Source organism: Pipistrellus hanaki, assembly GCF_964339955.1.
Source record: "Pipistrellus hanaki genome assembly, chromosome: 11".
NCBI lineage: Eukaryota > Metazoa > Chordata > Mammalia > Chiroptera > Vespertilionidae > Pipistrellus > Pipistrellus hanaki.
This window is the reverse complement of record NC_140513.1, coordinates 15231446-15352583: the sequence shown is the minus strand read 5'-3', so window position 1 is coordinate 15352583 and position 121138 is coordinate 15231446. Positions and strand designations below refer to the sequence as shown.

General features: G+C 38.8%; 2 protein-coding genes across 4 annotated transcripts; both read left to right on the top strand.

Moving 5' to 3' along the window:
• The first annotated feature begins 554 nt into the window (after positions 1-554).
• Positions 555-30979, top strand: HSDL2 (hydroxysteroid dehydrogenase like 2). Its single transcript, XM_084899238.1, has 11 exons — positions 555-693; positions 6592-6755; positions 8780-8878; positions 9755-9869; positions 12678-12781; positions 13828-13926; positions 18617-18811; positions 21228-21299; positions 23002-23148; positions 25374-25502; positions 30348-30979. The coding sequence occupies exons 1-11, from the start codon at positions 677-679 to the stop codon at positions 30458-30460; spliced, it is 1254 nt and encodes a 417-aa protein (XP_084755364.1). The 5' UTR covers positions 555-676; the 3' UTR covers positions 30461-30979.
• Positions 30980-37137: 6158 nt separating this feature from the next.
• Positions 37138-120088, top strand: KIAA1958. Of its 3 annotated transcripts, XM_084899215.1 has the most exons (5): positions 37138-37380; positions 62777-63971; positions 90838-90921; positions 108141-108313; positions 117777-120088. In XM_084899215.1, exons 2-5 carry the CDS (start codon positions 62801-62803, stop codon positions 118581-118583), a joined length of 2235 nt encoding a protein of 744 aa, XP_084755341.1. In that variant the 5' UTR covers positions 37138-37380; positions 62777-62800; the 3' UTR covers positions 118584-120088. The 3 variants fall into 3 exon arrangements, with proteins under 3 accessions (XP_084755341.1, XP_084755340.1, XP_084755339.1); XM_084899214.1 differs by lacking the exon at positions 90838-90921; XM_084899213.1 differs by lacking the exons at positions 37138-37380; positions 108141-108313; positions 117777-120088 and adding an exon at positions 43376-43589 and having other exon boundaries at positions 90838-100069.
• Positions 120089-121138: the final 1050 nt, after the last annotated feature.

The window sequence follows — 121138 nt, the reverse complement described above, 5'->3', positions numbered from 1 at the left end:
TGATCCAGAAGCTGCCCCTCACCAGTGCCATCCACAGCCCCGCGAGGTCAGACAGGCTTTAGTCCAGATTCCGTGGGAATCAAAATGCGACCCTGGGCTTCGGAACTAAAGTACATATCTGCGAGGAAAATCGCTCCTGAGGGCAGCCTCCGAGGGAGGGCGTGCAGCGGGACAGATGCCCAGGTTTGCGCGTGGCTGGAGATTAGTCAAAGCCTTCCCAGGGCAGAGTCAAGGTCCTTAAACACCACTCAAACGGAGACCCCGCTGACAAAGGAACGCAGCCTATGCCCTGGAATCCTCAATGGGCCGTGAAAAGGCGCACGCAGCTGGTGACGCGCCCAGTGATCTACACGCGGGCTGGAGACCGATTGTCACTGTAGATTCCCGCGAGGGGGCGGGGCAGAGCTGTCTCTCCTACAGCGCCTGCGCAGAGAGCCGGTTTCCACCGCCCGGTAAGGGGAAGTAGGAACTAGCGCCGAGCGCCGGGGGCGGGCCCACTGCGTGCGCAAGCGCACTCGGCAACGTCCGGCTTCCGGCCCCCTGTCCTCGCAGACCTCGGGGCGGGGCCTCGGACGGGGCCTGGGGCGGGACTAAGTGCGGAGGAAAGGACAGCTTGTCACTGTACACTCGCTGTCGCTGCCGTAGCTGTCGCCCCCGATTCCGAACTGCGAAAGTCATGTTACCCAATACCGGGTAAGGGGATCGGGGAGCCGCGGGGAAAGGCCGGGCCGCGCGGAGTGAGCCCGAGTGGATGGCCCGCGGGGGCCGGCGGCGGCGGCGGCGGTGGGAGGGTGTGTGAAGCTGCCCGTCGCGCTCCGGAATGCTGGATCGGAATGCTGGATCGCGCTGGACTCAGTGCTCCTAGAATTGTGATAACTCATGAAAAGTAACCCAAAGTTGTAATCTCAGGGTGGCAGCCATGTATAAACTTCTTCCACAGGGAAAGGGTCCTGAGGGGGTTACCCCGCCGCCCGTAGGGCCGGCCCCGGCTTGGCGTGAGCCCATAGCTGAAGGCACGAAAGTTCTAGGTGAAAGGTCACTGAACACTTGTGCACCCAGTGCCTTGTTCTCTGGGGCAGAATGCTCGATTCTGGAAAAATAAAATAATGGAATATTTAAAAAGTGACTTTCAAGTTAGTAACTAATAAAACTAACCTTATAGATATTTTTGACGGGATTGTTTTCGCTTTGAAATATTTTTAATTGTGGTAAAATACACAATTTGCCATCTTAACCATTTTTAAGTGTATAGTTCAGTAGTAAGTATATTCAGCCCTAGCCGGTTTGGCTCAGTGGATTGATCGTCCCACCGTGGACTCAAGTATCCCATTTTCTATTTCAGTTAAGGGCTTGTAGTTGGGTTGCAAGTTGGAACCCCTGGCCTTGTAGGGACTCCTAGAAGAGGCAATTCCATCTGCTGCTTTCTCTCTGTCTCTACTCCCTTCCACTCTCTAAAATTCAATGGAAAAATATCTCGGGTGAGGATTAATAACATCATATACGAAAAGCATATTCACACGGTTGTGCAACCAATCTTTGAAACTTTTTCAACTTAGAAAACTCAATATCCGTTTAAACAACTTCCCTCCTTCCTCAGCTCCTGGCAACCCACCTTTCTGCTTTGTTTCTGTAAAGTATGGGTGTATTGAGCTAAGTAGCATGGGCATTATGTAATTTGCTTGAAACATGCAAACACATGGCCAAAAGATTTAAACAGCTCAAAAGTGAGTTTTTGTCATCCCTAACTAACAATTCTGTTACTCTCTGGTATTTTTCCAAAAATATTCTGAGCATTTATAAATCTACTAGAGGCCTGGGGCACAGCATTTGTACACTGGAGGGGGTGGTGGCTCAGTCTGTTGCACCCTTTCCCTGTCAGAGAACCCTCGGGGATGTCTGCCTCAGCTGGCAGTTGGACATCCTTAGTGCTGCTGTAGAGGTGGGAGAAGCTCCCACCACCACCATTGTGCTCACCAGCCATCAGCCCAGCTTCTGGCTGGGCAGCTTCTGGCTGGGCAGCTCCTGCTTTGAACATCTACACCCTGGTGGTCAGTGCACCTCATAGCGAATGGTCGTTCCGCTGTTCCTTCGATTTGCATATTACCCTTTTATTATATAGGGTAGGATAGAATTTTGTATATCACCCTATCCACACACACACACCCCACATTTTTAAAAATTATTAAATTTATTGGGTTGACATTGGCTAATAAGATTATAAGTTTCAAGTGTACTGTTCTATAATATATCCTCTGTAGATTGCATTGCATATGCCACTTTTAATGGTATCAAACGCTCTTCTGTACCTATATGTCTAAGGACACACATTTTCAATACATCTAATTCTTCTTTCCTTTTTTTTTTTTTTTTTTTAGTATATTTTTATTGGTTTTAGAGAGAGGAATGGAGGAAAGGGATATAGAAATATTAATGATGAGAGGGAATCATCAATTGGTTGCCTCCTGCATGCTCCCCACTGGGGATTGAGCCCACAACCTGGGCATGTGCCCTGATTGGGAATTGAACCATGATCTGGTTTATAGGCCGATGCTCAACCACTGAGCCACACCTGCCTCATGGGAATGAGTAATATTTAAAGTAGTTGTTACTTTGTGTGCAAAACCTTTTAAATTTGATGTCCCATTTGTTTATTTTTGCTTTGAAACGAACAAAAAACAAAAACAAAACCACAAACCTAAAAAGGTATCCTACCAACTGGGAGAAGATATTTGCAAATGATATACTTGATAAGGGGTTAATATCCAAAATATATAAAGAACTCATACAACTCAACAAACATAAAAAAAAAACACCAAAAAGTCAATTAAAAAATGAGCAGAGCAACTGAATAAATATTTCTTCAAAGAAGACATGCAAATGGAAATGCAAATCAAAACCATGATCAAATATCACCTCACACCTGTCAGAGTGGCTATTATCCAAAAAGCAACATATAATAAGTATTGGCAAACATGTAGAGAAAAAAGAACCCTTGTGCACTGTTGGTGGGGTTGTAAGTTGGTGCATTTTCTATGAAAAACAGTATGAAGGTTCCTCAAAAAATTGAAAATAGAATAACCGTAGGATCCAGCAATACCACTTCTTGGTATATATTCAAAGAAAATAAAAACACTAATTTAAAAAATATATGCATCCCTGTGTATATTGCAGCATTTTTTACAATAGGTAAGATATGGAAACACCCTAGGTGTCCATCAAAAGATAAATGAAGAAAATATACAATGGAATATTATTCAGCCACAAAAATAATGAAATCTTGCCCTAACCGGCTTGGCTTAGTGGATAGAGCGTTGGCCTGCAGACTGAAAGGTCTCAGATTCAAGGGCATATACTTGGTTGCAGCCACATCCCAGTAGGAGGTATGCAGAGGCAGCTGATTGATGTTTCTCTCTCATCAGTGTTCCTAACTTTCTATCCCTCTCCCTTCCTCTCTGTAAAAAAAATCAATAAAATATGTATTTTTAAAAATAATGAAATCTTAACATTTGTGATAGCATGGCTGGGCCCAAGGAGTATTATGCTAAGTGTGCTAAGCGCAGTAACTCAGAGAAAGAAAAATAATGCCTGATTTAATTTATATGTGGAATCCAAGAAACAAACACAACAAAAAAGAAACAGACTTATAGATACATAGAACAAACTGAGGTTGCCAGAAAGGAGGAATATAGGGGAATGGGCAAGAAGATGAAGGGGATTAAGAAGTACAAACTTGTAAGTAAATCATAGGGATATAATGTACAGCATAGGGGATGTAGTCAATATCTTTACTTTATATGATGACAGATGGTTACCAGACTTACCATGGTCATCCTATCTAATAAAGAGGGAATATACTAATCACTGTCACGCCCTCACAAAGATGGTGGTGCCCAGAGCCAATAAGGAGGGAATATGCTAATTGACTGTCACGCCCTCAAAGATGGCAGTGCCTCCAGCCACAAGATGGTGGCAACCAGTCCGCTCTGCCCTGCCAGGGCAGCAGGCACACGGCACAGCTGGGCCTGCCACCAGGAAGGTCCAACTGCTCCGCGTGCCTGCCTCCAGTCCCCTCAGCCCCTAAGCTGCCCAGGGCTGGTTCGAGGTACAGGCAAGCCTCGGATATTAGCCGCCCAGCTGCACAGGGCCACTCAAGTCTCAAGTAACCAGGGCTGGCTGAGGCTTGCGCTGCTGGCAGTGGCAGCAGCAGAGGTGTGATGCGGGCGTTGCCTTCCCTTGATTGCTGAGTCACCTTCTACCCCCGAGGTCTCCCAGACTGTGAGAGGGGGCAGGCCGGGCTGAGGGACCCTCCCCTCCAGTGCATGAATTTTCATGCACTGGGCCTCTAGTAAGCTATATGTCAAATCATTACATTGTACACCTGAAACTAATATAATATTGTATGTCAACTGTTCTTTTAAAATGTAAAAAATAAAATAGTTGTTACTATTTTAATAGGTGGGGAGGAAGGAGGAGTATAGAGTTAGGAATAGACAGGCAGTTTCTGGGGTATTAGTAATGTTCTGTTTTTGCTTCTTGGTATTCATTTTATTTTGTTCTTTAAACTGTATACTTTGGTTTATATGCTTTTTTGTATGTTTATATACTTCACTGAAAATAGTTGCCACCTCTCTGTTTCTTCCTCACTGCTCCACTCCCCTTCTTGGTTAAACCCTTCTCACAATATCTCTGATCACGCCTCCAGATCTTGGCAAGAGTCTTATGTTCTTTTGTTAACATGCCTGCTTATATATTACTCCTGTCTCTGGTTACTGTCCCTCTTCTCTTTGTCATTGTTGTCACTTTTGCTGTCCTCTCTTAATTTTTCTTAAAAATCCTTTATTTTTAAGTAAACAAGAAAGTGGGTTTCCTTCCCTGTCATCTGACTTTATTTTTGATATTTTCTTCTCACCTAACAGCTGAGTAAGTACGATGTTTAAAATTAAGGTGGATGAATATAAAAAGTGAATAGCTCAGATAACTTTCCTCAGTACATTTGGATTAGAGAGTCTTTTGATCAGTACTTGAGCTCTTTGCCAGTTTTCTAAGTTTGTATGTTTAACAGCTTTATTGAGATGTAATTCACATACCACACAATTCACTCACTTAAAGTATACAATTCAGCCAGCCAGCATGACTCAGTGGTTGACCATGGACTCATGAACCAGGAGGTCATGATTTGATTCCTGGTCAGGGCACATGCCAGGGTTGCTGGCTTGATCCCCAGTGTGGGGCATGCAGGAGGCAGCTAATCAATGATTCTCTCTCATCATTGCTGTTTCTCTCCTCTTCCTTTCTCTCTGAAATCAATAAAAACATATTTTTTAAAATATACAATTTGGTGACTTTTAGTATATTCACCAAGTTGTGTAGCCATCACCATAATCAATTTTAAAATATTTTTATCACCCCTAAAAGAAAACCCACTCCTCTCAGCTATCAATCTCCAACTTCCCCACCCCCAGGCCTAGGCAACCAGTAATTTTTGTTTCTCTGTAGATTTGTCAATTCTGGAAATTCTATATAATAAACGGCTTATATGCAAATCGACCAAATGGTAGAATGACCAGTTGCTATAAGACGCACTGACCACCAGGGGGAAGATGCTCAATGCAGGAGCTTCCTCCTGGTGGTCAGTGTGCTCCCACAGGGGGAGCACCACTCAATAAGAAGCCGCCAGCCAGGCTCATAGCTAGCAAGTGCAGCGTTGGTGGTGGGAGCCTCTCCCGCCTCTGTGGCAGCATTAAGGATGAGTGAGGGAGCAGGCTTAACCCGTCAGTCAGTCATCACCCAAGGGCTCCTGGACTGCGAGAGGGCACAAGGCAGGCTGAGGCCGCCCCTTTGCCCCCTGAATGCACAATTTTGTTCCCTGGGCCTTTAGTGTCATATAAATGGAATCACCCAACACATGGTTCTTCATAACTGGTTTTTTTTTTTTCAGTTAGCATAATATTTTCAAGGTTCTTTCATGTTGCAGCTTGGATCAGTACATCATTCATTTCTATTGCTGAATATATTCCACTGTATGGATATACCATATTTTATTTATCCATTCATTTGTTGATGGACATTTACAGTGTTCCCATTCTGGCTAGTATGAACAAAGATGGTCATCCATTGAACAATTATTTGCTTTTAGGTCATTTCTTTTAAGTGGTATGTAGACAATATGAAAAATCCCAAAGAATATAAAGAACATAATCAAATTTATTCATAACCCCACCACTCATTTATAAGCTTTGTTAACACTTCTTTGTGGGAGAAAAATACATATTTATGTAGTTTATTAACTCCTTGTTTCTCTTTAAAGACTTATTTTTCATTTGAGCAGAGTTTGTTTGCCAAAGCACTGCAAGATTGGCCAACTGAAGTTGTAATAAATAATTGTTGTGCAATGCGAGTACAGTATAGTTATTAGCTAATCATATGGGGAGGGAGGAGGGTTTAGAGAAAGTTTCACAGAGGAGAAAACATTACAAGTAGATAGATAGATAGATAGATAATTAGATAGATATAGATATACATACGTTCTTCATACTGGTAAGTAAATACAGCATTGAGGTTTCTAATAAAGTCACATTTGTTCTGTTGTAGGAAATTGGCAGGATGTACAGTTTTTATCACAGGAGCAAGCCGTGGTATTGGCAAAGCTATTGCATTGAAAGCAGCAAAGGACGGAGCAAATATTGTCATTGCTGCAAAGACCACTCAAGCACACCCCAAACTCCCAGGCACAATCTATACTGCTGCTGAAGAAAGTGAGTGTGACAATGCCATTTCATGAAATATTCTCATCATGGTTGCAATACATAGATAATTTACTGGAGCGTTTAATTATAGCTCTTTGAAAGCTACCCTAAAAATAAGTTTATCTGCTTAAAAGTATTTTGTCACCTTAGAGCAGTGATTGGGATCTGTTTTTTCTCCTCTAACACTTGGAGTGATATGAGAGACTCCCATTAAAAATTGTATCTCGCCGAAACTGGTTTGGCTCAGTGGATAGAGCGTCAGCCTGCAGACTCAAGGGTCCCAGGTTCGATTCTGGTCAAGGGCATGTACCTTGGTTTCAGGCACATCCCCAGTAGGGGGTGTGCAAGAGGATGCTGATCGGTGATTCTCTCTCATCAATGTTTCTAACTCTCTATCCCTCTCTCTTCCTCTCTGTAAAAAATCAATAAAATATATATATGTTTTAAAAATTGTGTCACATGAGGGCAGTTGTTCTTGGATCTGAGTGGAGAATGGGAGAGTGGAAACAGAGAATTTGAGAGGTGGATGAAGTGAACACTTTGAAAAAGCTTTCCATGTTATTTATTTTCTGCACCATTTTCAGGTTATTATTTTAACACTTTCAGTCCACAAATAATTACTAAGTGCTTATATTCAAGGCATTGTGCCAAGCACAGTGCCAGGAGGGAGAGCTTAAAAATTCAAGTTCACCTGAGGTTGTTGGTTTTGTTAGTTATTTTAATAGCACTGTGGTTATGTTAAGAGAATACGTATCAAATACTGATGAATGAAGTGATAGCTGGGATTTGTTTTAAAATATACCAGCAGCCCTAGCTAGTTTGGCTCAGTGCATAAAGTGTTGGCCTATGGACCTGAAAAATCCCGGTTTCAATCAAGGTCAAGGGCACGTACCTCAGTTTCAGGCTCCTCCCCAGCCTAGGCCCTCGCCAGGGCATGTGCAGAAGGCAATCAATTGATGTGTTTCTCTCACATAGATGTTTCTCTATGTCTTTCCCTCTCTCTCCCACCCTCCCTAAAAATCAATGGAAAAATATCTTCGAGTAAGGAGAAAAAAAAAAAATACACCAGCAAAAAACAAAATGAGGTTGGATGTAGATAAATTGTACTGGCTAAATATTAACAATCATTGAAGACTAGAGGCCCAATGCAAGGGTTCATGCACCGGTGGGGTCCCTCTGCCTGGCCTGTGGGGATCAGGCTGAAACTGGCTCTCTGGCATCCCCAAAGGGTCCCGGATTGCGAGAGGACAGTGTTTGGGTGGCGCACTCTGGAACGGGGCTCCCTCCCCTCTGGTTCCAGGTGTATCACCTGAGAACCGCAGCTGCCAACTTCCCGCAGCTCAGCAGTTCCCGCATTGAGGGTCTGCCCCTTGGTGGTCAGTGCATGTCATAGCTACTGGTTGGATGGTTGAATGGTCACTTAGGCTTTTATATATAAAAAGATAGGTGATAGATTCATGGTAGTTTATTATACTGTTCTTTATATTTTTTGAAAATTTTCATAATGGTGTTTTGTTTTGTTTTTTAAAATCCTCACTCAAGGATATTTTCTCCATTGATCCCTAGAGAGAGAGTAAAAGGGAGGGAGAGAAAGAGAAACATTGTGAGAGACACATCGACTGGTTGCCTCCCGCGTGAGCCCCTACCAGAGATGGGGATCAGACACACAGCTGAGGTACATGCCTGTGGTGTCCTTCGTTAGGAATTGAGCCCACCACCATTTAGTCCTAAGGCTGATGATGATCAACCATTGAGCCAAACTGGCCAGGGCTCATAATAGTTTTTTAAGATTACCTTCCTTTTTTGGCTTTTTAATAGAATTTTAAAATTCCTCTTTGTTTTTTAATGGAACTAGTCTATCTAGTTTGAGGCTGGATATGGGCCAATCTTTCCTATTGTTGTGGTTATAAGACATAGCTATTTATATTGATTTTCTGAAGATGGGGTTCTTATTTCTTTTGACTCATATCAGAATGAAAGGTTTAATATTTACATGCTTTATAATGCTCTTTTTGTTTCTTTATTCTTCATAGTTGAAGCCGCTGGAGGAAAGGCCTTGCCATGTATTGTTGATGTGAGAGATGAACAGCAAATCAGTAATGCAGTGGAGAAAGCAGTTGAGAAATTTGGAGGTAGTGCCATAATTCTGAAATAATTACTGAATTTTGATAAAATATAGGTGTAACTATAACTTTAATTAAAAATTTTTGAGTCTTTGGAGTATAATAAAAAATGAGTATTGTTCATATAGAAATGTAGCTTAAAACCTAATGAGGATTGTTGTTTTTTTTTATTTGGCAAGAATTATTTTGAATACTATAACACATTTACCATCCAGTATAAGGTTAGGATCTTGACAATAACATACATCTAACCAAAAGTAGTTCCTTAGATCCCATTCCACTTTCTTGCCTCTCTTCAATTACTATAGCCATGTATTATATATGCAGTGGCTAGGGATGGAAGACTGGATATAAGATACAGCAATAATCATTATTCTAGATTCATTTTATTTTAGAAATGAGTTACCAAAGCACACTTGATCTTTGATGATTTGCCTGGAATCGAAACTCTGGTCCCAGTCCCCAAGACCAGAAAGAGCCTTAGAAGGGAGGGAGGTCTGTATGCTTGGAAGGAGGACGGCCTTTGGAAAGATGCTAGAGAAGAGGGAAAATTTTAAAGAAGTTAATCTTAAATTCCTGGAGACAAGGAGGGATGACCAGGACATAAGACAACAGATACAAATGGAAGCTACAAACCACCAAGGACTAAGCCTCCTTGTAGTTTCACGTGGATCTCTGGTGATGGCCTGTCTCCATTGTGCTAGTGAAAATTATTTGGGTATTTTGACACAGCTACTTAGTTTTATATTGGTGTATTGATTAGTTAATTTATCTATAAGAAGTATTTGTGAACCAACTTAGGTTCAACTACACAGAGTAAATGTTTTTATTTTTTTTTAATTAAGTTTAAGTTACATTAATAGGAAGTTCATTATTTGAAAACAGGAATTGATGTCTTGGTGAATAATGCCAGTGCTATTAGCTTGACCAACACATTGGAAACACCTACGAAGAGGGTGGATTTGATGATGAGTGTCAACACCAGAGGCACCTACCTTACGTAAGTTAAAGAATTGTCGAGGAGACCCCTAGCCGATTTGGCTCAGTGGATAGAGCGTTAGCCTGTGGACTGAAGGGTCCTGGGTTCAATTCTAGTCAGGGCACATGCCCAAGTTATGGGCTTGATCCCTAGTGTGGGGATGCAGGAGGCAGCCAATTGATGATTCTCTCTCATCATTGATGTTTCTATTTCTCTCTCCCTCTCCCTTTCTCTCTGAAACTAATAAAAATATATTTTTTAAAAACTTACCCTACTGTAGAAATGTTCCACAGATGTGCAGAAATTAAGTTTGTTCATTGTATTGCTCACTAAATACAAAGATACAGCCGAAACCGGTTTGGCTCAGTGGATAGAGCGTCGGCCTGCGGACTCAAGGGTCCCGGGTTTGATTCCGGTCAAGGGCATGTACCTTGGTTGCGGGCACATCCCCGGTAGGGGGTGTGCAAGAGGCAGCTGGTCGATGATTCTCTCTCATCGATGTTTCTAACTCTCTATCCCTCTCTCTTCCTCTCTGTAAAAAATCAATAAAATATATTTTAAAAAAATAAAAAATAAAAAAAATAAATAAATACAAAGATACAAAAAGTGCCTTGCTGAAAAGTAAAAAAATGGACTATGTTATGAAGTCTAAGTACTAAATACACCTCCATGATTTGAAACAGATAGATCAGTGCTTTACTCATGTTGAATACAAACATGATCATCTACTGTATGGCAAGATTGTGTGCCCAGTGTATTGTTGAGAAAAATTGACTCTCTTTGCCACATAAGAGAGAATTCTCAGTTCAGTTCCCAAACAAAGAATGGGTCAAAGGCTTGGCTTTTTTAGGTGACATTATGATTTATGTAAACACAAATGCATGGTTCTCATTGTTCATTCCTTGTGAAATTATGTCTTTGGAAACCCATTTGGCAAGAACAATTTGGACCCTTATCTATTCTGAGGTCATTTTCTAAAAATGAAAATGATGGCCTAACCTATATTCCTTTGAATGCGAAATATGGTCTTATACCTGGATTAGATTTAGTTTGTTTCATATTGATGTTTTAAGGTGCAGTTCACTGTTTTAATCACTATCAGCTAATAATATTGGTTGCCTCTCCCCACCTCACCCCCATAAAAGTGAAGCACCTTTGGGAAGGAATAATATATATAAAAATCCTTTAGTGATATTGATTGTAATTGGTTTATAAACTTGAAAAGACATTGCTGATGGTTCCAAGAATCTATAATAATAAAAGCATAATATGCTAATTAGACTAGACAGCCAAACAACTTTCCCGACAAAGCAAGGGCTGCAAGGGCTGAGCTCCTTGCGTGAATTTTGTGCATCGGTCCTCTAGTATTGTATTAAGAAAACTGACTTGAAAGAAGAGTGGACAAGTTCAAAGTTCTAGAAGTTATTGAATGTGAAATAAAATGAAAAGTTATAAAATTATTAAGCTACAATATTTAACATGGTATAGCTTAATGATGAAAAAAATTTAAATATTGTGCTTGAGTCTCCTGTAAAATAAATTGCCTACCTTTGTAAACAGTACTATTTAAAAAAACCAAAAACTTAATATTGCTCCCAAAGGCATATTGCATTGCATACTGGTGCAAATTAACTTTGGAAATGTATTGGGAGTTATGTTATTAAATTACAATTTCAGCATAGTAAGAATATCATATTTACTAAAGATGAAATAAGTCAACCTATATAATAGTAATGATAGCAGTAGTTTATTTCATGGGTTTAGCATATGTACTGTTTTAAATATCTCATATATATCATCTCATTTTAATCCCTTGGTCAACCCTAGATGGTAGCAGGGATTACCAACATTTACCAATGAGAACACTGAGAAGTAGAATGCTATATATTTTCCCCAGGATCACACAAGGAAGGGGCAGAAGGAGGATTTGAACCAAGGTGTGTCTGACTGGAATACCTATGTTCTTTGCACAGTACAAGTTGTGCTGGCTGACAATTACATTATCTGTTACTGAAAAGTGTGTGTGTTTGTGTGTGTGTGTGTGTGTGTGTGTTGGGGAGGGAGAATTTTGAAGGATGTAGTTAAGGATAACCACAGTTGGATTTAAGGCTAATGTGCCCAAGGATTTTTATTATCATCACCAAGTATTATCATTTTGACAGGCCATTGAGCAAAGTTTCAAAGTTGAAAAATTAGTTGTTTTTCCCATGTTCATTCTAGAAGAGTAAAAAATAAACAAACAACAAAAGTACCCTATAGCCCTAACCGGTTTGGCTCAGTGGATAGAGCGTCAGCCTGCGGACTGAAGGGTCCCAGGTTTGATTCTGGTCAAGGGCATGTATCTTGGTTGCGGGCACATCCCCAGTAGGAGGTGTGCAGGAGGCAGCTGATTGATGTTTCTCTCTCATCGATGTTTCTAGTTCTTTCCCTCTCCCTTCCTTTCTGTAAAAAATAAATTATATATGTATATTAAAAAGTACTCTATGGATTACTGAACAAATTCAGTTTCTCTGTAGAAGTAAATTAAAATAAAACTTTTAAAAGTGGGATAATTGCCGAAACCGGTTTGGCTCAGTGGTAGAGCATTGGTCTGCGGACTGAAAGGTCCCGGGTTCGATTCTGGTCAAGGGCATGTACGTTGGCTGTGGGCACATCCCTGGTGGGGGATGTGCAGGAGGCGGCTGGTTGATGTTTCTCTCTCATCTACGTTTCTGGCTCTCTATCTCTCTCTCTTCCTCTCTGTAAAAATCAATAAAAAATAAATAAATTAAAAAGTGGGTTAATTGTTAGAAAACTATTCATTTGACTTGTGTTTTCTTTCACTTTTAGGTCTAAAGCATGTATTCCTCATTTGAAAAAGAGTAAAATTGCTCATATTCTCAATCTCAGCCCACCACTGAACCTAAATCCACTGTGGTTCAAACAGCACTGTGGTAGGTGGTAGGATGAGGGGATGGTTTGTTTATTTGTTTTGCATTAAATCAATGCATCTATTATGTAATCACAATTTACATACACATTCAGCATTACATTTTCTATGCAGAATCAGTAGCATTTTAGAAAGTAGATTCTTAAACTTTTGTCTGTAATTATAGAATTTAAGTATAATATATATTCATTAAAATGCACAGATCTTAATGGTTCAGTTTGATGAGTTTTGACAAATATATCCACCTGTAAAGCCAATATCTAAATCAAGATATGCATTTCCATCATCCCAGAAAGCTCCCTCAAGTCCCAATGAGTGTGTTTTATTGAATGTAACTTATCTATAACAAAAGCATAATATGCTAATTAGACCAGACGTCCTTCAAGATGACCTTCTGGACGAAGCCACTGAGGCAGGGGCTGAGGCAGAGGCAGCCGCTGCAGCAGGCGGGGGCCAAGCCCCTTTCACAAATTTCGTGCATCGGGCCTCTAGTTCTTCAATAAAGTTGGTTAAAAGCTATCTATGAAATACTTTACCTTCCACAGCAAACTAATGATTCAAAGTATGTTAAATAACAAGATTTATGTGTAAGTACCTCCTTTAAAATAGTTGTATCAGAGACTTGGTCCTTATTTCACAAAGCAAACTAAAAGAAGTTCTGTTTTCATTGACAAGGATAATAAGTTTGTAGCCTTTAGTTCTTATTATTTTACTAGCAGTAGTTTTCCTTTAAATGATCACTTTCATTCTTTACAAAGGGAAAAAAAAAACCAGATTAAGAAACAGTAGTGTCACTCCAATAATAGTAAGGGAAATTAAAGTTTATTATTGTGTCTTTTCTTTAAATAAAATATTAGGATGTAAATACATAAAGAAGCTCTTCCTGTTCAGATACCTCCATAAAAACTGTTTTTTTAAAGAGTGTGTTTTAAAAATCATGTTTTGTATTTATTATATTATTAAAGAATTCTAAAAAATGTATCAGGAAAAAATAGTAATAGAAAGAAATTAATTTATTTATTAATTATTATTTCTTGTGTTTCCTTTCAGCTTATACCATTGCTAAGTATGGTATGTCTATGTGTGTGCTTGGAATGGCAGAAGAATTTAAAGGTGAAATTGCAGTCAATGCATTATGGCCTAAAACAGGTATGTACTAAAAAATATTTTTTAATTCTCATTTATTGTTCTTTTAAAAAAATTGTTGATTGATTTCAGAGAAAGAGAAGAAGGGGGAGAGAGAGCAAAAGAATCATTGATTTGTTGCTCCACTTATTTATGCATTCATTAGTTGCTTCTTGTCTGTGCCCTGACTGGGGATTGAACCTATAACTTTGGTATATTGGGACAATGCTTTAACCAACTGAGTTACCCGGTTAGGACTCATTTATTGTTCAAGATAAATCTTGGGTGAGCAGGGTGGGGTAGGAATGAGTAGATGTCAAAGGTAACCTCGGTCTGTCTGTTGGGAAACAAGTTAAACTCTTTATTGTACATATAAGACATTTTCCAGCTTTCACTTGGACTCTATGACTGACTCTTAAGCAGATGGCTATCCTGGAAACACTGAACACTGGAACATTTGAAGAGTTTCATTTAAAGCCAACAGGAAGCCAGCTGTGCTTCCCTAACCTTTTCTCCTTCCTCATGTTTGATACCTTACTAAATTCTGCAGATTCTCATGCTGTTGTTTTATACTCATACAACCCAACAAATATTTCTTCTGTTTCTTATATTCTTACTACCTTTGTCTTTTTCCACTATAAAAAGCTGACTTATCTGTTACTTTCACATGAATCCTGAGCTCACAGAGTGCCTAGACCCCCTTGAGGTGACAAGAACCTACATATGGTTGGATTTTGTATGCAACGTTAGGATTTATGTACGGCATTGTTTTATTTATTTCCATCACTCCACAAATACCTACTGGACAGTTATCATGGGGTGACCACTGTAGGGTACTGGGATACTTTTTTGGCCTTTTCACCTAGTAGATGCCTAGGTCAGTAGAAATTGACTATTAAAAGCACATTTAATTTAGTATTTTTATGAAGTACTGTAGCCTTACAGGTGCTCTTGAACTGAACTGCCACAAATGGCAGTGTGAAATATACCCAGAATTCTAGTTTAGGAACAGATGAAGGATTTCTTTTCTCTTTGCTTCCCATCTGCTGTGCAGTGGGTGAAGGGATTTTCTCAGCTCCAACCAGTTGGGAGAGGTCTAATGATCCACAGTGTGGAAGCTGAGGAAACAAGGTGCTATGGGTAAGAATTTATGGAACACGGGCATGTTGCTGATGTAACTTAGGAAAATAGTTTTTGCAGCCAGCTCTCTAGTTGCCTTCTTTATTCTAAGGACTCAAAGAATCAACTTAAAAATTGCTATCTTCTGTAATTTGACCAAGATTCCTTTACTTACTAGCCCATTGTGGGATCAGAATCATGTTTTATTGTTTCTTTGTATCTCTTACGTTTCTGTGTCAGACACAGTTCTTTTAAAATTTTCTGGAAAGCAATATTCTTTGCAATGGGGTAAAAGGTGAGTGTGAAAAAAGTGCATCTACAACATTTTTCAAACTACATGTCAAGACTCATTGGTGAGTCATGAAATCTATCTAGTGAGGCATAAAATCAACTTAGTGGATTGTGAAATTGATTTAGTAAGCAGCAGCCAGAATTTTTTGTTGTTTTGTTTTATTTCTAATGGAATAAAATAGAAAATATTAGGTAGTACTGCACATAGTAAGGATCAGTATTATTTCATAAACTTTTGTTTCCTATATAAATGAATAAAATATATTAGTGAGTGTGTATGTGTATGTATTATATATTCTTAGTCGTCATGTTAGTAAAATGTGTTACTTATTGTGGATCACAGTCAAAGACTTTAAAATTTACACTTTACTGTGACTCTTTTATACTTCCTTTTCTTCTCAATCTCCTCCCCCCACATTAAGCATTGCTGTTACTAAAGTTAAAAGATAATGAGATTCAGGCAGTTTGTTAGAAAGGAAGGTCTCCAAGATAACAAAAGTCCCAACATAATATTTTCCCTCTTTGTACTCCTGGTATGTAACTTTCTATTCATTAATCTTCCGAACATTTTTATATTCCAGGCACAGTGCTCTGTACTATTTATTAAGTGTCATATAATTTATTAAGTGTCTTCTCTGTACACGGTATTAGGAGGTATTAAGGTGAATGTGATGCAGTCCTTACCTTCAAAATCAATGCCTCTCTCTCACATCAGTGTTTCTCTCTGTCTCTTCATCTCCCTTCCACACTCTCTAAAAATCACTGGGAAAAATAACCTTGGGTGAGGATTAAAAAAAAATATGATTCCTAATCCTAGACTGTATAGAGTGGCTCTCTTTCTATGTCTGCAAAAGCTGAATAATCTCCCGACATTATTGCCCTGTAAGGAAAAGGAGATTTACTGCACTTAATGGAATGGATATAGTGTAACATTTATTATCAGTAATCAAAGCAGTGTCCTGGTCCACTCGCTGTTTGTCCTCTCTGGCTTGGTGTGCCTTCTCTACACCAGCTACATGAGCCCTTCTGGGTCTAGATCTTTGACCACACCAAATTCAACACATTCAGAGGAGATCAGTGAGCAGGCCGCTATTAGTTTCACAGCATGTGGCTCTCAAGCCCCCAGAAAGATCACCTTTAAAAATATAATTTTTTTCTTTTTATAAAATCCACTTCATAGTTTCTGCTGAAATGAAGGGCGGGAGGAGAAGAGGTACAAGGGCTACTATTCACAATGTCTACTGCTTCTTACCTCTTGACTGGTCAGAACAACGGTGGTAGAAGAAGAAGGTCCACTTGGAATAGACTTCATGTGGGTTGGGGTGAGGAGTCTGGAAATGCAGCTACTGATCTTGGTGTTGACCACAGAGAGGAAGATAAAAGTATCACAACAGCTTCAGTCCTCTATCACCTGGACCGCATTGCAGATGGACATGGGAGCTCAGCTCACCAGGGAGGCCAATGTGACAAGGTGGCAACTGGCTTCTCTGGTGCTAGAAACAAAAACTAGTGTTTATTTCGAAGGACCTACTTTCCAACTTGTTCTCATGGCAGTGTTTACCATATTTCATTGATACTGAGATGCCCAGGCTTTTACATTTTTACATCTTTGATATTAGAATGCTCTTACAATTGATGATATACCACAGTTTAATTGGGAGGGTTTTTTTTCCTTAGTGATACGCTTTGTAAGTCATATCTTTGGTTCATTGAACACACCGAAGAATATGTGTGTGTGTGCTTGGTAGGGGCCGGCAGGTGTTAAAGAGGTGAGATAAACTCTTTTCCTAGAGAAGGAGACTCAAAGGCAATGCTGATGTTTTAAACCTGATAGGTACTGCATACATTTATGTGAAAGGAAATCTTCCATTGATTTTAAGACTCTTGTTACTGTCTGTTTTGAGCAAGCTGTAACCAGAAGAATCAATCCAAAGCTTTCCCCGTTATTCCTTTAATTAGATTCAAATTGTAGGGTCACCTTTAGGAATCTTGTGATCCAAGGTTTATCAGCTTTCATTACAAATATTGCTTATTTTCCTTTCCAAAAATCATCACTGAATGTTATGTGATGGATCTTATTGTTAACTTGTACTTACCCTGTTTCCCCAAAAATAAGACAGTGTCTTATATTAATTTTTGCTCCCGAAGATACGCTAGGTCTTATTTTCAGGGGATGTCTTATTTTTCCATGAAGAAGAATACAGTACACATTTACTGTTAAATGAAAATAAAGAAAATTTATTACCTGTATACGGTACGGTAGTATGGTAGTTGTCAACACAAACCAGACAAACTGTGAATCCTACAGTATCAAGAATTTACTCATTTATTCAATGACAATCATGTCATCATCTTCTGGAACATCATTATAACAAACCAATTCCTGAATTTCCTGGTGAATTTCTTGTGACTCCATTTCTTTCAGAATCAGTGGAGCAAATCTCTCATGTTTAGCCTAGGGGGGGCCTTATTTTCAGGGGGATGCCTTATATTTCACTCAGAAGGAAACCTGTAAGTAGGTCTTATTTTCGGGGAAACACGGTAGTAAGTGCTTATGGTGTGCTTGTCATTGTTTTGGGCATCGGGCATACAGTGATGAAGAATAAAAACAAGGTCTCCACATTCTAGTAGAGAGGAAATAGAGACAATAGACTTAAGAGAGGAGCTCATATTTAGAAACAACAAACTGAGGCCCAAAGGTGGTAGTGGCTTGCCCAAAATAGCATAGTTGGTATAAAAATCTCACCTTACAGCTCAGTGCTCTTGCTATTATACCTTACTGGCTTCTTAACTCTTAAGAATGGTATGCAAATTCTTAAGTATTCTGAATCAGAAAAGTCTAATTGAATTTTGCTGTGAGTCTCATGAAGAAGTTCTATACACTGAGTGGCCAGATTATTATGATCTAATATATATATTAGAGGCCTGGTACATGAATTCATGCATGGGTGGGGTCTGCCCAGCCTGGTCAGGGGCAGGGGATATGGGTGGTTGGCCTGCCTGCCTGCTGGTCGAACTCCTGGTCGAGGGGACAATTTGCATATTAGCTTTTTATTATATAGGATATACACTGATTATTATGCGTTCAGAGATCATAATAATCTGCCCACTCAGTGTATAAGGCAGTGTTTTGTAGAGCAAGGAATATATGTTTTCTATCCAGTTAATGTCAATAAAACATTTAGCAAATGCTTTAAACTCTCTGGATTTTATTTTCATCACCTGAGAAATTGACTGTCTTGCTGTTGCTTTCATAATCCTACTGTTTGATTTGGAGTTATGGATGCTTATGTTTTCTCTACAGCCATACACACGGCTGCTATGGATATGCTGGGAGGATCTGGTATTGAAAGCCAGTGTAGAAAAGTTGACATCATTGCAGATGCTGCGTATTCTATTTTAAAAAAGCCTAAAAGTTTTACTGGTAACTTTATTATTGATGAAAATATCTTAAAAGAAGAAGGAATAAAAGATTTTGATGTCTATGCAATTAAACCAGGTAATGCTTATTATTGTTAAACACAGTGATGCATTTTCCCACATTTTCTGCAAGGAATACACATCTCTTTTGTGTGTGTGGTTTTGTGATTATAAAATTAATATGCTCTTTTAAAAGGTGTCTTCCCAATAAAGGGAAAATCTCATGCCAACACATCTTAAAGAGGAAATGAAAAATAGAAGTGAGTTAAGGAATATACAGATGCAGAAGGTCACATTAACTATTAACCATTTCCAAATCTTGAAACCAAATATGAAAATTAGTTTTAAAGTTGGACTTAAAATCACAGAGTAAAGATTTTATTCAAGGATACGATAACAGAAGATATTGTAGTGGTTTTTTTCACAAAAACTTTTTAAGATTATGGGCTTTTTCTAAAAGTTTATCTCTGAGGTGCAATCTCTTAGAGTAGCTTAATGGTGAATGGTGAAGGTGAGTGAGCAGAGTCGGTCCCATGTACAGGGGTGTGATGTGAAAAGTTCTCAGCACTCCCCTTGTTCACAAATCATTCTTCCTCTCTGAAATTGCAGATGATGATCATGATGATAATGCATTTTACTTTATGTATAAAATATAACATATATTAAATAAGAAATATTTAATATACACTTAGTGGCCAAATTATTATGATCTCTGAACACATAATTGACCACTCAGTGTGTGTGTGTGTATACACACGCACACACACACACACATATATACATATATACATATATATATATATATATATATATATACATACATATATACATGCACGAATTCATACACCAAACCTCTAATATATGTGTGTGTGTGTGTCACACACACACACACATATATTAAGAGGTTTGGTGCATGAATTCGTGCATGGGTGGTATCCGGCCAGCCTGGTGGGGTGGGGGGGGGGGGCAGATGGGACATGGGCAGTTGGCCAGCCTGCCTGCTGGTTGAACTCCTGGTTGAGGGGATAATTTGCATATTAGCCTTTTATTATATAGGATAGACAGAGTGGCCAGATTATTATGCATCCAGAGATCATAATAATCTGGCCACTCAATGTATGTTATATTTAGCTTATTTGTGCTAAAGTATATTTTAAGTATTATTCATTAGGTTGAATGTTTATATTTGTATCATCCCTGTTTCTTCAGTTTGAACTGAATCGAATTAAATAGCTCTTCACAATTTTACAAAGCACTTTTATATACATTGTCTAGCTAGTCTCATGGTAATCCTATGAAGGAAGCAGTATTGTTTAGTGAGTAAGAACATGGAGTTTGGGAAAAGACAACTCAGGTTCAGATCCCAGTTCAGCTGCACTTTAGGTGAGTCACCCACTTTCTCTGAGCTTCACTTTTCTTACTGGTAAAATACTATAATGATACCTCCCACACTGGGTTTTGGTAAGAACAAAATGCAATAATATATATAATGTTCTTGGCACAGTGCCTGACATATGGTGTAATCACTGTATTCAGTAGTTAATATTTACAGTAGAAAAACAGGTCCAAAGAGATTATTAAGCCTTTGTCTAGGAGTAATAGCTAGTAAGTGGCAGAACCTGAATCAGATCCAGGTCTCTGGGACCTGGTATAGTGTAATTATCACTTCAGGTGTTAAAGATATAGTGTCTTTATGCACAAAATTTTAAATTTGATTTAAATTAAAAACCCTATTTTAGATTTGAGAGTGTTGAGAACTTAATATGATTAGGTACTGTGGTAACTGTTAGGATAAAACAAACCTAGTGCATTTCTGCGATCCAGTTTTGTTTTGTTTTTAATCTGAGAGGGAGGAGCAGACATATAGAGACAAAGATGGGCACAAGTCCTTTTTTAATGAGGGACTCCCTTCTCTTAGGGGCCAGTGAAAGAAATGATTCCTCAGCACCTTGGAGGGATGTAGGCAGAAAGGTTTCATGGATAGATGAGAAGGGGGTAAGGCTCCTGGGAGATCAGTTAAGGGCTTAATATGTGACTCTTCGGTTAGATCTTAGAGATGAAATTTGCCATAGGAAAGGAGGATAATTGGGTTAGGGGAAAGTATTTTAGCTTAATGGTCAGGTAGTTTAGCATTCTCATGGGGGTCTTTGCATTGTACCATTTTTTTAAAAAAATATATTTTATTGATTTTGTACAGAGAGGAAGGGAGAGAGATAGAGAGCCAGAAACATCGATGAGAGAGAGTCATCGATCAGCTGCCTCTTGCACACCCCCTACTGGGGATATGCCCGCAACCAAGGTACATGCCCTTGACCGGAATCGAACCCGGGACCCTTCAGTCCCCAAGCCGACGCTCTATCCATTGAGCCAAACCGGTCCCGGCTGCATTGTACCATTTAAATAAAAACAGATATAATGTTTATTAAAAAGGTGTTAAAATCTTAATATATTGAAGTTCTTACAGTAACCTGATTATTTTGGGGTCATTTTTTCAGGCCATCCTTTGTTACCAGATTTCTTCTTAGATGAATACCCGGATACAATTACCAAGAAAATGGAATCACATGGTAAGATATAGGCCATATTTTATGTAGGAAAATAAAGATATTTATATGTTTTTTCCAAAATAGAGAATTGGACATTTCTGTCTTCTGCTAGTGCTGTGTGCAGGGCTGACATGGGGCCTTCTGTTACCTCCTCTGCTTAAAAACTACTCTCTTCAGCATGCTGAGATGCCAGGGTTCTTCCCTTCCCCATCTTTATCAGTCGTGTTTTGGGTGGCGTGTTCTTCCCAGGATGAACCACCTTTAGGACCTCGCCTTCTGTCTGCTTCTCTGGTATTTGGGAGCTTTGAAATTGGATTGAAATATGGGGCACCCTGGCCGGTGTGGCTCAGTTGGTTGGAGTGTAGTCTTATACACCAAAAGGTGGTGTGTTTGATTCCTGGTCAGGGCACATCTCCAGGTTTCAGGTTCCATTCCCAGTTGGGGCGTGTGTGGGAGGCGACCAATAGATGTTTCTCTCTCACTCTTTCTTTCCCTCTCAAACTCAATAAGTAAATTTTAAAAATAAAAATAAAAAAGATCCCTACTTTAAAAAGAAGAAGAAATGTGGGGATTTCTTGAAATCAGTATTCTAAAACAGATGGATAGATTTTAGTCTAAGATCAGAGTCTGATCCAGTGGTTTAAAGATGTGAGAACCTTTCTTCTTTGTTCAGGTAAGCAGAGCTGTTCTTCTATTGAGATCTTTTATGAGGTGTGAAGCACATGCAGTCCTGTGTTTCTGAGGCTGGCTTCATTTACCTTAGAATTATTGACCTTTTTTCCTAGATCCTGACAGTAAATGGTGTGTCAGTCTAGGATGTTTAGTATTTGTCGTCGTTTTCTTCTTCTTCTTCTTCTTCTTCTTCTTCTTCTTCTTCTTCTTCTTCTTCTTCTTCTTCTTCTTCTTCTTCTTCTTCTTTTTTGTACATTTAAAAAAATTATATATATATATATATATATATATATAATTTCAGAGAGGAAGGGAGAGGGAGAGATAGAAACAGCAGTGATGATAGAGAATGATCGATCGACTGCCTTTTGCACAATCCGGGATGGGGTCTGCAACACCTGGGCATATGCCCTGACCGGGAATCCTGTGACCTCCTGGTTCATAGGTTGATGCTCAACCATTGAGCTACTGAAGCCTAGCTTGTACATTTTTATATTTATTTAGTGTTAAGTTAGGAGAAGTTATGTTGGGGCTGCTAGCTGTATGTTTTTTTGTTTTTTTAAGTAATTGAGATAACTCTAAATGTATCTTCCCGTTAAAGCTTACAGAGTTGTAGTCTACTGACTCTACTGACTATGATCTCCAATTCAGCTCCACTCAGTACACAGCTGATATCGCCATCTTTCTGACTTTGGTGCATTCTTTTTTTATTTGGTTTTAGAATTCAGAGCGGATAATACAGGAGTGATTAATTAATACCTCCTAAAATTCCAATAGTTTGTTTAGGTCCATTTATTATAAGCACTGTATACTTTAGTAGTGCTTTGCTTTTATTAAATCTAACATGAGAATCAGCCTTTTACTTGGAGAGTAAAAATTGATATGCTTGGCTGTTATTTCATTAGTTTGATTTATGCTTTCAGATGCCACTGAATATATTTAAGGTCACTTTGGCCAAACAGGTATAATTGGTAGCAAGTGTATTCTGTTAATTTTGTGTGTGGCCTTATATTGCCTAGCCTTTAAAGCCATTTTCATCAACAATATTTTGTAGGTGCTGGTACACAGTTGAAAGAAGAGCAGCAGCCACCATCAAAACCACCTTCTGGAGCTGTGAAAGAAACATTCAAAATTGTTAAGGCCTCTCTCAATGAAGACCTTGTTAAAGCCACTCAGGCAGTTTATCAGTTTGAACTCTCGGGTAAGGATTACAGCTGGTTATCTGAGTGTTTCAGGAAACAAAAGAGGCTATTTCCCTTGGACAGAAATCAGCCTCCAGGAATCACCTATCTAGTTGACGGTATGGAGGACCCTTACCCTAGAATGTAGCCATTTCAGAATAACCAATAGCTACTGATATGTATTTTTTAAGTTAATATCAGTGTATAGGAACATATATAAAAATAAAATTTTGTTCCAAATACTTCCACTGTTAAGTAATTGAGAGGAATCCTACTTAGAAGGGCATGTGGATCAAGACAGGTGATATAATATAGTAATTTGTCATCTACCGTGGGCACTTGCCATTTTTATTTTTAAGATGATTCAAGTCAGTCTGAAAGTAGTCAGCTTTAGCTGAAACCGGTTTGGCTCAGTGGATAGAGCGTCGGGCTACGGACTGAAAGTAGTCAGCTTTTTAAAACCTCTCAATATTTTTCTTCTCAATATAGTACTAATATGTTAATGAAAGTTTTAAGAATAGCTACTTCATTCCTTCTGTATGGAAGCTTAGACATTATCAGATCTTTTATTTTTTTTTCTCCTCAGATTTTACCTTAATTTATCTGTACCTTCCTGTTTTTACTTGCTTTTCTTTGTTTTTGTTTTTTTGAAATATATTTATATTGATTTCAGAAAGGAAGGGAGAGTGAGAGAGAGAGAGAGAGAGAGAGAAAACATCAATGATGAGAGAGAATCATTGAATCACACCACCCAGAGGATCTGTACCAGTAGAAATTCATCATCAGCCTCCTTTACTGGGGTCTAAGCAGCACCTCAGAATTCTGTGTTTCTGTGATAGCTTACTACCTCATTTTCCACAGTGACTGTTTTAAACCTCAGTGTTCCTCAAATCTTCCATCTCTCCTTCACCACTTCTCTGCCGGTTTCAGTGGATAATCCCATCTCCTCTTTTACAGAGATAATATAAGCCTACAGATAAATTGCTTCAGCTTCCTTTCATTTAATATTAAATTAACCAAAGAGAGGCATCATCCTCTATTCTCCTCCCAAAAGAATAGAGCTCAACTCCAGATCAGTGCATCTCAAGCTTTAAAATTCATGCTAATTACCTGGTTTCAGGCTAAAATGCAGAATTTGATTCAGTAAGCAGGTCTGAGGTAGGATCTGAATTCTGTATTTCTGATAGGTGGTGACAGTATTCAGTCCATGAATCCTGCTTTGAGTAGCAAAGACCTAGATTCTGTTTCCTCTGGCTTCTTCAGGGACTTTGTGCTATTAATTGTGCCCTCTCTTCCACCTGTTCATCCTGCAGCCTCCTTCCCAAATGTACTTTAACATTCTCAGTCTGTTCTATCATTTTAAACAAACACAATAAGTAAAACTTATTTTTATCTGCGATTCACTCTGCAGTGGTATCATTTTTCTTCATTCTCTGAACTTTTTTTCACCAAGGTCCTTGGTGGCTTCGTGTCACCAGTGGGCATTTGTCATTCTTACCTTGTCACAGCTTTGGAATATTTGATGGTGTTGACCACGGTTTCCTTCTGGAAATCCTCCCTTTTCTTGGCTTCTTTGACAAGAGCTTTCCTTCTCTATCTGTAATCATGCCCTCTCAGTATCCTGTGTTAGATGCTTCTCCTTTGTCCTTTAAGGATGTTCTTTAGATCACTGTCTTAGCACTCCACAGACTTGCACTAGGAAACTCCAACCACTCACAAGACTTCAATGACCATATGAACAGATTACTTATATATCTATATTTCCAATCTAGTAAGACTTCATTTGACATACTCACTTGGCTAGCACAAAGATGCCTCAGTTTGAAAATGTCCAAAGCAACTCACCATTCCCAATGCCAATATCCACTCTCTTTCTATCTTCTGATCTTACTATTTTATTTATTTATTTATTTATTTATTTATTTATTTATTTATTTATTCAGTTTCTTATCTAGCTAATTCTTACTTAACTTTAAAATCTCAGTTTCAGTTGGGATTTCCTGGCTCCACATCACCATCCAATTCCTCTTTTGTAAGAACTAGCTTATGCAGAGTCTTCAAAGCCTAGCCTAGTGCCAGGTACAAAATAAATATTTAATAAATATTTGCTGAAAATGATAGAGTCCTTAGGATTTTAGCCTGGGAAACAGCAGTATATAAGATTATTGTAATTGTAATGGTTATTATGTTGAAGAAAAACAGGGCTTCTTTGGCATTTATTTCTATGTTTTTACCTTCGATGTAGGTGAAGATGGTGGAACATGGTTTCTTGATCTTAAAAACAAGGAGGGGAATGCCGGATATGGAGAGCCATCTGATCAGGCAGATGTGGTGATGAATATGTCTACTGATGATTTTGTAAAAATGTTTTCAGGTGAGTTTTCAATTTCCTCAATTTATCAATAAATTTATCAATAAATCAACAAACAACAAGTACATTGTTAGTGGGATTGCAGATTGGTGCAGCCACTATGGAAAACAGTACAGAGGTTCCTAAAAAAATTAAAAATAGAACTACCTATGACTTAGCAATTTTATTTCTGAATATTTATCAGAAGAAATCCAAAACACACATTCGAAAAGATATATGCACCCCTATGTTCATTGCGGCATTATTTACAATGATCAAGATATGAAAGCAACCTGAGTGTCCATCACAAGTAGATAAAGAAGATATGATGGAATACTACTTGGCCAGAAGGAATGAAATTTTAACATTTGCAACAACATGGATGGAACTAGAGTATTATGCTAAGTGAAATAAGTCAGAGAAAGACAAATATTTTATTATTTCATTTATATGTGGGATCTAAAAAACAAAATAAATGAACAAACAATAGAAACCGAATCATAGATACAGAGAAAAAAACTGATGTTTGCCAGACTGGGGTGGGTGAAAAAGGTGGAAGGATTAAAAAATATAAATTGCATAGTTACAAAATAGTCATGGGGGTATAAAACACAGCATAGGGAAGATAATAATATTGTAATAACTGGTTCCAGGTGGGTACTAGACTTATTGAGGGGACCACTTCATTCTATATAATAAAAGCCTAATAAGCTAAGTGTCTGGTCAACTGGTAGGCCATTCAACCAATCAAAGCATAACATGCTAATGATATGTTAAGGCCGCTCAACCACTCACTATAATGTGCACTTACCACCAGGGGGCAGACAGTTGACTGGTTGACCAGTTGCTATGACATGCACTGACCAACAAGGGGCAGATGCTCCAACTGGTATGTTAGCTTACTGCTGGGGTCCGTGTTCCTCCCCAGCCCCAATTGTGCACCAGTGGGGTCCCTCAGCCTAGGTTACGCCCTCTCACAATCCGGGATCCCTAAGGGGATGTTGGAGAGCTGGTTTCAGCCCAACCACACAGGCCAGGCCGAGGGACCTCACTGGTGCTTGAATTCGTGCACGAGGCCTCTAATAAATTATATAACTATCTAACTACTATGCTGTATATCTGAAACTAATATAAAATAATATTGAAGGTCAACTGTAATTTAAAAACAAAAAAGAGCACATCTTGGGAAATAATTACTGTTACTTTTACTGCCCCTTCTACTTGAAGCAGCAAATGGGGAGATGTCAGAGTTTCCTTTTTTGTGTGACTGATAAAAAGATAATGTTGGGGACAGAGAGATAGTTCAAAAGGACTCCTAGGTGTCCTTTCTACTAGTTGGACTAAGATATCCTATCTAATAAAGAGGGAATATGCTAATTGACCATCACGCCCTCAAAGATGGCAGCACCCACAGCCACAAGATGGTGATGCCCAGTCCCCTCAGCCCCGCCGGGGCGGCAGGTACATGGCCGGGTCCACCCCCAGGCGGGTCAGGCCATTCTACATGCCTGCTTCCAGAGTCCCTCAGTCCTCTCAGTCCCCCAGCTGCCCAGGGATGGCCTGAGGCACAGGCAAGCCTCATATGTCATGCAAATATCACCTCAATTTTAAAAGTGAGTTTGGCCTTTTTTCCATTCTACTCCGAGGTAATTTATCTTCAGGTCTTTTTGATATTCCTTTCTATATGTAACTATATTTTTCAATGTTTTCATATTTCTCAATGTTATATTTATAATATTTATACTATTTTCTTTAGATTTACTAATCTAAAGACCGATAGGTAAGATTGAAATTCTTTTATAGCACCTTGATTCTGCTTTACCTCCTTCTTATCCTCCCAATTTAATTATTTTATAATTTTTGCTTAAATTAATACTCTATGTTTAAGTAATGATGATTCTGGCATAGTTTGCTGCTGAGTCAAATAGTATATTATTATTATGTTTCCCCATAAGAAAGAACTTTTATTTTTCCTGGACAAAAATAATTGCCCTATTTTCCCCCCATTAAAATACTGATAAAGAAACTAAGCAGCCGAAACCGGTTTGGCTCAGTGGTAGAGCATCGGTCTGCAGACTGAAAGGTCCCAGGTTTGATTCTGGTCAAGGGCATGTACATTGGTTGCGGTCACATCCCCGGTAGGGGATGTGCAGGGGGCAGCTGGTTGATGTTTCTCTCTCATCGACGTTTCTAGCTCTCTATCCCTCTCTCCTCCTCTCTGTAAAAAATCAATAAAATATATTTTTTTAAAAAGAAAGAAAGAAACTAAGCAAAATTCTCCTATACTTTTCTCACAACCTCTTGATAAAATTTCTACTCTGCCAAATGTGTCAAATTACCTGTCAGTCTGCTTTTTTTCCTGGAACCCTTTGTCTTCTTGTTAAATTCTGAACAGGTAACTCATTATAATAGCCTGCTACACAGCTGTGATCCTAGAAATTTCTTTAACTCTCTCCTGCATTAAATCTCCTATTTCTGTATCCCATGCCTTCTCTCTTGGTTCGCATCCTCATTTTGGTGGCACAGATTCTCCAATAGCTTCATGAGAAAGGATACAAAAGAGTAATTTTAGTAAGTGTCTAAAACTACTTGTATTGTACCAATTCATTATTTGCCTGGGTAGAGATTTCTGGGTTGATACTATTCTTCTTCTTAATCTTTTATTTCTACTCTCTTTCTGAAAGCTTCAGAATCAAAATGATCTCTTTCTCTGTAGTGTACTGAAATGTCACAATTATATAAGGTGGTGTAGTCTTTTTTCCTTCATTTCCTGGGTAATTGATGGGCCTCTTGGGAATGTATCTTACGTTATTTCTTAGATAGTTCTCTTGGCTTTCTCAGTTCACACATTTTGGAGAAAACATTAGCTCTCTGATTTAATCACCTTATTTGTAAGAGATTGGCTCACCTTATTCTTCTCTTTTGTTTTGCTAATCTTCACCCGAGGATATTTTTCCACTGGTTTTTAGGAGAGTAAAAGAGAGAGAGGCCGGGACCGGTTTGGCTCAGTGGATAGAGCTTCGGCCTGTGGTCGATTCTGGTCAAGGGCATGTACCTTGGTTGCGAGCACATCCCCAGTAGGGGGTGTGCAAGAGGCAGCTGATCGATGTTTCTCTCTCATGGATGTTTCTAACTCTCTATCCCTCCTTCTTCCTCTCCTTGAAAAATCAATAAAATATATTTAAAAAAAAGAGAGAGAGAGAGGGAAAGACTGGGAGAAACATAGATATGAGAGAAACACATCAATTGGTTGCTTCCTCCTTCCTCTTCACTCTATCCAATTCCATTCCTCTTTTTCTTTAGCTTCTCCGTGTTCCTCTCCTTCCTCTCCCTCCCCACCCCTTTTCATCCTGTCCTTTTCTTCTCCCTTTTTCCTATGCTTTCCTCTTCCCCCTTTCTCTTCCAGCATCCTGTCCTTGCTGCACTGGTGTTATATCTTCTCTTATCAATAAGGATATGAATTATAGAATTTTATAACTTGTTTGTTATTCATTTATTTTGTTTCAGTTTTCTTCTGTGCTACATTCTCTGTTTCTTCCAAATTGCTGTTATTTATTTTTTGTTTTTGGGTTTTTTTTTTTTTTTGTTTTTTTTTGTCTCCTTTTGATGTCCATTCATCTTTATGGGCAAAGCTCTATAGAGCTGATTGGACCTCTGTGTGCATGAGTAGACTGGTAGGCTTGTGGACTGGTGGCTTTCACTGTAGAATGACAAGAGTAGGGAGTCAGTTTTGTGGCTGAAGGGTATCTGAATATTAGTGTTTGTAAATTCTTGGAGGAGTTGTTCTGTTCCTTCAAAGAATAAAGATCTTCCAGTATCTTCCATGTGTATTAAAAATTATCCCTTAATCTATTATTTGTGAATGTAGGTATTTTAGTACCACATTTCCTTGGACTAGTGCACAGTTCAGTTTATTTATTAAAAATGAAAGAATAGACTTGATCCTTTCTATCCATAATCAATCTATAAATGCTTTGCTACAACTCCTATATAGAATAATTTAAAGGTATCTAATAACTCAATATGTATACAATATATTGACCCACACATTTTTTCTACAAGTAGCCTGTACATGGCCCAGTGAAAGTTGACCTAGGCACCAGATACATATTGTGCCCTCTAGAGATATGACCTATATATAAATTGGCATAATATAGCCCAGAAACTAAATGAGAATAAGTCACATAAGAACGTGAATTGCAGTATCATCACATATAAGCAGTGTGCCGTACAGAAAGTCCAAATCGTCTCTCAGCCTCAGTTTCCTTATGAATTTTTCTGTCAGACTCTATACTAGCACTGCAATGAGCGTCGCAAATAAAAACAAAGTTTCCTCCCTTGGTGAGCTTCGATTTATTATATGTTGTTATTGGCTATAATTATGTTTTAAAGCTTGCACTTTATATCCTGGCATTTCTATAGTTAAAATCATGCTAACATACACTTATGGCCATTCCTGTACTTTTAATTATTATTTCTTAAGAATATTATATGCATTTAGATTTTTTAAAATGTTCCAAAATAATAGATTGGAACATAAAATAGATAATATTTGTTGGCCTCAAGTCATTTGCGAGCCATGTATCCTTGAGAGTACTGTACAGGTTTATAAATGTTGTATCTTCAGCTTTTTGCTATAATCTTTTACTGATTATTGTCTTTAATTATCTCATATTATAAGATATTGTTAACACCTAACTCTATGGATTGGGATTCCATGGATACTGATTTTAAAAATGCTGTAATAGAAATTTCTGTTTCACAGACTTACAGAACTCTAGAATATTCTTTTCATAATGCATGTTCTTGAAGCAGTATTTCCTAAGGATACTAATGGATGCTTTTCCCTCTCTCAATTTCTTGTTTTAGGAAAACTGAAACCAACAATGGCCTTCATGTCAGGAAAATTGAAGATTAAAGGAAATATGGCACTAGCAATCAAATTGGAGAAGCTAATGACTCAGATGCAAGCCAAGCTGTGAAGGAGAAAAAAACATGTCGATGTCTAAGCTCAGAAAAGTAAATGGGCTCAATAGTTAAAATCTAATGTTTGTTTTCTTCCCTATTGTATTATAAGGTATGTGTGTCCTGGAAGAAATATTAATTTCTGTATCTATAAGACTTGAAATTATAATTAAAATAGTTAGCAAAAACATAAGCTTCATTAAGTAAATTCTAAGACATTCTTTTTTTATATTTTCTAAGATTTGCCCTCGGAACTATAAACCATTTACCATCTTCTTCTAGGAAAAGTACTATGAGCAACCAATCAAGGTCAAGTAGTAAAGTAACATTAGCTCTTTTCAAAGCTTTTTCCCATGGAAAATATGGTCAGTCAGTTCTAAATTTTTTAATTGGGGGTTGTATACCAATGAAAATCTTAATGATATTTTAGATTTTTATATGCTTACTTTAAGGAAGATAGTCTATAATACATTTTCACATGAATCATATAATAAACTACTTAATAAATATTATTTTGAAGACTAATGAAACAAAAACAGAGTTTTTCATTTTGTTACCTAACTTTCCAGGTATAAGTCATCTAGAGGAAAATATTATTAATGTAATTCAACTAATATATATTCTATTTTAAATTATGTAAAAGTGAGATAAAATAAAATAATTTCTCCCCAGCAGTATGCACTTGTTAACAATTTTTTGAAATGAGAACATTAGAATAGATGGGTGTTATAGGCTTAAATGTCTGCCCCCCAAATTTTTATGTTGAAGAACTAATTTCTAGTATCTCAGCATATGACTTTTTTGAGATAACACCTTTGAAAGGTGATTAAATAGAAATTAGGCTTTTAGGGTCGGTCCTAAACCAATCTGACTGATGTCATTATAAGAGGGGAAATTTGGGCACAAAAGAGAGACCAGGGATGCGCACAGAGAGGAAAGACCACGTGAGAACATGGCGACAAGGTGGTCATCTGCAAGTCAAGGAGAGAGGCCTCAGAAAAAAACAAATTTTGCCGAGACCGGTTTGGCTCAGTGGATAGAGCGTCGGCCTGCGGATTGAAAGGTCCCGGGTTCGATTCCCTTCGGGGGCACGTACCTTAGTTGTGAGCACATCCCCATTGGGGGGTGCAAGAGGCATCGATGTTTCTCATCGACGTTTCTAGCTCTCTATCCCTCCCAATTCCTCTCTGTGTAAAAATCAATAAAATATATTTAAAAAAAAAAGAAAAAAAGAAAAGAAAAACCAAATCTTCTCACACCTTAATCTTAGACTTCTCCAGAAATGTAAGAAATTTTTGTTGGATTAGCCACCCAGACTGTGGTATTTTATCCTGGCAGCCCTAGGAAACTAATACAACGGTTGGTTTGTCGTCGTCGTCTTCTTCTTTTTTTTTTTTTTTTTTTTTTTTTAAAGCTAAACTTTAAAAAAGCCCTTACTTTCATTTTAATCAGTAAAAAAATACTTGCTGAGTGTAATACTTTTACTTTCTCATATTCAGCTCTCTAATATTGTGTTATTAAGCAACTTAGCTAATTCTGACATTTTATATAGAATCATAATGATAAGGGATTTAATGTGTATTTTATAAATGAGGAAACAGCCAAAACCGGTTTGGCTCAATGGATAGAGCATCGGCCTGCGGACTGAAAGGTCCCAGGTTCGATTCCGGTCCAGGGCATGTACCTTGGTTGCAGGCACATCCCCAGTAGGGGGTTTGCAAGAGGCAGCTGATCGATGATTCTCTCTCATCGATGTTTCTGACTCTGTCCCTCTCTCTTCCTCTCTGTAAAAAATCAATAAAATATATTTTATAAATGAGGAAACAGAATCAGAAATGGGAAGGACTGGCCCAAGGCCAAAATTAACAAGTCCTATCCAACAAAAACTTCCCAGTGCATTGGCCTTGAATAGAACTTGAAGGCTCCCCTCCCCCTCCATGAAGCCCAGATGGATTGACTTTGAATAGTAGCCTTACAACACCATTGACATCTCCCAGGCATTTCTAGCCACATGAGGATCCTGGTCATGTGATGTTGCCAACTGGCTCCTTTTCTATTGATGTTTTCTAAAGACTTCTCCCCTTTCTCTGCATTCTCCAAATGGTCTCAAAGCTTTGGGAAATAAAAATTAGAAAATATTCTTTTATAAAAGTAAAATATTGTGAGGTAAGATGTCTGGGTTCTGGTCGCTGAAACACATGAACTTGGGGGGGAAAAAATCTTTCCACAGGACCCTAGTTTTCACCTTAGTAATTGAGGGAATTGGATGAGGGTCATCTGTAGCCCCTTTGTGCTCATTATTAGGAAGAACTAATCAATCTGCGCTATTCTATCAGAAGTTAAGGTAGTGACACCTACATTCCTAAAGCCTTCCCTCTTGCCACATCCCTCGACTGATTTAATGAGATCATATGTATTCCCCTTATTTGGATCTGTCCATTAACTATGCTGAAGTTGTAGATCCTTCCAGAAGCTTTGAATGACTATTTTGTGTGTTGTCCAATAGCTAATTGAGCCGTTTCTGAAACAGTGGTATGGAGGGATTGCTGGCTGGTGTGGCTCAGTTGGTTGAGCATCATCCCATGAACCAAAAGGTTATTGGTTCAATTTCTGTGGGGCCCATCCCTAGTAGGGGGTGTGTAGGAGGCAGCTGATCAACGTTTCTTTCTCACATTTAATATTTCTTTCCCTCTTCCTCTCTAAAATCAATAAAAATATTTTTAAATATATAACAATAATAAGGAATGGTATGGAGGGAAATCGTGATTTCCCTCCATACCATTCTTTATTATTATTTAGATATTATTTAAGATAGTTTGTTGCTAGTAATCTTATATTTCAACAAAGCCTCTTATATAATACCATGTAATCTCCTTAAAGGGTAAAAAAGTTTTTCCCCTTTACCTATTTAAGTTCTTATACTAACAAAAGATAAACAAAAGAAAAATATAATTTATTAACATGTGAATTACATACACACACACACACACACACACACACACACGTGCATCCAGACATGAGTCAAAGGGATGATTAGAACTTGAGCTTATATATCATCTTAACAAAATAAATTTTTAAAAATAAATATTTAGAGAAGTAACACAAAGAAAAAGGACTTTGAGTTTCTAATGTGCAAATTGTGTGAAGGAGAATATATACACTGTATAGTAATAGCATGTTCAGTTTTGTAAGAAATTGCCAAACTGCCTTCCAAAGTGGTTGTACCATTTTGCATTCCCACCACCAATGAACCTGTCTTCCTGTTATTCCACATCCTTGTCGGCATTTGTCATTGTCAGTGTTGTGGACTTTGGTGACCTTAACAGGTATGTAGTGGTATCTCATTTTAATTTGTAATTTCCTAATGACATAAGATGTCGATCATCTTTTCATATGATTACTTGCCTTTCTATATTCTTTGGTGAAGTATCTGTTCAGGTATTTGGCCCATTTTAAAAAATCAGGTTGATTTTGCTGTGTTTTAAGAATTATTTGTATATTTTGTAAAGCAAGTCTTTTGTCAGATAGACATATATATTTTTTGCAAATATTTTTCTCCTAGTCCACGACTTGTTTTCTCATTCTTTTGACATTGTCTGTTGCAGAGCAATTTTTCACTGTAATTATGTTCAGCTTATCAATTATTTCTTTAATGTATCATGCCTTGTTTTGTATCTAAAAAGTCATTGCCATACCCAAGGTCATCTCGCTTCTATCATCTTATTTTGTAGGCGTTTTATAATTTTTCATTTTACATTTAGATCTATGACCCATTTTGAGTAAATTAATTCTTGTGAAAGGAGTAAAGTCTTTGCTTAGATTCTTTTTTTTTTTTTTAATGTAGTTACCTAGTTTTCCAGTATCATTTGTTGAAAAGACTATATTTTTGTTCCTTTTTCAAAGATCAGTTGACTATCAGTCTATTTCTGGGCTGTCTCTTCTGTCTCATTGATCAATTGTTTATTCTTTCACCAATATCACATTAATTGGTTAGTATAGCTTTATAGTAAGTCTTGAAGTCAGGCAATGTAAGTCCTCCAACTTTGTTTTTTTTCTTCAATATTGAGTTAGCTATGTTGGGTCTTTTGCCTCTTCATATAAACTTTAGAATCATTTTGTTGATCTGCACAAAATAATTTGCTTAGATTTTTATTGTCATTGCACTAAATGTGTAATAGTTTGGGACAAATAGATGTCTTGACAATATTGAGTCTTCATATCCATTAACATGAAATATCTCTTTATTAAGTTGTTCTTTGATCTTTCATTTGAACGTTTCTTCTGTATAGAACATGCACATATTTTGTATATTTCATTTTTTGGTTGATAATGTAAATGGTAATGTGTCCTAAATTTCAAATTTCACTTGTTCATTGCTGGTATATAGGAAAGTGATTGACTTTTGTATATTAACCTTATATTCTGCCACTTTGCTATAATCACTTATTTAGTTCCAGGAGGGCTGGCTTGCTTTCTTTCTTTCTTTCTTTCTTTCTTTCTTTCTTTCTTTCTTTCTTTTTTTGTCAATTGTTTCAGATTTTCTACAGAGACAATTACGTCATCTATGAACACAGTTTTATTTTTTCCTTCCCAATCTTTATAACTTTTATTCCCTTTTCTTGTGTTATTGCGTTGGCTAGGGCTTCCGGTATGATATTGAAAAGGAGTAATGAGAGGGTACATCTTTGATCATGGTCTTAGTGGAAAAGCTTTAACATTCATTTATATTTTAGCAGATGACTTCATTTCTTTTCTTAAGGCTGAATCATTTTCTATTGTATGTACATAGCACATTTTGTTTATCCATCCATCCATGGACATTTGTGCTGCTTCCACTTCTTGGCTATTGAGAATAATGCTGCAGTGAGCATGGGTGTGTAAATGTCTCTTCAAGTTCCTGCTTTAAATTCTTTTGGCTCTAATTTCTCCACAGGATTACATATTTGAAATATGTAGTAATTTAACTGGTGTGTTTTTTAAACAGACATCATTTTTTTGTCAAAAATGTTTGCATACTTTTTTTTTTTTTTTTTAAATCAGCCTAGACCAGGAGAAATGCTGATAGTCAGGTGTTAAGAATTCTTCCTCATTGTTCGAGTAGTCTCTTTCTCTGCCTCAGTTCTATATATAGTTGGGATGAGGCCAAGATGTGAGCCCCACCTATGGCTAATCAGATAGGCTCTAAATGTTGTTAACATTATTATTATTATTTTTTTTTAGATGCTCAATGCTGTAAGTAAACAGGGAGTTAAGAACATGTACTCTGCAGTCAGACTGTCTGGTATGAATCTTGGTTCCTCTAGCCACTGAAGCATAGTAATGATCCTTCCTTTGGGAAAACTGCTGTTTGAAACTGCTATTTTGAAGTTCTCTGCAATTTCTTGCTAGTCTTTTGTTCCATAGTCAACTCGGTTATTCGGTTATTTTTAGATGGTCTCTTATTCTGTAAAAATAACTTTTGGTTTTTAGCTTGAATAAAAGAAAAGATAAACTTAACTGTCTGACCTTGCAAGCTAGCCATCTAAAAAGGCTGATATGCTAATACTGATAATTCCCATATTCTTATGCCAAGTGTTTGTTCATTATGTATCCAAGGTTACAGGTGTTTGTATAGATATGATATGTACTCAAGGTTTCAAGTTGTCTGTATAGATATGAAAGGTGTTAGATATGATATATACTCATTACAAGCTGTCTGCAAAAATAACTTACACAAAGACCTAGGATATAAAAAAGGGAATACTCCTTCCTTTGTTCAGAATTTGACAGAGAGATTCTGCTCTGAACCCGCGGGTAATAAAGATGACTCCTAACGAATTGGCTCATTAAGGCGTCTGATATCTAGCTCGCTGATTTACGATACAACACTACCATGTGATCTTGGGCAGATTTCTTTATTTCTATGTGCCCCGCTTATATAATATGGCAATGCTAACATCTACTTCATAGTTTTTAGGATTAAATTAATATTCGCGAAGCACTTAATGTAAACCCCGAGCATGCAGTAAATGCTCTGAAAGTGCTGGGTAAACTAAGGTGGAGGGTGCCTGGTAACACGTTAGCATGAGCGGAGCGCTATCCGGGTGTTATTGTACCCCGGTCTCAGAGCGTTTTAGGTGTTTTTAAGCGGCCCCACTCCTTCCATGGGAAGGATGCGTGGATTGCCGCCCCATTAGGAATCCCACGGAGCACAGGTGACTGTGGGTTGTACGTCTGTTGGTCAGAGGTGTTCTTACACACGTCTGGGTGTAAAGATTACTACTTAGTGCATTAAGACAGGTGCCACACACCTGCCACACACGGAGTATGGTCCTGTAATGAGGTCTGCTCCTAGCGTTTAGGTGGAGTTGTAAGGAGAGGCAGGGGGGACCGCGGTCCCGTGCGTGAAGCCAGAGGGGGGCGTGCCGCCCACCTCAGAACAAACCAGGAATTGTGGGCTGCACACCAGTCGGGGTGCGGAGCCCGAGACCGTGGGCGCGTGCGGAGTGGGAGGGTCGGGCCACAACCCCCGGGGCAGCGAGAGCTGCGAGCTCGGCGCGCGTCGTAGGAGGTGTCGTTACTCACTTCCTGTGGGTCTCGCGGACCACGGCGCGCTTCCGGTGCCGGCTGGAGCCCGGGGTCCGAGCCCCCGCCCCGCGCGCCGGCCCCGCCCCGCCCGCGCCCCGCCCCCCGCCGCGCTCCGAGCCCGGCGCGCGGAGCCCGGGGCGCACGGAGCGGCGCGCGCTGGTCGGCAGAGCCAGGCTGGCGCCCCCGCACCCCGCCCCGCGCCCGCCCGCCGCCCGCCCGGCGCCTTCCCCGCGCCACTTGCCCGCGCTCCCCGGCCCTCCGGCCGCTCTGCCTCCCTCCCGGCCCTCCGTCCCGTCCCGCCCGGGCAGCCCGGCCCCCGCAGGCCCCCCGCCGCCCGCGTTCCTATGGACAGACGCACAGACACCTGCAGGTGGGTGAGCGCCGCGCGTGGGCGGGGACGAGCGCGCCGACGCCGCGGCCCGGGCCGGCGGCCCTTTGTGTGGGGGGCGGCCGCCCGGGGTCTCCTCCGCCTCCACCCCCGGCGGCCGCGCGGTGACCCGGCTGAACCCTCCTTTTGTCTCCTCTGGGGGCGGGGGGGAGAGGTCGAGAGTCCGGGCCGGGAGCCGCGCGGCTGGATGTCGCCGCCCGCGACGGGCTGGGGGGCGTGAGGGGCGGAGACCCTGGCGGCCGCGGCCGCTCGGTCCGCCTCCCGGGCACCGGCCCGCCGCCCGGCATCTCCCGTGGCGGCGGCGGGCGCGCTGCGGGGTCTCCTCGCCTCCCCCGGTGTGGGGTCTGTGCGGGGGAGGAGGGCGGGAAGGGAAGATGAGATCTGCCCTCGTAGTTTCCCAGTCTGGAGGGGGTTGTGGACACAGCGGAGAGGGGGTTCTGGGCTTTGCCCGACTTGGGTGCCTCCTGGGAGGCGCGCCGAGGTGCGTTCCGGCGGGTGTGAAGGAACGCGCGCCGCCTGCGCCCTTATTTATTGTTTCTAACGGAGGAGAGCCTTCCCCCGTCTGAGGCTGCGCGCAGTGATTGGTGTTTGTTATCAAACACATCCAGAAATGTATCTCCCTGGATGGAGGGAGGCTGGGCTCACCAAAACAAACCCCAGTGCAAGAAGGGCTGTGGTTCTCTCTCTCTCTCTCTCTCTCTCTCTCTCTCTCTCTCTCTCTCTCTCTCTCTCTCTCTCTCTCTCTCTCTCTCATACATACTTAAGTGCAATAAATAAGAGATGAACATGACTGTGATTTTTACTTTTTCTTAATATATGTATATGTTAAAGTTTGGGGGTAAAGTTTTGTTGTTTCCCAGACTCCTTGGGATTAGCAAGACAGAATCTCTGACCTATTAAATTAACAGTTAACAAGCGAGCCAGGTAGGGACAGCTTCCATGGTGGAGGTTAAATTAGAGTGCAGTAAATATCTGTCTTTCCATCCACGCTAAAACCTTTATTTCTTATTTTTCTCATTGGAGACAGGAGATCTTTTTGGGGATAACGTGAATGTTACCACTGAGATCTTCCTCCTCCCCCGTGTGTATTCCTTGACTGTAACCCATCCGTAATATACAGGAGCGGGCAAAAGTAGGTTTACAGTTGTTGGTATGGAAAAACACACGCAGGTCATGATGATTACAATGGCTTTAGTAACTGTGCTTCCTATGTTCACAACTGTACACCTACCTTTGCCTGCCTGGAGTTAGTGGATACGGTGTTTTGACAGTTACTGTGATATTTCTGATTTGTATTTTCTTTCTGGCTATGTGTCTTATAAACAAGTTGCTGTGTATTCGGATACTCAAATAATAAATCATGTTGAGTAAGGACCCAGAAAATTAATTTTTACAGATTCAGATTTTTTATACAGGTGATAGCTTTGTATTAACTGCAATCTGCTGCTCACTTCTGGAGACTTTTACTTAGTATTTTGCCTATTGTGTGAGAATCCATACTGACAATCTTGAATCTTACACTTACCAAGCATATTATAAAAACTGTTTGAGGGCACTCAGACAGTTATATGTACAACTTTATGTAGCAAATGGAGGCTTTCTTAAAAAGAGTCACTGTGTAATAATTTTTAAAAAAAGCATTATCTAGACTTGAAGGAAAATCATGGTGGAAAAAATATTAAAATTTTCATCAAGATGTAGAAATTCATCGGAAAACAATATACACTTTAATGCAGATTTAATTAGGCAAGCTGATTTTTGTCGTTACAAAGAAGAGACAGATAGGTATACCTAAATATTGTCTTTTTTCTAGAAGACAAATTTACCCTAGATTCTTGCCCTAGTTACATTCACAGATGGAATATCATTGCATGCCTAATTTTGTAAATGCCTGGAGTGTATATTTTTGTACACTTAAGACCTAGAAGAGGCGACATCTAACAATAATCACGCCAGTGAGTTGATCAAATTTTATTAGTTCCTGCTCTAACTTCCGGTCGAGATTAGATAAAATGAATTTAAAGTCTGCACAAAGGCACAGAGCTCAGTGTTAAAGTTGCAGGTAAGCCCTTGAGCAGGTCCTCCTTCCTTTTCTATTAAGGGCGGCCCAAAGAGGCAGGTATTAAAGTTTGTTCAGGTGTGTCCTGAATGGTGGGATAGAGCTCTAAAACACTCCCTGAGCCCTCATTGGTTTGGCTCAGTGGGTAGAGCATTGGCCTTCAGACTAAAGGGACCCAGGTTCTATTCCAGTCAAGGGCATGTACCTTGGTTGCAGGCACATCCCCAGTAGGGGGTGTGCAGGAGGCAGCTGATCTTCCCCTCTCATTGATGTTTCTAACTCTATATCCTTCTCCCTTTCTCTCTGTAAAAAAATCAACAAAGCCGAAACTGGTTTGGCTCAATGGATAGAGCGTCTGCCTGCGGACTGAAAGGTCCTGGGTTCAATTCCAGTCAAGGGCATGTGCCCTAGTTGCCGGCACATCCTCAGTAGGGGATGTGCAAGAGGCAGCTGATCGATATTTCTCTCTCATCGATGTTTCTAACTCTCTATCCCTCTCTCTTCCTCTCTGTAAAAAAATCAATAAAATATATATTTTAAAAATCAATAAAATATATATTTAAAAAAAATAAAACACCCCAGAGTTTTCAGCTCGTAGATGTATACTTTTCATCAGCTCTTAGAAGTATTAAAAAGGATTAACAAAATTGAATTGCTTGTTTATACCTTTATTTACAAGGCTGTCATGTCAGTCTTAGCAATAAGATTTAACAAAGACTCACTGTGTAAGCTAAGCAGTAAGAGAGTGTGGCCTGTGTTGAGAATTGCTTGGCAAAGTTGTAGTTGTGCTCAATAGTTTTCTGGGATCGGCAGAGCAGAATCTTTATGTGGCTGGCTATTTTTTGTTGTTTTGTTTTTAGACTATGATTTGTAGATGTTAATGTTTTTATTTATGTGTAATTTAACCATAATATTTTGCTGTAATCACACGCATTCCAGAGAATGTTATATGCTGTCAACTGATTTTCTTCTGGTATGTTGTTGTTTAGGAAGGCATAAATTATTTTTCATTTTTCATGGTTGACTTTTTTTCCTACTCCTTTTGTTGTTGTGACAAATCAGTGCTGCTTTAAGAAATTTTAAATTTGTGTAAAGTTGAATTTTAAATGTAGCTGAGGAGTATAAACTGACATTTACCAGCTTTTTTTTTTTTTTTTTTTTTTTAAAAACACACACACAAAAAAACTAAGCTGCCCATAGTTAAATTTGATAGGCTTAAAAACCCATAGACTTCTCTAGCCTTTTCCTGTTTGTTAATTCTCATGTAGGACCTTTAAAAGAAACTCAAAATGGCCACTTTATGTTAACTGGAACCCTCAAATGACTAGCATTATTAGTAATAATCAAGTGGAAAACTAAAAAGTAACAATTTTATTTTTTTAAAATAGATTTATGACTTTCAAGTCATTTTTCATGCAGTTTTTTGTAGCCTGGTCGGGAAGCAGGTCTGACTGAGAGGTGTGGACAGTGACCTCTTATTCCAGCCTTAATGGTCCTGCGTTGAGAATAGTGCAAACTCTTGCTGCTTGAAGAAAATGGAGAATTTATTCTTGGATTAATATTCTGCTACCAGATGTATGAGGCTGGCTCTAAAGAAGCATTTGCTCTTAAATACTGTCAAAAATAGAGAAGCTGAAGATTGGAGAGAAGCCATTTATTTTGAACAGTTTATTTTCTGACAGTTTGTGTTTGTAAAGAAACCTGTTCATAAAATTTGCTTAAGAGATCTACATAGTTGTGAGAAGAAACCCCACAGGTTTCTTTTTTTTTTTCCTTTTCTTTTAAAAAAGTTCCATCAGGTTTAACTGTTACATATACTTTTTTACTTTGCTTTACATTAGTTGATTTATGGACTTTATTTACTAGCATGATGGGAGAATTCTTTTGCTATCCTGAAATTGCCCTCTGCCTGTGCGCTGGTCTGTTTCCTAGGTAACAAGTGCATTGCATAGATTCCATAATGAGGATTGTGGTTGGCTAGTTACAGTGTAAATTCTGTTGTTTGGTAAGCTTAGTCTCAAATTCAAATAAAGGTCAAGAATCCAAAAGTACTGAAAATGCAAATTTTTGAATTTTATCTTATATTCAGTGTCAACAAAGTTTAAAATACTGGAGAAAGGCAAATTATACAACAGTATTCAAGCTTGTTTTGCAAAGTTTTAAATAGTTGGAAAGCTTTTTGCCTTTTTCACATTGGTAATACCGGTGGCTCTAGTGACAAAGATGTATTTCAGGAACACTTTATCACAATTAAAATAATATAGGAAGCGAAGGGATGGTGTTTAGGACATCAGTATTGGTCCTTTTGTACAGAGAGAAAAACATTATATATGTCTCAAAAGATAAACTGCAGCTTTGTGTGAAATGTATCTTTAAAAAACTTTAAGAAGACATTCAAACACTTAAACTTTTAAACACATTAAAAGTCTTACCATAAAATTACACATTTTACTCCAGCACTTTTCCTTCTGTTCAGTTAACTTTGTCTCAGCACCAAGGAGCAGGTCTTCCTTAGAGAGTAGCTTTCCCTGTCACTTTACTCTTGAAATCTATGGTCTCTGTAATTCCATATGCAGGGCAAGAAGTAATATGTGTGCAGTTGCTAGTAATTATTACCTGTTTGTTTAAAAAAAAAAAAAAAACTTGCAAAGAATCAGAATTTCTTTTTTAAAAATGTCTTTATTGATTTTAGAGAAAGAGGGATGCAGAGAGAGGGAGGAAGGGAGGAAGGAGACAGACAGACAGACAGACAGACAGACATCAGTATGAGAGAAACAGATCAGCTGCCTCTTTGACTCACCCTGAACGGAGATCAAACCTTCAACCAGGGTGAATCAGAATTTCATTAATACCCATCGCAAATATCTTTTCACTTGATACCTGAAAATGTTTCTTGTTTATTAATCATCAACGACTCTGTTAGCTGAAGTATTTAAAAAAAAATTTTTTTCCCTTGAATTCTAGAGACATCCAAAGTTGTCTCTGTTACTTTTCTTTGCTTAAATGGATTGCTTTTTATTATTTACCCTTTAAAAAAAAAAATGTGTTTTTATTAATTTCAAAAAGAGGGAGAGAGAAATAGAAACATCAATGATAAGAGAATCATCAACTGGCTGCCTCCTGCATGCCCCCGGGCACTGGGGAAATCGATCCCACAACCCTGGCTTGTGCTCTGACCAGGAATCAAACTGTGACCTGGTTCATGGGTACAGCCATTCTTTGTAGCTACAATGGCAGTTTGTGATAGAAACCTTGCAAAGCAGGAAGTTTTTACTATCTGACCCTTACCAGAAAATGCTTGCTGACCCTGCATTAGAGCATTATGTGGAATAGTGAAAGATTGGCAATAACCAATATACCCATTTAAGATGATTATAGAGATTATTCATCCAGCCAATATTTATTGGGCATTTGCTATGCATTAAATACTTTTCTAGTTGCTGGGAAAACAATATACAAAAAAATATATCCTCATAGAACTTTTATTTTAGTAGAAAAGATGGAGACTAAACAAGACACATATATAAAATAACATGAAAGGGATAAGTGCTGAGATTTAAAAAAAAGAAAAAGCAGGCTTGACAATTTAGATATGCAACGAGGTCTTACCAAGCAAATGTGCTGTTGTAGCATGAATATTGTACACCCTGTATAGCATCAAATCTTTAATTTTGGAGAAAATGCTGTTTATTTTTATTTCAATAGGAGAAGCACCGTGACTTTGGTGAATGGCGTTGGTGGGTCATATGATGAACCATGGGGCGGATGAGGGGTGAAAAGCATTCAGCCAACTCTGGGAAGGATGGCCTGTTTATTAGAGCATGCAGGAACTTTGCTCTGTGATTATATAGGTCAAGGCAGTAAAGAACTCTAAACAGATACACGGTGGTGAAAGGGGATCATCTAGAGAGTGATGAGTGAGAATGTAATCTGGTCCTCTGCAGTGTGCCATCAAAATTCTAGTATTTGAATATCCCCTCTTCAGAGAGGCTGAAGATCACTAAACTCGCATCTATAATAATAAAAGCATAATATGCTAATTACACCGGACAGCCTAACGGCCTTCTGGACGTCATTCTGGACTAAGCTGCAGAGGCAGAAGGGGTTAGGGGTGATCAGGCAGACAAGGCAGGTAAGCAAGCAGTTAGAGGTCAGGGGGTTCCAAATTGCAAGAGGGATGTCCGACTGCCAGTTTAGTGGGATCGATCCCAAACCAGCAGTCAGACATCCCCAGAGAGGTCCTGGATTGCGAGAGGATGCAGGCAGGGCTGAGGGGGACCCCCCCACCACTCCCGGTGGATGAATTTTATGCACCTGGCCTCTAATAATGGAAATAGTTAAGAATTAACTTAAATTTTTTTTTTTCCTAGAAAGTGACTTACTTTGGGGGAAAGCTTTTGATAAAAATTGAAGTATGGGAAAAATGAAATTTTAGAGTCCTATGACATTTTGTGAAAAAAATAATAGATCCCTTTTTGTTGTATTTATTTTAGTTAAAGATAATTTTATATGCACAGTGTGTCCTGATGTGTTTTCTATTTGTGACTATTTGGGAATTGCATAAGATTCTGTTACTTTATACTGAGAGAAATCTGAAATCTTTTTGCAATGATAATTTTGTTTTCTTCGGTACTAAATCTTCCTAAGTTATATTTGCTCAGGCTGCTGCTTTTTTTGTTTTAAACGTAGCTGGATAATTGAGGATATGGTCAGCCCTATGTCTGCCACACTAGCTTTGTAGGAAAGTTTCTGCCTTCCTTGCAGAATCGTGGGTTGTAACTTAGGGTGCCTGTGGGCCCATTAATTCTCAATAGAACCTGGGGATTGTGCTTATTAGCTAGAAGTGTGGCAGTTTGGGCAGTAAGTTCCTCCCAGGACTCGGGCACTTCCATGCTTAGTGGTGTGTGGCTGTTGCAGTAGTTGTGGTATTTAATTGAACCTAAAGCTCCCTTGGACTTTTCCTCGTCCATTAGAGTAAAGTGACTGGAAAGACCTCTGAGAACATTTTAAAAAAAATGCAGTTTAGTATTTCTGATTTAGTTAATAGTTAAGCTAAGGATGTTTAGGAGCATTTGAGGGTGGAAGGGAGGGAAGCTATGTTTACAGAAACCTTCATGAAACATGAAATTGTGACACCGACTCGGCCTGTTTTTCCCAGCTCTGTGCTGATACACCAGGCTCCGGTCCAAGGAGTAGCGTGACTGGATTCCCCCTGAACACCTTGGGCAGTTACTCTTTTCAGGACGTAGGCTGATACATCAGATGCACATAATCTGGAGTGCTCAGGAAGGATGTGCAGATTTCTCTTAGATTTTAAGAAATGACTATGATGGAATGTTCTAGTTTGATTTCTTTGAGTGGGAATTTTTGTTCTGTGTGAGAAATGTTCGGTAGTAGCACTGGGACATCAATCAAATTTTCTGTACCTATAAGATGAAAGTATGACTGAGATACTGTGTCATTTGTCTTTATTCGGTAATTCTTAATCTTTTTTTTTTTTTTTTTGTGGTGGATTTATGGCCCCAGAGAGAATCGGATAAAAAATTTGGATTCTCATAAAATGCACATTTGCACAGACAACATACTGTTTTGTATACATTTTAGGAAATATGTGGATCCCCAATGCATTGTGCTAACAATTTCTATTTTGTGTATTTACATTTTAGCATGTGCTATTCTTCTAAGACTAGAAACCTTAAGAGTTTGAGGTAAGGATTTAGGTGAGTGAGCTTACGGACCTCCAGGGGAAATTTACTTTGTTGATGAGCAGAGGATAACATGGCATTTTCCAACAGAAATTCATATAAACGGTTGTATTAGTAGTGTGCATCTGGTTAAATCCTTCTCTGCACTATAGGTTATGAAGACATAGTATCTCATTACTGGTACATTTACAAAGTCAGTCTAGCAAGGAAAAATTAAAAAGTTTAAATTTTCATTCTCATTTCTACAGGAATTAAAAGAGAGAGAATTTATTATGTCAAGCATTACAAATAAACATGTATTAAAGCAGCTACATATGATGAAGCACATTGTTGGAACACCCCATGAAAGATAATTTGCATGGAAAATGATTATTTAATACGACTTTAATTTACAAGAAACATTTCACCATTTAATTGAACCCTTTTACACACATTGCTTCGCTCCAGTGGATTGCATTTGCTCCCTGCATATGTACAATGCCATAAGGGTGGTTAAAATCCGATTCAGTCTAGCTGGAAGGTGAAACAACAGCTGAAAGTCATGTCATAAAAACATACATTATTAAACATTGAGAATTGTTTTTGAAATCATTTTTCTGTTGGCTGGTTTGTACCATAAAGCTGATTGTCTAATTTTTTTTTCTAGTAAGATTTGTATAAAATTATTTGGCCCTGCTGGCCACGAATTAAACCATATTGTTCAGTTTAAAAATCTTTCACCTTCATAGGCCATTCACCTATATTGTGCTTCTACAAAATGAGCAATAGCCTGCATTCATAGTCATTATAGAAAGGAAATTATGAGGTGGATAAAGAAGACACTAAAATAAGCATTTCAACAAAAGCTGACTTGTGATTAAAATGCGTAGAAAGATAATATATGGTTTAAAGAGTAATGTAGGTATGTCTAAGATCTTCTCTGTTTATATTAGCAGAATATAGTGTATGTGTATTATCCATACACTATATTAGTATAGTGTATGGATAAACTTTTTCTCAGAGAAGGAATTTGGGATGAGCTTGGGACTGACTCTGTGGATGTTCCATCGCTGAGACATTTAAAATAAGCAGTGTTAGAAGCCAGACCCATTCTTAACGGGGAACACGGAAAGTACGTCAAATGAGGAAAACACTGAAGGCCTGCAGGTTAAGGATGTCTGTTATCACCATTGTTTTGGAGGTCCCAGTCACTGTAGAAAAAGGGATACAGGCGTTATAAAGGAAGCCCTACAGTTATTACCATTTGCAGAAATAGTGATGGGATAGAGGAAAATAACATTCCTGAGAATGAGATAAAAGTTCAAAATGGTGGGATGGGGAACTGAAATATTTTCTGTTTGGTACCTTCTATGGTTTTGGTGAATGAAGGCTTTCTGCTAAAAGTGGAGGGCCTGAGGGTAGAATTGGGTTATCTAAGAAGAATGGGAAGAAAGGATGTGGAGTAGCAGGTGTGATGAAAAAATATTTGGGATAGCTTTAAGATTTCCACTGGGGGCGAATTGATATGAAACACTGTGGAGTCAGTCAACAGCAGTTGGTTGCTGTGAGTCAGGATCACTTCTGGATGCTCCGAGCATAAGCAATTGATTACCTGTGAGGGCAGCTTCCTAGCCACCTGAGGTGGTAAATAGGTGGTTCAGTCCCTTGCACAAAATTTTCAAAAATATATATATATATTAGTGATTTTTTTACAGAGAGGAAGGAAGAGAGAGAGAGAGAGCCAGAAACATCGATGAGAGAGAAACATCGATCAGCTGCCTCCTGTACATCCCCCACTGGAGATGTGCCCACAACCAAGGTACATGCCCCTGACCAGAATCGAACCCGCAGGCTGACGCTCTATCCACTCTGCCAAACTGGTTTTGGCCCCTTGCACAAAAAATTTGCTCCTGAAATCTGACATTTGATTGCATGAAATCCTGACGTTGGAGGTCTTACAAGATCAGTTATAGGTAAGGCAAGGGAGAAAGGAAGGATGGGACTGGGAGGAAAAGCCTGTATTTTATTTTTGTAATGGACAGATCTGTCAGTAGGTGGTCAATGATTATGTGCAGAAAGGCCTAGAAGATAATTCCTACTTCCTAGCAGTGTTGTGGAGATCCACTAAATTAGATGTGACAGTGGATATGAACTCTTTCCCTCAGTGCCCTGCATATAATAAACTCTTAGTAGATACCTGTTTTAAAAACAAAAGCAAAAATTCTATGTTGTGTGAACCTATTATGTCCAGATATTGAACTAATCTTGTCTCCCATACATCCTTTCAATTCTCAGCATTCTTAAACCTGTCCTGGCCTCTATTCCTTTAGCCTTTCCTTTGCAAAATTCTTATAGTTACAGCTGGTCCCCGATATTCTCTTTCTGCTCCTAAAAATACTGCTTTCAACAGGTGCTGTTTGTATTTTACTCTCACACCTAATTTGCCAAAAATTGTGGGCTCAGCCTTTAGAAGATTCATTTTACAGATCATAAATGTTCTAAATGTTTATTCTTAACCTCAAAATGCAGCCTGAATTCCAGGGCTGAGTTTTGCTTCTATTGAAGGTTATCTCTCTCTCCACCATCTCCAGCTATGTGCCTGCAGATGAGATTCTGGGCGGGGAGGGGAGAGGGGTGGCGGGGGGCTGTCACTCTGTGTCTGGACTTGGTAAGAAAAACCTTAGGAATGTTTCATTTCTCTGGACATAAAGCTGCTTTGTGCACAAATGTCCTGTATTGCTGGGGCACACCGTTACCCATGGGACAGAAAGAAGGGCAAAGAGAAACAATAAAAAGACTAGCAGCCAAAAGTGTAGTTATTTGCTAAGGTCAATGTTAGGATTAGGGAAGATTACAAAATATGTCAATGGCAGAAGATAAAAATTGTTCATGTACTATTTCCTGACATTAAAATGGGAGAGAAGGAAGGAAGGAAGGAAAGAAGGAAGAAAAGAAGGAAGGGAGGGATTGGGATAGTGAAAGCATGAAAGGATCAATTGATCCTTAGGTCCCAGTGGGTCCAAGACTAGGTCAGTGAAAGAATTTCTGATACAGATCTGATTGATCCCGAATTTCAGGTATTTTTACTTCAGCCACAGGTCTTCATAATAAGTGCTTCCTGACTTTAGAATTGTATATCAGAGCAAATAATTTTGAGTCAAAAGTTTTGAGTTCAAGTCTTGCCTTTATTGTTATCTTGCCTTGGGTAAGTCACTTAATTTCTTTGAACCAGTTCCAAAATCTGTACAGTGGAATGAAAAGTACCCAACAGCCGAAACCGGTTTGGCTCAGCCGAAACCGGTTTGGCTCAGTGGATAGAGTGTTGGCTTGGGGACTGAAGGGACCCGGGTTCGATTCCAGTCAAGGGCATGTACCTTGGTTGCGGGCATATCCCCAGTAGGGGGTGTGCAAGAGGCAGCTGATCGATGACTCTCTCTCATCGATGTTTCTAACTCTCTATCTCTCTCCCTTCCTCTCTGTACAAAATCAATAAAATATATATATTTTTTTAAAGTACCCAACAGCTCAGCCTCACAAGTTGTTCAGAATATGAAATGGGAGACAAATGTATGAAAATGTTTTTGTAAAATACGGAGTCCCATTTCCTAGTCTGTGTCCTTCATTCTTTTCAACAGGCTTCCTCCCCTTCTGTATCCTATATTTTGATCACATAGTGCAAAGAGCCTCGCCTCATGGCTGTGATAAAAGTATGACTCTTGTAGAAAAGTAATAAAAGAAGTATTCATGACTGTTGTTGTAATTACTTGCCTTGTAATAAAATATTGTCTTAATACATTAAACTTATATTTCTGGTCACTATGGAGTAACTGAGAACTGATTTATCATTCCACCTGCAGAAACAGAACTAATAGGAAGGATGTGTATGTGTATCTACATCTACACACACACACACACACACACACCACACCACACACACACACACACACACACACACACACGCACACACACACACAAAGAGATTTATTATAAGGAATCGGGTCACACAAGTATGGAGGCTGAGAACTCCCAAGTTCTGCAGCTAATAAGTTGGAGACCTAGGTGAGCCAGTGTATATAGCTCCAGAGTCTGAAGGCCTGAGAGCTAGGAGAGCCACTGGTGTGAATTCTAGTCAAAGCCAACAGCCTCAAGACCCAGCGGAGCCCATGTTTTAGTGTGAGTCCGAAGGCAGGAAGACCAATGACTCAGTTCAGCAGGTGGGCAGGAGGAGTTCCTTCTTACTGAGCCTTTTTGTTCTCTTAAGGTTTTCCATTGATTGCATGAAGCCCCATTAGTGAGTGCAGTCTGCTCTGCTCAGTCTACTACTGATGAGGTAGTATTAATCTTAACCAGAAACACCCTCATAGACTCTCCCAGAATAATGTCGATAAAATGTCTGGGTCCCCAGTGGCCCAGTCAAGTTGACAAATAAAACTAACAATCACAACACCTGAAACAAGGAGTAAACAAGACAAAAATATATTAAACAGTGATTTTTAAGACATTGGATATGAGGCAGTGAAAGTGCAGTGACCTCCGAGAGGTGAGAACCCAATGATTGCCCCAGTTTACCACCCGAAAAGGGTTTCCAGGCTGTAGTGCAAGGGGGAACCCAGGTGGAGGCTGCCAGGATCCCTGAGGTGAGAAGATGGGGCTGGGAGTCTGAGGAGGCCAAGGCGACTAGACTTCACAGGAAAAATAAAACTGTCTCTTTTCTCAGTAACATGCTCCTATGTGTAGAAAATCCCAAGGAATCTACAAGAAAGCTACTAGAGCTAATAAATGAATTCAGTAAACTTGAAGGTACAAAAGTCAGTTGTATTTCTACACATAAGCAATGATCAATTTGCAAATGAAATTGAAAAAGTATTTACAATAGCATCTAAAAGAATAAAATAACTAGCAGTAAATTTAACCAAGGAGGCAAAAGACTGGTACACTGAAAATTATAAAACGATGTGGAAATAAATTCAAGACAACCTAAATAAATATATCCTGGGTTCATAGGTAGGAAGACTTATTGTTAATATGTCAATATCATCCAGATATAATTCCTATCAAAATTCCAACAGACTATTTTTTTTTTACAAAAATGAAGAAGCTAATCCTTAAATTCGTTTGAAATTGACAGAGGTGCCAAGAAGCCAAAACAACTTTGAAAAACAACAAAGTTGGAGAACTCACTTCCTGATTTCAGAAATTATTACAAAGCTGTGGTAATCAGAACAGTGTGATATTGTAATAAGGATAGAAATATAGACCAATAGTCCAGAAATATATCCATATACCTATGGCTAATTGATTTTTAGCAAGGGTGCTCAGTTCATTCAATGAGAAAAGAATAGTCTCTTCAACAGATGGGATAATTATATTTCTATACACGAAGGAATGAAGCTGGACTCTTGCCTCATACCATATACAAGAAAATTAATTCAAAATGGATCATCAACAACAAATTAGAAGAGTTAAAACCATAAGACTCCTAGAATAAAATATGGACAGCCAAAGAAAGCAGGAGATATATCATTCTTTGCTGATTTTAGTTTGTGGTTTCTCTGTTGATGGCTCAATAAAACATGTGCCTTTTTACTAATCTATGTTATTATCTTTACTAACTTGAGATTTAACACAAATTAGATGTTTCTTTATGATGTCTGAATTTGTGCTCATAGCATCCCAAACTGTTCAGAACCCATTTGTAAGTTTCATGATTTAGTTTTCAAGTATTGAATATCACGAAGACATCACATTCTGGTATTTAAATGTAATTTCATGATAGTAAAAACCTTACCAAAGACAAATATTGGTGACTTTTAGACTTTTAGGGATTCTTTTTTAATCCTCACGGAGAGTATGTTTAGAGAGAAGAAGAAGGTAGGAAGCATCAATGAGAGAGAGAAACATCCATCAGTTGCCTCCTCCATGGACCCTAACCAGGCATCAAACCCACAACCTAGGTATGTGCCCTGACCAGAAATTGAACCTGCAACATTTTTGGTATATGGGACGACATTCCAACCAGTGGAGCCACTTGTCTGGCGCCTGGGCAGCAATTTTTTTATTTTGAATTATCTTTATGACTCTTCTGAACATTTCCATCACTGCTCAGAGATATTTGTTGAATGAGTAAATACTGTGTAAGGTGTAGTTAGTGATCATGAAAATAAATTCCAAATCCTTCTGTTCTTTGAGGCATTTCCAGCATATTTTTGCTACAACTAATAACAGTGAGAAATGCTCGTGTACCTTTTGGAGTTCAAAGGCATTTTTGCACTAACTTGTTTCTGATAAAACAGTAATTATATGGGAATAATATGATCCCCTTGGATTATGTTCACGTAGTTGTTGGATTATTAAAGCATTTAATTAGTATTTCAGTAAGTGCTGATATAAATACATCACCTTGTCTCTTGTTCCTAATTGTACAATATTGCAGGAAGTGGACCAGTATAATAGAAGAAAGGTGATTCAGTTCCCTCAGTTCTACATCATCTTACGATCAAGGAGTTCTTGAGTTTTGTGTGTTTGTGCAAATGGCAAGGGCAAACAATTTTTGCCATTTTACACGGCTTGATTGATTAGATTGACTAGTAGAGAGGAAGCAGCAAATTAAATTGGTTTTATATTTTTAAAATACAATGGCAAACAGAAAAGACAGAGGTAGATAAACATACTACATGTGTATTACTTCTAAGGAAATTTAATTCAGTCTTTAGCAGTGGCTTTGAGTAAAAGTACTACCTTCATTTGCAGATAAGGTAATGCATGCGGTATAGACTCAAGTAACTGGAGACAGAATGAAATTGATATTTTGCATTAGTTGTGCATTATTTATCATGTTTGATAAAGCAACAGCATATGCCTGATGCTTTTACCTTACATGCCCTTAAATGAAGTTGGGTTTTTTGTTTTGTCTGCACACTTAAATGATCACTGCTAGGCATAGAATTTTGGTTTTTAAAGAGTTTTTCCCTAAGAAACTACAGGCCATCTTTGTTGTCTTTAGTATTTCATGCTGCAGATAAGCTATCTCATTCTCTTTTTGTGCTGTATCCCTAATTTTGCTCCCCAAATACAGCCACCCAAGTCTTAACCTCATCCTGTTTCTTTACTATTAATATCTCTACTGCCTCAAAGTAGCTCTAAGTCTACTTTCCTTTCACTTGAATCACATTTGATATCTATCTACTCTATGTTCTTCATACACCCATCTTAGCTCCTGGTACCTTTGAAAGAGCCAGGATTCCCTCCTTCCTGGTTCCACACCATGAATATGATTGGCTTGACCGGTGCAATCATTCACATTGCTGGTTTTGATCTTGGACACTGACCCTGACACTGCTTTGGCCAGGTTGGGGCCAGTTTCCTTATTTCCACCTGTCAGATCTTTTTATGTGGCTTGATCCTTGGTTATTGCAGGAACAAATACCCCCCTTACTCAACCGTGTGAGTCTATAGCTGGGCAAGGTGCATATGCTAATTCCGAAGAACTTGGCTCCGCCTGGAGTGGAACAGCTGCCACGGGAACCAGCACAGGAGCTTATTCTCATTGTGGGGACCTAACATCCTGCATCTGCCTGTTGGTCACAATAGGTAGAATGGAAATTTGAAACCATGTGGTACAAATTGCTTGTAGAGTCAGGTGGATGGTGGGACTACCTCCAACTTAACAGGTGTGGGTGGCCTGAACTAGCAAGGTGCAGGGTTATGTGACAACAATTGGATAATATCTTTTCTATCCACAACACAGCCACCTAGCATTGTAGCCACCTTCATCACAGCTGCCCATTAGGAATTGATTTTTTTTTGTCCTCATGACTTCTAATTTGAGAAGTAACATGAGAATCAGACGCTAAGGATGGAGAGTGGGCCTGGCAGGATGCTGAGACTTTTCAGATCCCTGCATAGTTGTATGTATTGATTTTAAAGGAGCAGTAGATGTGCTGTTTTAAAAGCTTTGCCCTGGATGACATGAAATTTAGGCTATTTTTCAGATCTGCTCTCTGGCCTGGAATTTCTACACCTTGTTGTATAGGCTTTTTGAAAGTCCTGGGGAAGATAGTTTAGAATTTTGTAGTGAAATATTTTTCTGAAAATGAGTAGAAGTGAACAAAAGTAAACCTATGTACAAATCTTTCTGGAAGGTATGTCTATGAGCATGTACTCCAGTGTCATTTTTAGCTTAGGTAGTTCTATAACTTCTAGTCTAAACTTGTGTGGAACTGGTCTCGGTATGACCAGGCACCGATATATCAGCTATAGGAGGGCCCAGCTACCAACCAACTGGAGAGGGGTGGGGGCATCGGCTGGCTGTAGAGTATGCTCTGAGATGTCATAATTAGTGAATACATGGGGTTAGTGAATCTGCAAATTAGAGGTGAGGTCAGGTGACAGAGCTGGTGTGGATGAGGAATGTACCACTTCTAATAAGTAATAGCTACCATTCATGGAGAACAGACTGGAGCTGAGTTGAGAGCTGAATATACAGCAAAACCAGGAAGGCAGTTAGCTGAACTGGGTGGCAGCAACTCTGCAGAGAGGAGTTTATTTTTTTCAATTTATTTAACATATTTGTATTGATTTCAGAGAGAAAGGGAGAGGGAGAAAGAGGGAGGAACATCAATGATGAGAATCATTCATTGGCTGCCTCCTGCACGCTCCCTACTGGGGATTGAGCCCACAACCTGGGCATGTGCCCTGACTAGATTTGAACCTCAACCTTCTGGTTCATAGGTCAACGCTCAACCACTAAGCCTCGCTGGCCAGGCGATTATATTTTAATTATTTTCAGTTTAAATAGCCACAGTAGAAAAGGATTAGTAAGCCTTTAATGACCTGGATGCTACTCTGGCACCTTAGGGTTGTTGCAGGGTAGAGCTTTGATGCCTTGAAGGGAATCAGGGCTTGCACCTGGGTAATTAGGATTGCCTTTTCTTATAGAAATAATAATAATAATTCTATTGTCTGTGTCATGTAGTAGTATTAATTCTTTACTTCTGGTTAGCAGAATGGGCTAAATGAGATTTTTGTGGGTGGCCTGAGAGCCTAATTACTTCATGTATAGAATTGTTTTTATAACATCCACATTTGTATTCTAAACCGATTTATCTACCATCTTTGGACCTCAGTCTTTTTATGTAAAGGGACTTGCTTGTGTTTTACATTTTATTTCTCCAGAATTCTCTCCACAGAGGATTACAGCACATTGTATATAAGGCTCAGTACATGTTGACTCTTTAACTGGTGTGTCAGTTGGTTTCTTCAATGAAGGCATTTGGGTAGGTGTTCTATATACTGAATAATTAGAGGACATTTTGCTGTGCTGGCTATGAGTTGACATTTGACACAATTCCTTTTCTCCTTTGCTCAGTTTCAATCAGTTCCTCATTGCCCATCCTCTCAGGACCATAGACGCTAGAAATACATTCTCTCCTGGAATCCACAGCAGTTGACCTCCTTATAAGCATACAAATCTTGAGAAAATGAGCATTTCCTGTGGTTTTCATTTATTCATAATGGTATGTTCCCAGTAATGTTGAAGTAGACCTATTCTGGGCACCATCAGTGGTCTGCTCATTGCCTGAATTATTTGGCTGTTGTTAATGATGCCATTACTCCTGCTTTATTTGTGTTTATTGCTGCAATTATTCATATGTAAAAGTAATTTTGCCGAGTACCTATTATATGAAGGGGAATTTATTACATATTTCTTTTTTATGTAATTTTCGAGTCCTCCTAGGATTCCACGGTTTTTACCTCCTCATCTGAGAGAAGCCACATTGTGTCCTTTATTATTATTGCTGTTTTGCAGTCTTATTACACTTGCATAGCTAAAATACAAACAAATAGACCGTCAACTTACTGAATCTGGGTGAGCACAGAAGAGAAGGAATAGGACAAAGGGATTCGTGGGCTGTTCCTAGGAACCTTGGGAGTGGGAAAAGTTGGAAAGCTCCTTTTAAGCTTTTTGTTCTGATGTGTCCCCATCTATGAGTTCTCCCAGTGCCATCCTAATCATTGGCTGTCAGGGGTCTTGGAGTCCATATATGTCTGCGTTGTTCTACAAAGTTTAAAGAATGGAATCCCCTTGGTATATCTCTTGGAGGTGCTAAACAGGTTGAGATCAGCGCTACTGCAAGCCTGGGAGGTGTTTGCAATCATCTCACTCAGGCACTAACATGTTTACCTACCAACCTTTTCATCTCAACTTCTGTATAAATGGTATTGTCGAGGCATTAAGACACTTTCCTACTTCATCCTCTTTACACTTACTGTTCTCGTTGCCCTCAATCCCCTTCTCTTTCCCAGCACACCCACTCCTTCACATGACTTGCTCCTTCGGATCTCTCAGTACTCAGCTTAAGAATCACCTTTTCAGAAAGGCCTTCCCTGACCCCCTTCATTAGGTCTCCCCTATAATTCTCTGTCATTGCATCTTATTAGAATCATTTTCCAGCATTTGCCACATCTCTGGTTATTTACCATATCTTCTTTATCTAAAGCTTCTCCTCTGATTGACCTTCAGGTTTATGTATCTACCTCCCTGTTGGACATTTATACTTTTATTTAGTCAATCATTTATTTATATCAATATGGATTCACGGATATTATGTTTATTTGTTTTTTAAAATATATTTTTTGTTGATTTCAGAGAGAGGACAGGAGAGGGAGAGCTAGAAACATCAATTATGAGAGAGAATCATTGATCAGCTGCCTCCTGCCCGCCCTACTCACTGGGTATGTGCCCTGACCAGGAATCCAACCATGACCTCCTGCTCAACCAGTGAGCCACACCAGCTGGACTGGATATTTATTTTATACTTTGGTATAAAATCCAGTACTATTTTATTTACTTTGCTGCTCAAATTGTCCTAGCCTTGGCCATTGGGAGCTCTATGAGTTGGCTCCTTGGTTCCTTTGGCATACTCCATCAGTTTGCTTTTGAGTACTTCCTTAATTCCTGGTTCTGTAGGAGTACTCTAGTATCTTTTTTGAAAATTTAAGAATTTCCCATCAGTGATTTTTGTATAGAATTTGAAAATAATTTGATGTGTGTTTATATGAACTCAGGCTATTAAGTAGATTAAAATATTTTTAGTATTGATTGGTTTTATTTTTGTGATGATTTATAATGCTACTTCTCATAGGGAAAATGTTTATGAGTATGACTTTTCTCAGGGTAAATATTGTGTTTATGGCCAGTTTTTATACTTCAGTTTATTCAGATATAGATTTCACTTTGCAATTCATATTAGAGAAGTTTTACATTTCTCTGGTTTTCAGGGACATTTATGGTTGCCAGCAGCTGAACAGATACCATTATGCTGGAAGTATTTCAGTGATTATATATGCTGAGTGGTAAGATTGCTTATTCTAAAAAAAGGACTCCATAATATTTGGTTTTGGTTATAATTAGTAGTATGTTTGCCAGAAATTAAGTTTAGCTTTTAGAAGCCTGGAATTCTTCATATGTTTATCTTTAAATATTTCAGAGACTGTTATGAAACTGTCAGTAATTCCAATGTATATTATATGTTCAGCTTATTCTTTTAGAGCTGATGGAATAACATCTAGCAAGTAATTGTACAACATGGGGAACGTTCAAGATAACAGGATGTAAATAGTAATACTTTAATTACAACTTTGTTTAAGAGGAAACTAACTGGCCCTGGCGGGTGTTGCCCAGTGGTTAGAGGGTCAGCCTGTGTACTGAAGGGTCTCTGGTTCAATTCCCAGTCAAGGGCAAGTACCTGAGTTGCAGGTTCATCCCTGGCCCTGGTCAGGGCATGTGAAGGAGGCAAGTAATCAATGGAAAAAATATCCTCTAGTGAGGATTAACAAAACAAAAAGCAAAAGAAAAAGGGAACTAACTGATTCCAAGTACAAATAAAAGACCAGAAGGGAAAGACCAAAATGTTAACAGTGAATATCTGTTATGTAGTGTGACATAGCTTTTCTGTAATTTTCCAATTAAAAAAAAAATTGGCATGCATTATTGTTTAATGAGGAAATGAGGGATTTTTTTTTAATTTGGGAAAAAACTTTCTGCAAAGATTTATATTGAGTGCTTATTTGTTACATTCTTGATACTGAGAGATAAAAAGCTTTTAAAAAAAACTTTCATAACTCAGATTGTTTTTCTCTACCGATGATTTGGTGAGATGTTATAATGTTTTTATAACATTAGCACTTTACAGTTTATAAAAATCTACACTGCCGAACCTGTTTGGCTCAGTGGATAGAGTGTAGGCCTGCGGACTGAAAGGTCTCAGGTTTAATTCCGGTCAAGGGCATGTACCTTGGTTGCAGGCACATCCCCAGTAAGGGGTGTGCATGAGGCAGCTAACGATGTTTCTCTCTCATCGATGTTTCTAACTCTCTATCCCTCTCTCTTCCTCTCTGTAAAAAAAATCAATAAAACATATATTTTAAAAAAACTACACTAATAAAAGAGAAACATGCAAATTGACCACACCTCTGCTATGACCACAAGCCACGCCCACCACCCAATCAGGAACAAGTATGCAAGTTAACCCATCCAAGATGGCTGTAGCCACAGAGTGAGCAGGAGGCTTGGGTTTCCTGGGCAATGGAGGAAGCCAAGCTCCTCACAGCCCTGGCCTCTGCTCAAGGCTACAAAGTTTCAATTATAGAAGATAAATAAATCCCAGATACCAGGGCCTCCTCTTGGGTTGCTAAGGGATGTAGCCAGCCTGCAAACCACCATCGGCCCCTTGCCCACACCCCAAGGCAACCTTGACCCTGATCCGGTACACCCTTGAGGGCAAACCAGCTGGCCTCCACCCGTGCACTAGGCCTCTAGCCTATCTAATAAAAGAGTGATATGCAAACTGACCATCACTCCAACACACAAGATGGGTGCCCCCATGTAGATACAAGATGGCTGCCGCAAGATGGCCTGCAGGGGAGAGCAGTTGGGAGGGACCAGACCTGCAAGGGAGGGCAGTTGGGGGTGATCAAGCCTACAGGAGAGGGCAGTTAGGGGTGACTAGGCCGGCAGAGGAGGAAAGTTGGGGGTGACTGGGTCTTCAGGGAAGGGCAGTTGGGGGGCACCCAGACCTGCAGGGGAGGGCAGTTAGGGACAATCAGGCTGGCAGGGGAGTAGTTAGGGAGTGATCAGGCTGGCAGGCAGAAGCAGTTAGGGGCAATCAGGAAGGCAAGCAGGTGAGCAGTTGGGAGTCAGCAGTCCTGGATTGTGAGAGGGATGTCCCACATTTGGAGAGGGTGCAGGCTGGGCTGAGGGACCACCACCACACCACATCTATCCTCCTTCTGCCCCCCATGCTGAATTTCATGCACTGGGCCTCTAGTTTAATATATTCTTTCATTCTAAAAAATCTGCATCAGATGGATTTTTACTTCATTTATATGCACAAATGGAAAGTGCAAAGGTTAGCACTCAGTGTTGTGTTGAAACTGTAACTTCATTAATGTCTGCTCTGTGGAGCGGAGTTGGGAGACCAAGGGCCCTGAAGGCTGCAGAGCAAAGCCTGGCCTTTGCCAGGGCTACTAACAGACCACATTTTGTGGGACAGCCTCAGTTCCTCTCAGGAGACTGATGGCCTAAATAGATACCTTGGGGAGCCTCCTTGGATTAAAAATACCTAGCATTTTCCGGCTGATTTGAATTTTTTTTTAGCGGTGAGGTGTAGGTGTGATTTGAGGCTTGGAAGTGACAGAGTAGCTTTAGCTACTGTCTCTGGATATCCTCAGGATGGGGCTTAGACAGAAGATTATAGTTTACAGATTTTATAGTTTATAGATGATAGTTTATAGATTTTATAGATTATATGTTCCAGTCTTCACAAAATTTGCAAAGGTACCACAATTAAAGGCAGGTGCATTTTAAATTGATTTTCTTTTTGTAAAGCCCTTTTTAAAAAAACTAAAAACTATACTTTTCTTTCTCACTTAACATTTAGAAATACACTCAAAGGGGCTTTTTGTTGTTGTTCTTAAGCCAGAAGAAAATTACTTTGTAATATGACCCTGTCCCTAACGGCCATTGCCCAACCTCCTATTCTGTCTGTCACTGGGAAATACATGCAAAGGAATAGGGATGCAAGTGGTCCTTTCCCTGCTTGCCTCCTGAGGGTTAGTCTGTTTTAATAGAAGGTTCTGATGTATGTATAAAACAGTGGCAGGATTACCAAAGTATTTGGTAGCCCAGCTCTGGAATCAGGAAAGCAACATAAAAAACTAGGGCTCCAAGTATTATGCTAAGCGAAGTCAGAGAAAGACAAGTATCACGTGATCTCACTCATGTGGAATCTAATGAACAAAATAAACTGATGAACAAAATAGATCCAGAGACATAGAGGCATAGGTGGGGTGTGAGAAGTGATCAACCAAAGAACTTGTATGCATATATGAATAACTCCCCCATGGGAGTGCACTGATCACCAGGGGCAGCTCTTGCATTGAGCATCTACCCCCTGGTGGTCAGTGCGCACCATAGAAACCGGTCATTCTGCTGTTAGGTTGATTTGCATTTATTACCCTTTTATTCTATAGGATTTTAATGTTAGAAGGAAACACCCTTAATGCAATAAATACTTATATAAAAAAATCATAAAATCTTAAACTGGAACAAAAGATTGCCATTAAAAAGAAGGATGCTTACTAGTCATGAGCATTCAAAACTGTTCTAATAAATGTGTTGACCCATGCAATTAGACGTGTTAGTTCTGTATATGTTCCAAATCTCTGTGTTAAGAGTAAAGTAAGCACAACAGAGAGATGTTAACAGAGCCTGTGAGATCTGAAATACTGGGACAGCACTGGTGCATGCCCAAATGAATCTCCCTGGCTAACCCCTGGGGCTCATGTGTGCTTGTAGATAAAAGCCCATAGAAGGAAGTATGCCAGTTCCCCTGTAAAAACAAACATATTCTTATTAACACTATTTTAAGGAATGGTCATTTTGTCAAAGATTCAAATTATTGGATGAGTTAGTTACCTTGTGCATATATTCTTGAATATACACAATGAATATGATTGTATTCTTATGAATATATTTTTAATGAATCTATTGATATTCATTACATTTTAAATTGAGCTCAAAATTTCCTGCATGTAAATGGAGCTCAAAATATGATCAACAGTACAGGGCATGAATATGAATATCTGCTGTTGAAAATATGAATATAGTCTTAATGAATATGTTGATATTCATTAAATTTTAAACCAGGTTCAAAAATGACCCAATGTGAAGAACATAGCTCATGAATATGAATATAAACTTATGAAAATGTTCATGAATATATTGATATTCATTAATTTAAAACTGCATTAAAATGTTTTCCCTGTAGGGCAGAGAAGAATATATTCATGAATATATTCATAAGGAGGATATATTCATGAATATAATCATCATAAAGAATATATTCACATTTATTGAATATATTCATGACGAATATATTCATAAGAAAATTTAAACCATTCTACAAATCTTTGCTTTTTACAAATTAAATAGTTCTTAAAATGCTGCTATGAAGCAAATACTAAAATTTTATAGAAATCTTCAATACATGAAAAAGTATAAACTTGGCATAATCAGTGAATTGATCTATTTACAAATTGTCTCCTAGTGAATAAATTTTGGCAGATTAATTTGAAGTCCACTCTCTCAACATGAGATGAACCATTATTACAGCATCTGTTCTGGGAAAACCAAGACTAGAAAGAGAGGATGTTGAAACTGCTGGGGTTTCTGAATACTCAGAGAGGATCGATTAATGACACTTAGAAAATGATAGTACCTGTTAGAAATGATGGCACTGCATGACATCCAAGGAGCGAAATACTCCAGTAAATGAGACTGACATGTCAGGCAGTGGATTCAGCCAGACATTGTTATTTCAAGCTCCTGTTCATCTCCCTTGGGTTTACATTCTTGAGGCTGTACAGTGAGGTAAATGAGTGATTTCTGGGGTTGAACCACCTACATTTGGAAACCAGACTCCACTGTACTGTCTCTAGTACAGTGGAGTCTGGTTTCTCTGTGATATTTATTTATTAATAAATATCACAAAGGCTGCTCTGTGATATTTATTAATAGCTTTTAGTTTAGATACAGAAGGGGAAAGTTGGAATTGGGCTTTCCAGGCCTTGGAGGGATCTGGGTCTTTTCTTCTATCAGTAGATGAGTGGATAAAAAAGCTGTGTTACATTTACAACTTTGAGTGTGTTGTGTTTTTTTTTAAAATATATAACTTAATTATATATATATATATATATTTAAATATATAATTAAAATGCACAAATCTTTCAAGTATATAGATTGATAAATTCTTATATATGTATATGCCATATAAATACCAACTAAAATGTAAATCAATTTCATCACCCTTGTGCTCCTTAATCCTCTAAGGAAAACCACTATTCTGACTAGTATCACTATAGATTGTTTTGCCTGGGCCTGAAATTCATATACATGGAATGCACAATAAATATTATGATGTGCCTGGCTTCTTTCACTGAGCATAATATTTCTGAAGTTTATTCATTATCGTTGTATGTATCATTAGTATATTCTTTTTTATTGCTGTCCATAGTATGACTATACAGCAAATTCTTAATCCATTCTTCTGATTTTGGGTTGGTTCCAGTTTGGGGCTATTAGGAATAAGACTTCTATTTATATTTTTGTGCTTTTTGTGGACACACACACTCATTTCTTCAAAGACTTACTCGATGAAAGGATTATCGATTGTAGTATTAGGCAGCACATCTGCTCTGCTTTAAGACAAATATATTGATTAAAAAGGAAGTTTTAGCAGTAAAATACAAAATAACTAAATATGAATATAACTAAAAAGGCTGCTCTGTGATATTTATTAATAGCTTTTAGTTTAGATACAGAAGGGGAAAGTTGGAATTGGGCTTTCCAGGCCTTGGAGGGATCTGGGTCTTTTCTTCTATCAGTAGATGAGTGGATAAAAAAGCTGTGTTACATTTACACAATAGAATACTATTTGGCTGTAAAAAAGAAGGAAATCTTGCCTTTTATGATAGCATGGATGGACCTGGAAAGTACTATTCTAAGTGAAATAAACCAGAGAGAGACAAATACCATGTGATTTCACTTATATACCTAATCTAATGAACAAAGTAAGCTAAACAAACAAAATAGAAACATACTCATAGATACAGAGAATATAAACTGACAGCTGTTAGAGGGGAGGGGTGTTGGAAGGCTGTGTGAAAAAAGTGAAGGGACTAAGCAAAATAACAACTCATAGGCAGACAAATAGTATGGTGATTACCAGAGGGTAAAGGGGTGAGGGGAGGAAAAGAGGGGGAAGAGGAGATAAATGGTAACTTAAGGACACTTGACTTTGGGTGGTGAACACACAATACAATGAACGGATAATGAATTATAGAATTGTCCACCTGAAACATGTGCCCTCACTGAGAATTGGACCCGACACCTTTTGGTGTACAGGACGATGCTCCAACCAGCTGAGCCATATCAGCCAGGACTAACTAGACACTGTTCTGAAGTACATTTCTTTTTTATGCTACACGATGACCACAGTTCAAGGAACTTGAAGTAATTGGACTATGGAAATATCTTGGGTAATAATGGCTTCTTGTTTTGATTATTTCCCTTTAGGAAAGACACTGCTGATCCTGTAACATGGAGGATTGCCTTCATACCTCTTCTGAGAATCTGTCCAAATTGGTCAGCTGGGCCCACAGCCATGGGACTATTTGCAGCCTCATTCCTAACCTGAAGCACTTGCTCTCGGAAGGTTCTCATGGGAACCTGACAGCAATGTGGGGCTGCAGTGCTGGCCATGCTTATCACTGGCCACTGACAGCGACTTGCAGAGCTGGCTCCCAGGAGAGGGTCTGTTTCCAGGATAACAGAAGTTTTAACTCGGATAGCCCCAGTATAATTGGAATGCCCTCTGAGACACAAACCAGCCCAGTTGAAAGGTACCCTGGGAGACCAGTGAAAGCGAAGCTTGACTGTAATCGGACCAGAGACTCTTGTGACTTCTCTTATTGCAGTGAGCCCTCTGAACTGGATGAAGCTGTCGAGGAATACGAAGATGAAAACACCCTGTTTGACATGGTGTGTGAGTCTTCCGTTACCGATGAGGATAGTGACTTTGAACCCCAACCCCAAAGGCCTCAGAGCATTGCTCGAAAAAGGCCTGGCATACTCCCGTCTTCTCTCCACTCAAGCTCCCAGGCTCACATGGTTGATGAGTGCAGCAGTGATGTCATCATCAAGAAGATCAAACAAGAGATTCCTGAAGATTATTACATTGTGGCCAATGCAGAGCTGACTGGCGGAGTCGATGGACCAACCCTATCGTTGACACAGATGGCAAAACCCAAGCCTCAGACTCATGCCGGCCCCTCTTGCGTAGGGTCTGCTAAGCTAATCCCCCACGTATCCTCTGCCATCAGCACAGAGCTAGACACACATTGTGTGTCCGCATCCCCCTCCGTGATGTCCAGACCAATCGTCCAGAAGACCACCAGGGCATCTCTGGCTTCACCAAACAGAGGACCCTCTGGTACCCACGGCACCAGCCAGCAAGTGGCCATGCAGACGCCCGTGAGCACATCCCATCCTCACAAACAGATCAGCATCCCTCTGTCCGCCCTGCAGCTGCCTGGACAGGAGGAGCAAGTAGCTTCCGAAGAGTTCCTGCCCCACCTGCCCAGCCAGGCCTCCTCCTGCGAGGTAGCCCTTTCTCCTTCGGTTAACACAGAGCCGGAAGTGAGCTCCAGTCAGCAGCAGCCCCAAGTCGCTCCAACCATAACCACCGAGGCCATGGCACAGTGCATACCAGGTATGGCATGTGAGGTGACCGTGAGTCCCTCGTCCACGTACCTCAGAGAATTCTGCGCCGTCAGCACTTCTAAAGCCAGAGGCCCCGTTGGGTAGAATTCGGGCCTTTAATATTCTCAGAAAGATAGAAGTAGTGAAATGTGTTATATCTAGGTGATGCTATAAAGGAAATTCTGAATTAAGGCCATCCATCCAGTTGATGTACCTCAGGACTGAGAGGACAGCCATAGGATTATGCTGTTGAAAACACGTGGCTAGATTTAAGGTTTGTATCTGATCTTAAGTTGAATTTTTATGTAGTTATTTAAAAAAAAACCAAAAAACGTATGCTGTCCTATTAGTACCAAGGTATTTGGTTGCTGTTTGAAGACAAAATGATGTTGGGTTAGGCATATAATGACAATAGACCTAATGCTTTACCATTATTATTTATTTGTCTGCACCAGCTGGTGCATTTCTGTTTATTTTAGTTGATGTGGCAGTTTAAAACAAGTTTTTTAAAAAACAAAAACAAAACAAAAAACAAGCATTTCTCAAGTACTTAACCTCTCCTCTCAAAATTTAAAAGAATCAGATAGCTTGCATTTCTGTAATACTTGGTGTCTAACAGGAATGGATTGAGAGGAGAGGGAAATAATTATCTGTAATTCGAACATCTCTTTTTGTAATTTTAATATTCAGTACCTACTTAATCTGGGTTATTATTATATGAAGGGGGTTTGGACATCATGCTGTGAGGTTCATGCTTCAAATCTAATGGACCAGAGTTAGAAACATGGAGAAGGATGAACAGACATGCAAAGGCTAGAGGGAGCAGAAATTCGTGGCACATTTTGGTTTCATTTTAGTCTCTCTCAAGAAAGTCATGAACTTTATGAAAAGCTTCCTAGCAGCCTGAGGTACCTGTGCCTTTAACTTAAAACTTCCTAGAATTAAGTTGCTTTATAAAAAGCTGTCCCAAAGTGAGTGTCAACTTTAAGATTCCCAAAGGAAACCTTTGATGTATGATTTTTTTTTTTTTTAACACAGTCATGGTATAATAAAATGTACCATTGAAAATATTTGTATCTTGATTCAAAATTATGCTTTTGTTTATTTTTCCTTCATTTTAAAATAATAGCTTTCTTGAGCTATAGTTTATATACTATAAAATTCACTCTTTTGATGTATGCAATTCAGTGATTTTTGGTATTCTCCAGACGTGTGCACCCATCACCGCTAGCTAATCCCATATCCACTAGCAGACAATGTTTCCTTCCTCCACGCTACTGTCAACCACTAACTTTTCTGTCTCTGTGGATTTGCCTATTTTGCACATTTCATATAAATGGAGTCAGTATGTAATCTCTTGAGATGGCCTTCTTGCACTTAGCATAATTTTTTCCCTTTTTTATTTATTTATTAAGGTATCACCCATGTGTCCTTATCCCTCCATTTCCCCCCTCCCCCCTCTGTTCATGCCCTCACCCCCCTGGTGTCTGTGTCCATTGGTTATGCTTATATGCACTTAGCATAATTTTTAAAAAGATTAATCTATGTTGTAGCGAATGTCAGCATTTATTTTCTTTTTATTGCCAAATAGTATTTCATTGTGTGGATGATACCATGTTTTCTTTACTTTATCAGTTGATGGGCATTTAGGTTGTTTCCATTTTTTGGCTATTGTGGATAATGCTATTTATTAATAACATTTGTGTACAGGATTTTGTGTGGACATATATTTTCATCTCACTTGGGCAACTACCTAGAAGTGGAATTGCTGGGTTATGTGGTAACTCTGCGTTTCTGAGGAGCTGCCAAACCGTTTCCCAGAGCGACTCCACCATTTTACCGTCTCACCAGCAGTCTAAAAGGTTCCTGTTTCTCCACATGTTCCCCAATACTGGTTATTTTCTATGTTAAAAATATAGTTGTTCTATTTAAGTAGTATCTCATTGTGGTTTTGCTTTGTGCTGCCCTCCTGGCTAGTGCTGTTGAACTTTTTTTCATGTGGTTATTGGCCATTTGTATATCTTCTTTTGAGATATTCAGATTCTTTGCCCATTTTCTAATTAGATTGTCTTTTTATTGGTGAGTTGTAAGAGCTGCTTATACATTCTGATTATAAGTCCCTCATCAGATAGATGATTTGTAAATATTTTCTTCCAATTCCATGAGTTGTCTCTTCCTTCGTCCCTCCCTTCTTTTTGTTTATTTTACTTCAACCATTTATTAACAATATGGTTTTTTGCTGATCCTCATATCATTAGACACAGTGTTATCTTTATTAGGTTGAGAAAGTCTTAGTACTAGGAAATCTGACTCTTAATAGATATAGGATATAAGTAATATTTTTTCACTTAAATAGTTGTGGGTCTGATTTATTTGTTTCTCACCACCACCACCTTTTCTTTTTCTTTTTCTTTTTCTTTTTGTAAAATAGGAGGCTTAGCCTGACAGAATTTTCTGAGTTCTCAATTTATATATTGGAGAGTAGAATTGTATTTTACAGAATGGATCAGTATCCCAAAACTATGAAATTGAGAGGGGAAAAAACAACAACCAAGAAAATGTAATCTTATGAGAGCTATAAAAGGCAAACAGGGCCAAGGATAGCACATAACATATATAATCATAAACTATGATTTGGCTTTACTCTCAAAGGAAAGATTAGTTTAGCTTGGAATTGAACCTTCAAGAAAAAACAGTCTGAAGAACGTGATAGGAATTTTTAAGGAATGATCCTGATGTTTTGATCCATTGTTCTGTGGAAGGATATTATATTGCTAAGATGTTATTAGCTTTAGAGAAACACTGTTTGGATTGGAAACATCAATGGGACAGATAAATATCTGGGATTTTTCAATTGGACAAGAAGTAGAAAGTCAACTTATAATTTATCTTGTTCCACAGAGCCCAAATTATTTTTTGTGCTGTAAAAGTTTTACTTATTTGGTTTTGTATATTTATAGTAAATAGTTGTACTATAAATGTTTTACTTATTTGTTTTTGTATATTTATTTATAAATAGTCTTCATTCTAAATATAGGTGTTTTGTTTTTTTAAAAAAATTAGAATCCAGCACATCCAAACATATGTGAATAAATATGTACAGATGGCCCTAGCTGGTTTGGCTCAATGGATAGAGTGTTGGCCTATGGAGTGAAAGGTTCTGGGTTTGATTCTGGTCAAGCGCACATACCTGTGTTGTGGGCTCGATCTCCAGTAGGGGGCGTACAGGAGGCAGCCAATCAATGATTCACTCTCATCATTGATGTTTCTATCTCTCCCTCTCTATTCCTCTCTGAAATAAATAAATATTTTTAAAAAATATGTACAGATGGACCTTACAAGGTTAATATATAAAGCATTACGTGGAACTAAGCAAGGAGGAGAGGTTCAAAAAGAACTAGCTGAAAGCAGAAACAGGTATTTTTAGTGTGTGTGTGTGTGTGTGTGTGTGTGTGTGTGTCTTCACAAAAATGTTTATTTTCTCAGCAGCCGTGCTTATAATAGTAAAAAAATGGAAACAATCCAAATATGTCAGCTGGTGAATGGATAAACAAAAAGATATATCTATGCCATGGACTACTGTTTAGCAATATAAAGGAGCAAAGGATACATGTTACAATGAGGTGGAATCCTGAAAACATATTGAGTGAAAGAAGCCAGACTTTAAAAAGCCACATATTATATGATTCCATCTAAATGAAATGTTCAGAAAAGGTAAGTCTATAGAGACAGAAAGCAGATTAGTGATTTCCTGAATCATTACTGCAAACAGCAAGAGAGATCTTTTTGGAGAGCAGAATCAGGTGCTTTTAAAGTGGATATTGTATAGGCTTGAGTCTTTATTAAAGTCACTGTAGGAATACCGTGTGTCATTGAATAATATTTTTTAAATAAATATTTTGAGTCAGTCAGAAACAAAGATAAATTGTCCCACTTTGTTTAGTTTCTCAGATGCCATTTAAATTCATTTCCCTTATTGGAAAATCATTCTTGCTTTTGTTCAGAGCTAACCTCACAAACTTACAATATTTTTAACCAGGTTGTGGATAAACATTTTTCACATCAGTGCTGTCATACTGCTCAACCCAAATATTAGCAAATTGTAATGAGTAAAGAAGACACACATCATTAGAAGAATTCTTGGCTATCTCCCATTAGCTTAGATTCTGTTAACTTTTGAGGTTTTTAATCTAGACATCTGTCATAAATTTAAATCTCTATTACATCATGAGTTGAGAAGCAGCGCTCCAGGGAATGCAGGGTCCACACTCTGGGGCACATGGTTATTTCATCTGGGTGCCCCGTAAATTCGAACCTGTCCTGTGTGTGAGAATTCCCACCTTTGTGCATCTCTACTTCCCCTTTGGAGGAGCCAGGAACTTGCTTTCCAAGCTCATATTTCAGTGAGGGCTGTCCTGTGACCTTAGGCACATCAGACTAAGCAGAAGGACCTGGAAGAGGCTGTTCTGGCCAATCCAGTCACTCTGTAGAGGCAGCGGGAGCAACATTCCAGCAGCAGTTCCCGTGTTTGAGGCCCACGCTGGAGTGTTGGTGGCTGGGTCGTCCCCACCAAGGCACATCTGTCAGGGCCTGGTTTGTAGACAGCTCCAAGCCTGACTTAGTGACGGTCCAGGAAATGCTGTGTGTGCGTGTGGCCTTCATTAAATTACCTCTCTGCCGAAAGCCAGCTAGACTGGGATTCCATTGGTTTAAACAAAGAATCTGGAGGAATACCACCTGGAAACCTAGGAAAGATATTAACCTCTCCCAAGTGTTGCGTGAAAAAGAACATAATTTTCCTTTTGCCACTACGTTTGTATTTTCATCTAAAACATATGACATCCCCGTGGTAAATAGTCACTGGTACCATGATGCCCCTTATTGTGTGCTATCTTGCTGTACAAATTGTGATGGCGACCCGTGGGGTGGTAGAGAGAGCTACTTCTCACATTGAACCATCCCTCCTTTCCCAGTGGGAGTTTCCACTGAAATGTGTCCTTTGAGAGGACAGCTCCTTGTAACATATTCTCTGAACCTAGAATGGAAGGAGGTACTTGTTAAGCCTTTGCTTTTGGAGCAGGGCTTTAAGGGCATAATGGGAAATAGGAGAAATCCCATCTTGAATATTATTTAAAGTCAGTTTTGAATTATTGGTTTTCCCGTAGGTATACCTTTTTTTTTTCATGCCAATTCACATGATACTATTTCCTGAACTGATCTATTTTATTTCTTTACCATTTTTTCAATTCCATCCCTTGTGGAATGATACTGTATTGCTAAGAGGGATTCAACAGCAAAATCACCGAGAGGGATCCCAAATCAGGAGGAAATTAGGAATCCGGACATTGACATTTTATATGGTCTCATATGTTTCATTTCTCTTCTTCCTTTTTCTTCACCTTCCATTTCATTGTCTCCTTGCATAATTTCCTTGCCTTGCCATCGGGAGTGGTGGTAAACGTGGGGAGTTTGGTAAAGTCTGGTGAAGGGGAGAGAGCTTTATTTCTTTAGGCCTCCTAGGAGAAAGTTAATGGACTAGATGCTTACCTAAGTTATTCATGTTAATACCGAGGAGGCTTTAATGGAACTGGAAGCCTTAATGGAACTACACAGCACTCTCCTCTTCAATCCCTGGGTCTTCCACGGAGTACACATGTGGCCATTGTGTTGATAAATAATTGATGACTGAGAATGTATCTTAGGGGAAAATTATGTACCGGATCCTGGGAGTTTCTGGGTCTTACTGCTTAATGTTAGCCACATCGGCTAAAAGCAATAACCTTGTTTCATTCCTCACTCGCCTGAATGGCAGTGAAGAAATCAGCCCTCTCCCCCGGTAAGATATGGGACTGCGTGTCCATGGAAGAGAGAGTACGTGTAAACCTGGATGAAGTTACAGACCCCTAATAAGTTGCTGAACACTGTGAACCTTTTCAGATCCGTACTGTCAGCACCCCTTTCCATATCCTTCCCCGGCTTCCTTCCACCCCTCTGCTGAGCATCACAAGGCCTCATTGTTTCTCGACTTGAAGATCACCAGTATTGACCCTCCTACTTGAGCCCCTAAGTATTGCAAAGCCCTTCCTCCTCAATCAGAGTGGTGGTGGGGGTTCTGTTAGGTTTTACCAGGTATAGTAGAAAGACAGTAGCCATGATGCATGTAAGGATCTAGGATGGTCATCTCCCACCCCTGATCTCTGAGCACTCCCTTCCTTCCTTCCTTCCTGCAATGCAGTCCTCAGAAAACAGCTTTAAAATGAGCAGTTTTTACCCTGTTTTCTACTCTGGGAGAGAGATGTGGAAAGGGAATATGTACAATAGCTAAATGCAGTCATTCTGTTGAAAAAGAATTCACTAAAAAATTAAATAAAAAGAATTTACCATATTGTAATGTATTTTCAAAGTATTTAGGCTTTTACAAAGGCAGTTTTACAAAAAATAAAAACCCATTATAACTTATATAACATCTGCTATGTAACTTATACACACCTTATTATAAAACTGTAGTAATTTAAATGGAATGGTCTGACACAAAGCTAGACTAATAGGAACAGAACAGACTGATAACCCAGAAACATGCCTACGCATGCATATATGGGATCTTTGTGTGAAAGAGATGTCTTCATAAATCAGGAAAAGGGATGGACCAGTCAATGAGTAGTTTTGGACAGTTGGTCACCCATGTGGAACAAAATCGAATTAGTTCCTTAGCTCACATCAGACATGAAATAAATCCCATCAGAAGATCTAAATGTGGATATATAATACTTAAAATGTGTGATGGAAATCTTGCAAAATGGCTTTGGTGTCAGAATGAGTTTTTTAAAACATGACACAAAAAGCACAAACCATGAAGGAAAAAATTGAAAATGCTGACAGTCTTAAAATAAAAAATCCCAGCTGAAACAGGGGTATCATAAACAAACTTAAAAGACAAGCAACAGTCTGTGAGATTATTTCAAGTTCATAACCAAAAATATTCTAATACAGAATATATAAAGAATTGCCACAAATCAGTAAGAAAAATGTCAAATAATCCAGTAGGGAAATAAAGAAGCATTTTTAAAAAAATATATTTTATTGATTTTTCACAGAGAAGAGGAGAGAGGGATAGAGAGTTAGAAACATCGATGAGAGAGAATCATCTATCAGTTGCCTCTTGCACACCCCCTACTGGGGATGTGCCCGCAACCAAGGTATATGCCCTTGCCCGGAATCAAACCCGGGACCTTTCAGTCCGCAGGCCGATGCTCTATCCACTGAGCCAAACTGGTCCCGGCGTAAAGAAGCATTTCTAATAAGATGAAACCTATATAGTTAATAAATATATGAGAAAGGCTCAACCTCAATTGTAATCAGGGGGATGCAAATTAAAACAACAGTGAGGAACCGACAGAAAGGCAAAACTTATTAATTTTAACTATCCTAAGTGTTGAAAGTATGGGAAAACAAGGACATGCGGGTGGGCATATGAATTGGAACAATCACTTTGGAGAGCAGTTAACAATTTCTAATAAAGTTAAAGATGTGCATATTATTCAACCTAGGAATTCAATTTCTAGAGATATACTCAAAAAGAAAAATGAAATATTGTGTATCTTGCAACTTTGAGATATCTTCTCAACCTCTATCTGTAGATACTATTGTAATGTCGTTTTCAATGGAATATATGCATTAGCTAGATCTGCATTTATTAATGTATATAAATCTTGAAAACAAAGTTGCAGGATAATATTTAAAACATATCTTTTAAAAAAATTATTAGATATTGCTGTGTGTTACACACACACGCACACCCACACGCACAAAACACATAATTAATTATGAAACACAGCGTGTAAAGCAATTCCCCAGATACGTGATAGTGCTTACCCTTGGGAGGAGGTGGTATAAGAATGGGTGCACAGGAAACTTGAACTGTATCTGTAACATTTTCTTTTTAAAATGATTTATTTATTTATTTATTTATTTATTTATTTTAGAGAGGAAGGGAGAGGGTGTAGAGAGAGAGAAATATTGATGAGAGATATTGATTGGCCGCCTCCTGCACGCCTCCTACTGGGGATAGAGCCTGCAACCAGGAATCAGACCAGGGACCTCTTAGTTCACAGATCAGTGCTCAACCACTGAGCAATACTGGCTGGGCTATAACATTTTCTTTTAAAAACATGCAAAAGAAATATAACAAAATAGTAATGTGTTAAATCTGAATGACAGGAACATGAATTTGTGTTATACAAGAGGCAATGTAAGCACAGGGCTTAATTATGGAAATCCAGACACAGATTGCCTGGGTTCATATTCCAGCTCTGCTACTCGTTTTGTGGGTAACTTTGGCAAGCTATTTAACCTCTCTGTAGCTTAGCTTTATCATGAGTAAAATGAAGAAAATAATATATCTATGTTATAGGGTTGACATGGGATTAAATTTTTAAAAAGCTTTCTGATCTATGTTAAGCATACTTTAATATTATTCTGTATGCTTTTCTGTATATTTTAAATGTGATCACTTATTTTTTTTCAGCTTATTTTTATTTTAAAAAACGATTTTAAATATGTTATATGCAATGAACCTTAATATTTCAAGAAAAGCTATTTTAAATATAATAATGTTACATGCAATAAACATTACTATCTCAAGAAAAATGATTTTAAATATAATGTTACATGCAATAGACATCAATTATTCAAGAAAAGTGATCTTACATATAATAATATTACATGCAATGAACATTAATATTTTAAGAATAAAAGAATTTTAAGTATAAAATATTACCAAAACTACTAACATAGTATATTAGCACAAAAATTGTAGGAAATATTAAAAATCTGAAAATAACAGGATTACTTCTATTATAATCTAGAATATTTTCCCCTCTGGCTTTATTTTTGTTCATCAGTTTATGATGTTCATTATATTCCTCAAATGACAGATCATATGATATTTATCTTTCTCCAACTTGCTTATTTCACTTAGCATGATGCTTTTAAAGTCTATTTTGTCAGATATGAGTATTGCTACTACAGCTTTTCTTTTCTTTTCCATTTGCTTGGAAAAATTTTTTCCACCCCTTCACTTTCATTCTGTGTGTGTCTTTTGTTTTGAGGTAGGTCTCTTGTAGACAGCATATAGTTGGGTCATGTTTTTGTATCCATTCAGCTACTCTACACCTTTTGATTGGATCATTTTATCCATTTACATTTAGGGTTATTATTGAGAGATACTTATTTATAGCAATTTTAATTCTATATGGCTAAGTTTCTCTCTCGGTTTCTTCTTCTCAGCAATCCCTTTAGCATTTCTTATAATGCTGGCTTGGTGGTGGTGAACTCCTTTAGCCTTTTGTTTTGTCTGGGGAGCTCTTTATTTGACTGTCTATTTTGAATGATAGCCTTGCTGGATATAGTAATCTTGGTCTCAGATCCTTGCTTTTCATTATCTTGAGTACTTCATGCTATTCCCTTCTGGCCTATAGAGTTTCTGATGTGAAATCAGATGTCAGCCTTTATGGGAACTCCTTTGTAGGTAACATTTTCTTTTCTCTTGCTGCCTTTAAGATTCTCTCTGTCTTTAATTTTTGGCATTTTAATTATGATGTGTCTGGGCTTGGGTCTGTTTGGGTTCTTCTTGTTTCGATTTCTCTGTGCCTCTTCAACTTGTGTGACTTTTTCCTTTACCAGGCTAGGGAATTTTTCTAACACCTCCTCTATTCCTTTCTGCCTCTTCTGGCACACCTGCTAGTCTAATATGTTACTTTTCACCTTGTCCCACAGCTCCCTTAAGCTGTCTTCCTGTTTTTTAATTGTTTTTTTCTTTTTGGTTCTCTGATTGACTTATATTTTCAATTCTGTCTTCTAATTCAATTTGATCCTCAGCTTTCCCTAATCTGCTATGTATTCCTTCCAATGGGTTCTTTATTTTGTGTTATGTCATTCTTTATCTCAGGCTGTTCTTTTTTATAGTTACTGCTAGAGGCTTGGTGCATGAAATTCTTGCCCAGAGTGGAAGTAACCTCAGCCCAGCCTGCAACCTCTCCAATCCGGGACCTTCGGGATATGTATGACTGCTGGCCTGGTTACCCCTCATGCTCCCCTTCTCCCCCTCTGGCTGGGTCGCCCCATGCAGCCTGCTGTTCAGTCATTTGGTCAGCCCTCACTAATCCCACTGCCAGCCTGGTTGTTCCACACAGCCTGCTTGTTCAGTCATTTGGTCATCACCCAATAACCCCCCTGCCAATCTGGTCGTAGGCCAGCTACCTTGTGAGGATGCAATGGTCAATTTGCATATTACCTCCTTAATATATGGGATATCTTTTTTCATACTGTTGAGCATTTTTAACATCATTACTCTGAACTCTGTTTCAGATAAATTTCTTATCTCTGCTTCATTTATCTCTTCTTCTGGAGAATTCACTATTACTTTTATTTGGGGTTTGTTTCTTTGTTTCCTCATTTTGGTTGTCTGTTAGGGTTTGTGACTATGTTTTAGGTAGATCCTCTGTACGTACCTCACAATCTCTAGTGCAGGACATTGTTGAAGGCTGTTTCTGACTAATTGGATCAGGCAACGACTCAAATCCTTCAGAGACTCTGACTTGAATTGCCCCCAGGCAGTAGTCTTCAGGTATGGTGAGAGTTTTTCCCCCCATCAGGGTGGGGCAGTTGCTTTTGCCTGGAGGCTAATTGTTACTTTTAATCTTTTAAGTGGCCTCAGGGCAAGGTATTTTCCAGTACGGTGTGTCAACTGTCTTCTCCCAGTCAAGGCAGCTGTCTATATGAAAAAGTATGATTCATCCCAGGAAACTCAGGGTGTCTGCCTTCTGAGCTCTATTCCCTAAGTCCCCAGTCCTGGGATCTCCTCTCACAGCTCCAGTCCACTTCACCCTCCTGCCAGAGCACAAGGAAGGTGGCTCCACAGGGAATTTTTGTGCAGTGGCCCTTCCTGAACTTTCAGCTGCCACTCTCTGGCAGACAGCATCCCATTGCTTTTCATAGGGTACCCTCCTCAGTTTGGTGCTATCCCAGCTTCAAGATTAGATCTCAGAGTTCTCAGTGGCACCTCTCCCCACAGCTGAGTTATCTCTCTTGGACTTCAGTTGCTGTCTGTGGGTGTCCAGCCAGCCCTTCCGTGCCTCTGCCCCTCCTACCAGTCTCTTTGCGGTCCACCCTTGAGTATTAGGGTTCTCTCCTGCGAATTTTCCATTGATTATTGAGGAAGCTTTCTGCATTTCAGTTGTAATTCCATCTTGTTTCTGAGAACATGTCCATGCTCATTAGTGTGATTACCTTTAAATATTGACTGTGAAGCATAAATAAAATTGTGGAATGATGAGGGTATTTTGACATTGTTATTGTTGTTACTGAATATAGAGGGATATTTTGGTAAGAAAGTAAAATTTTAATATATCTTCTAGTATACTTGTTTATGGACAAAAGATCTAAGAATTATTCTTCTAAAGTTCAGTGCTATAGCTTTCCTCCTATGACTATAATGGTATGCTGTCATGCAGGATTTTATTAAGTTCTTCTGCTGGAACAAATTAAAAAAAAAAAAGCCCACAGTAACAAAATGTCCTCTATTACATACCTAACACTTTTATTTCCAGGATCAACATTACCTGAATTCCATGAAGAAAAGTTGTTTTTTTGTTTTCTTGATGGGAAATGAGGCACAGAATAACTAGGTGATTTACTTGGAGTCACAGTCAGAAGAGACTTGGTCTCCTACTTTTAACTGAGAGGGATGGAGTCCCTGCTCGGCAGCATGGTCCCTACCTCTGCTTGTCCAGGTGTGGGAATAGCTTTAACCTTGGATGGTGTCCCCTTCCCCTTGCATTTTCAGGTCATGCCTATTACTTTTCCAAAGTTTAGCCTGCTAGAGTATACCCTAAAAAGATCATCTTTTTTCCCCTGAGAATACTATTTAAAAGGATTTATTGTACCAGAAATAGCGAGACATGTGTCTTGGTCTCTTTTTCTACTGTGCATCTGGACATATCACTTGCACTTCAACTTATCAAATATTTTTTAGGATCATCTACTAGGGGTGTCGAACTCAATCAGAGAAGGGGCCAAAATCTAAAATCCAGCCTAAATTGCGGGCCGAATGGTTTACTGAACAGTCATAAACTGACAATGTCATAAACTGACAGCGGAGTGCAGTGATGACAGCGCGGTGCGGGCCACATTGCAAGGCCTGGCGGGCTGGATTTGGCCCGCGGGCCTTGTGTTTGACACATGTGATAAGACTAATGAAAATACAAGATGAATGTCAAATTTCCCGCTCCTGGAATGCATTGTTGAGTAAAGGAGGCAGGCAAACCAACAATCCCAACTCCAAGTGTATAGAAAGTCTATAAAATGCAGTGAAACATAGTAAGGAGCAGCTGTCTTATGGGACATAGGCAATGATATTTCAGGTAGATGGAGAACAGGAGCAAAGACATTAGGCATGAACTAGTGCAGACTACTTAGGGAAGCGAGGCTTTGAGTAGATGTCAAAGGAGTCAGGAGAGTGGCTGGCTGGAAAGTCAGGCTGGAGCCATTGTGAAAGGCTGCACGTGTGATGTCACAAATGCCCTGGGAGGGAGCCGAGGGACACAGTTTGTTATCTTAGAAGACCACACTGAGAGCAGTGGGAAAGTAGAGACTGGTATACAAGAGCCATTTTACAGGGTATTACTGTAATCTAGATGGGAGATGCCCTTGCCAGTTTGGCTCAATGGATAGAGCATTGGCCTGTGGGCCAAAAGGTTCCCAGGTTCAATTCTGATCAAGGGCACATACCTTGGTTGCAGGCTCCTCCCCAGCCTGGGCCTTGGTTGGGGCTCATGCAGGAGGCAACCAATCCATGTGTTTCTCTGACATTGATGTTTCTCTCTGTCTTTCCTTCTCTCCCAAAAAGACATTAGAAAAATATCCTCTGGTGAGGATGAACAAAAAATTAAACAAATAAACAAATGGGAGATGGTAGTAAGTGCTCAAATGAGGTGACAATAGGGGCATTGAAGGGGAGGAAACAGGTTGATTCCAGAGTTAGAGAATACAGACCTGGATGACCTCTGAGTATTTGGCCTCATGGGATCTCTGTTGCCACCATGTATTCTCTGTCAAAAAGCACATCTCTGTTGTAGGCAACACTGAAAGGTCTTCAGGCCACAGATATCTACAATGAAGTCACCCTTCTCTGTGTGTAGGACAAAACAGTCATGACCAATCAGTCATCCTTTCATTCAACAAACACCGATTGGAAGACTAGAAATTGCCAAGCTCAAGTTGGCTATCAGAGTAAAGCAACATAAGGACAAAAACATTGTTCTTGTTTTCATACTGCCTACTCTAATGAGAGAGAGACATCCTAATGCTTGCCCTTTCAAAACATCCCTGATTAAAACAACAACATAAAATAAAAATAAAATAAAAAATAAAAAAACGGAGCCAAGATGCTATTCAACTGTGAATGATTTTGTAAGACTAAATTGATTGCCTTTAGATAATACATTTATTAAGGCTGTTTCAAGGATGATATATGACTGAAAGTGGTTAAATGAATAATTAAGCCAGTATGATAAATGAAAGGCAAGTCTTTCTTAGCTGAAAATTAAATATGCAGAGGCTACAGGCAGCCCATTCTACATCATAATTTATTTGAAACAACTTTTACTCAGCTAAAAATAACAGGAGCCTCGTTATATTAAAATTACAATATTGCTTGTTTTTGCAAACAACTAGTGACCTATATAAGAATTAAAAATAAGATGTTTGCTAGTTTTCTAAAGGGCAAAATAGAAAATCAAGCTAATTTCTCTCTGTTGCACAATTGCATACTTTTCTGAGAAATTATCAGTTTTATCAGCTTTTTCTCCAATGCTTGCACATGCTTAGTGTCACTTGTTTTAATATTTCACAAGGAAGTCTTCCTAATTAAATGTTTATTTCTTAAAAATAAAGGCATTTTTCCATTACACAAATGAAGTAAAAACTCTCATTTATACGCGTTTAGAAACTCACCTAAAGACAATTGAGATTTCCAAATATGAAAAATGTACCGAAATACAGCAGACTAACAAATAGCTATAAACCTCAGAATGTAATTTTCCTTCAGTGAAATTGGGTTTGACTGGGACTGCTAGGAAGTCAGAAAGCAATTCAGAATTGAAGAGGCATTGACTTTTATTTTCTAGCCTTGGTCTTCATTCCCATGGTCTGAAAAGATGAAATAATGTATGACTCAGGGCAGATAGGTTGGTCTCAGCCTCTGTGTCCCACATCGCTGTTTCTCTTCCCACAGTCTGAGCTGCCTAACGATCTTGGGTCTCAGCTGGGATGGGCAGAGTACAGGTGATCTGCTGTGTTTCAGGCCCAGCAATAACCTCTTTCAGTCTAGATCTCATTTATGTAACTAATGGCATGTGTTCCCAAGAGTGTGTGAGACCCAGAAGAAGTATTTTTATAACCTGGCAAAAGTGATAAACAATGCTTCTATGGCCACAAGATGATTTTAAGCTTTATTTTAGGTGAGAACAGTGTTCAGATTTACAATCACGCAAACCTGACTTATGTACCTTAGTTGGTTTATTGATTTGAGTTATACACCCATCAAGCTGATTTTTCAGTGCTGCCTTACAACTATAGGGTAGCTTTTTTTAGACAAAAACAATAATACTTACTGCCTTTTTTCAATTTTCTTCGTTTTTATCAAGATAATACATGTATGTGGCAATCAATAAAATGATATTGCTAAACAATAATAGTCTCACCTCAGTCTCATCATCTCATAATCCCACTCTTCAGAGGAAACCTCTTTTGAGCCTTTCCATTCAATTCTTCCACAATTCTAAACAAATTGTGGAAGAATTAAAACAAATTCTTTTCTTTGTTTTTTTCTTGATTTATCAATTTAAAAAATAACTACAGTGTCCTTGTTATAAATGATGAAGATTTAATTCATTTTCATTACTCTTTGAAAAAAAATTTGATTTTATGCTATTACAGTATACAAGCAACCAATAGAAAATTTGAAAATAAGAGAAATAAATATGCTTTCTCAACCTCAGGGTGAAGATATTAGTGTTTCCTATCCTTCCTTCTGTTCTTCTCTCCCTTTTTCTTACCATCTTCTTCTCTTCACACGATCATCAATATTTTCATTCTCTTTTGTGGCTATAACTGTCTTTTCTTATTTTATCCTCAGGTTGACTCTAAACATTAAAAGCTGAAAACATCATTTATATTATTTAGACAGTGTAAATATTGTTCATAGCTTTTAGTGTTCTAAGATGGAATTTCTTTCCATCCTGATGAATTTCACAGCCTCTGGGGATAAATGACTTAATCCATGTAAAGGGTTTTAGAGCAATTTCTGGTGCAGAGTCCTCAATAAGTATGTCCCGGCATTATTATTACTGTTACTATATTTCATTGCATCTGCAATGTCATTGATTGTAAGACGTACTATTATTTTATGTTCCACAAAGAAAAAAAAGCAGTTGACCAATTAAACTATAATCACCAAGGATTTTGAGGCAGATTTCAGAGATATTTAAAATGTGAAGTGCACCTTATACTCAATGAAACATGCTACTGTTCTGATTTTAGTATTTTTATGTATGTTTTCCAAAATTTTTTGGTGGCATTTCTTGACAGAATAGCAGAGTGGTCCTCCCCAAATTACCATTTTGGGTCTTACGTCTTCCTGCTTCAATTTGATCTATTAATGTAATGTAAGCCTGAGGTGACCCTCCCACCCTGAGGTTTCCTCTGGGTCGTATCCACTGTTCCAAAGATTTTATGTATTCCCCTATTTTTTCCCTCATTTTGCTGGAGTCCATCAAATAATTTCCCAAGAATGGATATGTGGAAAGAAAACTTTGAAACTTTATCCCAAGTAGGGGGCCTGCAGGAGGCAACCGATCAATGTTCTGCTCTCACATAGATGTTTCTCTTTCTCCCTCTCCCTTCCTCTCTCTCTAAAAAGCAATAAAAAAAATATTTTTAAAAAACTTTGAATCTTTAAATTGCTAAAATTTGCCTATAATGTGATTTTTTAAAAAGTTTTCCTTTATTACTTGTTCCTTTGAAAGGATTATATGTATTAATTAATCCCTCAACTCTTCGAGAATTAAAAAAGCATGTATCTTTTGTCCTTGAATTATCTTTTCCTCAGCTTTCCTGTTCCTTCATCTTTATCCTTCTCTTTAAAGTTGCTACTTCTCTTGATGCCTAGTGTGATTGTTTGTTCACATTTAAGAACACAGGACAGAAACCTGGTGTTGGTTTCTTCTGCACCTTTATACAGTTACAGTTACTGCTGCTAAATTATTATTCTGTATAATGGAAAGCAGCCATTTTATTGTTGAGAAAAAAGCTTTATTTTCCTGTTTTGCATGTACTTATAAATACAAAGCTAATCTATATAAGGAAGATAATTTAATTTTTATTTTAGTGTGAACTTTTAAAAAAATATGGTTTATTATCCACTGAAGTTAACATCCTTCAAGCCATTATGCAACTTCTTCTCGGGTGGAATTTAATGAATATTAATAGCCCAACTCAGAAAAGAAGGAGGTAATTTATTAGAATTTTGTGCATTTCCATTTTTATGTTATCTGTTTTCCTTGGCTTTATGTGCCATACATCTTTTGTTTCAAGTTGATTAATAATTCCTTTGTGTGTTTTTCTATATTATGCATTTTCAGTAAGAGGTGCCTTCACATTTTGATCCTCACTAATTAAGATATGCAGTTGTGAACATCGAATTTTATTTAAGGGAAGAAATGGTTTCTTATCGAAAGTTTGTTATAGCTATTTCTGTTGTGGTAAGAGCATTTCATCTCTTAAATTCACGGACCGTGCTTGGGTTTGTTCTATCACTGGAGCTGCAGGATTTTGGCAAACTCGTGAAAAGTGCTTCTCAGATACTCCATTCTGACTGACACACTGATGAACCGCTAACAAATGCTGACGACTGATTTTACTTCCAAACTGCCCTTCAGCGGGCAGGACCCTGTGCTGCTAGCGCCCTTTGATTGCTTTATGCCAGACAGCAGTAAAATAGTCAGTGTTTGCAGAGTGCTTATTATTTCACTTAATTACTTATGGAACTGAGTTCCCACAGCCCTATGCAGTTGGGACTATAATTAACTCCATTTTACAGGTACAGAACTGTCGCTCAAATGGTTGACCGTGCTGGAGACCAGACAGTGATAGTGTGGGAGAGCTGAGATTCTGACCCCGGCAGTCTGGCGTCCAAGCTCATGCCTTAACCGGTTGGCTCACTTGCCAAGGTGACGCTGTCTGACACATTTCAGCGTCCTACCACCTCACACTTAAACGCCCCTCGGTTTTCTTTATTTCTTCGGAAACTTGATTGCCAAAACTCACAGTTTTTATTCTTCCTTTTCTAGTCCCAATCTCCACCTACTGTTACTGTCTCATTGTTTCCCCCCCAAGGAGAGAATAGAAGTGTTCAACAGTTGAGGAGACTTATACAGCTGTGCCTGAAACAGTGTCTGCCAGGTCGGCAGTGCTGAATATATTTGTTGTATTTCTGTTGAATGTTGAAACAACTATGCACATAGGAAATTTTGTAGAAAGAAAAGGATATCTCATTTCCTCTGCTTCCTTTGGGGAAACTCAGGCTGCAGTTTGAATGGGAGGAAGAGTGGACATAGGTAATTGTTAGGAGCCAAGAAAGGAACTTCTGTGTTGCCAATAGATAATAAATCCAATGCCAAGTTCTTATTCAAGTCTTAAAATCTATAATTTTAGATGATCAAAAGGAATATGTCAGAAATAGTAACTTAGCCAGGCATTACTGTGTTACCAATAATTTTCCTCTTGGACATAAGACAGAGCAAATTTGAAGAGAGGGGAAAAAAGAAAATCCCAAAACTGAAGTGTATAGTTAAAATATAACTCTTTAATCACCACAAGTCTAGTGGTGATTAAAGAGTCATATTTTAAAATAAAATTTTAAATCAACTATACAGCAAAATGTAGCCAATGGCTATCTATGGATGATGGATTTTTAGGCAGTTTTACTTTCTTCTTTATGCCTTTATATGGGGAAAATTTTTATATTAAACATATATTTTTATGATAAAATGAATAAAATAATTTATCAGGGGAAATATATATTTTCCGCTTGTGAATAGTTATCCTTCAACCATATGTTTTTCAAAACTTCAGACATTTCTAAATTACAAGATATTTATGCAAAGCATAGTTAAAGATATGTAAACTCGCTGAGATGAATTGTGGTTATTGCTGAATTCCTGAACTGAACAAGGGCTAATTTTTACTTTTTAAAATTAATTTTTACTTTTGAAAATGATGTACTATTCAATAAAATTTTTCTTAAAGGATCTAGATGTTGGAAAACAATGAAAGAGCACATATAGGCCAATGAAAAATGCCTGTTTAACAGTATCCTGTGCTATGTAGCACTGGAATCATAGAATTAATTTGGAAAGTGAGACACGTGTGCAATGCTATGGTCTCATGACTGAAACTGGAAAATGTAAATGTCACATCTATAATGAAGCCATGTATCTTAAACAACTGCCCTAAACAGAAAAGTGAGAATTAAAAACAAGTTTCTTTTTAAAAATTGGATGTGATGTTTTGTATATCAAATTCTGATGGCAGCAGCCCACTACCTATTTTATGTATTATATCAGCAGCAGATATTTCAGACATCCTAGAAGGTACTCTTGATTCAGTGACTCTGGCTATATAATAAAAAAGTGGGGGCGAAACCTCTCTGCAGTCTCAAATAAGCAGTGTGTCAATGAGTACTGTCAGATTGTGTAGGAAATTCCACAGAATGATTTATTACATTAATTACAGTCATGTGGGTTTCATGCCGCTAAGACTGAAAATGCAGCCACATTCTAAGGTTGATTTAAAATATATTTTGGCCAAGATGAAAGTGCTTCTTATTGTGATTAATGGAGTACAATATTTACTCTCTTGTTCTATTCTTTTGCCTTTGGAATGCTTAATTTCTTTCCTGTGACTTGAAATTAAGTTGGAGATTTGAGAAGCTTCATCTAGCTTTTATTCACTCCTGTCATCTGGCCTCCTTTTTTGTTGTCACTGAATGAAGCATCTCCTTTATGTGTGAAGCCTGTTTGAATTCCCTCTTTCTAAGCAAATATGGCTAGGCTACCGCTGTCCCTGGCTGGCAGAATGGACCACAGGGCTCATTAAGTCCCACCTGGGATGTACAGCTCTTTTTTGAGGGGAGGTTGCAATTGAGGAGAACCCCTCCTTTACTTCATTTAAAAAACACAGTGTTCTTAGAGGGGGGAATTGCATGATTTTACCCTCAGTCCTGTACTGAATTCATATAGTCACATTATGTCTCTTCTTATAGTGACACAATAAGCTTGTCCAATCCCAGGATTCTAGGTCATGTGGAACGGAAGGTCTCCTGACAGTTGTTTTAGATATAGATATTAACTCCAGCTGATTATATATGTCTGTGGCAGGATATGCCTAACATTGGTGACTTTCATAGATTGGAAGACGTAGCATATATTTGCTACACATTGAAGCATCAATAGAGGAGGGACTCAGTTGAACTAAGTGGAAAAACTTTGATTTCCTGAGTTGAAATACATTTCTTTACATATATTTAAATTTATTTCAGAGAGGAAGGGGGAGGGAGAGAGAGAGAAACATCAATGATGAGAATCATTGATCGGCTACCTCCTGCATGCCCCACACTGGAGATCAAGCCCACAAACCAGGTGTATTCCCTGACTAGGAAATTGAACCATGACCTCCTGGTTCATAGGCCGTTGCTCAACCTCTGAGCCACACCGGCATAGCTAGGACATATCTTTAAGCAGTGAGATGTTTAAAGATTTGAACCAGATGCTTTATGTGCCCAGTGCTGAGCTAAGTGATTTGCTTTCCTATCGTATGCCATACTCATACAATGCTTATGAGTACAATTATTACTGTGTATACCCATTTTACAACTGAAGAAATTGAGGTGTAAGTTAAAAAACTCATACAGATTCACATAGCTGGCCAAGCAGCAGAGCTGGGATTTGAACTGCATTCTTACTGACAAAGTTAGAGACATTAACCACTTGCTATACTACCCATGTTAAATGCCCTGAAAGGGACCAAGTAAGATTAGATTGGAAAAACTGTTTTTGGCAATTAGGGAAACAGGGTTGAATTTAGTAATTTCAGAAAAGTTACATAAACAAATTTACGAATCCAGTGGGTCTCTGAGGGAAGTAATTGTTGAAGTCATATGTTATCTTGTCAAATTATAATACCACTTCGTCCAGTATGATTTTTGATAGTATTTGTCACTGAAGCAGAAATCACTTAAACGCTTATTACTCATTTATTTATGAAACAATGGTCCTGCCATTGGGAATGGCAAACTTTTTTTTTTTTCAGATCAGAAAATCTGCTTTTCCCTCAGGATGGCAAGTGCTGTAACAGGCGGGCTGGGGCTGAGGCTTATTTGAAGGAGCCATTTTCCAGGCATTCTAGGGGCAGAGGGGGGATACGGCACTATTGGACCACACCTACATTAGAATCATCTGAGAACTTGTTAAAAATCAAACTCCTGCCCTAGCAGGTGTGGCTCTGTTGGTAGGAGCATCGTCCCACCCCATACCCTAAAAAAGGTAGTGGGTTCGATTCCTGGTCAGGACACATACCTAGGTTTCAGATTCCATCCCCCATCTGGGCATGTGGGGGGAGGCAGCTCCCTCCCCTCCCTCCCCCCCTCCCTCCCTTCCTCCTCTCTGAAATCAGTTGTTTTCAATCTTCACCTGAGGTTATTTTCCCATTGATTTTTAGAGAGAGGGAAAAACAGAGAGTAATATCGATGTGAGAGAAATACATTCATTAGTTGCATCCTGCACGAGTTCAGACCAGGGCCCAGGCCAGAGAGGAGCCTCTAACAGAGGTATGTGCCCTTGACCGGCATCAAACCCAGGCGGGACCCTTCTGTCCTCAAGCCGACTCTATCCACTGAGCCAAATCTGCTAGGCTGAAATCAGTTATGTGTGTTTTTTCAAATGCAGACTCCTCTCTCTGAAATAAAAAATAAAATAAAATTAAATTAAATTAAAATAAAAGCAGACTCATTCCTGCACCCTCTAGGCCATAAATTAATTCCTTGTGAGGATCTACAAGGTCCAGTGTCTAATCTCCTGTACCCATGCAGTGTCTTACCCCACCTTCTAACACAGCTCCTTGGCCTGATTCAGCTCATAGATAGAGGTAACAGAGAATATGCATGGGAGGAGAAGGGTTTATTTTTAATTTATTTTTTTAAAGAGAGAGAGCATGGGAAACATCAGCTGGCTGCTTCCTGCACGCCCCCTACACGGGGATCGAACCCACAACCCAGGCATGTGCCCTGGCCGGGAATCAAACCGAAACCTTTTGGTGCCTACGATGAAACCCAACCAACTGAGCCACGCCAGCCAGGACGGAGAAAGGCGGCGGTGGTGGTGGTTTTCCTGTACTTTATTTGTTTAATAATACTAGTAATTTTCGTGCTCTATTTGATTGCTAAATTTCTGTTAAGGTGAAATTTTTCCAGATGCTTTAGAGTCACATAACATACAACGAGGAGAAATGAGCAGATGACTAATGTTTGTTTAAGTGATTTCTGCTTCAGTGAAAACCACCATCAAGAATCATACTGCACTAACTGGTACTATTGTTCTGAATTTTCATGCTCCTGAATGTTTATGTAGGAAATGTGTTTTATGCCCACTGTTGGAAAAGATTAATGGAGCATAAAAATAATTTACTGGCCAGATAGCTATAATAGCATGCAAGTCTGGCTTCAATTAGCGACGTTAACAATCCTAGAAAGTAGCCTGTGTTTTAAAGTTTAGGAGAAAATATAAAAATGTGCAAGGAGGTGTGTGTTTAAAGGAGAAAGAAGACACTGATTTCTAAGTGTGTTTTATAAGGTTTATATATCAAGTTGTTTTTCTCTTTTAAAGTAAATCTAGCTCATTATTTTTTTCAGTAAATTGTAGGGGTTAGGAACTATTGCTGTTCTAAAAAATGAAATAAGAATGTTGGCAAATACAATTTTTGTAACCCCAGATGAATAAAATCGAAGCTTCTGACACAGCTCCTGAGATGACCAACCAGGATTGTTGTGTGTGTGTTTTTAAATACCAAGATTATTTTCTTTGAACCTAGAAAGAGTCATAAGAAAACATCTTTCAAATGAATATATGTATGGAAGAAATAATTACCCAATAGATGACACCATATTGTCAGTATAATCTCTTTTTATTTGTTTTTTTAATAGTTTAAAAAATATTTTTATTGATTTCAGAGAGAGGAAGGGAGAATAGAGAGACACATCAATGATGATGAGAGAGAATCATTGATCAGTGGCCTCCTGCAGGCCCCCTCCTGAGGATGGAGCCCACTACCCAGCATGTGCCCTGACCAAGAATCAAACCCTGACCTCCTGGTTCATGGGTCAGTGCTCAACCACTGAGCCACATCAGCCAGACAGTATAATCTCTTTTTAAGGTGGAGGTCGGGATTGGGGGTAGGGAGCTATCCCTTAATTTTATGGATATATTAATTCTAGTATGGACTTTTATTAAAGTATTAGAGGCCTGGTGCACGAAATTTGTGCATGGGGATGGGTGTCCCTAAGCCCAGCCTGCACCCTCTCCAATCTGGGACATCCCTCTCACAATCTAGGACTGCTGGCTCCCAAATGCTCATCTGCTTGCCTTCCTGATTGCCCCTAACCGTTTCTGCTTGCCAGCCTGAACACTCCCTAACCACTCCCCTGACAGCCTGATTGATGCCTAACTGCTTTCCTGCCAGCCTGTTTGCCCCTTACTGCTCTCCCCTGCAAGCCTAGGTCCCCCCCAACTGCCCTTCCCTACAAGCCCGGTTGCCCCCAACTTCCTTCCTTTGCTGGCCTGGTCACCCCTAACTGCCCTCCCCTGCTGGCCATCTTGTGGTGGCCATCTTGTGTGTTGGAGTGATGGTCAATTTGCATATTACTCTTTTATTAGATAGGATTATTTTTTTCCTCATCTTAAGAGTAAGATAAAGATATTGTCTTGGAGCAGTTTGTGCAAATGCCGATAAGTCTTTATTTGCTGGGGAATTACCCAGCAAAAAGGTTCCAGTGGCCTCATAAGTCATTCTGTACTGTTGTTATAGATGTCCACATCACCTGCCCTGACCACAGGCAGCTCTCAGAAGAGCCTTAGCGAAGTGACTGAGATTATGTTTGTGAGTCCCAAAGTTTGATTTTATGCCACTGGTTTTTGTTTAATCCTTTCTAAATGCAGTCCTTTCTAAATGGCCTAAAGTGAATTGTGTAATTATACACACAGAGTTATCCCAATAACTTTCCTGTCAGCTTTTGTGTTAATTCAGTAGACACATTTCTAATGAATGCTACATTCTCGAGTGTTTTTCCATACTTTGGGAATAAAGCAATTTAGTCCTGGCTCCTACGGAGCTCACAGCCCACTCGGGAGACAATATGCTAAGCAGGCTATCAAATAAACATGTCAAGTATGTCAGATGGAAGTAGATATGTGGAAGAAAATAACAGAATAAGGGGAATAAAGAATGTCTAAGGTAGAGAATTGGGGTACTGACCCCCCCCCCCCAAAAAAAAAAATCAGCTTTTTCATGGCATTTAGAGGTTCTTTGCACTAAAATTATTCAGTCCCCTCTCTTTGGTGTTATATTTATAATGACAATATACAACTCTCAGTGGTTGCTTTACTGATCTAGCTTTATTCCCCGCTCCAGCCCTTCTCCCACCCCCAAACCAGGATCGGGGGTTTTACAGCCTTCATGAGCAGAAGCCAGACTCCTTCCCATCTCTTTCCCTCTGCTCATGCAGTTTCTTCCTGGGATGTTCTGCCTTCCTATTCTATTAACCTAATGGTACTCATCACTTAATACATTGCTCAAGCTCTATTTGACTTCTCTCTTTTTTCTTTCTGAATTCCCATAAGCTCTAGAGCCACAAACTCTATTCCTAATTATACAGCTGTGTACAGTCTTTTTTAAAATTAGTTTTATGTGTAATAGTCTTCTCGTCTAGTTATGATGGAATCTATAGAACCATCAGGGACTTACCCTTGAACTACACCCCACAGGTCTTCTTGAAATGCTAGGAGGCAACATGGGTACCCACATAATGTGGATGAAATATTCATTCCAGCTGCAGCTTCGTAAATGTAAATCTACTCACCAGATTTCTTTTTACCTTTTCTTTTGCTTTCCAGAGTTAAAATATATTTTATTTAATAAGCGGATGGAGTTATCATTCAGTGATTTATAAGGAGAACTTGAATATCATTTGTTTTCTGCATCGAGTGAGAGGACAAAATACTCAAAAATAATAAATAAGTTAAATATCGAGATATGTGTTTTATTGCTTCAGATGTATTACTTTCATAAAATCATAAAAGGAGTGTGATAGCTGAGTTTATTTTTTGTTGAGGGCTATAGCAATAGAAGCAAATGGATCTGAATTTAAATCTAACATAAATCTAAAAAAAAAAAAATCTAACATAAATCTCATAGTGAGAACACAAGATACCGCTCTTATTATGTTTTCCCATCCCATCTCCTAACAAGGGAGGTAATAGTTGGATTAATGGGTCATGAAGACTATGTAACTAAGTACAGGAAATTGGTCTGTAAAAACCTTGAGTTTCTGAGCTAGTTTTGGGGCTCCTTGTGGAGCCCCCCCTTCAGGTGACAGACCCATGGGTTTTTGCAGACCCATTTCACCGTGCATGTTTCTCCCATAGAGCATTCCAATAAAGATTGTCTTAAACCGAAATGGCACATAGAGTGAATCAACACTTACCATGGACTTATATGTCCTTATTTCGTTGACCACGATTGAAGATCTTAATTTATGCCTCGTCTCATGCTCATCATTTCAACCCTACAAGCTCTCTTGGCTTTTCTTATACCTTAGGACACACCTTGCTAACGGATGCACAGAATAAATGGAGATACACAGCGCCGATGCTCTCAGACACAGTTCAGTGCTGTGGGGCTGGATGCTGAGATGCTGGGTCTGGGTCCCAGGGAAGGAGCTTGGTGGGACGACTCTTATCTGTTTGGAGTTTGTGCTGCTTCTGAAACAGCTCATTGCAAAACCAACACTGAATGCTACTTTTGCGAAAATCCTCTTCAGATTTATTTTTGTTAGCAAAATAGGTGCTACTAATGTAGGTCTTTTGCAAAAGAGAAGTGGCATGCAGACTTTCAAAAATGGGGACATACCTATATTAGATTTTATGGATGGCTTCTCCTTTTGAAAAGCCTAGAGTTAGATTTAATAAATATTAAGGTCCTTGTGGATGGTACAGCAAGAAATAAGTGACCACTCGTTCAAAGAACCAAGGTCTCTCATCCTTTCTACTTAGAGGATACCAACTAATGATGCTTACGTTCAACAGACTTAAATTCTTTTATTCGAATACCCTTGAAAAGAACTTTGATGAACTGAATACCACTCACTCATTCTTAAATGGACACCCTAAGGTTTTCAGTGTTAGGTTTAATTCAAGTATTTTTGTACAAAGTGTGTAGAAAATATTGAATGCTACATAAAATGGAGATTGACCGCAAATAGGATCAGTATTTCATGTGATTAATAGATTCAACCTCACTGGCCTAAAAATAGCCCCTTTGAAAAGTCCTGAATTCAGAACACAGTTTAGGCCCAGTTACCCTGCTTCTCGTGGTATGGTTAGACTGTATTAGGATACGGATAAGACAGAGGACAAGAAACATTGCGAATTTGATCACCAAGTTATAAATCGTGTTTGGCCTCGCTAAGTCTTTTACACCCCAGAGTAGGTACCATGGTAGATTTGAGATAGCAACATGTGCAAACAGCCACGTTTTAGAAAGGATTCCGTGGGAAAGTTGAGGAACTGGATATTTTATTCCCCAAAGTTGTCTGTGAGTGTTTCTGTCTTAGAAAGTCTTTATTTGAAGTTCGAAGACTGCTGTGATAGATATTTGAACAAGTAGCCAAAACAAACAGATGTGCTGGCCCCTTTGGCTATACATGCAAACAGTAAAGGAAGCCAGCATGCTAAAGGTTGCATGTAACCTGTGGCTTCCATCTCTTTGATGGGAAGAGACATGTTTTTGTACACATCTTCACTGTTGATATAGAAACAATTTCAAATGGAATTAACATAACTAAAAGCTCAGTCCAATGAAGCATAAAATATACTGTACATGTTTGAATTTTGGAAATATCTCAAAAATGTGCCTATAAAAAGTCTCATTTGCTAGTTTAGTGAATTTTAATTTATTTCATTTTATAAAGTTATGAGGATTTGGGCAATTATACCTTAGGATTGTCATTTTAAAATAACATGATCGTTTATAAATGTGTACAGTAACACAAAAAGGAGTGTGTTTTGCGAATAAAATTTTATTTGTTAGAAAATTTCTTTTTACTGTTGTATGTGGTTATTCCAAAGACTTCCCTTCGCTGAGCAACCTTACAAATTCAAGTTTTCCTAAATGTCACACATTTTTCCTAAAACAAAGGCAGCCTCTGATCTCACTCTTTCCACAAACCTTCACGCACTAAGCTATGTGCTAATGATGCGAGATGCTCATTGGCAAAGGGCCACCATACCTTTGTCTAGCACATCATTTGTAAATATAGCAAATTGGCTATTACAATGCCACAGGTATATAAATAACATTTATCAGTCATCACTGTAAAATTGATTCCTTCTTTCCCTTTTCATTATAAAAGGAAACTTTATTTCAGAGTAGAAAGTGCATTGTCTGAACTCATCAACACCCTCTCTATCCCTCCCCTCCCCAATTTGTTGCAGACCAGGATGAAAGAGCAGCTGAGCTCAGCAGAGAGCAGAATGAGAAAACCATCCGGAGCACGCAGACCGCGCTCCGCAATTTCCGCGAGTTCCTCATCTCCAAGTACCCTTCGGAGACAAGAGAGATCTATGTCATCCCTTGCAAGGAGTTGGATGCCTACCTTGCCTCTTTCTTTGTAGATGCCAGGCAGAAGGACGGATCCGAATATGAGCCCAACAGCTTGGCCAACTACCAGTGTGGGCTTGAACGGTATCTAAAAGAGCACAGGTACGGCTACAGCATCACCAGGGACAAGGAATTCAAGCGTTCCCAGGAGGCCCTGAAGCAGAAGCAGATCGAACTCCGCTGCAAAGGAAAGGGAAATAAGCCACACAAGTCCATGAAGCTCACCTTCGCCGATGAGCTCATCCTGCGGAAAAGGGGGCTGCTGAGCCGCTATAACCCCGAGGGTCTGCTCAACCTCGTCTGGCTCAACAACACCAAGGCTTTCGGGCATTGCACAGGCTTCCATGGGTCGACCTTGAAGTGGGGTGACATCCGGCTGCGGGTCACAGAAACGGGGCTGGAATACTTAGAGTGGATGGGTCAGGACACCGGCGGCGACCTGAATGCCAAGACCAAGAGAGGGGGCACGGACTCCCGCGTGTATGCCACCCAGCACGCCCCCCAGACCTGCCCCGTCCAGGACTACAAGGAGTACGCCCAGCGGCGGCCCCCGGCCATGCGCTACGAGGACGCCCCTTTCTACCTGTCCATCAAGCCGGTCGTGAACTTGGCGGCTCTGCATTGGTACAACTGCCAGGCCCTCGGCAAGAACAAGCTGGCCAAGATGGTGAAGACCATGTGTGAGAAGGGCAACATCCCCGGCAGGAAAACCAACTTCAGCGTGTATCAGAGCTGCAGCACCCTGTCCGAGGCCCAGAGCAACCAGCTGGTGCTGATCTGTAACAGTCTGAGCCAGCAGGCCGCCCAGTCCGTGGCCGGGCACTCCAGCAGCAGCAATTTCATCGTCTCGGCCTCCTACGACTCCTCCTCAGACACTGCTTGACCAGGTGGCCTGAGCTAGACCCCGGTGTGGTTACTGGGACCAGAGAAACTGTGACTGTGCACTGCTTCTCCTCCCTTTTCCTCTGCCCTCAGTGTTAACTTTATAAAAATACATAATATATTTTTCTTTTTACAAGTAAGCAAGGGAGATAGTTTAGTATGACTAACATAGTATTTATAGGCTCGAAACAAATGTACCTGTGGGTGATTACATGTTATTACTGTTAACAGAACTTTACAAAACCATAGTGGTTCTCAGGCAACACAAAGTAGAGAAGGAATGAATGTTTTTCAAAAAACTGTCGAAAAGGAAACAGAGTCATCCTAGACGCTTGTGTCCTCAACTCCTGCTTCCGCACCCCCACCCCCACCGCTCATTGTTAGTCTCCTTAATAAATGACTTTATTTTTTTATTTTTCAATATTCTCTATTAATCAGGAGGAGATAACACTAACTTTACTGCTTACACAAAATTGCATTCAGTCAGATGCAGAATATGAAAGTGTTGATAATAAACTCAACATTAAATTATTTATATACTTTTTTTATTTTTATTTTTTGCTTAATTAGAATTTTAGTTTCTGTGCCTCTTTTTTTTGCAGTGTATGAAAACTTAGAAGCTTAGCTAACATTTTTTTCCTTTGGGGGAGCAAGGGGAATAGAAGGAGGGAATAAAGGTGCCATTCATTTTGGAACATATATAATTTTAAAATAATATGCAAAATCTAATATTGCAGCAAAAAAGACTGTTACATGGCTCATTTTTACTGTTATGCTTCAGCCTGGATAGGATCTTTTTGTTCCCTAGGAAATCAGTGTAAATGAAATTTGATGATCAGATTTAGACTCAATTTAAAACGACCGAAGCTTTGACAACGTTCCCAAGTATTATATTGTATATCAAGCATAAGGAGAAGGTAGAGAGTGGGAAAGTCTTACTAAAGATCTAGAAGCCCTAGTTAAGATAACTACAACAACAACAAAAAAAAACAACCCTTATTCTCTTCAAAGCTCAAATCCCTCTTGAATTATTTATTTATAAGCATTAAACTTCACTATTTTTTCCGTAGGGAATTACTGTACTCTGTAGCTGAGATCAAAGGAATATCCACACTCATTTTAGGTACAGATTTAGCTGAATTCAAAGCATTCTTGAAAATGTGCAAAATTTCTTCTACAGTAAATACAAATGCATTTATCTGCAATGTCCTGCAATTATAATAATAACAATTTTGGTTAAACAGTTCTTTGTGGTAGTTTTTCCAAGATCTTTATTTTCAAGTCTTGAAGCCTGTGGTAAATAACTAGGTACTTCAAAAATAAAATCAATTTAAACAGTAAAGTTGAACTAGGTTTCTATCCTATATAATTACTAACATTAAAAAACAAACAAAAAAAAACACATCCAAATCTTAATTGCTTTGTTGGATCTGGAAATGCTATTAGGGAGTATTTGTTCTTTGAGGCAACCTTCTAATTCAGTTAGCTGGGAAGATAGGTGGTATTTTATGCATTAATTTATTGTATGACCAGGACAAATCTCGTTTTGATTTGCTTTGCTGAGCTTTCCCATGGTTAGACAGCTCTTTCCAGCGCTAAGTCACAAGCACGTGAAGGTCCACCCATTCCTCCAAACTGACCTCTCCATGGGCTCAGGAGCGGGAAGTCTGTCATCAACTTCTTTTCCTCCCCAGAGAGGCATCCAAAAACAAGAAGGGCAGATGATGCCTTGCTTTGTTTTTTTGTATTAATAATGCTGATAGGCACCCATTTTAATTAATCCATCATGTGTGCCAGCACTGTGCTAAGTGACTTGTGTGCATCCGTCACACAAGAAATAGTTACTCATTCTATGAAAATTAGGAAATACAGATATGCATTTTATATCTATCTGTATAGTCTGCTAGCCAAAAGTAATCACTGTTAACATTTTTGGTAAATATTTCCTTAGACATTTCAACAGAAGCATATTTATTTGTATGTTTATTATCTTAATCCTTGCAACAGCTTTGAAAGGTAGGTGAGTTTGCTTCATTTTATGTTGCGATCAAGACAAGTCAGTTAGATGATTGCTAAGGAAATGGTACTGTCTGTCACCGGACTCTAGAGTTTTTCCGTTTACCTTTTTTAGTTCCAACTCTTCGTTTCCAGTGACTTGAGTCAGACATGGGGACACAGTGTCTTCCCAGCCTCTACGAGTGCTGAGTTACCTTTCCAGGAGGCATGCTCTGGTCCCTCCTCTTCCGTCCCCTGGTCCCTCCTCTTCCGTTCGTTTTGAACCTCAGGTCTCTTTCTCCCAGTTCCCTTTACAAAACAGTTATTCTATAGCTGGTCCATAAACACAACAGGACAGCCTACTGTAAAATAACTTTTTAAAAAATACGGATATTTTTACATAGGGTGCTCCTCATATTTAAGGAAATGTTTTCTGTAAAGAACAGTTAAAATGTGATTGCACATCTTATTTTTGCATTGACATATTTTTTAAAAATTCTTGATCTGTTTTAGACAGCAAAGTAAGTTTGTCACGAGAAGAAGGGGTGGTCAGGATCCATTGAGAAAACAGAACTAGGAAATTTCAATTTTCTATTTGTGTTGATTGAGGTATTAATATTAAAATCTCTCTCTTGTTTAATCCTATTGTGTTTGCATTTAGGAGAACGCAGTTAAATGGAGAATGTCAGTTGGTTTTTTTTAAATTTATGTTTGCTTTGATAACTGAAACCAAATAGGGATTTTGTGGCAGGTTTAGAAGACTGTTTTCAGAAGAACGGCTTAATAGACATAGAGCCGAAGTAGTATCTTGGCTATAGGGCTGGTCTGAATATGACTCATAGATTCACATCATAATCTGAGTTAAATTATGAAAAATTATCTGCAACTACCTCTACATTTTATGCTTTTGTATAAATAATACTGAGGACATAACACTGCCAGGTGCCATTTTTATTGTTACTGTTACTTAAAAAAAATTATATCCATACTGTGACATTTCAGCCAAAATAGTTTATGTGCTTTAGCAAAAGTGCAGCTATCCAGCAGGTATTCACTACAATAGAGCATGCTGCTTTGCAGGTGATCCCATGGTTCATATAAAGACATTAAAACTTTATTTGCGACGTTTACATTTTAAGGTCAGTGTAATATCATATAAGAAATTTTCCAGTCCCTCTCACATGAGTCTAACAAATATGCCACGCCCACCTGTCAGTTTGGATGACATAGCTGCCTAATTCATTTTTCTATATTCATGTGAGTGATGGGCTATTAAAAACAATAGGTGGTAGCAAGTATTTTTTGTTTGTTTGTTTGTTTTTAATTATAAATCTCAGCAAGGGAGGAACATGGATGTGAGAAAGAAGCATTGATCTGTTGCCTTCTGTACATGCCTGACAGGGGATTGAACCTGCAGCCTGGGTATGTTCCCCAACCAGAAATCAAACTTAAGACCTTTTGATGCCCAAGATGGTGCTCCAACCAACTGAGCCACACTGGTCAGGGCTGTAGCAAATTAACGAGTTCTTAATTATTTTAATGTATTTTTAAATATGTAAGATATATCTGTGCACATTCACTACATGGTGTGATACAGATAGTTACTTATTAAGAAACACACCACTTCCAATCTTCAATTAAGACATCTTCAATTGTGTTGTGTGCTTTTTCTTAATTCATGTTATTCAAACATTGCTTCTCCCCACTAGGATCTGACTGAGATGATACGAATATGTAGCTCTTGTAGAATATGTAGAACCTTAGGATGATTTTAAGAGATCCTTGCCATAGAATATAACCTGGGATGAAGAAATACACTGCTTATGTCATCCTGTTGGTGTATTTCTAACGATAGAAAAACAGAAGAAGAGAGGATATGGTAAATTGCCAACAACTCAGATTTCACTCTTCTAAACAGGGGAAAGAAAGATAATAAACATTTCTTCTTATGGTCCTACCTGTAACTTGACCAATTGAGTCTGCCAAAGCTAAGGAAAAGACCTGGTTATTTTTTAAAAAGGTTGCACTTTAATACATTTAAATTGAGTTCCTATGTAAACCAGGAACTAGTTGAATTACACTCAAGAGTATTGATTAGTCAAAGTACTAAGTTGATCAGAAAATTAATTAGGCCAGAGTATTAGAAACATCTAAATTAATCCAGCCCTCTTCTTTTGCAGAAGCAGGAAACAGCCCTAGAGTCATTAGCAGAAGGCCCAGGTGCACACACCTGGCTGGGATCAGAGCCACAACTGGAACCCAAGGGAACCCAGGCATCCTGACTTCCAGTTCATAAACAGAGTTTAGGGAAGAAAAACAGCCCTATATTTTCGCTAAGTTAAGAAAGGACATCCTTGTTTTCAAAACTAAAGATTTATATTAGAAGCACCTTCAAGCTGCCAGTTTTCAAATAGTCTCTTTTTTTTCCCTGTGTATTTTCACTTTTCATTGTGTAGTACATCTTAATTTTAGCCATTTTTGAAATTTGATGAGATAATCTCTAAATGAAATCACTTACCTTTGTATTTTAATGAACATCTCTTAGCCTATCCCATTTATAATTAGCTTTCATTTATGGAGGGGAAACATGATAATTTTTAGTAACAAGACTTCTATAATGATTATAATCTATAACGATAATAAACTAAAAAGTAACTTTTTTAGAAAAACTTGGTATTCATTTGAATATCCAACTATATAGCATCGATATTACTGATTTGGAAGGCAGTCTTCTACAGTATAGCCTTTTTTAGTCTATGAAAAGTTTTAAAAATCATCTTGAAATTTTGGGACATATCTTCAATCAAAATGATCAAATTTCTACCAACATAATTAGAATGTTTCTGAGGTTAATTTATTTAGAGGTAGGAAGCGGGGGAAATGGGAACTGTGAAAGACACTTCACAGCAGGAAGGTGAAGAAAATACAAAGTATTTGTAAATTCTCATATTAACCTGCTTACTCTTCTAAAAGGAAATTCAAGAATAAATTAAAAAAAACATTTACAAATTTCTATTTTACTAATTATATTTACTAAATCATAGTTGAAGAAAAAACATGAAATTCTGGGATGTTAAAAAAAGTACAATGAAATTTTGTCTTTTGAATGCAGTGTTGAATTTTGCTAGACTTCTAATGTTCTTTGTATTACACTGGAATAAGCATTTTTTTTTTACCATTATACATTCATTTCAAAGAGCTTTGAAAATGTTTGGCATAATTTATTTATTTGTGGTTGGTAGAATTAGGAAGGCATCAGCAATATAGAATCTGAACAGTAATTGTGCATACTGTATTTAAGTGATTTTTATGCCTGTTTACTTTCTGTTACTTCTTATATTTTATAAATCAAATACCTTAGTATACTTCCACTAGAATTAATTTATAATGATTATTTATACTGGATGAAGTAGCAGGTAGGTCATTTTAGTATTAATCTACTCAGAGTAACTTTATCAAACTGAACTTTTATAACTACAGTCCATTATATTACAACTTTTTAAATAGCATTTATAACAAAATAATTTTTGTTTTATAAAAATATTTGTTACAAAAAAAAATTTGCCAAAAACCGTTACAATTTCTATGCATTGTGTAATATTCAGTGCCGTCTTTGTTGAGATTTTGCATGTTGTAGTAGGGTGCTCTTCCACATGTGTGTTTGTGGTGTTTATGTAGAATTGTTAACCATTGCTGCTATCACTTATTGTAGTTAATCTGAAAACCTGTGCTAACAGGCTGTACCAGTCGACATTGTGTGTGTGACTTGTGAACGTACGTATTTAGCTGTTTAATATTTTGAGCCAGCACTTAGGAGCCTCTAACAGAAGGAAATATTGTAGTTGTCAAGTGGTGCCAACTTCAAAATGTTTTGTGTGTGTAACTCCAGGTCAGCTTTTCTTCCACAGTCTCCCCGACTCTTTGAAAGGGAAATGTTTGCAAAAAGAAAGCAAGAATTCTGAACTTTCTCAGTACTCCCCACCCCAACGTAAACCTTTTCTTTCTGATACTTGAGCCTCTTACAGAGAAATCCAATAGAATGACAATTTAGAAATCCAGCAGGTTGACAATATTCTATTGACAATCCTTTAGAATGACAATTTCTCTTGATCTGGATTTTTTTGGTTGAACAATGTAATAACTGAGGTGTGTGCATTATTTTTGTTTGGAGTCATAGCTTATTGTTTGAATTGCATTTAATGAGAATATTTGTTTTTTCAATTTTATTTATAAGTGACTGTGGAAACCTTAGAGTTCCCAAATATTAACTTTTATATTCAGCATTTGCATGGACTTATTTGACATACTTGTTGCCTCACATTCATGCCCACTTGTAGTTGGTTGGTTCCTAATAGTTCCATTTTGTATCAGCGATTCCTTACAAACTGACAGTAAAAAGAAAAATATTTCAAATGGTCTATTTATACTATACTGCTTATCAGAAGTCAAGGAGATATCATTATACTTTTTAAAAAAATATGTTTATACTCTTAAAATGGAAGAAACTGCCAACATTCCTGTCAGTGCATTGTGTCATTCTGTCTGTTCAGTGGCTTGTCGTTATAAGATTCCTTTACCAAAGGGATAATCAATCCCCTGGACTGTGCAGAGGCTTTTTGTATGACTATCAGACGCATGTTGACAGCCAGTGCTGCGTTTGAAAACTTTGCTGCTGAAATGGCTGATTTAAATTCTGAGAATTTAACAACAAATTATTTGCTTAAAGGAAAAGAAAGGTAGGTTGTAATAGTGAGCCTTTTCTCCAGAATATGCTTTCAACATTTGCCCTCCAAGGGAGGTAGTAAAAGCATAAAAGGAAATCTCATCATGCATATTCTAAAGAAGTTCGGCCCTCAAGAAGTTTCTGGATTTCTGCCTTGGGGATGTTCAGGCAGGACCTTTGCTTTTGAATTTCCTTGTATATTTTGGATACCAAAGATCACGGCATGATATATATATCCTGACGATTAACAATAGATAGCAGTGGGCACATTTACTCGAATCCTACTCTTGGATGTATTTACCCCCTTTGGGTTTTCTGTACATTTTGTATGTCTGTCCTGAGGCCCTTATGCCAAGGACAAATTTTAAATCAAATAATACATACATATTTATTAAGTTTCTAATTTATGGGGCTATGTTTCCACATGATTAAACTTTTTTTTTTTTTTTTTTTTTTTTTTTTTTTTTTTTTACTGCTAACATTAGGCATAAATTTGCCCCATGGTGAGCAATAGCTTGTACCTCTTCCATTTATAATCTGAAGATGTAACTAACCCTGTAGGCTGGAACCTGGTGAAAGAATGACTGGAAGCATTTTGGATTCAACAGAATCATTGTAAATGACTCATCTGTTGAAATAAAGAACTTTGGTGGTTTAGTAGAATGGATGCTGTATGCAACTTAAATAAGGTCTTCCATCTTTCTTACAAATTAATAAGAATGATTTTAAGATTCCTTTTACTCTACCACTTAGATGTTAATTGGGATAAAGGTAGACATCAATTTAGTATAATTTAAGTCCAGGCATTTGTTTAGAAATACAGCCACTCAATTAATACTTGGAAATTTTCATGAACCAGTAGATCTATTCTTAGAAGATGTATTTACTTTCCGCCCTATTTTGATAGATTATCATTTTTTATGTATTTTCTGGCCACTTGGCTTTTAACGGATATTACATGAAAAAAAGCACACATGTGCCTATTCACTCTAATATTTAAAAATTATCATCTTAAGCTGCTACAGTTATAATTTGTAAAAGAAAGAAGAGAAAGGTGAATTGAAATGGACAGAAACTTCTGTTAATATGTTAAAATGTGTGACTGTGATAGTCTTGGTTAATATTCGGCCAGTTGGCATTTGTAATATGATAGAACTTTTTTATTAATAAGTGTATACTCTCAGTTTCATTTTTATTTTGCTGGTCACAGATCTTTTACATTAAGATGTTTTCATCTTTATCGACCCACTGTTTTTGCTTCATATTTGTCTGTGTACTTGTGTGCTAAGTAAAATTCTAGTTTTATGTTCCAGTAACTTATTCCATTGTGTGTATAATGTTTGCCTCTAATGTAATAGTGAAATATTCTATTGTTTTCAGTATTTGTCGGTACAGCCTAAACTTATGGAAATAAAAACAATCCAATAAAATCAGCTAATGTCTCTATAATGAGAGCATGTTTTTAATCATAGTATTGTGTCTGTATTTGGGTATGACTAGTCTTTATTAATGTTGTTTTTTTTTTGTTTTTGTTTTTGTTTTTGTTTTTGCAATGCTGGCTGACTTTTGTAGCTATAACCATTTAAAAACAAGTTAAACCAAATTATGAAAAACTGGTCACTATGCATTAGCCTCAGATAGTCAATGCACTATAAGCCAAGCATTCCATGTCAAGTGTTTCTAACCCCTGAGGAGGGAGAAATTGTGGAAGGAGAAGCATTTCCATATGTGAGTGCTTAGAAACAGCCCATGGGGAGGGGAAGACACTTCAAGAAGGCATCTGCAGCTGAATTAACCATATGCTTCCCAGAACCCCAGGCCCCCGAATCCTGTTTTGGAGTAAAAGGTTCTACTCAAACTCACTCTCTTTCTGTGGATCTTTGTCAGCCAACTATGCAAAGTTATACCAAGCTAAGTAGATGTCAGCTTCCAACTTCCTCATCTTTGGGGAAAATCTTTGGTCAGATAGAATTCTGTATATGCTGTTGGTTGCATTTAGCACATTTGACAATGTTCTTTGAACAGAATAGGAATGGTTATTCAAAATTATAACTGCTAACTTCAGATTTCTTGATTATGTCACTAAAATTATTTGAGAAAAGAATATTAAAAGGCCAGAAAATATAATGTTCTCACAGAAATGCAGGTATAGTTCTTTCATATATATGAATAATCCACCAAAGTCTTTACTCAGAAAGTTGAATATTACAAATAGAAATAACTTCTTTTGAATGATAGTATTTTTAATGATATTAAAATTACTTTATAGATCACCAACTTACACCATACACAAAAACAAACTCAAAGTGGCTAAAGGACTTAAATGTAAGACGGGAAACCATAAAAATCCTACAAGACTTCATAGGCAGCAAAATAGCAGACATATGTCATAGCAATATCTTTACTAACACTGCTCCTAGGGCAATGGAGGCTAAGGAGAAAATAAACAAATAGGGCCACATCAAAATAAAAAGCTGCTGCACAGCAAAAGAAACCATCAACAAAACAAGAAAGCCCACTGCATGGGAGAACGTATTTGCCAATGGTATTTGAGATAGGAGTTTAATCTCCAAAATTTACAGTTTAACAAAAGGAAGATAAACGATCCAATAAAAAAATGAGCCAGGGACCTAAATAGACATTTTTCAGAAGAGGACTTACAGAAGGCCAAGAGACATGAAAACATGCTCAAAGTCACTAATCATCCAAGAGATGCAAATCAAAACAACAATGAGATACCATCTCACACCTATCAGAATGGCTATCATCAACAAATCAACAAACGACAAGTGCTGGTGAGGATATGGAAAAAAAGGAACCCTTGTGCAAAAAAAGGAACTGCTGGTGGGAATGCAGACTGGTGCAGCCACTGTGGAAGACAGTATAGAGTTTCCTCCAAAAATTAAAAATGAAACTTCCATTTGATACAGTAATTTCACTTCTAGGATTATATCCCAAGAAACCAGAAACACCAATCAGAAAGGATATATGTACCCCTATGTTCATAGCAGCACAATTTACAAGCTAAGATTTGGGTACAACCTAAGTGCCCATCAGCAGATGAATGGATTAAAAAACTGTGGTACATCTACACAATGGAATACTACACTGCTATAAAAAAGAAGGAACTTTTCCCATTTGCAACAGCATGGATGGACATGGAAAACATTATGCTAAGTGAAATAAGCCAGTCAGAGAAAGATAAATATCACATGATCTCATGTGGGATTAATGATCAACATAATTTGATGAACAAGAATAGATCCAGAGACAAATGGCAGGATGGGAGGTACAGTTAGAGAGCAACCAAAGGACTTGTATGCATGCATATTAGCATAACCAATGGACACAGACACTGGGGCAGTGTGGGCTTGCCCAGGGGGAAGGGGGTCAATTGGGGGAAAAAGACATACGTAAAACTTTAGACAATAAAAGAATTAAAAAATTTATAGTTGTAATTTAATTTTTTGTTTTCCTAGTACTTTAAGAAACAAATAATATATTTAAAATGTGACAAATTCTATTTCCCTGATAGGAAAAGAATATTAGAATTCAAGTTGAGTAATATTTAACCTACAAGTCAGGAAATGTTTTCTATTTTGAAGTTTTATTTATTTATTTTAAATAATTATTCAGAATAATCTTTTCTAAGATTTCAAGTGACTAAAATGGCTAATATGTTGAGCATACCTAATGTTGGTTAAAATATATAATCTGAAAATGTTGGTTATACCATTGAATTTGGTGGCAAATATTTTAAGACCAAACTATTGTGGGTTTTTAAAGTATTTTTAATTAAAATTGATAATGTTTTTAAAATGTTAAGGCAATAAATAAATATTGTGAATAATTCAGCAAATATTAATAAATATAATAAAATAGGAAATTAAAGTCACAGGAATCTTATTACCCATAAATAACAATTTTTAACACTGGTGTTTTATTTCAGAATTTTTAAAGTATGAATGCCACTTGACCTTTGAACAACAAGGGGTTAGGAGTGCTGACTCTCCATGCAGTTGAAAATCTGAATATAGCTTTTGATTCCCCTCGAAATTTAACCACTACTACCCTCCTGTTAATCTACTGATAACATAAACAGTCGATTAAGCCGAAGCCGGTTTGGCTCAGTGGTAGAGCGTAGGTCGATTCCGGTCAAGGGCATGTACGTTGGTTGCGGGCATATCCCCTGTATGGGGTGTGCAAGAGGCAGCTGGTCGATGTTTCTCTCTCATCGACGTTTCTAGCTCTCTATCTCTCTCGCTTCCTCTCTAAAAAATCAATAAAATATATTTAAAAAAATAAAAAATAAATAGTCGATTAACACATATTGTGTATGTAACATGTATTATATTCTGTGTTCTTACAAGTAAGTAAGCTACAGAAAAGAAACTGTTACTTAGGAAATCATCAAGAAGAGAAAGTGCATTTACCACACTATATGTATTTATTGAAAATAATCCATTTATTTGTGGATCCACCCAGTTCAAACTCATGTTGGTCAATTATACTTTTAAAAATTATGGTTGCCCTGGCTGGTGTGGCTCAATTGATTACCGAAGGGTTGCTGGTTCTATTCACTATCAGGGCACATATCCAGGTTGAGGGTTCTATCCCTGGTTGGGGTGCATACAGGAGGCATCTGATCAATGTTTCTCCCACATCGATGTTTCTCTCCCTCTCTCTCTAGAATCAATGAAAAACATATCCTCAGGTGAGAATTAAAATTGTAGTCAAACTATAGTTACTGTTTTGTACCACTATAAAAGAACGTGATTATTATATAGCTACATAGTTTCCCATTGCATAGTATTGATAGTACAAAAATCTATTTTAGAATGCTTTTGCTGGATTGAGTTTGCTTCCAGCTTTCACTTTTATTAACTATGCCTAAAGAACACCAGGGAGTATACTTTTTATACATATTTCTGATTATGCCTTTAGGATAAATTTCTAAGAGAGGAATTCCTCTTTTATTAAAAAGAACATTTTATTTCATTAAAAAGAACATTTTATTTTTCCTATGTATATATTTCCAAAGTCCTAGTAATGTTTATAACTTGCAAAAAGTAATATATATATTCATATTGTAAAACTTAGAAGAACCACAGAGATATACTAACCAATGTGATGTGTATCCTTCCAAGTTTTTTCTATACTAGTTCAAGTTCCCCCACCACCCCAGTGTCCATGTCCATTGGTTATGCTAATATGCATGCATACAAATCCTTTGGTTGATCTCTTAACTTCTCCCTCACCACCCACCCCCACCTTCTCTCTGAGGTTGGACAGTCTGATCAGTGTTTCTTAGTCTCTGGATATATTTTTGTTCATTTGTTTATGTTGTTCACTATATCCCACATATGAGTGAGATCATGTGATATTTTTCTTTCTCCAGCTGGCTTATTTTGCTTAGCATAATGTTCTCCAGGTCCTTCCATGATGTTGCAAATGGCAAAAATTCCTTATTTTTTATAGCAGCATGTAGATGTACCATGCTTTTTTAATCCACTCATCTGCTGATAGGCACATTGTTTCCAAATCTTAGCTATGGTAAATTGTGCTGCTATGAACATACGGGTTCATGTGTCACCTTTCTGATTGGAGTTTCTGGTTTCTTTGGATATATTCCCAGAAGTGGGATTACAGGATCGAATGGGAGTTCCATTTTTAACTTTTTGAGAAATGTCCATACTGTTCTCCACAGTGGCTGCACCCATCTGCATTCCCACCAGCAGTGCACGAGGGTTCCTTTTCCTCCACACCCTCTCCAGCACTTGTTGTTTGCTGATGATAGCCATTCTGACAGGTGTGAGATGGTACCTCGATGTTTTGATTTGCATTTTGATTAGTGACTTTGATCGTGTTTTCATATGTCTCTTAGCCTTTGGTATGTCCTCTTTGGAAAGGGGCTGTTTTTTTTTCTTTTTATTATTTTTTTTCTATTTATTATTTTCTTTTTATTATTGTTTATCTTCCTTTTGTTAAGTTGTATGAGTTCTCTGTAAATTTTGGAGATTAAATCCTTACCTGAGATAGTACTGGCAAATATGTTCTCTCATGCATTGGGCTTGTTGTTTTGTTGATGATTTCTTTTCTTTTGCTGTGCAGAAGTTTTTTATTTTGATGTAGTCACATTTGTTTATTTTCTTTTTAGTATCCATAGCCCTATGAGCTGTATCTGTAAAGATATTGCTATGACATATGTCTGCTATTTTGCTGCCTATGGAGTCAAGATTTTTGTGTTTTCCCATCTTACATTTAAGTCCTTTATCCATTTTTAGTTTTTTGTTTTGTTTTGTTTTGTTTTGTGTGTGTGTGTCTGTGTGTGTGTGTATGGTGTAAGTTGATGGTCTAGTTTCATTTTTTTTTGCATGTATCTGACCAATTTTCCCAGCACCATTTGTTGAAGAGACTGTCTTGACTCCATTGTATGCTCTTGCCTCCTTTTTTTTTAACCTTAGAATAGACTTGCATTTTTATTTTATTTTACTCATTTAATGAACATTTATTGATATTTTTTATTTAAATTCTTTATTGTTTAATGTATTACATATGTCTCCTTTTCCCCCCATCAATTTCTCCCCAGCTTCCCAGTTATTCTTTTCAAAATTGCCTCCATTTTCTTGTGCATGTAGGCTTCTAGATAAACTTTCGAATCAACAAGTAGCAACAAAAAGGAGGATTTTCATTATAATTACATTGCATAGAAGATTACTTGAAAAAAATAAACACTTTATAATATTAAGCCTTCCCACGCAGGTACATGGTATAACTCTTCGTTTATTGGGTTTGTATGTAGATACATTTTTAAGGCTTTTGGGAAAGTTTTCTTAGTGGCATTATACAGACAACTTCTTCCTCCCCTTTTTTATTTTCATGAACTATTCAGTTTCAAAGCTTTTAGTGAGGAGAGCAAAGTAGACACTTGTCCTGGAATCTGTGTGCATTGAAGGAGCTGTCATGGCCTATAGAGCAAGGTGTGAAGCCTGAAAAGGGTGGGGAAGGCATCTGCATAGGACAGCGGGCGCCGTGAGGGGTGAGGAAGCTGACCAGGTGCAGGAAGCAAGAACTGGACTTCAGAGGGAGGGCAATCTGGCAAGTAGTAACAGATAGAATTGGGAGAGAAAAGCATCCCACAGAGAGGTAGCCAGGTATGTGGTGTGGCAGCTGAGCCGGGTGAGCAGGGCATCCACACAGCAGGGGGAGAATTGGGGAGAAACCCTCTGGGGAAAGTCAGAGCCTTCCTGAAGCGAGGAGGGCTTCCACGCATGGGTAAGTGTGACCAAGGCTCCCATGTGCAAGGGCTTCCCGCTCAGACGGTGAGTGGAGAAAGGTGTCCGTGTTTGGGGCATGGCCCAGAGCAGGGAGCCATATGTGAGCGGATTAGGACATCTGCGTGTGTGTGAGAGGCAGATCACATCAGGTGTCAGAGCACAAGCAGGCGAGGAAAACCAATAAAAGTCCGAGAAACTGGACGTAACTAAACACAATATACCTATGATGCTGAATTGGATCCTTTCCCAATCAGAATATTATTGGGCCAATTGGGAAAACTTCATAGGAACAGAGGTTCCCATTTTCAGTGTACAGTCTGTCCTGTGATTAAAATGAAATTATTTAAGATTACGTCGTCATGTAACAATAATTAAACTTATTATCCTATCTCGCAGTGTCTCTTCTATACTAATGCTGTAATGAAGTGATGGGGACTGGGCTGTGTTGCAAAGAACGCCATTGTTTGTTGTATTAAAAAAAAATCTACATAGGGTTTTGTCCAAATAAATCAGACTTTGTTTTTCTTGCCGAAGATTAATCTGAGTAAATTTTGGGGGGAAGGGCAGCATATACTTTTTATACATGGCTAATATTTAAATTGCATTCTTCACTGAGAACTTAATCCCTGGAGTTTCTGATTCCAGAGCATAGAGTCAGCGGGACCCAGGTCCAAACCCTGACTCTCACTTACTAACCCCATGACTTGGGACAGCTCAGGGCCTGGCACAGAGAGAGTATCAGTAAATATTGTATGAGTGATGTATGAAGCTATTAAGTGTATGAGGTTTCGTTTCCTTATTTGTAACATAGGTTACTTAAAGCTTACAGATAATTGACGTAACTCTTGGCATATAGTAAATAATGAGTTAGTGCTAGATATTATAATAATACATTTTATACTAGAATCCTTTCATTAATATCAAGTGAGTCCCAGAAAATACACGTTATCTCAGTTTATGTGGATGACGAGAGAAATATAACTCCATGACTCAGTTGCTACAGATAGCTTTTCTAGCACTGGAATAAAGCAAATGTGAGACATACTGGAGGAGAGAATAAGGAAGTACGTAGAATTGAGCTTGGATTGGAAATGTAAAAAGGACACTTTTGATTGGTACAAAGACCCTGGGAGAGGTCTCTGGCTCAGTGTGGGGAAGGTGTGGTGTGAGTTCCTGGGCATAGGCAGATGCTGGGACAGCAGAGGCTGGTGGCCAGGAGTTCCTCAGTGGGAGGCGTGAAAGTTGAGGCAAGTTAGGCAATTTGCAGGTCACCTTGCTAGTTGAGTTAACTCTTCATTTTGCTATTTCTGAGCCTTTAGTTCCTTGTATGAATATATAAGCATTGTAGAGAAAGTCAGAACCATTAGACATGAAGTACTAGCTGGCATTGTTTTTACTTTGAGGTGGTCTACCTTATCTGTTTGTTTTTAGCCAAAGATCACAAATTGAACAGTTTAATCCTGGTTTTAGTAGATCACCGAGTATGAGGAAGGGCCCAATAATGGTTATGGACTTGTCTCTTTGGCAACCAATACTTAGGTGGTTACATGGAAGAAAACCGGTTTTCATCTAAAGCAATTTGGCAATTGCAACTTTTTCTGCTCCTTTTTTCTGAAACGATGTGAGCTTCTCTGGAGTATCCCTCTACCTTCCCCTAATATTTTACTCCCTTGACCTTGAATTCTGATTTTAAGCTAGCTGATGAGTAAAGTTTCAGATATCTCTCTCTTTATTAATTTGTGAGAAGAATTAAAGAAATATGCTATCATTATTTAATTCAAGTCTGCCCAGGATGGCACAAAAAACATTTGAGACTAGATAGCACAGGGAAATAACAGCTCTTCATATGCAGAGGGTAAGGAGAGAGGAAGTTGGCTTATTTTTGCTGTTGTTGTTAATAGTAATACTGTTGTTTTTCCAGTGAAAATTTTAGATAGAGAATTCTTTGTTTCTCTGCATTCATTCCCCACTCCCCCCCCCCCTTTTTTTTTAAATTTATTGGAATGCCTTCATTAGTGCATCAGTTAGTATATATGGCAAAATTGACGGGATTAAATGCAAGGTTGCTGCATTGATTTCATGCTAGAAATATTGTCCTCTATTATATTTATCCTAATATATGTGTACTTGATAGACATTTCAGATTTTGAAAGTGTCATCTCTTAAGAGTTTTCTGTTATTTAGCATGATCCCCAGACATAATTTTCTAAAGAAGGGAGTGGCAAATTATTTTAATACCTTTTGTTTTTTCTGTTTCTAGCCTATTCTACTAAGCTCAACAAATTTCCTGTATTTAATATTAATGATGACTTGAATGATCTGTGCACCAGTGCAGTAAGCCCAAATACTACCAAAGCCACGCGGTATGCCCTGAATGTGTGGCGCTACTGGTGCATGACCAATGGGCTCAAAGACCACACGGACATCACCAAGGTAAGGAACTCATTCATTTACTTCTCCGGGCCAACTTTCCTGAGCCTCCACGTGCCAGGCACTGTGCTGAGCATGGTGGCTAACACAGAACAGCTGCTTTCTGCCTGGAGACACTTTGAAAGAACATAAAATAGAATGAAAAATGTCTGCAGTACAAAGCAGAATTTAATAAGTGTTCTATGAATGTATAGATCAGAAATGCCTTCCCCCCCCCACCCCACCCAAATCAGTTAGATAAATTCATTTCAACATGATGACACTAGTAAAAGCATTGGTAGTTAAGCTGTATTAATGGTGGAGAGGTAGAACTTCAATAGGATTGAATAAAAACAGATGTCTTCTGGGTAAGATCTGGAGGATTAGACTCACTTGCCTATAGCAGAGGCTTCATACATGGAAAAAATGGTCTATAAAGCTAGATTTTGATAGCTCTAGCTACACTCTTGTGGCCATTGGGAAATCATTGAAGTTCTCTTTTGCTTTTGTTTGAAAGGAGAGATTTTATTTGAAGGATTATTGCAGGGGCCGTGGGGAAGGGACTATTGTAATAGGGAGAATTCTCTCACCCTAAGAGTCTTAAGTGTCAAGGTTTAGGCAAAAGGGAAACCATTGAAGGTTTTTAAATGGGGAGGAACATAATGAGAGTGCTACTGTAGAGAAATTAATTGGAAGTGATGAACAAAAATGTAGTTCATATATTTGGTCCTTATTTTCTTTTCCCCAATGGTAAAATGAGTTCTGAAAATCTCTTCCAACTTGAAATGTTTGGAGTTTGTGAATGGAAGGAAAAATCCTTGGATAGGAAGAGACAGAAGACAAAGATGTTGCATTTCTATTTGGATCTATTGAGTGTACATCAGACAGATGTTCAGATGGACATGTCCAATAAGCAGTTGGGAATCTGGGATTTCCAACAGGGGGAAATGCTAAATCTAGAAGGGTAGACTTAAAGGTCTTGCAAATAGAGGTTATAATTGAAGGGCAAGTTTGGGTGATGGTGGTCCTTGAGGTCTGAAAGGTTGGCAACCGCTGATGTAGGGCACCAACAAGAGATGAATAGGAAATCCAGGTTTCTGCTTATGACAGCCTGGTGCATTGGACACAGCGGGGGGCCTTCCTGCTGTACCTGCAGAGAAACAGGGCCCATCACACGGCCAACAAAAGGGACAGCTGAGGGTGGAGCAGTGAGCACATCTGAAAGGCAGGACTCTGCCTGAGCACATACGTTGACAACGTTATTAAGGAAGAGAAGAGACAGGTAGGTGAACTGAAGAATCCTTCATTGAAGAGAGGATGCTGAAAAGGGCTTGAGAGGTTCTAAGTGAGTAGTAGACCCTGGCTCCTCACAGGGTTACAGGGTAACCATCTTTGAAGGGAAATGTTCCTTCAAAGTAGATGCTCAGGTTTGTTTGTTTTTGCAGATTAAAACCAACTAAATATGTGCTCCTTTTTTAAAAAAAATCACAAGCCACTCAAGGAAAACAAACAACAGATTTAGACCTCCAGGATTTTAGATGATAGATTGTAGGCTAAGAATGTATGAAATGTTTACAGAAATGAAGAGAATTACAGTTGACCCTTGAACAACATCGGGGTTAGGGGTGCTGACCCCTGCAGAGTTGAAATCTGCATATGTGGATTCCAACTGTGGATCGAAAATATTGTATAGAAATGTACAAGCAATAACAAACTAATCAAAATGAGCAGATTTGAAAACAAATGGTAATTTCCACTTGCAGTCAGAAGGGAATGAAAAGATCTAGATTCATCTTCCTGCTGCGACAATTAGAAAAACTGGGCACAGTGCATGAAACAGCCATTTTCAGACATGACAGGTAGCACAGGACTTGATCCCTAAGAGAAAGGTAACAAATGAGATGAGCGCTACCAGGTCTCAGGCTTTCTTCCTGGAGGCAGTTTCTGAGCTGCAATAAAGGCAGGGAAACCCAAGCAGAGCCTGGGAATAAAACTTGTTGAGTTGAGGGGAGACAGAAATCAGGGTTTGGAGAGGCCAAGGACATGAGGATACTAGAAAGAAGTCCCAACATCCATTGACACGTATGGCAAACCCAGAATTCAACAATTTCTAGCATCCAATCAAACATTACCACTCATAGGAAGAAGTGGGAACATGTGACCCATACCCGGGAGAAAAATCAGTTCAGTCGTTCACTTCTAGCCAATTTGGAGAGCCAGATTTATCCGCCTGCCTGAAACAACCAAAATACAGACATGGATTTTAAAATTAGCAGACAAGGGCATTGAACAGTTATTGTAAAGAAGATAAGCAAGCGGCCTGTAAGCACGTGAAAAGATGCTCAGCTTCATTAGAGATCAGGGAAATAAATGCAAGTCAGAGCACATGAGATTCCTCTTCACATCCAGTAGAAAGGAAGGACTGGAATTTTAAAAAGACGCAACGCATGCTAACGTGTGTTGATGAGGATGTAGAGAAACTGAATCTTCTTATGCTTCTGGTGGGAATGTAAAATAATGCAGCCTCTTTGGAAACAGTCTCAAAGTTCCCCAAAAGTTAAATATATAGTTACTCTGTCACCCAGCAATTCCACTCCCAGGCAAATACCCAAAATATGAAAAACATATATTATACAAAAAATTGTACACAAATATTCATTATAGCATTATTTACAATAGCCAAAAATGTAGAAACAACCCAAAAGTCAGGTGAATGAATAAACAAAATGTGGCATATCCATACAATGGAATTTTATTTAGCAGTAAAAAGAAGTGGAGTACTAATACATGCTACAATGTGGATGAACCTTGAAAATGTTACGCTAAGTGAAATAAGTCAGACACAAAAGGACAAATATGTATGATTCCATTTATGTAAGGCGCCTGGAATAGGTAAGTTCATAGAGTCAGAAAGTAGAATGGAGACTACCAGGGGCTGGAGGGAGGAGGAGAAGTGGGGTTATTGTTTAATGATAATGTAACAGTGTCTAATTGTAATAAATAAAAGGTCTGGAAATGAATAGTGGTGATGGTTATACAACATTGTCAGGGTACTTAATGCCACTGAATTTTACATTTTTAAATGTTTAAGATTGAAAACACACACACACACATGTATTATGACAATTAAATAAATAAATAAAATGTAACTTTCACCTTTAAATTCTCAGAGATCCCCATTACCGGTTCTTCATCCTCACTAACCTTAACTTTTTCTAGACCAGAGGTCAGTGAGGTGATTATGAAGACAGTTGTCTGTTACTGGGTTACTTTCTATTTCCATTCAGGAATCCATGAAAAGAGTTTCATTTCTCCATACCCTCCATGGCTTAGATAATATATGCATCCCAGGTGATGAAAACGTTCAGTAGAGTGCACCTGCCACCACTTCTCTAGGTACTAGTGCTTCTTCATTCCCCCTGTGTTGTCTGGAAGAATATGGGTGAAGAAGATGACATATTTCAATCCTCTGTAATCTACTCACATGGGTCACTGAAATACTTTTAATAATTAATGCTTAAGAAAGAGGTCAATATCTTAGAGAGTTTATCCAATATTTAGTTAAAAGAAAGAACTGAGGCATCCCTAGCCCATATTTTTTAATCTCACTTTCTTGGTCTCAATGGAAGATATTTTTATTCTAGATGTGTCTTAAAGATAGATGTAACTGGCAGCAGACAAAGTAGGTAACGCCTCTTGATCATGATTCGGCAGCTGGTGAGTCTCAAATTTGTTTGTTTAATAAAGAAAGTAAGCCCTAACCGATTTGGCTCAATGGATAGAGCATTGGCCTGCAGACTCAAGGGTCCCAGGTTCAATTCTAGTCAAGGGCATGTACCCAGTAGGGGTGTGCAGGAGGCAGCTGATTGATGTTTCTTTCTCATCAATGTTTCTGACTCTCTCTCCCTCTCCCTTCCTCTCTGTAAAAAATAAATAAAATGTATTTAAAAAGAAAGAAAGCAGGGAACCTAATGAGATTTCAACATCTCATCTATATAAATAGAAAATACTTTCTCATTCTGTGATCATTCTTTGATCTACTGTATTTAATTTAGTATTTTTTTAATATAGGTGTGACCCAATCCTTACTGATCCATCTCCCTCAAGGTTGCTATGTCATTGATTTCTGTATTCCTTAAACTCACTCAGGAAATAGAGCACCTTGACGCTCTATACTTACCTTTCTGAACAAAGTAAAATTTGGTAACTGCAAAAGCAAAGTCATTTTGTTTACCATTAATGATGTAGTCCATAGGCATTTCCCCACTTCTCCCCCTTAGACAAGATTACCACAAAGGGAAGTTTGAGGCACTCTCCTAAAAGTAACTCTTACTTTTTACTTGTCTTATAACTGTCAGGTTTCAAGGTTTGCTGTGTAGGAATTTGCCTAACATGTCAGGTTTTGTGTGTTTTTTTTCTTCCCCATCTGAAACCATCAGCCCCAGGACTGAGCTCTTTTTGTTTTTCATTTTTTCATCAAGGGAGCCAAATTTATAATCCAGGGTGAATTTTGAGATGGTAAATCTATTCACAGTGGCTAATAAGGGAAGTAATTTTTTGCAATATCTTTGTAACAAATTGAAGACCTTGGTAATCTGGTGGAATAATCCCCAACCAAAACTCAGTCCAAGGAGAATCCAAGATGGCTGTACAGGTGAACACCTAGCCGTAACCACACACAACAATTTCAATAAAATACAACTAAAATATAAAATGGGCATTACCCAGAACTACAGGAAAGTTGACTGACTGGAAATTCTACAACAGGAAGCAAGGAGAAAACCAGAGGGAAGAGTGGAGGAGCTGTAAAAGCCTAAGGTACGGAGACACACAGCGTGCGCAGAGAGGACGGAGCCGGAGAGGAGGGGCGGCTGAGTGCCTGGCTGGCATTCCCTAGCAGAAAGGAGATAAAAGCTCCGACTGTGCTGGGCCCCAGTTCCGACTGCTCTGAACCCCAGTTCTAGGCCAGACCCCGGGGACCCAGGCTCAAACAGAGGGAGCTGGGCTGCGAGGCAGAACCCCGGGGGAGCGGCGAAAGGAGGTCCTGGAGGCGCGCACATTGTGTGCAGAGAAGGGACGGTTGGCTGTGCCATGGGATTGCCCTGGCGGGAAGGAGACTGGGGCTCGAGACTGCTCTGAATGCCACCTCCAATCCCACTTCCAACTGAACTGAACCCCAGTTCCGGGCACATTGGGGGAGAGCCTAGACTGTTGGGTAGCAGGCGAAAATCGAGGGCACCTTTCTCTCAGAGGTGCTTGCAGCGAGTACTGAAGGACCCTGAGACTCAGGAGCCGCATAGGGCGGGGCTGACGGAAGCCAAGACTGTTGGCTCCACCCTGAAACTCCGCCCCAGCAGGGAAGCTGCGAAAATGCGACAACGAAATAGATCACAAACGAAAGAAATGGAGGACAAAAAACGACTGGATATAGAGTTCAAATCTACGCTTATAAGGTTTTTCAAGAATTTCCTAGGAAAAGTCGATAAGACCTATGAGGATATGAAAAGGGATCAACTAGAATTAATAAGGAATCAACGAGAAATGATAAGGGATCGACAACAAATAAAAAATACATTGTCTGAAATAAAAAATATTATACAGAGTCCTAAAAACAGAATGGAAAATCGCAAGAATCAAGTCAAAGATTTGGAACATAAAGAGCCAGAAGATACTCCTCCGCAGAAGCAAGAAGACAAGAGAATCCAGAAAATTGAAGATAATGTAAGAAACCTCTGGGACAACTTCAAGCGAACCAACATCAGAATTATGGGGGTCCCAGAAGATGAGAGAGAGCAAGATATCGAAAACATACTGAAAGAAATAGTGACAGAAAACTTCCCCCACCTGGTGAAAGAATTAGACTTACAAGTCCAGGAAGCACACAGAACTCCAAACAAAAGGAATCCATTAAAACAAATCATCATTAAAATGCCAAGAGCAAAAGACAAAGAGAGAATATTAAAAGCAGCAAGAGCAAAGCAGGTAGTTACCTATAAAGGAGCACCTATACGATTGTCAGCTGATTTCTCAACAGAAACCATGCAGGCCAGATGGGAATGGCAAGAAATATTCAAGGTGATGAATAGTAAGAACCTACAGCCAAAGATAATCTACCCAGCAAAGCTATCACTCAGAATTGAAGACCAGATAAAGAGCTTCACTAATAAAAAAAAACTAAAGGAGTTCATCACCACCAAACCAGAATTATATGAATTGCTGAAGGGGATTCTTTCGGAAGAGAAAGTAAATAAAGATAAAAATTATGAACAACAAATACGTAACTATCAACAAGTGAATCTAAAAACCAAGGAAATTAAAAAAAAATCTGATGAACAATATTAACTGGTGAATATAATAGAATCAGAGGTATGGAAGGGGAGTGAACTGACGATTCTTGGGGAAAAGGGGAGAGGGGGGTGTGGGAAGAGACTGAACATAAACTGTGCACCTATGGATGAGGACAGTGGGGGGTGGGGAAAGTGCAGAGAGTGGGATGGGAACCTGGTGGAGGAGAGCAATGGAGGGGGGGGGGGAGGAACATTTGTAATAATATGAATAATAAAAATTTATTAAAAAATAATAAAAAAAATAAAAGTCACAATTCTTTATAAAATGGGGAGAGAAAAAAAACACCTCAGTCCAAGAAAACTAAGGAGGCAGCCAACACAGGCCAGAATGAATGGTTTCTTGTGTGCAGATAACATAAATTTTGTGATCTGACATTTCTTCAAGAATTGATTTTGCTGTGATTTTACTTTGAAACGTGTTATTCAAAGGACTTGTTTGCACGCATATAAGCATAAGCAATGGACACAGACACTAGGGGGGTGAGGGCATGAGTGAGGAGCAATGGAAGATAAAGACACACGTGTAATCAATAAAGAATTTTTAGAAAGAAAGAAACTTGTGGTATTCTGTGTAAGCCAGAAAAATGTTCTGTATTGTAAGTCACCTTGGTTCTCCTGACTCCAAGGTTAATTCATTGATTTAACCCATGTTTATCAGTACCTTGGGCATCAATGATATGGTTCAGGCCTTCCAGTATGTAATGAAGACCCAGTCATGTATAAGATGCAGTGGACTTTTTAAAAATATATATTTTATTGATTTTTTTACGGAGAGGAACGGCAAGGTATAGAGAATTAGAAACATTAATGAGAGAGAAACATTAATCAGCTGCCTCCTGCACACTCCCAAGGTTCATGCCCTTGACTGAAATTGAACCTGGGTCCCTTGAGTCCACAGGCCAACACAATATCCACTGAGCCAAACCAGTTAGGGCAGATGCAGTGGACTTTCAGTCCATTTTGAGACAAAGACATATAAATAGATAAAAGTCTGTGCGACGTGGAGAGATCCATAATAAAATTTAACTGCCATGGTATCCCAGGTGAGAGAGTAACTTTGCTTAGGGAAGCTGGAGAAGCCTTTATCTGGACAGCAGAATTTGAGCTAGATCTGAAATGATGCATTGGAATTTTTCCAAACAGAGAAAGTTAGTAGAAAAAAAACATTCTAGGCAGAGGAGGTAACACGTGCAAAGAAATAGATGCAGGAAAGGGCCTTGTGGTTTCTATCAATGACACAAAGTTCGGGGAGGCTAGAAATATAGCACCAGGAGAACAGATGAGGGGGCTAGAGAAATACAGTGTGTACCAGCTACCTATCGCTGCCTAACAGACCACCCCACAACTCAGTGGTATCACACAGCATCCATTTTACCTGCTCATGATTCTTTCTACAGGTTGTGCTGGGTGGTTCTTCTACTGGGTTCAGTTTGGGGTACACATGTGGACGCAGTCATGTGATATTAGAAGACAGACAGCTTGTCTCTACTTCACATGTTCTTGTGGTCTAACAGGGCTTTCTCATAAGGCAACATCGTACTAAGATAATGAAAGCAGACCTTGTAAGAACCTGTAAGACAAAAACAGATGAAAGCAGAATCTCTTGAGGCCTCAGCTTAAAATTCACACATTGTCATATGTTATATGTTATTGATCAGAATAAGTCACAGCCAGCCCAGGTTCCCAGGGTGGGAAAGTAGATCCTACCTCTTGATGAGAGGAACAGTAAAGTCATGTAGCCAAAGGGTATAGGAATAGGGAGGGGAGGAATTGTTGTGGCTGTTTTTACAAAGAATCTACCACAGAGTGGAGCCAGATTGTGAAGAAGTGCAGACAAGGTAAACAGTTTGGAATTTATCCTAAGGCAACGGTAAGCTGTCAGAATTTGTTTTGTTTTTAAGCACTAAGGTAATAAGTAAGATTTTCTGCTCAAACTTCTTATTTAGGAGCCATTTCTCTCCTATAATTCCCATGGTTATTGCAGAAGCCATCATGTTAGTACTGTGGCCCATTTTTTGCTCAATTTTTTGGATCAAGAATGGGCCAATCAGAAACCTTCCTTTGGGTTTTGGGTTTTGTTTGTTTGTTTGTTTGTTTTTCTGCTGATAATGAGAGTTGGTCTCTTGCCAATACCTGAAGTCATCAGATATAAACCAAGTACATTTTTCTTATCTGTGGAACATATATTGATATCTAAACCCTATGCATCATTGATCCAGAGACACTTCCAAACCTATCCTGATAAATTCAAGTGACAATTCAAAGATTATTAACCTGCTCTGCCAACTGGTCATATCAGTCGTCTCTCCCTACAGCACTCTGTTGGGGGCCAGCAGTACCAAATATTATGTGCAGATATTAAGGAAATTAATGTTGGAATGATTCAGAGTTTGATAAGTTTAGTTCAGGAATTCTTTAGAGAGGATGGTTGCATTTTTTAAAAAACAATATTAACATGTTACTTTGATTGTAAAAATGAATTATTAAATCTCCAATGCATCTATTAACAAGAAGTTAGTGGGGGTTTTTTTAATCTTTATTTTTGAAAGTATTACATATGTCCTCTTTCTCTCCCATTGACCCCTTGTAGGCTGCCCCTCCCCCAGGCCGCCATCCCTCTATTGTCTGTGTCCATGGGTTATGCATGTATGCATACAAGTTCTTTGGTTGATCTCTTCCCACCCACCCACCCTGAATGGTTGAATTTTATTGAAGGGGTGGGAAGAAAGGGATTTTCTAGAAAAGAGAAGAAAGGAGTTTCCAGAGAGAAATAGTAAAAGTTACAAAGGCCAATAGTAATGATATCGTGTGTGTGTGTGTGTGTGTGTGTGTGTGTGTGTGTTCATTACTATTTATAAACCCTTTCAAGTCCACTTCTTTAAGCATTGTAGTAATTCTTTGAGGAGGTGTTGATTATCGTCCCGTTTTACAGCTTAGAACACTGAGGTTTAAAGAGGTAAAATGGAGCCAAGTATGGAACCTAGAGCTTGGAGTCCACTGTTCTTTCCACTATATCATGCACCCACGCTTTAGAGGTCTTGTCTACACTACCGCCCCTCATGAGGATTGGGAGCAGGAAGGAGGGATCTGGCTTATGTGGTGTCTTCACATGTGTAACCTTCGTGTTTGTCTTATTTGAGATCCCTGCAGCGAAGTTGAACGAGCTGCTTGAGAACTTTTACGTCACCGTGAAGAAGAGCGATGGCTCGGACTTCCTGGCCACCTCGCTGCACGCCATCCGCCGGGGCCTGGACCGCATCCTGAAGAACGCAGGCGTGGGCTTCTCCATCACCAGCAGCACCTTCAGTTCGTCCACCAAGAAACTCAAGGAGAAGCTGTGGGTCCTGAGTAAGGCGGGGATGTCAGGCGCCCGTTCTCGCAACATCATCTACTTCTCCCTCTCCGACGAGGAGGAGATGTGGCAGGCGGGGTGCCTCGGGGACGACAGCCCCATCACTCTCCTGTCCACCGTGGTCAAGTACAACAGCCAATACCTGAACATGCGGACCCTGCAGGAGCACGCGGACCTGATGTACGGGGACATCGAGCTGCTCAAAGACGCGCAGAACCAGCCCTACTTTGCGCGGACGGACAGCGTCAAGCGGGAGAGCCGGAGCGCCTCCACGCGCATATGCCACGGGAAGATCTACCACGAGCATTCCCGGGGGCACAAGCAGTGCCCGTACTGCCTGCTCTACAAGTACATGTACATCCACCGGCCGCCCACCCAGATGGAGGCCAGGTCCCCCTTCTACCTGACCGCCAGGAAGGAGGCCGTGGACGTGGGCAGCGTGTGGTACGAGGAGCAGAGGATGGGGCTTCGGTCCCTCCGGGGAATTGTCCCCAACTTAGCCAAGAAGGTCAAGCTAGAAAACTGCGAGAACTTCACCTTCGTCTCCTTCACTCAGGTCTCCAGGAGGCTCGGCTCCCACAGCTGCTGCCAGTGAGCCGGGCCCAGGCCGTGAGGCAGGCGGCCGGGGACGACCGTGACCTCATGGCCGGACTGGCCTCTGTCAGTCAGTGTGACCTGCTGTTTCTTTGACTTTGGACTTTTTCACGGAAAGTAGATGCTTCTGAATGCTTAGGATGTTTCATCCAAATGTGTGTCACCTTTGTTAAATTATGGGAATCTAACACAATGTGTAATTGCTACATACACAGGAACAAGGAAGTTCATTTTTTTCTAGTGCCTTTTTAGCACAGATTTTCTAAAAAAAAAAAAAAAAAACAAGAAGAAAACATTGGTGATTTTTTTTTTTTTTTTTTTCAAAAATCCCAGTAGCCTAGTAGCTTTGGAATGTTTTGAAGACTACATACACTTGGTTGAATTACACTCACAAAAGGAACCAGAAAGAGAGAGGCAGGCATTCGCTGTTTCCAGAAGAAAAATTGCACTTGACACTCCTCTTTAGAGGGTGCTGATGGGTAACCGAGTTCTGCAGACTAAGCAGCCTTGCTTGGTGGAAGGTGGTGGAGACACACTCAGCGAAGGCAGTTTCCCGGGAAAAGATGAATGTGCCAGAAGCTGCTTGTGGGAGCAAAGTTTCCAGCACACTAGACGGCGTGCACCATGAGGGAATCGCCAGGAAAAGAAGTGGCTTGGAAGAGCGATCTGTGATCAAAATGTGAAGACCTCCTGAAGCAGAAGTGCCTATGTCCTGTTTCTCAGCACCACGTGAAAGCTCTTTTCATTTGAATCTTTTTTTAGAGTTTTGTGGGTTTTTTTAATCCTTTAATCTGTTCTTTGTGTCATACTGTTGTTCTGTCAGTGCACAGCCCTGGATCTGTAAAAGAACTAAAGGTAATTTTGAGGCTGAGCCTGGAAAACCCAACCAAACTACCGTGTTTCCCCGAAAATAAGACCTAGCGCATGGAAAGATAAGACATCCCCTGAAAATAAGACCTAGCGCAATTTTGGGAGAAAAAAATTAATATAAGGCACTGTCTTATTTTCGGGGAAACAGGGTAGTTGCAAAGGGGACAAATTGGGAAACGTGTTTATTAAAGTGCTTTGAAATATTTTGGTCAAAGTATGACTTTTTCAGCCACCGCAGATAACCACCATTTTTGGTTGGCACCCCTTTGGGGGACATAGTGCTATAGGCAGCCGACCAGGTACGCAAACCCAGCAGCAGTCAGGACCTCGTTGTAAAAATCCAAGCACGATGATAGGTTTTTAGTTTAAAACCATTTCACTCGGGTGACATCCAACCTGACCCCTTGCGATGGAAACATCAGCAGAGTTTTCTAATAACTTCAAATGAGAAGTAGAAAAGGAGGCCCCAAGAGTGCTTATTAATAATAATAATTTCCTGGGATCTCTATTTTGTATCTGAGGGTAAGACTGGTACAGCTTTGTACCATTGTGTTCCTTGTGGATGCTTTCTAATTCAAAATTAAAATTACAGTGTAAGTTGGAATAGCAGGAGTCCTAAAATCAGCCCTATTCCTTTTTTTTTTTTTTTTCAAAAATATTAGTTTAGCATTTATTTTAATTAATTGTTTTTAAAAACCATTCATTGGTCTCTGAAATAGGTAATGCTTCCTTTCCCAGAGAAGACTCAACCAATGCTGCCTTAACAGTTCACATTGTTCCCTCTTTAGTTCCTGCACATTTGTAATGTTGTTAACTCGTTGCTCTTTCCTGAATACAGTTTCATTTTGGTATGTCTCCATCTGTATTTGAATAGCAGGTAACGTTTAAACCTCAGTGTTATGACGCGGTAGTACAAATTGTTCTAGTATGGTTTTCTTATAGTGATCTTAGGGTTTTAATTAAAAAGAGACACGAAGCATCAGGTACAGTTTCCTTTCGTTTGCTAAGCACCCAAAGGATATTTTGTTTGTGGAAAGCAGATGGTCATTTCTTTTTTTCTTGTCAGTTCTGCACTTCAACATAGAACCCGTGTGAATTATTGGTCAGCGCCTGCAGCCTCATTAAGTAAAATCTCCATTTGTATTTTAAATAGATTCAAGAAGAAATTGCCATTAGAATCACTGGGACCTTTTCAGGTTTTACGTTCCCAGAAGTAGCAATAACTGATCCAGAGGTTGAAATCTTTCTGTTGACCGTAGCTTTTCATCAGCTGAATAGCCATCTCTGCCTCAGATTTGTTGCTTATTACCCATTTGGTGTCGTGTAAATCCCCAGAATTCTGAAGGGTGTGATTATAACAAAAAAATCAGGAGGTGGAATCGTCAGTGATAGCCGATGGAATGAAAGAACTGCCTGAGCATCTTGGATGCCGTTTGTGATATGACGCGCCTCCCTGGGGAATAGGAGTGAGAAAGAAAACACATTTATCAAGTGCTGTTCTGTGCCACCTGTTGTACCGAGTGCTTTGTCTGCTTGGTAACGGTGTGGAGAGGTGACTGTATGCACACACACACTTTACATCTATATGTGGTAACGGCTAGGAAACCTAAAATGGTAAAGCACCTATCCACCTACTGGTATAAGACTGCGCCTGTCTTCAGAGGACCTGAAGGGGGCAGGGTAGCT

Bases quoted from the DNA above. Each gene is read 5' to 3' on its own strand.
- HSDL2 (XM_084899238.1), top strand. The intron at 21,300-23,001 runs GTAAGATATAGG...AATATTTTGTAG, and splicing joins CAAGAAAATGGAATCACATG to GTGCTGGTACACAGTTGAAA. The intron at 25,503-30,347 runs GTGAGTTTTCAA...TTCTTGTTTTAG, and splicing joins TTTTGTAAAAATGTTTTCAG to GAAAACTGAAACCAACAATG.
- KIAA1958 (XM_084899215.1), top strand. From the start codon at position 62,801: ATGGAGGATTGCCTTCATACCTCTTCTGAGAATCTGTCCAAATTGGTC. The intron at 90,922-108,140 runs GCGAGTTCCTCA...TTCTGTTTCTAG, and splicing joins GACCGCGCTCCGCAATTTCC to CCTATTCTACTAAGCTCAAC. The intron at 108,314-117,776 runs GTAAGGAACTCA...GTCTTATTTGAG, and splicing joins ACCACACGGACATCACCAAG to ATCCCTGCAGCGAAGTTGAA.